Below are 144,179 nucleotides of genomic sequence, written 5' to 3'. Positions count from 1 at the left end.
TTCCTGGACTGGTATTTATGCATTTATATCTTTATAAGTTGATGGACTGGTGTTTTGTGTATTACTGTTTCATAAGAGTGATATAATTGTGTGCTTTATTAAGTATTAAAGTATTATCGATATTCATGATTATAAGGAGTTAAAGTTGATGTATATTAAGTGTTTGGATTTGAGTTAAGCAAGTATTGATGAATTATAATTGAGTAACCCATAAAGTATCAAGCATGTATTATTTAATATTCAAGAAATTCCTAGTGAACCACAGGAACCAAGTCAAGAAACACAACAACACAAGAGCCAAGCACATGGGCGTAGCCAGGGGGGGTTCTTGGGGTTCAAACCCCCCCACCCCCGAATTGAAATCCCCCCCCCCCTGCAGGGGGGTAGGGACGGAATTAAGTGACTGATTTTTGCTTTCATTTTGTTTATTTTAGGTGAGCTTTTAATACGAAATCATCACTCACCACAGCACAGCCGAGGCAGTTTTGAGTTAAAAACCCTCTACCAGGGGGTTTTGAGTTTAAATCCCCCTACCAGGGGGTTTTGAGATACAAATCCCTCTACCAGGGGGCTTTGAGTTTAAAACCCCCTACAGGGGATTTGAATTTTAACCCCCCTACCAGAGGTTTTTGCAGTTAAATCCCCCTCTTCTATAAAACAAAACAAAAAAAATGCCAACAACAATCCCCAAATTCCAACAGCACAGTTAAGGAAGATTTTGATTTTAAAACCCCATCCAAAATTTACGATAAACCCCATCTTCAATATAAAAAAAAGCAAATTACACACTTACAATTCTATGAGCGTAGCCAAAGGGGTTTTGAGTTTAACCCCCCCCCCCTTTTTTCCAGTTGGGGTTTGAAGCTAAAAAGTACCTCTTCAATATATAAAAAAAAAGCAAATTACACACTATAAAATCTATGAGCATAGCCAAAGGGGTTTTGAGTTTAAATTCCCCTCCTCCAGATGGCTTTTTCTTTAAAGTTTAAAACCCCTCCAGATAGTTTTGAGTTTAAAATTCCCCTACAGAGCGTTTAGAGTTGAAAACCTCTCTCTTCAATATTATTTTAAAGCAAACTACAGTCACCAAATTCTATGATCGTAGCTAAATGGGGTTTGGAATTAAAAACAAAACAAAAAAAAACCCAGAGATTTTTTAGCTTAAAACCCCTCAACAGATGATTTGACGAAAAAACTTCCCTTTTCTATATAAAATCTATAGCGAAATACAGGTATGTAATTCCAAGAGCGTAGTCAAGAAAGGTTACAAATTTCTACCAGTGGCTTGGGCTCAATTAATAAAGTGTGAATAGTCTTCTGCCGAAATTGAAAATCATTAAATGTGTCTCAAAAAGGTGGCTAAGACAGATTCTAGGAGTCAGTCATAGAGATCGGGTCTAAATCAAAGAAATCATATGCCGAACTGGGAGTCGAATCCTTAGTAAGGTTGTGACAGAGCGTCGCATGAGGTTTTGCGGGACATGTTTTCCGACAAAATGAATTACGCAAAATAAGAGTTGCGGAAACAGCTTGCCGGAAATTGCGCCGAACGGCGCGAGAGGGTCTAAGTCAGTAAGAATAGCACATTAGGTTTTTGAAATAAAACTTTTTAATAGCAATGCATGACGCGTAGGACGTAATCATCTTCTTTTTTTGAAGTAACGTCTGTATTATATAAGATAAGATAATGCACTGTAGATACCTCAGAATATGCATTTTGTTGGATTTCAATACCAGAAATAGTGCTCGGCGGCGGGGCTTCGCCTCGCGCTGGGGGAGCGCTGCGAATTCCCCCAGACCTCCTTGCTAGCTAGGGCGGGGAGTCTACAATAAACAATAAACGTCAGAATGTAATAAAGATTAATTATGTACACACACACACACACACATATATATATATATATATATATATATAATTATTTCCGCGGGGGGGGGGGAGGTAGGGGGGGGAATCCCCCCAAAACCCTCCCCGAAAAAAAATCCTGGCTACGTCCATGGCCAAGCATATACACATGTATAAATTTGGACCAATGACACAATTCAGCCTAATCAGATTGTGTTTTAACTGCTAGGCTTTCACCAAAATTTAGGTAAAAATTCGTTACTGGTGGAAGATGAATCTAAATTAGATAATGATCCTCATTGGTCATGCAACGTGTGAATCGGTGGATTAGAAGAGGTTAAAACGAAGTCATCTATTATTATCATTTAGATTTTCTATAACACTGAGCACTCCCAGTTAAAACACGATTTTTTTTCTAACTTTTCAAAATGAGGCTTGAGACTAGAGTTACCCCACGTAATTTTAGCGGCAAAAAAAAAAAGGATGAGGAGAACTAACTTAACCACTGTGGAGCCCTATGCAAAACGGATTTTGCTGGGCACAGTTTGGGTAGTGATCATTGACAGATCTAGAGGGGGCGGTTGGGGCGATCGCGAAGGGGGGGGGGCGGACGAATTTTATTAAAGAAATCACACAATTGTTATACGAATTTATTAGTTACGTTAATAATATATACTAATTATTTATATTTCAACCAATTTTAGATTATTTCGACCCTTTCCTCTTGTATGTTGGCCTATTTGGTGTGGTGGGGAGGTGCCTATTGCAACAATCTCCCCCCCCCTACCATAAACTTTCGCGTGGGGGGCGGTCCAATTTATTTGTAGAAATCACAGTTTGTTAACAGAATCAATTAAATATCTATATGATTAAAAGTGTTATTGATATTTTAACCGATCTTTATATTATGTCGTTCCCCTGTTATCCGAATGGGTGGGGGGGGGGGTTTGAATACATCTACAGCCATTCCCACCTAAACCCTTTGAGTGGGGGGGGGGCGGTCCCACTTTTATGGAGAAATCATAATTTGTGAACATAAGTAGTTGAATTACTATATCATTTTTATATTATGTCGCTACCCTTTTGGTATCTTGGCCGATTCGGTGAGGGGGGGGGTGATTGCTTATACTGCCCTCCACACTCTAGTCCTCTGAATGGGGGGGGGGGGCGGTCCTATTCTTATGTCGAAATCATAGTTTGTGAACAAAATTTGTTAAAAATCTATTTAAGCTACATATTGATATTTAAATCCATTTGTATAGTATGTTACACACACACTCTAATCTCAAATTTTATCAATAGTAAATTTTAATGAAAAATGTTTTCACCAGGTGGGAGGGGCGATATAAGCAATCGCCCTCCGCCCATCGGACAAACCAATACTTTTTTTCTTTTTGTATTTTAGTTAAAAAATTACAAAATTAAAAAAAAATTGTCACTAACATAATTTATACATGCTATAAAATAAATTATTATATCGAGCCCCACCCTTTTCTTTAATATCAAATGCAATCATTAGCAGAAATTACCCTTTTAAGACAAAAGCAAGATGTTTTAAAACAGAATAGTCAAATATGGCGACAGAAATTATGTAATTGCACATGATTTATATAATTATTTTCAGAAGACTTTATTTTAGAAAATTTAGAATTCATACGAAATATTTAGTATAAGAGTAACAATTTAGATGAGTTCTTAACCCAAATATTATTTTCATAATCACCTTTCTTCCAACCTTTACTCATACTGATATTTTTCTATTGTATAAATAAATTTGGGACTATAACTCACAATATGTGCTTGAATCCTAAAAATGCAAAAAAAAAAAAAAAAAAAAAAAAAAAAAAAAAAAAAAACAATATAATCTAATTGGTCCATGATTGGTCCACTGAATTTCTCCTCCCACTTCCGAAATTATTGTTTAGAGCTTTGAATTATAGTTCTTTAGCAAAACAAAGTTACAAACATGCCTTCTGAACAAAATGTATCACTTACAAATGAACTTCTTTAAAAAATATTATTTTTCGAATAATAATTTTCTTTTCGGCAGCGATCCTCAAAGCCTTAATCTAAATATGTTTGGGTATCTTAACTTTTCGAGGAACAAATCGGTTGTATTTGCAATGTAGTAAGGGCCTGTTCGTATTACAATATTTTTGAAGTAAAACATTATTCAAAAGGTCCTTTTTTTAATTCGATAAATAATGAGCTGTAGACGTCAGGAGAATGCGTTTCTCCAGTGAAAAATGCAAGAAAACAATTTTGGCGTCGGGGCTTCGCCTAGCTGTCAAAGAGCTGCCTCAACATGGCTGGGTTTTTTTTCGCCAAAGGTTGAAAAACACTGCTTTTTTAGTTCTCATATCTCTCTCCCTCCCTCTCACTCTCTCTCTCCCTCTCTCTCTCTCTCTCTCTCTCTCTCTATCTATTATATATATATATATATATATATATATATATATATATATATATATATATATATATATGCTGTATGCGCGTTTGTTCATAGGGTTAAAGTTTACTGGGCGCTAAGGTTAGGGTTTAGAAAAAAATCGCCCCCCCCCACTCCAAAGTTATGGATCCGCTAGTGGTAGGGATACGGATAATAAGTGAAAATTAAGAGTTTGTATAAGAAAAATATTTGTCTATGCATTTTATTCAGTCTTTACTACGTACAGAATTTCTTTACGAGCCTTGCGTGCAGCGAAGTCATACAGTACATCATAAAAATTCTGTTTCCTACATAGATCACGCTCAATAGTAAGAATTACCAAATGTTTCTATCTATCTTCGAGAATTATTGACCTCAAGTAATATTTCATTAGTTTGAGACGCGACAAGCTTCTTTCACTAGATTCCATAATTACGGGTATTGCATAATGCCGTTGTTTATTTTTTTTTCTCGCACGTAGAATTGGCATTTCACATGTTGAATGACACCCCAAAATGAACATTTTTATCTATATATTTCAGGAAATTTTGATGAGTTTTCAAAAATTTTAAATAATTTCCGAGACTACCAGGACTTTTTCGTATATTTTGCAAATTCAACATATTTTCAGAAGCTCCTGGTAAATCAGGAGGTCGCGGGAAATCTGTTATAAGTTATAAAATGGTTTAGTTTAATAATTTACACCTAGAATTAGCGCGGGTCCTACGACATTCCGGGGCCCCCCTGCGGTCGCTTAGGTTGCGGTGGCCTAAGGCCGGCCCTGCTACGCCGTGGGTCAACTATTATGTTATAAAACTGTCTTTATGACTAATGTTGAATGTAGAAAATGTAATTTTTTTTCAATGTCATCTAGACCATTAAATCTAAGAGGACTTTATCAAGTAATTTATTTTTAATTTAGTAATAATGAGTCTTGTTGTGTAAATATGTTCTTGTTGCGTGTAGTAAACTGATCTGTTCTTGTGTGTCAAAATGTCTTGGTTTCCAGGTTAGCTTGTGTGTGTGTACACAGTGTTATTGTGAACTGTTTTGTCATTCTTGTTCAATAAAGCCTAGGATCAAGACTTGTCTTCTTGTAGAGTTTCATTAGGTTACTACGGCTCTCAAACTTGCATACATTTTAAAACTATATATAACAGTGTTAAGGCTTCCGCGCGGTGTTGATTCTTGGCAATCTGTCTAGTGTAGATCTGACTGGAAGTAACGCTGAACCTCTATTCAAGTCACTTCTTCAAGGAGGAACCTGGGGAGGGCGGACTCTGATCTTAAAAACGATCAAGAAGTGTGACATTGGCATTTGCGGCTGAAATGGCAGTACAGTGCGAGAGATGGTTGAAAGTTAAAGTTTATTGAAGAAGAAAAATCAATTGTGAAAATTTATTTCTTAATACTTGATTACAATACACACAGTCTTTCGATATAATCTGTACATTAACATACATTCTTGGATAGATCCTGTGCTTAAGCATTTATTTAGTTATAGTGGCTTTAGCTATCTTTCAATTTTATTGTCTAATTCTCTACGCAAGGCTTATCTTCCCTTAGCACAGTGCGTTTTATTTTCTACATATTCGATATAAATACAAAATTAATGAATTACGGCTAATGGATGAACTAATTGGTTGATTTTATTTTTTATATTAATCCATGTGTTGTCATAGATCATGAGCATGTATGCAAAATTTGATGACTATTGGATGACGACCAATGGTCGAAAAATCGATAGCAAAAATTTAAACAACATGCAAGAAATAGAGAGAGCGAGTTAGTATACACATTACTATGGCATGAGAGGGGGAGAGACAAATACTAAAGTTTGAGAGAAAAGTAATCTAAAGAGACATATACATTAAAAGACAAAAAAAAAAAAAAGACTCAATTTCCAACTCAGATTTTTTTTAATCCTTTAGAAAACCCATTTAGGCACAAAGGTGCAAACCATTATTGAGTGTTTATCAAGTCTTGCAACGGCTCATACTTAGAGTGTAGTTTTCTCAAAGGAAGTCGTACACTAGTCATTATCATAAACAAGAAAAAAACATAAAAAATACTTAAAAAAAACAACAAAAACAAAGCTCATACGAGGTGTAATTGTATCAATTAGGTTGGACCAGTCATGTCATTAAATGTGTAATATATCTAGAACATCAAAAATAGATCTGTGCGATTTAAAATAGTTTTACCACTTGTTTTTGTTATCGCAATTTCTTGCTTAAGACTCTGTGATCCTATCACTTCTCTGGACCAGTTGGGAACATAGGGAGGGAGGGGAGAAAGAAAGGGATATCTGGGGGGATCTTACCGTAATAAGTTTTTCAAAAACATTAACAAAAAAACAAAAAAATAAATAAAATGGAACGTCATTCTCAGGCCGACGTGTTAACCACAGTGCTAGTGAGGTACTTATGACTAGCGAAGAATGTATAGTTAGCTATATATTGTTTGTTTCAATTTAGAGCGGGGACCCATAATTGGGTCAAATTCAGCTTATACCACTACTTCAGTCAAGAACAATTTCTTTACCTTGTTCGAGATACCAAACAAAATAATTAATTACCAATAGTTAATCAATAATTGGTTGATTTTGTTCTATTGATTCTTGTGTTGTCAGATACCAGAAATAATTGTTCAAAATTTTAGCTTGAATGGAGGTTGGGTGTCGGGGTAATAATGTGTACAGACTTTTTATCAGACAGACAGACAGACAGAGTTGATATAAGCTTTGTGAAAATTGTTTTGTTTAAAAGTGTCACGTCTTTCATTTTTTTACAATCACTTGTGAATTTCCGGTTGTAATTTCACGTTTGATTTAAATTTCGCCAACATTCTCTGAAACTCAAATCTGTACTTGGTACTCATGTTATAGTAGATGAATATAGTGAAACTAGAGTTGCTGATCTTCAGTAAATTGACACAAGTATTAAGTGCATGTCTCAGATCCCCGTATTGGCCGTCCATCGCTAGAGCCCTAATGAAGATCAAGACAGAAAACATCACGGACTGGGGCAGGAGAAGCACCACGGCCATGAAGGAGACAGCCATGAACATCCTTGCAGACTTGAGCTCCTTTCTGTTGACATGAGAAACCTTGTCGCAAGAGCTTGATACCAGCTGCCTCCATTTGGCCTTAGACTTGAGCTTCACAAAGAGAGTCGTGCAGCATGTGATGAGGACAATGTAGGTGCTGCAGGGAAGGAGCATGTCCGTGATGTAATAGGTTATAGGAAACACTTCCGCTCTCCTGCTAGTTAAATAAATAACATACACTGTTTTGTTTCGTTCTGGGACATAAGTCCAGTCAAAATACGTGGTGAAAAACTGAGGAAACAGGTATAGAGAGTATAACATAAATATACTCCAGTTGACCGCCACGGACACTTTATTTGTGATTATCATTTTGACTTTCAGTGGCCAGGTCACAGACAGACAGCGCTCCAAAGCGGCGTAAGCAGTTATCACGCCACTGACCCTTGTAAAATATTCAAACAAGTAGTAAGTTATGAAGCCTATAACAATTTTAGAAACCACCAATTCTTTCTCCAGGATGTAAGGATTTAATAAGACAGAGTACACAAGTTCAAATATCAGACCGCACAGGTCGCTAATGGCCAGGGCAGTCAGAGAAACATTGACACCATCTTGGTAGCCCAGCTTTCGAAACAGCGGTATGTTCACGATATTAGCAGCAATACCGAACAGACAGACGAACACAGTAAAGACACAGCCAACTACAAGAAGTAAAATGTCCAGTATAAGAGGATCGAAAGTTGGATTAAAACTAATAAGAACATCGGTGATGAATTTATTAGAGGCAGACATTTTTTGCAATGTAATTTGTTTTCAGTTTTTTATTTTATGGTCTTTTTTTTTACTCAAAAGTAAATAAATAAATGATCGATTCCTGATATGGCTAAGAAGACCCAATGATGTAAGTCAGCTTAAGCTAAAGAAGTCGCAGTCCATCCTATGGTGACTTAGGGACTACTTATTTAATCTCTGCATTAATTCTGTTACTTTGTCCAATACGTATAATATAAAACTAAAAATATATGCTGAATTGTTTATTTTCGATATAATGCAATACATACATTTACAAAGTAAACCAATTAATTGAACAACTTTGATGGGATATTTGTTATGTTGTGTAATGAGTTTCTTATCTAACCTTTCTATCTGCTCTTTGTTACATAATTATAGCGTCATAGAACGACTTAAATCATTTAATCTGTGGCGTTAAGTTAAATATTCATATAACCGACGTCCCATCTCCTTTCCCCAATTCTAAATCCACACATTGATTATTAAAGTTTTTATTAAAGAAAATGTAATGAATGTCTGGCCCCTGATAATTAAAATATCAAACAAGTTTATTGTCCTGGAGAAAATATATCCTACACTATGGTATCCGAAACAAAAGAAACTGGAACAGAAGTTTTAAAAATAAACATTTTTTAGCAGACGAAAGGAAAGATTCAAAGTCTTGTCAATCGTAACCAATTTATAAATATATATTTAAAATATCATTTGGATTCTCAAACTTTCTAGCTCCTGTAATTAGCGGTAATTCAGCAGACACCAGACTTTCATTATCTGCAAACTACTACTAGAGATCACATAAAAAAGCCACCTACAGAAATTAATAGCGTAGTTAACTTCATCTTATCATTATTTCTAGGCAAATAATCACATTACATTTATTAATTGTCTCAAATTATAGAGTAAACTTTCTATTTTCTTTTTCATGCATCGATTTCATATATTTACTATTGTTATATAAGTGAATGTATTGAAATCTATCTAGAGACCAGTTTAAGAATAGCTAAATAAAACAACTTTAAACAACAAAGGATCTTTTTTTTTATTTTTGTTAAGACCAACGGTTATACTTCTAAACAACCATTTCAATTAAAGTCGGGAAGAAATCTCGGGTATGGCTGGTATCCAAATGAAATAGTATCACTTGTTACACGAACTAAACAAAGGCCTTTAGAAGAAATGAAACAGCAGGCAGTATCATGTCTAAATGGAAATGTAAAAAGCTTGAGATGAACGAATACTTTTGTGTCTCTCTTGTGTTGTCAATTAAATTGTCAACAAGTAATGAGAACACGCGAAAGTTTCAAATATGATGTAACTATTCAGCAAGTCTACTCTAGAAAGTCTCGGGAATATCCGATCACCAACACTAAGGTGAAGATGAAGACTATTAAAAACAATAGTCTAGAATTTATATGAGGTTAGTGGAATCCTTCTGAAACAGTGAAAAGTGTATAAAAAGAGAGATTAGAAAAATGCAAAATCAGTATTAAAGTTAAATAACGAAGATCTACATTTTAATACATTCAATCTAATGTACAGAATTATTGTGCTTTTAGCAACTACAGTGCCTGTTCATTACAATAAGTGTTTCGACAACTCCAAGTTAAGGTCAATTTTTCATCGCCTGTGTTTCAGCGTTGTATTTAAATTCCAGACTTGGATCGTATTCATTTCGACTCCATATGTTGCATACGTTATGACCATTCCCATTGAAGTGACAAACTTTATTTGTAATTTCGCTTCTAGATTTGAAGAAGAATGGAGCAAGCTACGCTCTATCTTACAGTCCAATGTCTGTGCTATAGATATATTTGTGTTATCTCTTACAATGACCAGATATTAGATTGTCATCTTTTTACATTCGTTACAGGATGCAACGCTTTCATGTTCAATTCCTAGAAACTTAGGACTTATGAACGTCAAACGATGAACTAACATCTTTTAAAAGATTTCAGAGAAAGAAACCAAACAATGCTACAATAACTTGCACTGACAGCGTACTACAGATGAATCTGAGAAACCAAGGAAAAAAAAACAGTTAAAAAACCGGATTAGAGCATTTGATTCCCATACCTGTCAGAGCTGAGCTGGTTTTTTTTTAAAATGAGATACTAAGAAGCTTAAACTAACTGCTGGTAGTCTACTAAAACGCTGTAGGCTTATTTTATCTTAACTTGTAACACTTGAATTAACTTGAATAACTTCTTTGTGAATAAAACTAAATGGAACTTTTATTACGATATAAGAAAAAAGTAACTTAAGATGAAATAAATAAATATAGTAGACTTCAGTAACAATTTAAAATAGTATTTTGAACAAAATCTAACTAAAAAAAAGTTTTTTCACTCTTGCAATTTGGATTCGTCTGTTTTCTTAAGACAGCTGACGACTATGCCACTTATATTGCATCATTCCCACTGCATAGCTAACCTCTTCCCACCGTCACCATAGAAACACACAAAACACACGCCATAACAAAGAATAATGCATGGCTACTCCTTCAAGTGATGGCCATCATATTTTGTTGGCAGTTGTTTGATCGACTTGATCTTTGATTGGCTAGGTACAGGTATTTGACACTGTCACGTTGTAGCAAAGGAAACGTCTCGGAAATGGTGCAGTGGTCAAACTTTGAGTTCTCCTCCTAGTCTCTGATAGACAAACAGAGTTCTGTCAGGTTCACAGAAACATTTGTAGACGTATGTCCAACGTTGTCTGGATCTGCTCGGCTAATTGAGCAACTCTTGTTACGTTTAACTGTAGCAAAAAATAAACGTTAGTCCCCCAATCTTGGTGTTCATCTTCTCTTTGTTCTCTCTTCATATTGTCTAAAAGTCTAAAACTAAAGTTCTCCTATCAGACCTTGCGATCTATAAGGGCGGACGATGTTAAGGTCATCTGTTTCTTTGGCCAACGGTTAACGATCAAAGTGTCATGTGGCAAGTACAACTACCAACCGCTTTCACTTTCCCCAACTAAAGTCAGGTAACCATTAGAGTTGTGTGGACTCAGTGGCGCCCGAAAAAAAAAACTCAGCAAAACGCTTAGCACTCGGCCACCGCGTCGCCCCTCATATTGTTTAGAATATGTCTAATTCTTTTCCCATTTAGTCCAGTAGCGATACCACTTTGTGCCAATACGGTAAAAGAGTCGCTGATGCCCGGTTCTTTCTGAATAAGATCGTTTCAGTATCCTAATCGTTATTAGTCAGGGCCTGTGGAAGACGTGCTGAGCTGTTCAACACTGGTCTTTCAAATAGGTCATTGAAGATCTCACTTCCGTTGAGGGCAGACAACTGTCACTTTCTGACACCAGTTGTAAATCCAAGGGAGGCAACAAAACGATGGGATAAAAATGGCTGAGACGATGAACACACACACACACACACACAAGCGCACACACACACACTCACACAAATACACACACACTCACTCACTCACCCTTTCAGTCTTACACTCCACCGTTACGGTCCTATCTTCATGTTCATCAGTTCTTCACACTTCGACTAAAGTAACCCTTCCGTTGTAGTTCACTTCCGATTTCACTAGTTCTTCATGCTGTTCTTCGGACTCCTCCGCTACGACACCGACCACAGCTTCAATGTGTTGCCTCAGGTCAACGTCGACAACCTCGTAGCAGACTTGGGAATAAGAGCGTCTCTATCTCGTGTTTCAGTTGAAATGGAGCACTGACATTGTCGTCTTGGTCACTTGGACGGACACTTCTGTCTCTCCAAAACATTGTATCTTCGTTCTAGAAAGAATAGTGCACAAGTCATATCTTCTGTAACGTCTGGAGCTCATGTACCAGGAAGAGTTATAATAATATTATTTTAAAAAATGGGTGCTTTTTTTATTGAAATACATTGTGTTGTACTCCTAATGTTTTGTGGTTTGGTCTACGTGATGATTTTTGTGTTTTAACGATGTTCGATTAAAAAATAAAGAAACAGAAAGCTGACCACTTTTATTTCAACCATTTTGTTTCTTATTAAATGTTTCGATGTAGCTGCACATTGCTTATAGGGAAATAGATGAATTTTAAAGGGCATGTAGCTACTCCAGATCTGAAATTAAGTATTTTTTTTACAATGGTATTGAGTAGTTCAGATGTTTTAATTTCTACACTAACTATGTAACTTAATTTCAAACATTGAACCACAAACGTATTTAACATGTCGCTGGAAACTTATTCACTTGTGGGCTCTGATGCAGACTCATCTCCCGTATTGCCTATTGAAGTGACACATAGTATTGGAAGGATGTGAGAATAAGATATGGGGTTTAAAGCAAATGTAAGAATATAAGCAATGCATACAAAATACTTGTTGAAAAGCCAATGCTTATCGAACGGGGAAAAAACTCAAATTTACAACTAAATATCCCAGTAATGTAGAATTTATTTCCCTTTTTCGATATCAAACAAAATAATTAATTTTCAATAATTATCTGGTTAATTTTCAAACGATCCACGTTTTGTTAGGTACAGTAAATAGTTCGTAAATTTTGAACATGATTCGAGAATAGATGTTGGAGAAATAACATGTACAATTGTCTAAGTGGACTTAACCCCACATAATTACATGTAGCTATTAATTAATACTTGAAGCATTATTTTCCCTTTTTGGAATCAATCAAATAATTAATAACAGTAACTATTTGACTAATTAATGTTTGTTATAATGATTCATGTTTTGTCTGGTAAAATAAATAATTCTGTAAATTTTCAGCTTGATCCGAGAATAGGTGTTGGAGAAATGACGTGTTCAAAATTTGTACCAGACAAAGTGATTCGATATAAGATTTGTAAAAATAAACCACACACACACACATATTTATAAACAAATATACATAAAGATCCTTTCAACTTTTCCTGTTAGATCCAAACTTCAGAGTCCACTTGTAGTTTCTTTGGCTCTCCCATTTCATAAACCTACACATTTTAAATGTCATGGCAAAGATATATTTCTTAATTTTTGGTTTGAGAAATAAAAGGTGTGTGTGTATGTGGGGGGGGGGGGGTAAATTTCTACATGTGCCGACGTTTCAGCGGGCCAGATGAAACCACGTCGCGACTGACGAGGTTATGTGATTGTATATTTTGACATAAACTCATTTAATCAGGGGTCATTTTTCTAAATTATGTGGACTCCATATTGCTTATAAATATTAAAAGATATTGTATTTAACTAAATATACATACATAAACAACATTTTTATCAGTGTGCACATGTAATTATTGTTTAATGCTATTTATTTATAATTTATTAGTGATTTGATTAGTGATCATATTAGTGATATGAATGTTTTTAGTGATGTAATCTTACATGGAAATAAAAATATTTATACCAGAACATCAATAGCTTTATGTGCTGCTGTTAAAAACAAAACATCCTTGATGGGACAGAACCGGAAAAGAAGAAACAAAGAACGCGATGGAAAGACAACTTTCAAGAGTGACAGGCCTTTTACCGACCGGAAGATCTACTTGTGGCCTCCTTCGGTCGGAAACGACTATGGTTTATTGTTCATGTGACCGTGGAGCCCTATTTTGGAGAGACATTTCCGTCCTCATATACCGTATGTTAATGTGGCTTTTGCTTTGGTGGTAGAGGAGCCGGCCATTTTTCGTTTGGCACACTTTTCTTCTAGAGCTGAGGCTTATGTTGTTTTTTTTACTGTCCATAGCTTTCTTGGTTATCATCTCTCTCCACGTAGTGCGGTCTAAGGCTATATCTTCGCAATGGTCAGTATCAATATTCACTACTTTGAGGTCTTGTTTGATTACATCCACGTAATGGAGGTAGGGGGCGGCCAGTTTTTCTTAATCCAGATGCAAGTTGTCCATAAAGAATGACTTTTGGAATGCGATTGTCCTCCATTCGACGGACATGACCAAGCCAGCTCAGGCGGCGTTGTTTGAGGACAGTAAAGGTGCTGGGAAGAAGAACACTTCGGGCAAGTATCTCAGTGGTACACACTCTCTCTTGCCATGTGATTTTCAGGATCCTACGGTGGCAGCACCAGTGGAATGAGTTTTCTCTCGTGATTTGCATTGTTAGTTCACGACTCACTGCTGTACAGTGTACATTGTAGACCTCCATTTTGGTCACTGTAGTAAAGCGTCTAGTTTTCCAAACTCCTTGTCTGAGTCTAGCGAAGGTCGATGCTGTATTTTATTTATGGCAAAAGAAAAAGATGAATGGAGGAAGTCAGCGGACAGATTATGTGTAGCGCCCCAACATTTTGACAGACTAAGGGATAGGTGAAGGTGGTGAAGATTATTAAAGAAATGTTTAATAAGTATTACAGTCATACAGCCGGCCAAGACAGAACAAATATACTAAACAGTGTAAAAAACTTATTTGTGTTGATTTCAGTGTCTGTAAAGCAGGTAATCGAACCGAAATTAAATTAAAACCTTTTCATTTTTAATTAACTTGCTTTCATTCTCAAATCTTCTGCTTAACAACACGAATGTTCGCGAAACCATTGTTAAAGTAAGCTTCCTGTTTACACATCTCTTGAGACCTTGACAGGTGCACTACGTGATCATAAAATTCCCAAAGGTCGTGTTTCCCAAACTGTCTCCGTAACGGAACACTTCGCACATTCTTTATTCTTTAGGTTTATGCATATATTTATATATATATATATATGGTTTGATGACTTTGATGATATTGTGAAAATTCCTGATATCAAGCACGATATAAGTAACCTGATATCTAATAGATATAAATTTGACATAAGAAAATCTTGTTTCGCACAAATAGGTTATAGGAATCTAAATTAAAATAACGATTGCTGTTTTAAAATAGTGTAGTACTCTTTAGAAAAACTGGACTAGAAATCACTTGATGGTAGATGTTTTATTGTATCTTTGTTTAAAGTTATAGTCACAATCTGGATCAGTTCAAAGGTCATAGTGATGTCATAGAATTTATTTTGTTACCAAGAAGAACTAATAAAAATCTTTTTTTTTTACATTTACTTAGAGATTAATTCACGTGTAGGCGAACTAGTTTAATATTCCAGTAGTTTGTGGATCACCTAGTCAGGCCTCGCGGAACACAGTTTAAGAAACACTGCCTTTGGTATACTACGATTTAAAGAAAAAGCGTGGACACCCCCTCCCCCTCTTTTTATTGGCCCCTGACTGGTGTACGGGTTCTCCCCCCTCCCCCCCCCTCCTCTAGGTGGCCAGTCTGCTTGCTTAGAAAATATTTGATTTGTCCCTCGTTTATTAAATAATAATAACTTAACAAATTTCCTGCATTTTTTTTAGCAGAAAAAAGAATTTCAGTACACTAAACCAATATACAACACTAAATTTATATACTTTCTTTCTTAGAAGCCTATATAATGCATTTTACACTTTATAAATAATATGGACAAGTGAGTTTGTTTTGCTTTTAATTGTTTTCCCCATCTTGTAGCTTGAAGTTTGTTTTATTTTTTGCGAACATTTTCTGAAACTCTAGTCTGTACTTTGTACTCATGGTGTAGTAGATGAAGATTGTAAAACTAGAGTTGCTGATCTTCAGTAAATTGGTGCAAGTACTGAAAACGTGCCTGAGATCGCTGTGGGAGCCATTCAACGCGAGAGCCTTAACGAATATCGTGGCAGAATACACGAGGGACTGGGGCAGGAGAAGCACCACACACATGAAGGAGACGGTCATGAACATCCTCGCAGACTTTCGCTCCTTGGAAGTGATGTGAGAAGCTTTGTCTACCGAGGTGGAGACTTGCTGCCTCCACTTGGCTTTGGACTTGAGTTTAATAAAAAGCAAGGTACAGCAACACATGAGTATGAGGTAGGTGCCGTAAGGGAGGATCATGTCTGTGACGTAGTACGTGATGGGGAACATGACCGCTCTCCTGCTATTGAAGTAGACCGCGTAGACTGTCATATTTCGACCCGGAATGAAAGTCCATTCAAAGTACATAGTAATGAACTGAAGCAACAAGTACAGAGAGTAGATCAAAAAGATGCTCGTGTTTACCACTACTGACACTTTTTTGGTGAATATATCCTTAACTTTGAGAGGCTGGGTCACGCAGACGCACCTCTCCAGGGCAGCGAATGCCGTTATTACGCTGCTGACGCGGGTGAAGTACTCGAAAGTGAATCCAGTTACGAACAAGATAACTATTTTGGATACCACCACGTCCGTCTCAAGGATGTATGGATTTAACATTACCGCGTACACCAGGTCGAATATCAGGCCACCCAGGTCACTGATGGCCAGGGCAGTCAGTGTGACGTTTACGCCATCTTGGTAGCCTTGCTTTCGGAACACCATTATGTTCACGACGTTAGCCCCAATCCCAAATAAACAGACGAGAAATGTCAGGAAACACCCGACGATAAGAATCACGATGTCCAGTATAAGAGGGTCGATGGTAGGATTAGTCAGCACCACTGCATCTGTGATAAATTTATTAGCAGACGACATCTTAAATATTTTTTTTCAAGACTTTATAATTTAAGGCTGTTACTTCAAAACAACAACTAAATCAGCAATTCTTTTACACGATCATGGGGTGTCAGCGTCTTAAACCAACTGTTGATATAGCAGTTTGTTGGTACAGGCCTAGTAGTCTTTTCAGTGATACGTTTGGATTAAGGTCTAAATCTTATAACTGACGGTAGAATATATAAAGTTATATTATTAGATATATTAACTTTCTTTTTTAAACATAAATTACATACTAAATTTAAACTTATGCAGCATTACAAAATATATGTAAGTCGCCTTGCTTTATTATATTCATTTCAGTGTTATTTCAAGGTTGCTCCAAGATTGATAGTTTCTCTCACGTGACGCCTCATCAGACCTGCATACTTAGTTTTAAAATGATTCAGCCAAACATTTAATGAGACATAATTACTAGGCCCAAAGAGCCAAGATTCAAGAGCTCAACCTTCCCTTCCCTACTAAGCCTTGTTGGATGTTTGAAATTCTAACATTGATTCCACTGCACTGGAAGGTCATTATTAAATTCAATACAATACACTAATAGTTTAAAACAAAAACTAAAAAAAAAACATTATGTTCTCAGAGGTAGCCGTGTGCTGTAGAAAGAAGATGCCTGGGGTAGTACATATTTATAATAATTGATTCCAGATCTTTCTACCTACTCAAATAATGAGAGGGGGGGGGAAGATAAATCTTAATACTTAATACCGTTATTATGTGCTTAATAAGTACCCACTGGACTAGATTAATTATATCATTTCAAATTTTAATTATAGATTGCTGACACAAAATTATTTCATTTATCTAATCATAGTCTATAACATTTTCATTTTGATGAATTGATTTCTTCCATTGTTGTTCTATACAATATGATATATAATTATATACTTAATAAGAATCATATTCAACATAGGTATTTGAAACAGATTATAAATATTTATACTATTACACAAATGAACATTAATTAGGCTTACAACGCTGAATTTTCTTATAAGGAGCGTGAGAAATCCAGACCCGAAAATCATTTATCTCGGCAAACTAGTGTTTCTCTTTCAGTAACCTTTTTTTTTTTTGACTATAGAAGAAATTGAGCTATGAAAACACAATCAGGTTCAAGAGTGAATTATCAAAACTAATATTAAATACTTTTTCTCTTGACTACTTGCTTTCTTCCTTATATCCTCGTTAAAGTAAATATTGCATAGACTTCATTTACTGATAGAGACAAAATATAGAGCATCCTTTAAAACTTTGTATTGTTTTAAACTTAAATCCATTATGTTGTTCCTTTTTATTATACTTACAAACGAGACCTTAATATGCTTTTGTATTATATTTACAAATAGTTCCAGTACATGTCTCATAGTAATCAGAACTTTAGTTTAACTCTTGTTATAAATTTTATTCAAGATACAGAGTTTGTTTTTGGTCAATAAGATCGTCAAATGAAATCTGATGGCAGATAGAATTAATAAGTACGACGTCCTACTCTTATGTTGAAGAGAGAGTTTATATCCTGATATATAAACATTGGAATGGTGTTCAACTAGCCAGAAAATATTCTACAAACCAAAACATGAAGTTATCTTTCAAAAATGTATTCAATGCTCTATTCTTTATAGCTTTTTATTCACTTGTTCAGGATAATGACCAACTGGTTTTCTTTTGTATCAATTAATTTACCTGCTGTATGGGTTACGGATGGACTCGGAACACTGTCACAAAAGAATACTATGGTGATCAATGTATTCTTAGAGTAAATTCTTTATTTCAATAGCCTTTATGTCAAGAAAAATTCACATTTTATTACTACGGATGACACTTCCTATGTCTTCGTTGCATGTAAACAACATATAACATAATAAATCTAAAATAAAATGGTTTTTGTATTATTTCTATTTGTTATTATTTCTATTTTGTTTCTCATCTCATCTCTGCCTGTGGTCCCGTCTGAGGCATCGGCCACCAACCAGCTGGCGACCATATTCAAGAAAGAACGATTGGTTAAAGATAAAGTGGAAAATGCCAATCAGGAGCTAAGTTACCAGAGGCAGGATCATAAGTAATTTAATCGTTCTCTTCTCTCAAAACCTCTTCCAATACTTCCATCACACCTTGACCTTCGATCATTACATCATACAATACAATATACATACATCATACAATTCCACCTCACCTTGGCCTTCGATCATTACATCATACAATACAATATACATACATCATACAATTCCACCTCACCTTGGCCCTTGATCATTACATCATACAATACAATATACATACATCATACAATTCCACCTCACCTTGGCCCTTGATCATTACATCATACAATACAATATACATACATCATACAATTCCACCTCACCTTGGCCTTCGATCATTACATCATACAATACAATATACATACATCATACAATTCCACCTCACCTTGGCCCTTGATCATTACATCATACAATACAATATACATACATCATACAATTCCACCTCACCTTGGCCTTCGATCATTACATCATACAATACAATATACATACATCATACAATTCCACCTCACCTTGGCCCTTGATCATTACATCATACAATACAATATACATACATCATACAATTCCACCTCACCTTGGCCTTCGATCATTACATCATACAATACAATATACATACATCATACAATTCCACCTCACCTTGGCCTTCGATCATTACATCATACAATACAATATACATACATCATACAATTCCACCTCACCTTGGCCCTTGATCATTACATCATACAATACAATATACATACATCATACAATTCCACCTCACCTTGGCCCTTGATCATTACATCATACAATACAATATACATACATCATACAATTCCACCTCACCTTGACCTTCGATCATTACATCATACAATACAATATACATACATCATACAATACAATATACATACATCATACAATACAATATACATACATCATACAATTCCACATCACCTTGACCTTCGATCATTACATCATACAATACAATATACATACATCATACAATTCCACATCACCTTGACCTTCGATCATTACATCATACAATACAATATACATACATCATATAATTCCACATCACCTTGACCTTCGATCATTACATCATACAATACAATATACATACATCATATAATTCCACATCACCTTGACCTTCGATCATTACATCATACAATACAATATACATACATCATATAATTCCACATCACCTTGACCTTCGATCATTACATCATACAATACAATATACATACATCATATAATTCCACATCACCTTGACCTTCGATCATTACATCATACAATATGCGAGGTATAATATTGACATAAAAATAATATTTTTTTTCTTCGGGTCCGAAGATTAATGAGGAATGCAGTATTTCCGTGGCTATGCAGCCCCAGCTGTGACCTACATATTTTTCCTATAGCCAGGGCAAGCATAGCCATTGTCCGCCGGTGGTCGGTTAAGATTTTCTTTTCACCGTCCTCGGCAGCGGATTTTCTTTTGCTCTCAAATTTGTATCCCGCGGCCTTTGTGAGCGACCTCCAGCTGTCTCGTTATGAGGCCGCGTGCAATCAGGGGCTCTCTTTTATGTCAGCTTGGCAAGTTTGCGTCTAAGCTGGTCTTTAAAGCGTTTCCGTGGGGCACCTCTGTTACGTTGTCCACCTTTTACCTCACCAAAAAGACTGCCTTTGGCATACATTCGTCCCCCATACGGGATACGTGCCTTGCCCAGCGTAGATGTTGGACCATAAGAAGTCCCTCTATACTGCCTTACCGGCGTTCACAACGACATCGCTGTTTGTAGTGCGGTCTTGCCGCCGTGTGTTAATGATGGAGCGCAAGCATCTTTGGTGAAGGCGCTCAAGTAGTCTTAGTTGCTTTCTGTATAATATCCTACATCCAATAGAAACAATATAATACAAGATTACAAAGAGAGTTTGTGTTACATAAACTCAGAGGCGGCCCCCGTCGAAGTCGGATCCCTGTCGGATCTGCATATTCGCAAATAATATTCAAGAAGTGATTTAATTTTGATGTAAAATGTTTTACATGTTTCGGATGTTCCTTCAGAGTTGAAGATAATTACTTCCTAGTCCAAACCTCCCGCAGGACGACGGGGGATGGGAGCGGGCAGGGTTTGAACCCTGGACCATCCATAAATCTGAACGACAGTCTAGCGCGAAAACCGCACGACCAGGCAGCCATCCGATGGTCAAAAGTAATAATGTTTCAAAGATTCATTTGCTGTAAATTTAAATTTAAATTAAATAAAAAAAAATAGTATATTAGTTTTAGTATATTAAAACATTATAATATTGATCAAAACGTTTGGAAATGAAAATCTACACTTTTTTTTTACACTTTAAGTTTAGAAATTGAAATTCTACATCTTAATCTAGTCTATTTTAGTCTAAACCAGATCTACAAATTCTAGATATAGACTCTAAAATAATTTTAATTAGAATATAAATCCAGATCTAGATATACTGTAATAAAAATCTAGATCTAGTTTAAAAAATCTAGATTAGATCTAAATCAAGATATCATTCCTTTTTTAAACGCGAGTCACATAACGAGGCTTAATAAACATTACTATACCGAGTTCTTTTTTCATTTCATTTGAAGAATTAATTCCATATAACGTCAGAGGAAAAAAAAACACTACGTCACACGGCCTAGCTAGACTAAAAATCGCCTTCATCGATACGAGCCATTTATCCGAGTGTTCATTGACTTTGGTGCACCGAGTGCGTTCTTTAAGCATTTCATTTAAAGAATTCATTCCATATGACGTCAAAGGAAACAAAAACACTACGTCACACGGCCTAGCTAGAATAAAAATCGCCTTTATCATTAAGAGCCATTTATCGAGTGTTCATAGACATTGGTGCACCGAGTGCGTTCTTTTAGCATTTATTTTAAAGAATTCATTCCATATGACGTCAAAGGAAAAAAAAACACTACCTCACATGGCTTAGTTAGACTAAAATATGTTTTTATTAATACAAGCAATTTTTCGAGGGTTAATAGACATTGGTGCACCTAGTGCGTTCTTTTAACATTACATTTAAAGAGTCCATTCATATGACGTCAAAGAAAAAAAATTCCATTACCTCACAATAGGCTAGTACCGGTACCTTAAAAAAAATGTCTTTATTTACACGAGATATTTAACGAGGGTTCATAGACATTGGTGCACTGAGTTCTAATAGAATTTATTTAAAAAGGATCAAAGCCGCATTTTTTTTGCGTTTTGTCTGTCAATCGGTCTGTCCGTCATCGTGATATAAAAAAAAAAACAACTAAAAGTTATTAAAAATTGATTAACCTTTATTCTACCTTTCAAAACATCGCAATAATTTTTAGGTATGAACACAATTGAAAAGTTTATATAATAGATTGTTCCGGATGTTTGTATAAATAGTAAAAGAAAAAGAGAATTTCAGATAAATGTAATATCGTTAATTAAACTTTTTGGATGGTCTCGTATAAAAATTAGATGTACTACAGCCATGTGGAGAGATTTTTTATACCTTACTTTGGTGTTTGGATTCTGTTTTCCTTAAAAATCGGAACATAATATTAACGATAATTAGATTTTTTAATGTTTTAGGTAGAAAGTTAAATGTACTGTAAGAGAGTAGTGAGCTAAAATATTTTTCATAAAAATCCGTAAAAACATTATTTCGTAAATGAGAAGATTATTTGTTAATTAATTAGAAGAGGGAGTTCAAACAATTATTTGGCGTTAGTAGATTTTAAATAAATTCGGAAATTTCTGGCGACGATTTATAAGAAACAAAATCCGGAACTTTCTTTATCGATTACAAAACTTCTATGTTATGTCTTTGCAAAAAAATTAAATGTCTAAAAAGTAATTTTCAGTAATCAATTCTAGTAAATTACTTTTTTCTAAAGCCCTGAACAACCTATTGTCGATATTTTAAAAATTTGTTTAAAGATGAAAATACGGAACAATTTGATATTGATAACCAAATTATAGTGACGCATTGTCAAATAATATAAGTATAATATTAGTAAATTATGCGATTTCAAACAATCATTAGGCATAATTCATGTTTTATAAAACAATATCCGGAACATTTTTACACTTAATGAAATATAAGTCAGTATATATATTTTGATTTAGCATTAATATGCTATTTACATAAAAAACGGAACAACATATTATTGATAATGTGTTTTTGCAAAGTTTAAGCATGGAAATTGAATGTAATATAAATTAGAAGAGCAAACAAACATTTGTTGGGGTTGATTAGTTTTGCACAAAAAAATCCGGAACAATCAATTTTTAGATAATTAAAACTATTGAGATGTTACGGGAGGAACATTAAAGTGTAAATCAGATTTTCAATAGCTTTTAGAGTTCTAGTTTTTTTAATCTAATCGTGACGGCAGAACGACCAACAGACATAACGCACAAAAATAATCTTCTTTTATTCGGATGGGGGCACTAAAGAAAAAATAAATAAAATCTGATTTTTAAAAAAAGTTTAAGGAATTGGTTTAGCACCTGGTCATGTAGCGACGTTACGCTACTGCACGAAAATCGCTGCATAAAAAGTCCATTTAAAAAAATGTGCGTGATATTTACATACAAAATGCATTATTAGCCTTTATAAACAAACAGAAATGTTTTCTTTTAATTTTAGCAGCTAGTTGACAAGAAAAAACATCGTTAACTATTATTTATATTTGTTGTAAACATTTCCTGTACATTTTAAAAATATATTTGACTTAGTGATACTGAAAATACACAAAAATTGTCTATCTTTGTTAGCATATTGTAACATTGCCTCCCTTACATTTACGTAATTGTTTTAGAATTGGTGTATTTTTATGAAAAAATCGCTTGCATTAATTAATTTTATAAATTAAACGGTTTGCTTTTAGAAAACCAAAAGTAGCCGTTGCACCTAAACTTTTCAAGCCGCATTTAATGATGAAATAATATTTTTCATATCTCTTCTAGTTTTCGAGATCTGAGTGTGACATACGGACAGACGGACAGACGGACATTTTGCACAAACCTAATAGCGGCTTTTTCCCCTTACGGAGGCCGCTAAAAATACAAATCTCGCTTTGCAATAGATCTACTTATTGACATCTATTATTTCATTTCTCAACAAGTATGGAGAGGAGGCAGAACACAATAAACACTATAATAACATGTCCCAAAAAAAAAAAAAGCATTCTAAATAAACATATTTATATACCAACTGTAAAGAGGGATTAAGGCAAAGTCTTAACAGCACAATTACACAATGACTAAGAAAAAATATTTAATTGGGAATGAAATAACTGGGGATAAAGTGAACAAAGATGAAATGACCGGTCATCTAGTTTGCTCTTTTGTGATCGATTTCCCTCATAGCATAAAACACAAATACAAACGACTTGTAAAAAAAAAAGTCCAATGTTAAGATGAGTAGTATGTACCGTTCGTTGTTATAAGACCTGCATATAATTAATTTACCCAAAGATTTATATCACTTTTGATATTAGGCCTCTAAGGTGTAAATGATACTTCTATTAACATTTTGCTAATATAATTAAAAAAGTAATTGATTATTAATACTTAAATTTTTGATTTTATTTAGCGCAATGGGGATTTATTTTTGATGAGGTCCATTAACTTCATTACGACAATTAATTCACATTGTACCAGATATATATATATATATATATGGCTCCTTTTGTCTCGAAAGGCAATGGATGCGCCCAAGTGAGTCACTGGTTTTGGCTTAATCTTGAGACGGGGCAGAATCTGGTGTGGCTAATCAAGCCAATTCTAGAACGGCAGACTTTGCCACAATTCGTACATGTGTATGCCTCTGATTTAGGGCTAGCAGACAGGGCAGCTTTCTTTTTTTCCCTCTTGATTAAAGCCGCTTCAATTCTTTTGTTCTCAGCTCTTATATGCTGAGCTTGTGGAAGGAGTCAGACCCAAGGGCCGCCCAAGACTAACATATAGAGATGTCTGCAAGCGAGACATGAGAGCCTCAGGCATCAGTGAAAGTATGTGGGAAAACATAGCCAAAGACCGGAGTGCATGGAGACAGACTGTGCGTGCTGGGACAACCCTTGTACCAGATAAGTTAACAACAAAATCACTAATATTAACAATGACCCATAATTTGGCCATAATGCAGGATATTAATTTGGAATAAGTCTTGTAGACAGAATTTGTGGTATCCTTGATTAAACATTGGTATAAGCTCCTCGTTTGTGGATAGCTCATTGCGCTGCTCTTGCATTAGTATGAATTCATCTGAGTAAGATTTAGTTTGCTCACGCGCTAAAGGGATCAATATTTCAACACCCAGTCAAGAATATCCAAGTGAAGAATGTTTTCAAATCTTTGGTTAAGGTCGTCATAGAATAGTACATAGAAGACATCGGCGGACTGGCAAAACCGAAAGGTCATTCCTTCAAATGAACGTAACTGTTGGCAAGGATGTCATCTATTTTCAATTTATCTAAGTTAAGAATTTTAGAATCTTAGAATTTTTAAGGTCAAATATAGTGTCAGCATTCAACGTGCTCATATTTTTGACTGGTAATAATTTAAAAGATACAAAATGTTTTCAGTGAAATAAAGTTCAACCTTTTAAAACATTATTTACAAATACTGAATTAATAATTGCAGATTTATCTTTCAGAAAAAGGTGTAATTCAAAGTACGTATAAATAACCTTAAATTTTTTTGACTCCGATTGTCGAGTGGCACTTGGCTTTTCATATCAAATGTACAGAGTTCGATTTTCTGTAACAGACTTTTTTCTTATATACAGTTTTTTATATTTATTTATAACTTAATAAATAAGGAAAAAATGCAAGAAATTGAGCTTAGCTATTTGATCTTTTTTTAATCATCAACTGTCCCTTAAAGATTAGCGTAACAACATTTCTTCACTCTTCCCAATTAGAAGATATCTTAAAAAATACATTTTAAAAAAAGGAGTGATTTTCGTTTGACGTCGATCTTCTAGCTTCTCTTTACAATTTTATTACTTTTGTACGTTTATTATAGTGTCAAACAATATGACCAAACCAGCTATGATTGCCTTGAATTTGAATGTCAAGTATATGTATCTGTTAATACTTAGCTAGAAATATTTATCCCCAAAGATATACATAAGCTGCCTAACTTCTAAGAAAATTGTTCTAGCCGTTTTCGAGGTCCTTGTAATCACAACAAATTTCCGTAAGGATCAATAAAGCAGTCTTAGTCTTAGTCTTAGGATACAGAGGCGCTTAAAGATCCTGAAATAAAAAAATCCCAGTCTTCACCAGGATTCGAACCCGAGACATCGGTTCGGAAGCCAAGCGTTTTAACACTCAGACTCCACCAACAAATACTTGCGAAATATAATAGGCGTTACAGAGCCGAACAAATCTCAAACTACACTCTTGGAAAACTGCCCAGCAAGCACCAATAAAGCAATAAAAAACAAGGTTATAAAGGCAGTTTGTAAAGAAACACAAACTCAAAGGTGGCCCCCAAAGTGGTCCACCCAGGCATGTAAATAGGCAGGTTTCAATATTTTCAGAAAGAATATCAGAATGAAATTATATCAAAGGAAAATGACAGTGAAGAATGGAGAAAGAATGTTGACAGATCTTGTGTGGTGGGGTTAGGGTTTGGGAGACCAAAGCCAATATGGAGGAGATCACTAGACCAATAAGCAAAGACGGCAGGATGGACATTGACTCAACCAAGGATAATCGTCCAGAGTCCAATGATGAAATACTTTTGTGTCTCCATATTTTACTGGGAGTGAACAGGAATTAAATCTATGCGTAGGATGCAATTATCTTCTTTTTTTTTTTTTTTGAAGTAACGTCTGCAATATATGACATGGTAAGATACAAGTTTGAGTCTTTGAAGTCCATCCTCAGCGAAACTGGTTGCCGTGTTTCTTTATTTCTGAGTCATTCTAGTAACGGTTTTTGTCAAGTAGAATGTAAATGTATTAGTTTGTTTTGATGCTCACTGGATCTTTCTGCCAGAGGTGAAGTGTACAAAACTATTATAGAGTATGCAACTTAAATATTTGTGTAACTTGAATACTATACACATTAGTATATAGGTTAGTGGTTCCCAAACTTTTGTGTCATGTAGACCCCTTGCCCTGATTTTCGATTTTCGTTAGACCCCCTGCATGTTTTTGAGAATCTATTAAGTTCAAATGTGTGTTTTTTTTCTCACTGATTTTAAGGCCATACATATCCATGGATGAAACTCAAATTAAAATGCAGCAAAATAAAATTTGATACGAATTGACTAAACAAAACAACAACAACAACAGCAACAACAAAAATAAACGCCTATTGGTAGGCAGCTTTGATAATAAAATTTTAATGTTGGGCTTCTCGATTACATGATGTTTGACTAATTTAAATTGGATAATTGTGTAAATTCATCCCTTCCATTACATGCTTCATTACTTTCTCTCAAGAAACATTGAGATCATGCCTTCGTTTTGATCAAATTTAGGTTATCACCTTGTAGCTGCAAATTAACCTCATTAAATTTATTGAAACATGTCTGTTAAATAGACTATATCCGATGGCGATCTAAAGCACCCACGAACTCAGAAAGGAAAATTTGTCCAGAATAAGCCTTTCGACATTACGGATTTCTTGATTCATGACAAAACGAAAATACGATAATAATATATATATATATATGGCTCCTTCTTTCTCGGAAGACAATGGATTCGACCAGATGAATCACTGGCTTTGGTTACTTCATGAGATGGGTCAGAATCTGGAATTACTGATCAAGCCAATTCTGGAGCGGCAGAGTTTGCCACAGTTCGTCCATGTGTATGCATCTGTCCTAGGGCTAGCTGACAGGGCAGCTTTCTTTTTCTTTCTCTTGGCTGATACAGCTTCATTTCTTTTGCACTCGGCGAAGTTCGTACCAGCACGTACAATCTGTTTCCATGCTATCCGGTCTTGGGCTATCTCCTCCCACATTCTTTTGACCAAAGTATGATAATAATAATACTATATTATCAGTGAAGTTTAAAACTAGTCCTGCTTTTTTTAGAAGTACATATATAACGAAAATATGATAATAATAATACTATATTATCAGGCAAGATTAACTAGTTCAGTATTGTTTTTGAAATATGTTAAATGCAAATAATTACATAAGAACCATTTAGTGTCCTAACTCATTTTACCATTACCATTTTACCATTACACATTTGAACTGTATTGTGGCTTAGATGAGTTTTATGTATGGTATCGGATATAGGGATGTGTAAAACAGGTTATAAAACCTCTTCAATGACTAACAAAGTCTTTTTTTTTGCTCATAGTGTGCAGTTTTCAAGAGTTCGATATAGGCCTAAGTAAAATTATTGTAAGCCGCTCACAAACCTTTTTCTCTTTTGTGATGTTTAATCAAACTTTTTATCTGCTGAACTTAAAGTGTTGGAAAGTATTTCAAATCTTAATCTGTTGTATCATGTAGGCATTGTCTCAAATGATGTTTCACTTTACATAATTTCATAGCGACGTAACTTCAAACTTTGTTGCATAAAAAGCACAAATGCAATGGCTTGTTCGACAAGGACAGAATACAAACACATTTCTAATAACCAATACAGTACTGTCTACAGTTACTTTTAGACTCAGCCATGTACAATATTACTTTCATGTAGACATAGTTAAGCAATTCAAAATAAAACATTCGACTAACAGGGTTAAAATTCAAAGGATTAATTAATGGGGAATGAAATGTAAAGTCTCTACACGCTTAAATGAGATGCACTATCGTAAACCCCCATTTACAGATCATAGACCCCCAATTTATTTTTTCATTTCCGTAGACCCCTAGGGGTCTATATAGACTACTTTGGGAATCACTGATATAGATCTAAATAAAATCGAGATCTTGTGTTTAAAAGAATTTTTCTTTAGTTTTTTTTGTAGATATATATAAAGTTAATGAAAATATTTACTGAAACTTTACTTTATATTTATTGAAGCAAATTTTGGAAGAATGGGACGCAACATTACAAAATGTTGGACTTCAAATGTAGCTTCGAAATGTATTAAAAAAAACTTTTTCTGAGCCAAACACTCGTTGCAACATATCGTGGGTTATTTGGATCAATCGTATTCGTGAAAACTACCTGCGAATTTGCAACCTGTCGGCAGTTTAAACCTATAGCTCATTGTCACGTCACAGGTCGTATTGAGTGACCTGTGACGTGGCAATGAGCTATTGGTCTAAGCTGTCCCTCTTTTTGAAGTAAATGCAGAATAAGTGTTTAAACCAATAGGAAGCTATGCCTTGACCAGTGCAGTTACATGTTTTTCTCTCTCCAAATACATAGTACAATAATAACTGAAGAAAGTTAACTTAACGAAGTTAACAGTGAAAGGTGATAGACGTTTATTAGCAACAATAAAACAGAGAGAGAGAGAGAGAGAGAGAGAGAGAGAGAGAGAGAGAGAGAGAGAGAGACTTTAACTCTCCACACGCAGGTTCTAGTCCATGTTCCAAAACTCCTTTCTGCCAAACTTTAACCAGACCAGCAACACCCTTTACAGTGTGGCTCTAGGTCCTGAATTCAGTAGCAAGAAAACGGATATTGCTTCCTAAGTTCTATTTATATCAACTCTTAAATCACTTCTTGCCGCCTTAAGGCGGAAGAGGACTTCTCTCTATTAATATTGTGATCTTGTCCAATGTTGAATAAACGCCAGTGGAAGGCAATGTTGAATCAATATACTTCAAGTAGATTGTTAATTAATAGTGTCAAGTCAGTCTGTCTTTTTTTTTTCAGTTACTTGTGATCATCCCGTTTTAATTGTATACTAGTCTGAAATTTCGACAACATTTTCTGAAACTCAAGTCTGTACTTAGTACTCATGTTATAGTAGATGAATATAGTAAAACTAGAGTAGCTGATCTTCAGAAAGATGGTGAAGGTACTAATAACACGACTAAGGTCACTGTTGGTGCCACTCAGCGCTAGAGCCCTAATGAAGATCGTGGCAGAAAATATCAAAGAATGTGGCAGGAGAAGCACCACGCACATGAAGGAGACAGTCATGAACATCCTTGCAGACTTGAGCTCCTTTCTGTTGACATGAGAAACCTTGTCACAAGAGCTAGATACCAGCTGCCTCCATTTGGCCTTGGACTTTAGCTTCAAGAAGAGAGTCGTGCAGCATGTGATGAGGACAATGTAGGTGCTGTAAGGAAGAAGCATGTCTGTGACGTAATAGGTAACAGGAAACACTTCCGCTCTCCAGCTATTGAAGTAAATAAAGTAAATTGTTTTGTTACGTTCTGGAACATAAGTCCAATCAAAGTACGTGATAAGGAATTGCGGAAACAGGTACATAGAGTATAATATAAATATGCCCCCATTGACCACAACAGACACTTTGTTTGTTATGAGGCTTTTGACCTCTAGTGGCCAGGTCACGCACAAGCACCTCTCAACAGCGGCGTAAGCGGTTATAACACTACTGACCCTGGTGAAATATTCAAACGTATATCCAGTTATGTAGCCTATGACCACTTTTGAAACGACTAAATCCTTCTCCAGGATGTAGGAATTCAAAACGACAGAGTATACAAGTTCCAATATCAGACCGCACATGTCGCTAATGGCTAGGGCTGTCAGAGAAACATTCACACCGTCTTGGTAGCCCAGCTTTCATAACAGCGATATGTTTAAATAATTAGCCGCAATACCGAACAGACAGACGAGCACTGTAAAGAAACAGCCAACAAGAAAAATCACAAGGTCGAATAGAAGGGGATCAATTCTTGCGTTCGATTCTACAACCCCATCTGTGATCAATTTATTAGCAGAAGACATTTTGACATAGCTTCTTTTGTCGGTCCTTTTAGTTCGTATGTATTTGTTTTTTAAATAAAAAAATAAATTGTTATTTCTTTTTCACTCAACAAGTAGACCTTATTATCTAAGTCAGCTTTTATTTAAATTAAAAAGTCCGCTGTGTGGTTAATTTGTACTTGGGTATCGTTATCACATACTTTAAATGTAAAGGCTTTAAAGAGATTCTAATGAAAGTTGCTAAAATCTAATGGAAACATTTTAAATGTAAACAATTATTTGTAAACCTTTGTTATTCGCCCTACCATGTTTATGTGAATATTCTTATTGATTTTCTTTCTACGTTTAAATAATTATAAAATGACTAGGCTTTGAAGAGATACTTTTTATCTATAATGATATGCTGTAGTTGTTCACTAAGTTTCTATTACTTCAAAGATTTGTTTCACCTCCATCACACCATGATTGCTAAGACGACAAATTTAATAATATTTTGAAGTTCTATAATATAAGAAGAAGAAGACCCAATGTCTAGAGAAATTATATTTTATAATTTTACATTAAAGGGACGAAAAAAAGAAAGATGTTTACAAAATTAAAAATAAACAAGAAAAGAAAAAATGTTCAACGTAGTACTGATCAGAGTTTTTAACCTCTTTATAATATATACTTAAAAATAATCGAATTCCTCTACAGTTTTTCTTCTCTTAAGAGATAGACTTCAACCCTCCAGCCTACGCTTCTATCTTTACTATCCGATTAATGGGCTCATTAGACATCATAATAACATATTCACAGAAATTTGATCATAGTTTTAGTTTCACTACATCGGATATAATTAACTGAAGTAATCGAATATATACAATTCTTTAGTGATACTGAATCTGTGTGGTTGATGAAATGACAGTGCCTCTTTGTAATTTACATTGTGATTCCACAAATTAAAGTTAAATTTATAACTTAATCACCTGTGCTTAATCGACAAGCTGTCTGCTTCCGAAACTGTATCATTTTAAAGTGATACGTGAAACATATGGCGATAATGCACCTAAGCGTGACAACTGAAATATACTGAGATAATGCACCTAGGCGTGTCAAATAAAATTTCGAGTGTAGATTTCTAGAAGAATGAAAAGAGCTGCACTTTTCATGGCGCTTGTTTTCAGACTCGCACAGTTGTACATTTGTGTCCTGAGTCTCTACACCTTAGTGCTAGCTCTTATACTATTTAGGTTTTAGACTTTCATCTGTATCGACTTTTTACACGATTTAATTTTTTTGTTTGCTTTTTTTTCTGTTATTAGAAACTTTTATAGTGCTCAATATTATCTTTCGATCTGATAGAAAGATGGAACTCAGAATATTAAAAGAAAAAACCCACAACTGGTGAATCTTAGAAAAAAGGATTAATCAAATGGCCGGAAATCTGGACTTCTAAAAGTTCCATTGTCATAATTGAGATTTCTTTATGATATGAGAAGCACAGAAAGCAGTGGTGTAGCTTGCGATTTTTGGGGCCTGGGGCTTGTTTTCTTTAGGGGCTCTGCATTTTGACATTCGAGATAATCTGTGGCATTTTACGTCTCGTGAGACGATCTTTTCCCTTTGCAACTTCTTGTGTGACTAAAGAGGCCAATCCTTGATACACAGCTGCGATCACAGGTTGGGCATATAAAATCACCAGGCGCCATTGCATTTTCACCCTTCTTTCTGCTTCTGTTGTGTATGACATCTGCAATCTGTGACCCTTCCTTTATGCTCTCTCTCCATGTGGATCTGTCCAGTGCCACCTCTTCCCAGTTGCCAGTGTCGATTTTGAAGAGCTTCATGTCGCGTTTGCATACATCCGTATAACGTAAAAGTGGGCGACCAGCGGCTCTCCTGCCTTCAATTAGATCGCCATACAGGATGTCCTGTGGAAGTCGACCTACTGGCATTCTACGAACGTGGCCAAGCCAGCCAAGGCGTCTGCTGCTGATAACAGAGCGGATGTCCTGGCATCCTGCTCTATGTAGCACTTCCTCATTTGTTATCTTATCTTGCCACCTTATTTTAAAGATCCGCCTTAGGCATCGGAGGTGGAAGACATTCAGCTTTTTTTCCTGCCATGAGTAGGTTGACCATGTTTCACTTCCGTACAGCAAGGTGCTCAACACACAGGTCCGGTAGACTAGGGCTTTAGTACTGCTAGTCAGCAATATGTTGTCCCAGACTCTTTTCTGCAACCGTGACATGGTGGCCATTGCCTTGGCTATCCTGTTGTTTATGTCTTTATCCAGTAGAGTGTTGTTGGATATGATGGAGCCAAGGTAACAAAAGTGATCAACAATTTCTAGTGGTTGGCCATTAATGCTTACTTGAGGTGCAGTGTTTGTGTTTTGGACAAGTATCTTAGTCTTGCTTTGACTGATGTTTAAGCCGAACTTCTGGCAAGCAGCAGATAGTTTGTCAACCATGGACTGTAGCTGAATATCAGAATCAGCCACAATAGCTGCATCATCAGCATACAGGAGTTACCTGACGAGTAGCTTCCTAACCTTGGTTTTTGCCCGCAGCCTTGATACATTAAATAGTTTTCCAGAGGATCTTGTATGGAGAAACACACCTTCGTTTATGTCGCTGTACGCATAATGCAGTAGACAGGAGAAGAATATGCCAAACAGAGTAGGTGCGAGCACACATCCCTGCTTGACACCACTGCAAACCTCAAAAGGTGCTGATTGGGCTCCATTGAATTTGACAGTACATTTAGTTTCCTCGTGAAAACATTCAATTAACTTCAGTAGTTTGGGAGGGCAACCTATTTTCCTCAGGAGTTTGAAAAGGCCACTTCTGCTGACCATGTCAAAAGCTTTAGTCAGATCGACAAAAACAATGTAAAGGGGTCTGTCTCTCTCTCTGAATTTCTCCTGCAGTAGTCGTAGAGAAGATATCATGTCTATAGTGGACCTACCACTCCTGAATCCACACTGAGACTCTGGGTAGACTCTAGAAGCTATCACTTGCAGCCTGGATAGTGCCACTCTAGCAAAGATCTTGCCCACTATACTGAGGAGAGAGATACCCCTATAGTTGTTGCAATCACTCCGATCCCCTTTGTTCTTGTATATTGTGACTATAGTTGCGTCACGCATGTCCTGTGGGACATGACCTGTTTCCCAACAGCGGCAGAGGAGAATATAGAGTTCAGGGAGCAGGAGTGATTCGTTGACTTTCACTACTTCCACTGGGATACCATCACTCCCAGGAGATTTTCTATTTTTTAAGCAGTTAATGGCTTTTTTGAGGTCACTAAGGCTCGGAAGCTCATCTAGGCATTCCAGTACTGGAAGATCTGGTAGAGAAGCAAGGGCGACATCGTCTACTGTATTCTGTGTGGCATAGACTTCGAGGTAGTGTTCTGTCCATCGTTCTAGCTGCTTGGTTTGATCTGTAATTTTTTCTCCTGATTTGGATAGAAGGGGGGCAGGCTTAGACACTGCTGGACCCAGGGCCGCTTTAATGATATCAAATAGAGCTTTGCTATTTCCTGAGTGGAGACTGTCTTGGATTCTGTTGCAGGTATCCCTCCAGAAGTTGTTTGCACATTTTCTAGCCATTTGTTTTGCCTCTTTATTAGCACTTTTGAAGGCCTCCAGAGATTTTGGATTAGGCTTTGTCTTGTGAGCGAGGTGTGCAGATCGTTTTTTCTCGATGCAAGGTTCCATATGTGCTAGATTCGCCTCAAACCAGTCTACATTTTTGTGTTTTTGAGGCCCAAAGGCGGTGATTGCCGAACTGTAGATTACGTCTCTTAATTTCTCCCATCTGATCGAGATGTCTTCTTCATCACTTAACGAGGGGATTGAACTGTTCAGGAGCTCGCCAAAGAGTGCACACTTCTCTGGGTCACCTACATGGTTGACGTTAATTCGCCTAGTTCTGGGTTGAGTGGAAGTGTAAGCCTTCTTGAGAAGTAGTTTGATTTTGCTTAGCACTAGTGAATAGTCTGAGTTGCATTTATATAGAGGTGCTCGGACTTTAGAATACTTTTAATTACGTCCTCTAGAGCTTGAAAGAATCTGTCTTTGTCCTCTTCTGGTGCAGCAAGGGTTGGTGAGTAAGCACAGATTATATTAACTTTGCCTTGCGGTGATGCAAATTTCATGTGTGCTACTCTTTCATTGCCAATGGGAAACATTGCAATGCAGGGGACGAGACTGTTTCTTATTGCAAAGCCGACGCCATGTATTCTAGGGCTTTGTTCTGGTTTTCCTTGCCAGTAGAAAGTATAGTTGCTTTCTGTAAGAGATCCACTGTCTGCCAGTCTGGTTTCTTGCAGGCAGGCCACATCAATGTTTAGTCTGCTGAGTTCTCTGTCGATGATAGCTGTTTGTCGCATGTCGGTGACGAGTTCAGGGTCAGTATTGAAGCCAGGACACATTGTCCGTATGTTCCAGCTTGCTAAACGCATTAATGTTGAGGGTTTTCTTTTCATTTTATTTGCAGGTGCGGGTGAGCAGCTTGCTTTTTGATTCGAGATAATGGTGTAATATATATTGTAAAAACTAATTTCGGACACTCATTTTGGGGACCCTCTAAAGTGGGGTCATCGGGGGATTTTCAAATTAGGACCCCTCCTCCCGCAACTTAGCTACGCCACTGACAGAAGGAAAACATCAATGAGATTTCACAAAAAAACAACAACATTGACATCGAAAAGATATTTGTCAACAAATTTAAGGTCAAACAAAGAATGTTTAAACAAGCTCTTACTAGTGTCAGTCATTGAATAACTCCTTAAGGTTACACAACCAAATACTCAGATACAACGCTAGGGATATGTCGATGGAACATGTATGTAAAAAAGGGAGAAAGCAACTCTACTAGAAGAAAGTCTTAAACTTCACTGGTCATTGTATCAGAAACACCTTTAGTAAGATCATGGTGAGAGTACTACCTTAGCGCATGTGAAGAAAGTGGGCATTGAGAGGTCTCCTTGTCCCCGTACAAGGAAAGACCCGTTACAGAACAACAACCATATCTCTCTCTCTCATATCTTGCCGCAATCGTCCTTCATGCAAAATGCGACATTCATAAAAAATTAGGTCTAATGTTTCATCGCCCTCCATGCAGTGGCGGCACCGTGTGTTCTAGTGCTATTAAAGCCCCCCGAGGTAAACACAATTCGGGCAGCGACCTATACGAAGCTGTGCTTGGACGGGCTTTCCCGCATGCGTCAGTTGCCACCACGCGTCTATTCGATCTGGTGCACTCATCTGCCTTCAAAGATCAGCGGTCATCACACCTTGCTAGAAAATGTAGGCTACATCCTTCCGCGAAGACTCTTCGGTTTAATTGAAGAGATAAGAATTTGAAAAGATTAAACAAGTGACAAATAGAGTTTAGGATAAAATTAGAATCTCGATGATTTGTAAGACATTCTTTCAAACAGAAGCATCCAACAAAAGTCTTACTGGACAAAAAAATCTGTAACAAAATACATGTACAAATATTTTAAATAAAAAGTCAATACCTCCATTACACAACTTATAATATTGTTATATAAACCTGGTGGTGGCACAGATGGGGGTAGTGGTATGTGTGCAGTCAGCCGACGCAAAAAGCCCCAGGCTAGACGAGCGGTCAACCGTGACGAGCTACGACGGTCAGCCGAGACAAGTGTCAACATGACGGTTCGGGAAGGATCGGCATCGTGAACAGACCTCAGGAGCGTCACGAGGGATGTAGTCATCTGGCCACCCAGAATGATCAAGAGACGTTCTGTACGGTTCTAGAAGGCCAGTATAGACCATGTATAAAGAGAGGAGGTATCACGGTCAAGACGGTTCAGAATAGGGGTTCAGAGCACGGTTCACTACAGTGCGGTCAACTACAGCACAGTTCAGTGTGGTTCAGCGGTGTGGATCTGTACGGATAATTACGACGGTTCAGTGCGGAGTACTATCAAGTACAGTTGAGACGAACGGCGTCTTGATCTTGGTCTGTGATCGAGTCCGACACAACGAGCCCATTGTGTGAAGTAAGTCCTGAACTGTTGAACCCTGTGCAAGTCCGGAACGAGACGTGGAGGCCAGTGCAAGAGTTGATACGTCGGTACGGTGTTATCGGAGAGATATTTGTACAGTGTACGTTTTGCCTATTGTACAGTATTGGCTCAGATTTATTAAACTATTAAAGTGTTACGTTACTTTTCAGCCCTGAGTTGTCAAGTTCTTTAAATTGGTGTAGTATGGATAGTGAGATTCGTAACAATATAATAAAATTTAAAATAATAATCAAACAAGATTGAGTTATCACACAAACTCAGAGGCGGCCCCCATAGTCTTGTTTTGATCGTTTAAACATTAAAAATGATTGGGCAATAAAATAATAATATTAATAAAATATTTTTTTTCTGTAAAAGTTTAAATCTTTCAAAATGAATTTTATCAAACATAAGTACTTTTTCAATTACAAGTTGTTGTTTCTTATAAATTCTAATGTCAGGTACCCATTAGAACTGGATGAACTCAGAGCCGCCCTGGAGATCCCAAATGTAAAAATTCCAACTTTACCAGAATTCGAACCCAGGACCCCCTGTTTGGAAGCCGAGCGCTTTAGCACTCAGCCAACGCGCCTCCATATTTTCATTTAGAGTACATTTATATTTTTAAAAATAATAATTATTAACCTTATCCATACATTCAAAAATGTATAAAATACTACATGTAACAAAGAGAAACTAAAATAAAACCTTTTTTGATCATAATGTGTAAGTCTTGTCTATGCTCATCACCATGTCAGCTAGTTCTTCTTCTGTTCCTGCTAGGCCATCAATGTCATCTGCAAAGCGCAAGTTAGTCATTCTCCTTCCTCCAATGCCTACAGTGCCTTCATAGCCTTCGAGGGCATCTTCCATTATGCTTTAAAGGAAGATATTGAAAAGTGTTGGTGAAAGTAGGCAGCCTTGTCTTACTCCAACTGTGGTTTTATACCAGTCCCCAATATTATTGTTGAAGTACACCACACTGGTGGCATCCTTGTAGAGGTTCTGGATAACTTTGATTATGTTTTTATTTATGTTGTACTTTTCTATTGTCGCCCAGAGTGCCCCGTGCCATACTCGATCAAAAGCTTTCTTGAAATCAGTAAAGACATGGAAAAGATTCTCTTGATTGTTGGAGGTATTTTTCACAGAGTATTCTGAGGTTTAGGATTTGTTCTGTTGTGCAACTAAAAAACTTAAACAAAATATTTAGACAACCTGTACTCGCTGAGGTACTAAATAATAATACATCGTGATACATAGGAATATAACAACATATTATTATATTTAAAAAAACACAAATACAAGAATCATATTAATCAGGTGAGAAAACAAACTTCCTTTCCTCCTCACACACATAACTGTAGGTACTGCCATCATCGGCTTCAAGCATGTACCAACCGGCAGCATATCTAGGCACGGCAGTAACTATATGATAGATAAGCTCATGTTGCCCAAACATTCTGCCTTGGCCTCTCACCCTGCGTTCAACCAGAACCCTTCTCTCAACCATCATCAGGTCGTTTTTGTTCCTCTGGTATTCAGCAACATTCTGGGAAAGCGATCTGGGTTCTGGCTGAACTGGACGCAACTGTAGGAAATTATTCGTTTCCCTACCAACTTCTATATGGCTTCTGGTCGTGTCAGGTGAGGCTAAATCTGATCGGATCGACATCATTTCTGCCACCGCGGGTTGACTTGTATGGGCCAACGACTCGGACACAGTGTTTGATCCTCGAGGACATTGAGGCATCTCAACACGATTCTACTAGCTTTGGGGCATGCTGCAGTTGCTCTGGATTTGCTTGTGGTGGTCTCGTTGAGGCAGCCTGAAACCGATTTACTGCAGTATTATTGGGCTATCCTAGGTGAAGTGGTCCCGGCTACCACAATTAGAGCAATAGCCTCTATAATGATCTTGAAGGTTCGCCCTGTTATTTGGTTTGATTCGTTGAATTTTGACTTGGGTTTTATCCACAATTTCTTGCCAGATGACCAGGTTTGCCGCAAGTGTAACATTTCCTGTTTTTCATCCCTGGCCTCCTCTGACTAATGATGCGCTTTTTTTGTGCCTGCTGCTGTGAGGTTATTTGTCTCACCTGATGGTCCCAAACCTCACCTGGTTGATGGTGGTTACAGTGGGGACAGTTTGAGTTTCGTGGCTCTGAAAGCTGTAGAGTTCTAATCTGGGCTGCTAGTTCCTCCACTTGCTTTGAGAGCGCAGCCAGCTGGTCCCCAATATTCCCCAATATATCACTGCATGCCCCCTTGGCTTGCGGGGTGACAAACTCGTCTAGTGCCCATCTGGTGACAGTGTCCCTTTTGGATAAAAAGGTAGATCCTGGCCTTCCAAGCAGCCTTTCCAACAGGTCTCTCCTTATAGCCCTGTCACTGAGGTTTTCCACAAATTAGTTCCTAAGGATTATATACTTGAAAGGAGGTACAGATAGGACTCTCTGCCTGTCAGTGTGTGAGTCAAATGCTTGCAAGAGACGGTGTGAGTAGGTGCAGACAGACTCACCGGGGTGCTGGCTAATTTGAACAGATGGCTAATTAGACTATTGATGCTCCGGCTCTCCCCATAAGTGGAGCGTAGCACTTGTATCAGGGCATTTGGACATGTCCTCGTTGTCTGAGGGTGACACATAAGTTCGGCCTTCTCTGCCTCACCTAAATGTGTAGAGAAGAAGTCACATTTTTCCTCTGAGTGTACCATGTGTTGAGACTTTCATGCTCTCTCCACATTTTAAAGTAACTCTTTAACCTCCCTGGCTGGGCCATCACCATGGAAGCGCCGGATACTCAGCGCTGTCCTAGGCACAAAGATCACTGTCTGGATGGCTGCATTCTTCCTGCTGCTGCTGCCTCGCTGTCCATTGTACCCTCTAACTACTGAAAAAAATTAACCCTACTAACTTCCAATAAGAAAAAATACAAGAGATAGAGAATCACGTGGCTAAATGTTGTTTGTTTACGATTGGTGAATGAGGTTCATTAGGTGCAATAGAAACCAGGCACTAAATTAAACTGTTTTGATGGAAGGGCGGGCTATACCAATATAAGGGAGGTAATGCAAAGTAATACAGAGTTCACAGAGCAGAAGTGAATTTGTTTGGAAGAGAGGTTTAAAGCGGGCTGTTACGACCAAACGTCGCATATTGTAGAATACACTGGCTAAATGGAGGTTTTTAAAATGAGGGCAGTTATATTAATGTGCCAAAATGTAATGGTGGGGGCTACTGCCAAAGTATTATGTGAGCTTTTGCAGGATGTCATTAGAATATGTAAACATCAACGTGCGAAGCAGTGGGCAATGCTGTGTAATATATTATCAATTATTATTTTTTGATGATTATTTTATATAATTTTCTTTATTCTATTGAAGCATTTAGAACTGCTAAATCCATCTTTTTACCTATATTCTCTTTGTTTTTCATTGGTTTGATTTGTACATCCGTCGGAAGCCAGAAAATATAATTATAATCTGTAACAGATTAATTCTAATATTAATTCTATTCCATCTATCAAGTTTGTTTCAAATTCGCATTTACTCACCTTCTTCGAATTTCTATTTCTGCATAAAATGATAATAATAAGGCTTGTCTTCGAGTCCAAAGATTAATGAGGAATGTAGTATTTGTTTGGGCTGTGACCTTCATATTTTGCCACATCTAGCACAGGCATAACCATTGTTCGCCGATGGTCGATTTAGATTTTCTCTTCGCCGTCCACGTCTTTTCTAGGCAGCGGATTTTTTTGGGGGTCTCAAATGTCTATCCCACGCCCTTTGTAAGTGACCCCCAGCTGTTGAGACCATTTACTTTTATTACTGTGCTGCAGTGTGCAGACTCTTTAGAGGTATTCTTTTATTGTCTCCGTTGCGGCTAGTCCTTTGTGGGCTGGTCATCTAAAATACTGCGAAGATAATTTTTCAAGTAAAATTGGCTCGCCCAGCCTAATACCATTCTTTACACTAAATACAGTCAACAGGGGCATAGAAGTCTAAGACGCCTGTGAACAACAGATAGTCGTAGCTCTTATATCAGAGTTTCAATCTTAGCCTGCCATCCAACCAAGGCTATAGAGCCTAGTCTGCACAGAGGCCGAATTTAAGTGTGCTATCTACATATAAAGTAGCAGTTATTAATTGACTGTTATATATAGTTTTAAAATGTATGCAAGTTTGAGAGCTGTAGTAACCTAATGAAACGCTACAAGTAGACATGTCTTGATCCTAGGCTTTATTGAACAAGAATGACAAAACAGTTCACAATAACACAGTACACACACACACACACAAGCTGACCTGGAAACCAAGATATTTTGACACACAAGAACAGATCAGTTTACAACACGCAAAAAGAACATATTTACACAACAAGACTCATTATTACTAAATTAAAAATAAATTACTTGATAAAGTCCTCTTAGATTTAATGGTCTAGATCACATTGAAAAAAATGTACATTTTCTACATTCAACATTAGTCATAAAGACAGTTTTAAAGCAAAATAGTTGACCCACGGCGTAGCATACTCCGCTATTTTGCAGGGACGGCCTTAGGCCACCGCAATCTAAGCGACCGCAGGGGGGGGAGCCCGCAATTTCGTAGGACCCGCGCTAATTCTATGTGTAAATAATTAAACTAAACCATTTTATAACTTATAACAGATTTCCCCAGTCCTCATGATTTACCAGGAGCCCTGAAAATCTGCTGAATTTGCAAAATATACGAAAAAGTCCTGGTAGTCTCGGAAATTATTAAAATCTTTTGAAAACTCAAAAAAATTTCCTGAAATATGTAGACACAAATTTCATTTTGGGGTGTCATTCAACATGGAAAACGCCAATTCTACGTGCGAGAAAAAAAAATAAACAACGGCATTATGCAATACCCGTAATTATGGAATCTAGTGAAAGAAGCTTGTCGCGTCTCAAACTAATGAAATATTACTTGAGGTCAATAATTCTCGAAGATAGATAGAAACATTTGGTAATTCTTACTATTTAGCGTGATCTATGTAGGAAACAGAATTTTTATGATGAACTGTATGACTTCGCTCCACGCAAGGATCGTAAAGAAATTCTGTACGTAGTAAAGAATGAATAAAATGCACGTAATTTTCCGTAGGACAGCCCCCCCCCCACTCCAAGGGTTAAGGTGAGAAGGGCAATAGAGTTATTCGCCCCCCCCCCGCCCCTATCTGCAAACAGGGAACGACATAATATAAAGATCGGTTAAAATATCAATAACAAGTTTTAAACATATAGATATTTAATTAATTCTGTTAGCAAGCTGTGATTTGTACAAATAAATTGGACCGCCCCCCCCAACTCGAAAGTCTATGGGGGGGGGACGAAATAATCTAAAAATAGGTTGAGATATAAATAATTAGTATATATTATTAACATAAGTAATAAATTCGTATACAAATTGTGTGAATTCTAAACTGAAATACGTCCTGGGGGTCGTCCGATCGCCCCCCCCCCCCCATGATCCGCCAGTGCACGTAACCAAATCTCTCAACTTATTCCTGTTAGCAGCTGATCTTAGAAGGATATCAAGAGAAAGGCTGGTGTTCTATTACATCGCCCAGTAAGCTTTTCTTTGGGTGACCCCTTTTTTTGGGCTTCCTCTCTCGAAGGGTGACTTTAGACAGTGAGTCATGTCTTACAATATGACCGAAACAGCTCAGCTTGATGTCTTTTCACTTTATAGAGGAGTTCTTCCTTTTCGCCAGCCAGCGTGTTGACTAATAAAGTGCAAACTCATTGGCTTCTATTTGTCTTCTTTTCCTGGTATCTACTGCGCAGCATTTTCTATGTAGCGTTGACTCTCAAAGACTTAAGTTATTCTTTCAGCCTCAGCACTCAGCGTCCAACTTTCAAAACAATATAGTGGGTTAGAGACCACTGCCAAAGGACACAGTTTGAATTTTATTTGTTAGTTGATTTTTTTGCTCATGACAGACATTGCTAAGCTTAAACAAGCTTTTATCTTTTTTCTTGATCCTCCATCTTATGCTATGTTTAACCTAGGTATTTTTAGAAGTTTACTTTTTCTAGTGTTTGGTCATTCAACTAAACACAAAATGTCGTACCATCACAACCACAAAATACTTTTTTTTTCATTTCAGATTTCCATGCAAGCTGCTGAAGATACAACCTACAGTTTCGAAGTATGTTCTTGTACCTGGTCTGTATTTAGAAGGGTGGTTAGTAAAAATATTGTTCAAAAGATATTTATTATTTTAGATTTTTTAAAACCTACTTCTGAGACCAACACCTACTGCTGCACACTGAGAGTTTCTGGGATAATTATAACAAAATGTGGAGTTCACTTTATGTTATTTTATAGTGGTATGTCAATTTACAATGCTGCTGTATATTTCAGCTTCTTTTTTTTCTTGAAACCCTTTGACCGTACAGAAGATTGTGATTATTACGACCTTGTGCCATTCTTGACTGTTGGCACTTCGCTAAACTTTCAGATATCCCGCATTGGGCGTGATTGCATACTTGCCATTCACCTTTACTTATCCCTTAATCTAGTCAACCGTTGTGAGACACATTTTATCTGTCTTCAGATCTCTATTATCATTTGATTTGAAACGAATCTCGATTCAATAAAAGGGCCGTGCATTATTTGATATTTTCTAAACAATCGGGTTTTTTTTCTGCCTCTTTCCATTTCCCTGGTACTGTTCCCTATAGGAAAGTCTTTTCAAACCCGGATGACCTCTTGATCTAGCCATACAGTTTAACTTATGCATTTTATATGAAATTGGGATTAAAATAAATAAGTTCAAAGTGAAAGAGGAAAAGAGAAAGCTTAAGTATTTAAAAAAAGACAAGGCGTAAAATAAATATAAATACGTGAATTTTTAACTCCATTCTTATCTTTATTATATGGAGGCATACAAAAAAAGAATATGCTAATTATATATTGTGTAAATTAAATACTATGGCTTTAAAAATCACATGGTCACGAAAGAGGAACGAGAGATCGCCTTGACGCGGTTACCCGCAAAAAAGCCACCATTGTTTTATTGAAGAAATTTCTATGACTTCTTTGTCATCATTTTCTGTCCAATAGAGGTAATAGCAGACCGATTTTAAAACACGTGTGTAAATCAAAAAGGAGATATGTCTTGACAGTTGCTACTATATTTTTGTATCAATGAAGCACAGTATACTTAAGTTAGAGTGTAATTATATCGACAAATATGTTTATTATTACCAATCATTTGTAATCTTCCCGATTCAATTTTGTGTTTGTCCTAAATTTGGCAAACATTCTCTGAAACTCAAGCCTGTACTTAGTACTCATGTTGTAGTAGATGAATATAGTGAAGCCCGAGTTGATGATCTTCAGAAAGACAGTAAACGTGCCGAACACCCGACTCAAGTCATTGTAGGCACCGCCCAGCGTCAGTTCCCTAATAAAGATGGTGAAAGTGAAGAGCACAGAATGGGGCAGGAGAAGCACCACGCACATGAAAGAGAAGGTCATGAACATCCTAGCGCACTTGAGCTCCTTTCTGTTGACGTGGGAGCTCTTGTTGTACGAGCTAGAAGCCAGTTGCCTCCACTTGGCCTTGGACTTGAGCTTCACAAAGAGAGTCGTGCAGCACGTGATGAGGACAAAGAATGTGCTGTACGGAAGGAGTAAGTCTGTGAGGTAATAATTAATCGGAAACAGTTCTCCTCTTTTGCTATTGAAGTAGACAACGTACATTGTTCTGTTTTGCCCTGGTATGTAAGTCCAGTCTATATACATTATATAGAACACAGGAAATAGGTACAGAGAGATAACTATAAATATGCTCCCATTGACCACAACAGACACTTTGTTTGTTATCAGGCTTTAGACCTTTAGAGGCCATGTCACGCATAAGCACCTCTCAAGAGTGGCGTAAGCGGTTATAACACTACTGACCCTGGTGAAATATTCAAACGTATATCCAGTTATATAAGCTATAACTATTTTAGAAACGACCCAGTCATCCTCAAAAATGTAAGGACTCAGCAAGACACAGTACACAAGTTCAAATATCAGACCGCCTAGGTCGCAAATGGCCAGGGCAGTCAGTGTAATGTTCACTCCATCTTGGTAGCCCAGCTTCCGAAATATCGGTATGTTGATGATGTTAGTCGCAATACCAAAGAGACAGACGAGGACAGTAAATATACAGCCAACGATAAATATCACAAGTTCTTGTATAATGGGATCGATGGATCGTTTTGATTGTATTACAGCAACTGAGAGGAATTTATCAGGGTCAGGCATTGTTGCAACGTCTCTTCTTTTCTCGATAGATCACTTGGCTCCAGTGCTTCCAACTCAGCTTTTGATATAGAGTTGACAGTCTGGTTTCGTGATAATTTGTGTTGGTAATCAATCAGGCAACGTTATTTGATACTTTAAATAGACATTCATTTCAGACATTTCTAAATTATTATATCATGTTAAAATGTAAAAAAAAAACATTTTAATATGAATCTTTATAGTTTACTCCTCATTTAGGGTTTTATGAGGTTTTAAATAGAAGATATAACGTTTGACTTAAGTGCACTTTAATAACTATAACTAGCTCGATTCCTTCACAAAGCAGCACTTATTTTAATGACATATTCTAGATATCCACAGAGTTGATATTAAAGTAACTTAATGTTGAGATTCACATAACATTTTTGAGTACTAATGAAATTAATTGTGATGGGGAATTTCTAATCTATTTCTAACTCTACATTTAACAAAGTTATTTTGTTTCAAAACATATACAATTATACATCCAGACTTCAAATTTGAGGAAGTGCTGAACAAGAGAGAAAGAGAGAGAGAGAGAGAGAGAGAGAGAGATGCACAGTGTAACATTTGTTAAAAGTTGTCAATGTATATTTTAAAAAAAAATGATGGTATTCTTTCACTGCATTCCCCATGATTATCGAGACATCGTTTCTCCAGCCTCCTCGCTCAACTTGATTTTCTGATCAATACTACTCCTTCAGACTACAAGTGTACGACTAGTCACAGAAATGTAATAATATTGTACATTTTCTCATAATTTTATTTAATTTAATTGACCTAATCATATAGAGTTTTATTTTCTTTCTCAATGACAGAAGTCTAAAATAACATTTGTAATATAAACTTATACGTGGATTATGTATAAGTACCACGCTGACCTGTTCACCAGAACTTAAGGAATCACATTAAAAAAAAGTACAAGTAAGTCAAGCATATAGTCCACATGACAGTTACAAATATGGCTGTTAAGAGAAGTTTGGACAATTAGCCAGAACACAATCAGAAAAAAACAACATTTGTAGCAAATGTTTCAAGTTTAGATTCCCTTTTTTCTAATTTCATCGTTTAACGCGTCGCCTATTCGATCACTTTGTGTTTGTCTTGTAAAACAAAAAGCTTCATATTATCAGAGACATTGGTATTGATCTTCTGAACAGAGCTTATTGCTGTTTATCTTCTAAACCGAGTTGTTTTGACTGATCAGATAGATTGGTGTTGGCTTACTGAACAGAGCTTCACATCAACAGAGACGTATGCTGTGGGCATCTGAACCAATCTTCTGCTTATCATATAAATTGATGTTGGTCAACTTAGTAGAGTTTCAGAAGTCTATAATGTCACAAATATCAGATAACGTTTCACTTACAGCTGAAACTTCAAATGAGTGTTATAACCATAAGTGAAGGCTAATCCAGAGAGTTAACAGGAGAATATAAGATCACTGATTTAAATTAGTCCAGGACTATCTCAAATAAAGTCGAACTATCAAGAAACGTAAACTTGGATTGAAGTATAAAAGGAAGATTAGCAACATTTCAGATCAGTCAAAAAAACTAAAGTAACTTGTGGAATTCATACTAGAACATAGACGATGATAAGAGTCTAGAATGTGGAGATGTGTCAGTAGGAATATGAAATAATTATTTTATAAATTCGATGCTTTTTATTTGTTTCACGAATCATTGTGGACACAGTAAGTAATGAACTAACTCATTATATATATATAGTTTCAAGTAGTTTATCACTAAATATATACAATCTATTTGAATCAGGAACTGTAACGCATTTATAGTTGGTGTGGATAAGTCGTACACAGAAATAATACAAATCAAATTGTTAAATGAAATTTCGTTTATACATTTCTAGAAGAATGAGACGAGCTACGCTTTTAATTTCGTTTGTTTTGAGATTTACTTTTTTAACCCAGTTCTACGTCTGTGTCTTGACTCCATACACCGTAGTGCTATTTCTTGTAATAATTAGAGTTTAGAGTTTCATCTATATTCACTGTAGAAACAGGAGTCAAAGTTTTTTTTTTAAATTAATAGATACGTACACATTTTTAAGCCCTAACTATTCGAATGATTTGGAATTCAGAATCCTAAAAACAAAAACAAAAAAAAAAAACAACTCACATCTGGTGCATCCTAAAAATCAATAGCCACAAATCTGAGCTCCATTTACATTCTACCGTCATATTTCTTTTGACTGTCACAGACTTGCTCATCTCCGTTACAACACATCTCTAGATATGAATCGTGACACAAGTGCACTACGCACAGCAGCAGGGCTTCTGCAAGAGAGGATTTGATTATTCAGGCCCTCAACACTCCAATGGGTTGATGATGGTGATGATCGTCAGACCTGAGCTCTTTTGTGATTAGAGATACCTAAGAAGCACAGAAGGTGAAGGTCGACGAAATTTCACGTAGATACATTGACATCGAGGAGATAGTTGGCAACAAATGTAAAGTCAAACAAAGAATACAATGTTTAAACAAAGTAGTACTAGTGATAGACATTGAACCATTCTTGTAAGCTTATGATACAAAGCTAAAACAGGACATTAAATCATTCCTGAAAGCTTACATCAACAGTTACTCGGATATTTATGATGGAAAAAAAAAGATGAAAATAAAAGATGGATTGATAGAAAGTAACTTAACAAGAAGAAAAGATCAAGCTTCTATAGTCACTAGCCTTAACATTCGTAAATACTGTCTAGAAATTAATTTAATATTTTTTCCAGAAAGAATAAAGCGTATCAACAATTAACTGTAAATAGATTTTTTTTTCATTAAAAACGGAAAATACAGATTTAAAATGTTTAAACGTCTATCCAGCACTATAGAGCTACTGTCTATAGAGGATCTTGTTCAGTTTGAGTGGACTTTATCCTTCACACTTCTTTACCAAAGTTCTTTCATCCCTACTACTGTCTGTAGATATTAAAGCCTTGGTTTATTGGACTTGTTCCTTCTCAACAATAAACCTCTTTCTCTGTAGAACTAAAGACTTTGTACTGCTTTATCAATGTGTCCGATACAGACATCTACAAAAGTGTTTTTTTCCAAATGCAAGCAGACGTTTTTTTGTTGATATTTATCTGTCTTTTTAAGCATTGGTCTACCTTTTGCTCACTTGGTCTGTCTTCTGGTGTGCACTTTTTGGAGTGTCATCTCGATAGTCCCAGATGGGACTATGACTGCCACAATAGTCTCCAACAGGATTGTGGAGGAATTCTAAGGAAATCCCCCAAAACTTGTAGATAGTAGCTTAAACAACTTGTAGTAAAAGTCAATAACAGCCTAGACCGTAACCAATTAGCATATAAAGCAGCCATGGGAACTGAGGATTCATCTTCTTCTTCGTTCTCATTGTTATGTTGGAGTGTTCAGATGACTAGACCAATACTTGAGATGAACTGCGCAGTGGTTTCCAAATCAGGGAGCTCTCCATATAGTTTTCTTTCTATTGGGGTGTTTTGGGGACAGTGTCTTATACGGGTCTCTTTGTAAAGAGAGTAGTTTTGGAGGACGTGGTCGGCATTCTCTGGTGATACTCCTCATGGGCAGATATCACTGGTTCTTCTTTTTTCTTTTGGATGCCCTCTGCGTTCCATTGTAAGATTTTTAGACTTTTGGTCTTGGAGTGTTGGCCAGTAGTTTTAACTTTCTTGTCCCTGCTCCTGGCTCCAAAGGAAGAGATAGAAGAACCACCAGCTCGCTTGTGTGGGCTCCTTTGAGGCGGAGAGCCGGCCCCTTACCTGCTCTGCGGGATTCCACAGGCAGGACGCCACATCTATTAAAATCGTTACTGAACTCCAACATAAATGAGGTTGCGTGTCAATGTGTTATGCGCCAGGAGGCCCATTGACTCCGACTTCAGCCTGCTTTTCTTTCTGGGTGTGCTCCCATAGTCTTTGATTATCCAAGATCATCTGCAAGGCAGAAGGTGTTTATTTTTGGAGTTTTCTCTCCTAGATGAACTGCTATCCCTAGCCCTTACGTACAAGCATGGGTTCTAAAATTTTTAACCCAACGGCCCCAGTATGTTAAAGTCAACAACACCAAATCACCAACTCGAGTACTATGTACGGGTGCTCCACAAGGTTGTGTACTGTACACTCTTTACACAAATGACATAAGAAGCATCTATGACTCAGTCAAACTTAATAAATTCTCTGATGATACTGCCATAGTCGGTCCTTTTTCAGAAGACGAAACTCAGTATCGAAACTCGATAGAAGAGTTTACAAACTGGTGCACTGACAACTTTCTAGAACTGAATGTCACAAAAACTAAAGAACTTATAACATATTTCAGAAAGAAAAACCAAACGATAAACGAACTGCAAAAAATAAAAAAAAAAACACTACATCTATAGAACAAGTGAAGGCATATACATATCTAGGCTTTATCATTGATAACAAGCTCTCTTGGGAAGACCACCTTGGAACTCTGACAAAGAAAACAGCCCAGCGACTTTTTTTTCTTTACAAACTCAATAGCTTTAAACTAAATAAAAAGATCCTAGATACTTTTTACAGCTCGACTAGGCACAATCAGCTAATATACGGAATAAATTGTTTGCAAGGCAACGCTTCATCTAAACTGTTGCGTCATCTAGAAAACATCATAAAAAGGGCATCAAAAATTACACTCACAAGATTATCATATTTAAAAGAAACTTTTTGAACAAAAGTGTCTAAAAAATAATCGAAAAAATCTTTGAAGACAACGGCCACCCTCTCCATTAGAACTACGTCAGGTCGTCGCGAAGTGGGCGACTGCTGTCAATCAAAACAAGAATAGAGCAGTACAAAAACTCGTTCGTACCTCACTCTTATATCTTATATATAATACTGACGTTACTTCAAAAATGATGATTACGCCCTATGGTCAGACAATATCAACGCCACTCATTGATCAGGAAACATTAAAAGAACCAAGATGCCTGTGTGTAGTCGCTGAATGAACTCTTACTGTTGTGTCTTTTCTATTTATGTAAATGTTTCTGTGATGTTGTCTTTATATGAGAAAAGAGTCCTTGTAATCAGAACAAATTTCCATAAGGATCAATAAATCAGTTTTAGTCTTAATGTATACTGTTCTTTGAAACTGTTTTTTTACTTGAATAAATAAGCTTCAGGCATTACTCAGAAGTCACAATACAAAACTTGTCTTTATAAGCATACAGCTATACCAACTCATCATCTGCTTCTCGTACCTTCTTACGTTTTACATTCATCTTTTCACAGAGCAGTCACAGTTAACACACAGTGTACACCCAGACACTGATTCCACTAAAAAATGAATGGAACTCCAACTCCAACTAATAATTGTTAGAAAACGTCACGGATACGACCAACACACTGCATAAGCCAACACTATCGCCACCCGATACAGTACCCAGCGGCTTGACCTACACATCCAACTACACACTAAATCACAAATAAAAACATTGAGAAGTCATCCATTACAAAGGTAAATGGAGTCATTCAAACAGTAAGTCACAATAAACAGACTAATACAAAAATTAGTAATGAGAAGGATACTGACTTCTACTTTTAAAGCAATATGCAACAGCAAAATCTATCTTTAATATTTTTGTTTTTAGTGTACACCAATTTGTACAACAGTCAGAAAAATTATCATAATTCAATATAAGAAATTAATTAAACAATAAACAGGATGTCATAGTTTTGGCGATTCAATTTAGTCAAGAATACAAGACAATAAAAAGCAAAATTAAAACATACCTTAAAATCGAAAAACAAATACATCATGATTTACATTCGAATTGCCATATTTCTTATACCAATGTTTCCCAAACTGTGATCTGCGATACCGATGTCTTCCTCTAGGCGTTGGTTTCCTAGAGGTGGAAATAATAAGGTTGAATAATTAGCTTTTTTAAAATTGAATTAATCTCTCTTAAAAAATAAACAAAATGTTTATCTAAATGCTCGGAATGCGCGAGGTGTTCCGTTAATGAAAAAGTCTGGAAAACACAGCTTTATACTAACATAGTACAACCATTCATCTCATCTCTTTCTCCCTAATTTGTAGGACGATGACCCGGGCATGCTACCCTGCCTCATAGTGGCACCCGAGTGAAAACGATCGTAGGAGGAAACGATTAGGCTAAAGGGTAGCAAAACAAGACTCCCGTGGGGTTGCCTAAGGGGGTGCGAGAGAATCCTCATTGCACTGTGTGGAGTTGTAAAAAAGCTCCCACAACCTTGTACCTCAAAGGGCCGTTACATAAATGGCGTGTCCTGCACAGTTAGCCTGGTTTAGAAAAGGAAAATGGCAGGGGTCCCGGTGCACGCGGTATCTGGACTCGAGTCTGACACCCCGCCAGACAGAACGGTGTACACTGTTCTCATTCAGGCATATAAAAGGGAGATCTTGTTTACTAGAGTTCTAAGAGCCGAAGTCTCAACTCTACCTGACAGTTTCAAGAAGTAGAAGTAGGACGATGAAGCACTATACTTGATCTATTTATTCATTTTTAACTTATGCCAGATTATAGTATTTCAAAAGGAAAAAAATACTTTAAAAAAAAAAACGTATACGAATTGTAATTGTATCAATAAGTTTGGATCAATTTAGTTTTTAATAGTTCAAGAGAAATAATACAAAATCTGTGCGATTAGAAATATTTTTACCAATTGTTTTTGTTTAGCGCTATTTCACGCTTTAAGCTTTCTTAATACGCTGTGATCTTGTCACTTATCTGGACCAGTTGGGAAAATGGAGGGGGGGGCGAGTAGAAAGAAAGAAATATATTGGTAAATTTTTATTGTGAAGACTTTCCACTCGCAAATAAAAATTAATATCTCCTTTATCATTTGTCGTACAAACTAGACTTAAATCTCTAAAGATCAGAAATTTTGAACTACAGACTACTAATAGCTAAAAAAAAAACTGGAGAGACGGTCTCGTGTCGAAAGTGTTAACGATACAGTAACAGTTGTATTGTTTGACTAACGTCTTCATTCCACATGATATGGAGATTTACTTATTATATGTTGAGTGTATTGCTAATATTTATATGTATTCAATGCACTGATGGTTATAAAGATAGAGTTCAATCATAAATGTCACTTACAAAGGCCGCATCACGAGATTAGAAACATGGACCCCCACCTGGTAACCACTGTCAACAAAAACCAACGTAGATCAAACTCTATCTAGGTCTAGATCTATCATAGGACAGAAAGGGATGGAAAAAGACGGTTGACAGATCTTCTGTGGTGCCCCAACGGTCCAGCAGATAAAGGAATAAGAGAAGGTGAAGGCGAAGTTAAAAATGTGAACCTAGTCTAACAGATGTTATTGATTGATTATCTTATTGATCTACTTGTTTTGAAAAGGGTTAATTTCTATATAAAGTCTTAACAAATAAAACTTTTTTTTAAAGGTAAGTGTGTCAGATCATATAGATATTTTTCACTTTAAAATTAAAAGTAAACATTTTTGTTAACTCTTTCTCTCCTATTTGACGATAAAGTCGTCGATGCGAACCCAATAAAATAATTTTTGGTTTTATAAACATTAATTGGCGTAGCTATGACGTCTCGCACAGATCTGGGTCTATAGGGACGGGCACCTAATAAATTGACAGGTGGGCTGTCGATTAGGCGGGCAAGGCCGATAGCGCCAAGTAGTAGAGTTGAGTAGATCCACGTAGGCGGGAGATGATACTCAATAGCAGATAGGCAGTTGACTAGGCAGACAATGCCAAATAAATAGGCAGGTGAGTGATCCGATAGATAGGCAAGTGCAGTGCTGAATAGCACTAAGCACAAAGGCAGACACCTGAGGGAGGGATAATCTCCAGTGAGAAATATGCGCAAAGTAACTAAGATGAAACTTGTGATTAAGTACCACCAGGTATTCCTCTAGGAGTAAAAATAAATGAAGTAGTCCAGACTCGATTGACAGCGATAGAGAAATAAGCGGGTCTGGTTGAGTTAATTTGCCTTATAACGATATGGGCGGAAACAGGAAATGTCCTAGGCTAAGAATTATATTACACGTGGGTGAATTTGACTCGAGGTGGGAGTCGCACCTTGGAAAGGTCAATGGGCGTGTTGGTCCGCGTGATCTCCTAGATCAAAGAGAGACGTGGGAGAAGGGGGGGGGGAGGTGACTTCAACTGAGCCCGTCAGACATCCGGCCGGTAAGATCAAAGAGACTGTGTTTATCTTTACCCCGGTCAAAGGAAGATAAACAAAAGGATTCCAAGGTGGCAGACCGAGTCTATCCCGAAGAGGGAAAGGTGGGGCGGGTGAAGAAATTGGAGATAGGACGGGGAAAAGACAAAAATAAAATAATTAAATAATAGTAAATAATGATTAATGCTGTGATAAGTATGAGTGACTCTGACAGCAAGCTTTTGACTTGTCACAATTATAAATATAGAAATTTGTTCGTTAAGAAACTGGCTAGTAAGTAATTGTAGGTATAAATTAGCTCATGGGAGGGGAACATTTTTCTATCTAACTCTTTCTCTCCTATTTGACGATAAAGTCGTCGATGCGAACCCAATTAAATAATTTTTGTTTTTATAAACATTAATTTGTGTTCTATGACAAGGAACAAGCATTCCCCTTCAATTCTATACCAAATAAAATATTTTCTGGTAACAAAGTTCTAGAAGTTAAATCATAACGTGAAAGTGAGCTATAAATGAACAAAGAGGAATAATTCCATCGGATCGTACTAAATAATTATGGAGAGAAAGAAATAAATTTGGGTAAATTGTAGAATTGAGATTACTTAACTTAGTAATACAATTTTTGAAAAAAGAAATATTTGACAAAAATCTAAAACTGTTTGCTTAAATGAGTTAAAAATATGATGAGTAGTCGTGTGCCTTACTAAATAGTCTCTCGTGTTTACTACTATCTATAGTAAATTGTTGTAAAAATGGTGTATTTTTATGAAAAAAAAACTGCTTGCATAGTTGATTTTAAAAATTAACATTTTCGCTTTCAGAAAAGAAAAAAGTATCCGCTGCATCAGAAATTTAAATGATCTAAAATATCTTGACGTTGAATTTTCCATTTTTTTTCTAGTTTACGAGATCTAAACGGGAGGGACGGACGGACGGACAGAAAGACCACAGAAAACTAATCCCCCTATTCCCCTTTCAGGGGTCGCTAAAAATTAACCAAATACTTAATTAGCTATTATTAATCAATTTATTGTTTTGTATTTTGAACAAGGGAAAGAAATTATACTTTGCTGAAGGTTAAGGGTTGCAGCTTTAAAGTAAGTTTAAAACAAAACAATAGTAGATAACTGTACAATCTTTTTTTTTTAAAAAGATCTCACTAGCAGAGTGATTAGTATGTCAGCTTGAGCCACTAGCTCGAATTCAGGTCGTTCCCCCTATTTTTTAAAGAATTACTTTTAAAAGTGATTACGGTAAAATTCACACAGATGTCTTTCTTTCGTCTCTCTCCCTGCTCCACAATTTTCCCCAACAGGCAGACCAATGATAGGATCCTAGCGTATTGAGAAAGCTTAAAAACATGAAAGTGGGCTACACAAAAACCATTGATAAAAATATTTCTAATCGCTTAGATTTATTATTATTAGTCAATATCTATTACAAATTTAATTACATGACTGATCTAAACTAATTGATACAACTACTCTTTTTTAAGGGTTTTTTTTTTTCAAATTTTTTTTTTTTTAATTTTACTTGTTTCAGGCGTAGAATGGTGTTGGGAAAATAAGTGATTTATTGACGTCCAAATTTGGTGGCAAAAAAATGCCAGATACTAAAATTCACGAGCTTTAAGGGACGGGAGAGGAAAGAAAAGTAATATAGTGGTCGCAGAGTTTGTTTGGGTGAGCGATTCAAAGCGGGCTATTACAATTAAACGTCACATATATATAGAAAAACTGGCCAAACGGGGGTTGTGGAAATGAAGGCAGCTTTATTCATGTGCACAGAAATAAGGGTGGAGGGTTATACAGCCAAAGTATTATGTGAACTTATGCAGGATGTAGTAACAATATGTACAAATCAACGGGCGAAACCAGTGGGTAATGTTGTGTAATATATTATCAATTATTATTTTGTTTATGATTATGTATATATTTTTTTTATTCTATTGAAGCATTTAGAACTGATAAATCCATCCTTTTACCTATATTTTCTTTGGTTTTCTTTGGTTTGATTTGTACATCAGTCGGGAGCCAGAAAATATTATAATCTGTAACAGATTGATTAAACATAATAATTAGAAAAATCATCTTTGTAGCCCAGCTTTGGATATAGTGGTATGTTTACGATATTGAGCCCCAATAGGAAATAGAAAATCTAGCACACTAAACAAACAGCCGACATGAAAAACACAAGCTTCAGTATGAGGGAATTAATTGTTTCACGCGATTGTAAGATCCACTTTGGGGTTGAAACTATCAATTTTATAAAAGCTTATATCAACTCACTGTCTGTCTGTGTGTTTGTCTGGCCGAATGTTTGTACACGATATTTCTCCCACACTCAACCTCGGATCAAGCTGAAGTTTTGCACTATTTTTCTTTTACCTTACAACACAAGAATCAATAAGAAAAATTAACCAATTAGTTAATTAACTATTGGTTATAAATTACTTTGTTTGGTATCTCAAACAAGGGAAAGAAATAGTACTTGACTGAAGTGATAGTATAAGTTGAATTAGTCCTCTTTATATTAGGCTGGCGTCTTAAGCTTAGTGAACAGAAACATGGAATAGAAACATCAGATACCTTTGCAAACTTCAATGTTCATCGACTTTTGAGTAGCAGAGGTTACCGCGTTGGCTTGAGAAGCCTGAGAAAGCTTTAGCCCACATGTTTAAATTCAGGTCGTTCCCTTTTTTGTTTTTTATAAAACTACATTTAAAAGGCGATCACCCAGTAACATAAACGATTGGTAAAAAAAAAATTCTAATCGCACAGATTTATTATTGTTAGTCTAGATATATTACACATTTAATTAAAAAACTGATCCAAACTAATGAATACACATTACACCGAGGCTAGAAATGACAACACCGCCTAGTAGTAACGTATTGCAAAGCGAATGTCCAAAAAAAACACATTCTTCTGGTCCAGAGTCATTCGCCCGTATGCAAATTACTACCCCAGTGGTCAATGGTCACATACCCCAGTTGCTGCTTTTTTTAAATGTTCAATAAGTATTAACATTTCATTATAGTGACACAGAGTTTACTTATCTTATGTAGGTATATTCTTGACAGTTTTGTATATATTTTTTTTATTGATTTTGTATAGCGTAACTTTCACTCAGCTTTCAATATGTAAGATATAAACTTAATTGTATGTTCACATATGGTGCAAGAACGTTTTAAACAGAAAAGAGGAATGCATAGTCAAGTTTAGCTTATCTTCTCATCTTATTAAATACTGTGACAAGTCAAAAGCTTGCCGTCAGAGTCACTCAAACTTATCACAGCTTTAATTATTATTTATCATTATTTATTTATTTTATTTTAATTATTTCCCCGTCCTATCCCCAATTTCTTCACCCGCCCCACCTTTCCCTCTCCAGGCTAGACTGAGTCCACCACCTTGGCGGCTTTTCACTTATCTTCTCTTGACCGGGGTAAAGATAAACACACAATCTCTTTTGTCTTACCCGCCGGATGTCTGACAGCCGCAGTTGATACCACCTTGGGTGGAATGCAGCCATCTTTCTTCCCCCCCCCTCCCACGTCTCTCTTTGATCAAAGAGATTACTCGGGTCAACACGCCTCGTGACACTTCAAGGTGCGACTCTGGTAAGCCGAACTTAATCACAAGTTCCATCTTAAATACTTTGTTCATATTTCTCACTGGATTTTATCATGTGTATTTTATTATTTCATTTATATTTAATTAGTGCATTGTGTATTTCTCACTGTCGTAAGTAGAAAACATAAACATGGCATATGTATGTATTTATGTATTGCATTAATCGATTAATGCTACGTTGCTCAATTGATCGTTGATGCAACCGTGTATATATTTGTACATCTTATTTTATTTCCTTTATCCCGGCTGACCGCCTTGATAATTTTACTAGCGCACTAATACTGCACTTAGAAAAGAGATATGAATTATCTCCCCTGTAGTCATTCTACTTTGGCGAGAGTTGCGCCCCTTGAACGGACGCTCTCCCCATTCGAACACTCCTTTGTTCTCGGCCGACGGTCGTATGTAAACAAACCGTCGTGGTCGCTGACCACCGCCCATTTCCCCCCCCCCTTTTCTCTTTCAACTTGCGTTGTTTATTTGAGATTATTATTTCCACTTATATGTACTTTTTTATATTGCTACTATCAGTCGTCTATTTTCCAAATCCCATTTGTCATTATCTTCCTATTGTGCGCTAAAGCAATTTTACCAATATAACGAATGCACCTCAGTCGAGGGCATCGATAAGATGCATGAGAGACATGTCCTAACTTGTCTTTATTTATCCGCAACCTCCCTCAGGTGTCTGCCTATTTGCTGTTCAGTGTCTACTCGACACTATTCAACTATTGCCTACTTGTTTGGATCACCTATTTACCTGCCTATTAATTTGGCATTGTCTGCCTAGTCAATTGCCTATTTGATATTGAGTATCCTCTCCTGCCTACTGGGATCCACTTAACTATTTACTTGGTGCTATCGGCTCTACTTGCCTGCCCATTCGACAGCCCACCTGTCAACTTATAGGTACGACGTCCCTATAGACCCAGAGTCTGTGCGAGACGACATAGCTCCGCCTAAACTTCGTAACTTACTGGACATATCCTGTTCACTACGCTGCCCACGGCAGATCCGCTCTGCCCGCAGTACCACTTGTGCCCACGGTAGCCGGCCACCCGCCCTACTGTGCCCATTACAGATATCAGAACTTTGGATAGAGACTCCACAAGAACTGTATCACCGGCGTCCCTCTACCCGCTAGAGCGCCACTTCCAGCTGCAGAACCTCAAGCCAGGACACACCCAGCTGAGACCCAAGCAGGACAACCAGTTAAGTTCAGAAGACAAAGTGACATACTCTCTTATTAAGTGCAAGAGTGATGATTACATACATTATTGCTTAGAGATAGATGCAAACCCTCTCCCTTTTTATTCTTCTATGTAAATATTTATGTAAATAAATATTCTTCATTTTTAATTTGGTATCTTTCTTTCATTGCTTGTCTCGTTGCGTGCCTGCTCCCGATTTGTATGCTAACGGGTTGGTGTGTGATAGCTTTCAAAAATAATCATCCCCTAGACATTAAACGTTCCAAACACACGTCACTTTCCCCAACCTGTCACAAATACAGACATAAAAATGTTGATTACGTCTTATGCGTCATACAATAGTCATGCATGATAACCAATGACTAGTAGGCTTCATCCTTTTAGGGCCTATACATAATAAGTGATTAAAAAGCAACATAAGATCTACATCATATATAGAGATATAAAGTTTACTGGATTATTTCATATCGACACATTATGAAACATAACATAAGGATTTGAGAACGGTTAGACATAGAAATGGATGCCTATCGTATGATATAGAATTTGTGGGCCGGATTGTATAGAAATGCCCGAGCTGATTTGACATCCAGAATTTCCTGGTTGGCTCATACAACCCATTCCATGCTCTAATAGCACTAGAAAAGAAGCACATCGAACGAGGAATGTGGCTTTATCTTTGTGTCTTTCTCTGAGTATTTTATTAGGTTTTGTTTTTGTATTTGAAGATTATGGTTCAGTGTTTTATGTATAATTGCAAATTTACTTTTGACTCTTCTCTCCTGAAGGCTTTCTAAATTTAGTGATTTTACCAAATGTGTTACTCTAGTGAGTCAAATGTGAATATTCGTTTGTTATGAATCTCATTGATCTATTTTGTATCTGTTCCAGTTTTTTAATGTTCTCTTGAGTTGAGGGGTCCTAAACAGAGGATGCATATTCTATTATTGGCCTTACCAAGGTTAACATTTTAGGTTTATGTCCTTATTTGATTAGCTCGCAAAAACTAAAATCGCTATTGAAACTCCGATTCAAGCACAGTTAATGATAGTGAGCCTATGCTAAAAAAAAAAAAAAGAAACATTTTTTTATCCCCTTTTGAAAGTAAAACATTTTGTTTTAAAACTAAAATATGCAAATAAAAAAAATACAAATATAAATATTTTTTTTTAGATACTAACAATTATAAACTATTAACCAATGAGTGTTTTATGTGTAGGTTATGATTCCATTTTGATGTGTGTTCGTTCGTAGACTATTCTATTCACGCTGACAGGCAACTAGCGCGACCTGATGAGAACTGTGAGCTGATGGTACCAAGGTCTATGTTTAACAACTTTGCATATTACCAAGTTTTAACTAAACCAGGGGCGGACTGGTTATATGGAAATTTGAGAAAATGCCAGGTGGGCCGGTATCCATTGGGCCAGTAGGGCCATTGAAATAGCCGCTTTGATACCACTATAACACATATCAAATAGTTAAAGGTCTTATAATATTCACTTATAAAAAGGCTCTCTGAGCCTCGTGTTTGAAAATACATCTTTTACAGTCCTTTCAGTGCAATACTATTTTAATTTAACATATTTTCAGAAATAATGTAATAGCCTTCATCTGTAGACAGGGGTACTAGTAGGCTTCATCCTTTTAGGGCCTATACATGTTTAGCGATTAAAAAGCAACATAAGACCTATATTTCTAATAAAGATATAAAGTTTGCTGTATTCATTCATATCGACACATTACGAAACTTAACAAAATGACTTTGAGGATAATAATAATAATAATAATAATAATAATAATCTTTATTATCCGTAAGGAAATTTGTCTTACAATTTGTGCATTACACCAAACAAAAAACATAATAACTATAAGAAACCAAAGTGTACATTCACACCAGACTCACTCATAATTTACACGTGACAAAGTTTATACCAGATTGTTCTTATTTAATGATTTGATTGCCAGGGGAACAAAAGAGTGTTTGTGTCTGTTTGTTTTTGCTATCGGTGTCTCGTATCTCTTTTGTGATGGTAAAATCACAAAATCCTGACACAAAGGGTGATTCTTTATTTCGAGGATCTTGTTAGCTTTTTTTATAGATGTTTGTCTCAAACAACTGCCCTAGGTAGACCTAGAAATGGAAGCCCATCATATGATATAGAATTTTCGGGCCGATTGTATAAAAATGCCCGGGCTGATTTGACATCCAGTCGCCCTTGAAATAAACACTTTGTATATAGCAACATAAGAACAGGATACAAATAGTTACACAGAGAGAGAAAAAAAAACAAATGTGACAAAGGAAGAAAGATAGGAAGCTGAAGAGAGAAAGCACGAGTAGTAGCATGGTACCCAAAGGAGCATATTCGAGTTTGTGAAGACACACGTGTACAAGGTTGTATATTATAAACAGTGTATAACATAAAATATGTTAAATATAAAGAGGACATAACAAACCACTTGTTTAAAAAAAAGCGTACGCTAGCTCATCTCCATTAACCCTTAAAATGCGTATGGTATATTAACCTCTAAACATCAGAATTGTAATACCATTTGGAATGCACTTTAAAACAGCTCAGCACTTTAAGGGTTAAGGAGGAAGGTGGACACGATCAATTAATGGGGATAACTTTCCCCTTGAATCTGTCAAGGAATAGCTTACTACGTTTTTTTTTTTGTTTTTTTTTTGAAGCACTTTCAATGGCAACTCTGTTATAACTTCATTTCATTTTAATAAGAAGATCCATTTTGGAATACTATGATAAACTAATATTAAGACTTGGATTGGCCAATGCTCATTTTCTTTTCTCTGAAAACTATATTACATACTACTAGCTATATGTTACCCGCGTGTTTTCATTTGCGTATCACTATCGATATAGTCACTATGAGTTTTGCAGACAATTAAACGAAATAAAATGTTATAAGTAAAGCGAATGCATGAATGTAAAAATAGTATGAATGGAGCTATCAAAATAACTAATCGACCTAAATTCATCTTTTCAAATTTGCTTGTAGGCCTAAATATATCTGATTAAAATATGAAATGAATAGACTTTATTTGTATGTTCAGGTGTTGAAGTATAAAGTGGAGCTATCATCTTTGAATTAGATATTAAGTTAGAGATAGATGTAGAATAATCTAGAGTTAAATATTGGCTTGGATAGAGTTCATTCAGCGCGTGCGTGTAGGCTTCGCTCTGCGCACGCGTGACCTTTTTTGTTAGATGTGTGCGACTCATGAATAGAAGTATTAAAATGCATGTCAACACGTTTTCGAAGATATAGCGAACGAATGTGTGAAAAATGCTTTTAAAAAAAAACAAGTTTGAATGTTAATTTGATTAAAATATGAAACGAAGGGACTATAATTAGTACGCTAATGTGTTAAAGTATAAAACTTTGCGGAGAGAAGTTCTATCATCTTAGAGTTGAATTAGAGTTTTAGACCTAGGAATAGAAAGATGTGTAACATTTTGGTCTTGTTTAATGAAATAATGTACGTCAGGAATTCTAAATTTGCAGATACAAGGAACGAATTTATGTAAAAATGCTTTTGAAACACAAATTTCAAGGCTAATTTTATTAAATAATAAAATCAATAGACTATATTTTGTATTTTCATGTGTCAAAGTAAAAAACTATCTATGCAAAGTGTAGTTCTTAAAATTAGATCTAGATCTAGATCCTTTCCATCCTTTCTCATGTAAACATGGTAAACATGGCCTAAAGTTTTCGGCTTTGACCAATAAAATAGCAATACTTTCATAGAGTTGGGCCACTTTTTTTTTTGATTGTCTTAAATTTGTTTTAGGGCTACTATACATACGTCACGTTCTAGTTAATACACAAATAGCATTTCTGCCAAGTTGTATCAAGATTGGTCAAACGGTTTAATTTCTATGCGGGACATACATACATACGCCTTACATTCTACCATGGGCGTAACAGGAGGGGGGTTTGGGGTTCAAATCCCCCCGCCGAAATGAACCCCCCACCGTCGGAATTTAGAGACTGATTTTTTGCTTTGATTTAGTTTATTTTAGGTGAGATTTTGAGACTAAACTATCACTTGCCCTAGCACAGCAAAGGAAGTTTTGAGTTTAAAACCCCCTACCAGGGGGTTCGAGTTTAAAAACCCCTACCAGGGGGGTTCGAGTTTAAAAACCCCTACCAGGGGTTTTCGCAGTTCAATTCCACTCTTCTATAACATAAAAAAAATGCAAACTACAAACCCCCAAATTTCAAGAGCACAGTTAATGAAGAATTTCATTTTTAACCCCCCTCCAAAATTTACGTTAACCCCCTCTTCATAATAAAAAAAGAAAATTACACACTCAAAATTCTATGAGCGTAGCCTCTTTAATATTAAAAACAAAGCAAATTATACACTCAACCTGTTATGAGTGTATTCAAAGGGGTTTTGAGTTTAAACTCCCCTCCAGTGGAGTTTGAAGCTAAAAAATATCTCTTCAATATAAAACAAAAAGAAAATTACACCCTCAGAAATCTGTGAGCGTAGCCAAAGGGGTTATGAGTTTAACCCCCCCCCCCCCCCCCCCAGTAAGCGGGGTCGGAAGCTAAAAAATACATCTTCAATGTAAGAAAAAAAGCAAATTACGCACTCAAAATGCTATGAGCGTTGCCAAAAGGAGTTTTCATTTTAAACCTCCCTTCAGAAAGGGTTTGATGCTAAAAAATTCCTCTTCAATATAAAAAAAGCAAATTACACAATAAAATTATTTGAGCGCAGCCAAGACAATTAAGGGTTTTGAGTTTAAATCCCTCTCCTACAGATGGCCTTTTTAAAAGTTTAAAACCCCTCCAGATGGTTTTGAGTTTAAAATCTCCCTACAGAGCGTTTTGAGGTGGAAAACCTCTATCTTCAATATTATTCTAAAGCAAACTACTGTTACTAAATTCTATTACCGTAGCTAAATGGGGGTTTTGAATTAAAAAAAATAATCCCGATAACTCCAGAGATTTTTTAGTTTAAAACCCCCAACAGATGATTTTGACGATAAAACTTCACTTTTTTTTCAATATAAAATCTAAAGCAAACTACGGTCACTTAATTCCAAGAGCGTATTCAAGAGAGGCTACACATTTCTACCAGTGGCAGGGCTCAATTAATAAAGTGCAGTGAATAGTCATCTGCCGAAATTGAAAAACACTAAATGTGGCTCAACAAAGATAGCTAAAACAGATTTTAGAAATCAGTTATAGAGATCGGGTGTAAATCAAGGAAATCATATGCCGAACTGGGATTCGACCCCTTAGAAAGATTGTGACAGAGCTTCGCATAAGGTTTGCGGGACATGTTCTCCGACAAGAAGAGTTGCGATGACATCCTAGTACCACTTGGCGCCACACATTCATGGAGGTCCTCAGAGCAGGTGGGAAGAGGCTTCATACATTACCAGTGACAGATTTTTGTGGAAACACTTGACGGTAAATGCGCCGAACGGCGTAAGAGGGTGTAAGTCAGTAAGAATAGCACATTAGATTTTTGAAATAAAACTTTTAATAGCAGGAAAATGCACTGTAGATACCTCAGAATATGCATTTTGTTGGCTTTCAATATCAGAAATAGTGCTTGGCGGCGGGGCTCCGCCCCGCGCTGGGGGAGTTCCCCCCAAGCCACCTCCCCCCCGGAAAAAAATCCTGGCTACGCCCATGCATTCTACCATACAGTATAGATTAGTATGTGCTAGTATGTCAGTCTGTTCTTTCCAATTAATTGTCATTTCCCCTTTTCAACTGTAAGTTAGTTTTAAATTTCACCAAGAGTTTCTGAAACTCAAGTCTGTACTTGGAACTCATGTTATAGTAGATGAATATAGTGAAACTAGAGTTGCTTATCTTCAGAAAGTTGGTACAAGTACTGAATACACGTCTTAGATCGCTGTGGGAGCCGTTCAGTGCAAGGGCCTTTATGAAGACCGTTGCAGTAAACATCAGGGACTGTGGCAGGAGAAGCACCACTGCCATGAAGGAGACGGTCATGAACATCCTTGCAGACTTTCGCTCCTTGGAAGTGATGTGAGAAATTGCCGAGCTTGAAACTTGCTGCCTCCACATGGCCTTGGACTTGAGCTTCAAGAAGAGAGTCGTGCAGCATGTGATGAGAACAATGTAGGTGCTGTAAGGAAGAATCATGTCTGTGACGTAATAGGTTACAGGAAACACTTCCGCTCTTCTGCTATTGAAGTAAATAACGTACACTGTTTTGTTTCGTTCTGGGACATAAGTCCAGTCAAAATATGAGGTATAAAACTGGGGAAACAGGTACAGAGAATGTAATATAAATATGCTCCAGTTGACCCCAAAGGAAACCTTGTTCGTAATTAGGGTTTTGACCTTCAAAGGCCATGTCACGCAAAGGCACCTCTCCAAAGCGGCGTAAGCAGTTATCACGCCACTGACCCTACTGAAGTATTCGAACATAAATCCACTTATAAAGCCAATAACCACTTTAGAAACGAACAAATCAATCTCCAGGATGTAAGGGGTCATCATGATAGAGTACACAAGTTCAAATATCAGACTGCCCAGGTCGCTAATGGCCAGGGCAGTCAGAGTAACATTAACACCATCTTGGTAGCCCAGCTTTCGAAACAGCGGTATGTTCACGATATTAGCCGCAACACCAAACAGACAGACAAACACTGTAAAGACACAGCCAACTACAAGAATCACCAGATCTAGTATAAGGGGATCAATTGTTGGATTCGTCCTTAATTCTCCATCAGTGATGAATGTATTAGCAGTAGACATCTTTTACATGGTAATAGTTTGTCAGTCTTTTGATTCGTAGGGTTTGCAAAAACAACAACTTCGATAAAGCCCTTACTAAGTGTTGTATGTCCACTTTGGGTGTATATCTTACAGTCTATTGTGTTCTGACTTTGGGAATATAAAGACATACTAATTGATTAATTTCTCTATAATATAATATATATTACAACAATAACATTTGAAAATTAAACCCTTTATGATATATCTTTTTTTTCAGCACAAATTTTTAAAAATGTTTTCAATTTTAAGTCTCTTTTGTGCGCGAAGTTATATCATTATAAAATAACTAACAAGGCTTCAAAGAGCTAACATTTATGTGTAATAACATACTTGTGACATTTACTTTTACAGTGAGCTGAAAACATAACTGCCGTATCAGTACTTACACTACATATTGATTGGTTTGTTTGTTAAGACAGTTTTACTCTGAAGACCTTTAATACAATAATAATAACAAGTTTATTGTCTTTGTGAAAATATATTGTGTATTTTGTTTTTCTAAATGTACACAATTTGAATGGATGTTTATAAATGACATACCTTTAGATTGTAGATACACATCTTGATAAATCTTTGAGCTGGTGGCGGGGAAGATGAAGGCGTTGGTGTTGTTTTTTTTTATTTCTTTATAAGATATATTCAAAATAGTATTTGCATTCCTTTAGTATCATCGACCGCCATTATGTACGAGCACGAATCTAGAATAGTCTCGAGTTATTATAAGTATAGTTTCAATCTTCTGAAGTGACTTGAAGTTAATGCTTCACTGTACAATCAAAAGTGATATTTCATTACCAACGAACATAGAGGAGTGGATAGAAACATCACACACATTGTCACGATTTCCGTCGAAGTGACAAAACGAACTCAAATTTCGACGAAATATTATGACCATAATGAGTCGGACTCCACTTTTGTTTGTGATTGTGTGTATGTTAACACAGTACTACTCTACTGATGTACTGTCATACACGTTAGTACTCACTCTTATAATAATAGGAGATAAGACTTCTAGGTAAGCCTTACAAAGATCAGATCACAATTGGTTATACTCTGACAGAGTAAAATTTACACATAACTTTAAAAGGAATTTTTTTTTTCGTTGGTAGAGAATAGGAGTGGAGTCAAAAATGTTCCATTTGTGTTTAAATCTTTCATTCATTTGTTATTAAGAGTAAAATATTCGCTCTTACAAAACAGTCGTCTGCTTCATGAAGGAGAAATTAACTTTTTGTAAATAAGAGTTCTGTTATATTTTTAGTTTTTCGTGTAAATTTAAAATCATTAGTCCATGTCGAGGTCTGTGTCCAGGTTTTTTTCCACCCAAGTTTTTTGAGCCGATGAATTTGCAAGTTAAATAGAGGAATTGTATAAAAGATTGCCCAAAGTAATTTGTACATGCAAAATAAAAATTCATAGATAGGCAATATTCTCCTTCGATTCTGTGACACAGTTATGCGCAAATGCAAACAAACAAAGCATTAACAAAGAGAACAGCAAAGTTTCTCTGTGGACACTGCAAACTTTATTTCTTTTCTAGTATCGAACAAAGAGTAAAATTAGTAGAGACAGAGACATGAAGGCAGATCTAAGAGTTTCTCTTTGCTTACTGCCACTGTTGACACCGTCTTCATCTAAGGAAAAGAAATGATTCATACAAATCAATGACATTTTTATAATTCTTGAGAATACAATGATATAGCAAGTAGAGTTATTGGTATTAGTTTTATAGCTAACACAATACAGTATCTATATTTAGTATGTGTGTGTGTGTGTGTTATGTGCCTGAGTTGCCGTTGTCGTAACGCTTTGTCAAAGAACGCGCAATTAGGTTGTTTAACATGAAATGATTCGAATCAATGTAAATCAGATTGTTGTCTTCAATAAAATTGTTACGTGTGCTTTTAAAAAAATCTAATTCATAATTTTAAATCACAACTTGCACATTTTCTTTGGTTAAACCGCCCCTATATTGGTTGACCGCCGCTATTTTTTTGTTTCATGGGTGGCAGTGCCGGCCCGTTGGATCGCTGGCGAGACATTCCAAGCCCAAGTCTATTCTTTTGTTGACAATAAGATCTCCTTATATGAGATACTCTACTCTCACCAGTCTTTTGTTGACAATAAGATCTCCTTATATGAGATACTCTACTCTCACCAGTCTTTTGTTGACAATAAGATCTCCTTATATGAGATACTCTCACAGCACACACACACACACATACATATAAAGAAAGAAACCAACTCGTGCATACAAATGATAGATTTGTATTACTGAAAGTTGTATTACTGAAATATACTCAGAACTTTCAATAAGATTCAATGTCTCATATCAATCCAATACAAACAACAACTAATCACACGCTGTAACTAACCATCCCCTCCAAACTCGAATCTCTGCAATCACTAAACTACAAGTTACACGCTTTCCTAATCTAAATCAAAAATTCATTTCCACATCTTACATATACTGCCTCTTCTTTTTACTATTCCCGTAAACTTTCAGGATCTCACAGCAGCTGGGTGCAGTGAAACAAAATGTAGCACTAACTTGTTACTAAACTAAAAGGTTTTTGACAAACGGTGCTGGGCGGAATGCCAGAGAGAAAGTGATGACACGAGCAGGGGATGACGCCATGAATGATTGCGAATGTTGTTTTATATGTTGTTATTAGAACTAAAAATAATAGTTTTTCAAAATATACGATGTATTTGTTTGTGTATTGGTCTTGTTCAATATGGGAATATAAAAATTAAAATTCTGTACATGGTATGTTTCATAGTTACTAAATTAAAACATTATCCTCCCTGTCATTAACATTGATTAATAATCCACCATTTCGTCCGTCATTTGAAAAAAAAAATTAACTGAAACTTATTTTAAAATTCAGATATCATAAGTACAATTACTAGAAACATGGGAAAAACAAAACTATATTGAAAAAAAGTTTAATTGTAGTACCAACCATTGTAAGAAGATGTCATTGATATTATATCTGTGGAAGTTACAATAATATGTATTGTGATAGTTACTGTTATAAAAAGCATTAAATCGAATACAGAGTTATTGTTAGTGCTCACTACAGTTCCGTAAATTGTTATTGCTGGAAATGGTAATGGACACAAAGCCTCTACTACCTATAAAATGCCACCGATAACATGCGTCTTGAATAGCTACTTACGACCAGTTCTATTTCTGGCCTTCACGTGTGGCGTAACTGTTATCACTGACAGGAGAAAGGGCGAATGCTTTTGGCAGAAGAAGCTCTTTAGCCTTGGAGAAGGAGAACTGTTTATTCCAACCCCCATGCTACCCTACGGCTACACTCGTACATAAGGAAGGGAAAAATCAGGTGCCGGTGATCCTTAAAGCAGCTTAAAGCACAGATTGCTTCACATATTGCTTTTTCCTGGCAGAACCTGCGGATTCGCTGTTCATGAACTATATGAAGTCCTTCGTTCATTTCGACACATCCACTGCGTGGAGAGTTGGGGGGGGGGAACTGCTGAGTGAGCAACACTGTTCTGATCATGTTTAATGCCATGGCGCTCATCTCATGACATGAATCATAGTCGCTTCTCTACTGAAGGAGGCCATAGTCTTTTGGGGCAAACTATGACATTCGCGATGTCTCCGATGTTACACTATCACAGTATTAGGCATTACAGTTACACTTGTTAAGGATGTTGCTATGCAAAGCAAGAAGTTTTCCATTTTCAGACTTTACAAACCAATATGTTTTAGTTTCATTATTTTACAATCTATATGGATACTAAGATCTGTGGTTATTAACTCCTTTTCTTAGTGAATGCTTAGTAACCACATAAACTAATACAAACAACGTTAACAAAAGTAAAAAAATCATAAAATAAATTTCAACTTACTGCAGGGGAATGACTTTTTGTCCAGCTCAGCTTGACCAGTGGTCAAGTATCTCTTCTTGTCAGCTTCACTAAAGTTACAAGCTTGAATGGCGAAAACACAGCTGTAAAATTTCTTTATTTCACTGCAGACCAAAGTGACAGTATTTATTGGTTAAAACTTCATTTATGTATAAGTCTCTATAGGAGAAAATCAAACATAAAGGCAAATCCAGAAGTTTTTATTTGGTGTATCCAGGTGTACAGAATACAGAAGTATTGATAAGCGAAGTATTTTGATGCCATACAATTTAATGCACTTTTCAGCTCTGTTAGACCAAACTTCAGAAACTCTTTTGCTTGTAACAAATGTCAACTTTATCGTCCCACGTAACGGAAAATCTGTTTGCGATTAATTGAAAATAAAAATAAAAAATATCAGTAAAAATTGTAAGTTAACCATCTGTACTTCACTGGCGCCTCTCCTGAGTCCTTGATAACTGTTCTTGTACGTTATTGAGTACATAACTATAATTGTTTATGTCCTTTTTTTGTTCGTGTGTTTTTGTTCCACTAACCCAACAGTTGAGTATTTTTGTGTCCACTAGTTAAATCACTAGGATGCGCCGACGTTCTGTCCCAACAGATGAAAAACAAGTATGACAGACAAGAAGGTCCGATACGTAAACATGACGATTCTCGTCATGACAGAGGTAGATAACGAAGATATGAATTAATATAGACTTTCTTGTCCTTTGCAATAATGTTTCATGTAACATCTTGAAAAAAAGAATCTCTATCCAATGTTATCAAGTCGACATTTCTGTTAGAATCTCATTTTTTTTTTTAAAAAAGGACTTATAAATAATTTTTATACTCTTTCGTTTGTTTGTGTACATTATGTTGAAATAATGATGATGGCTAGTCTATACAAGAAAAACTGTTTAAAGATTGGTATCTAAAATTGTTTTAATTATTTCTTTCGTCACATTCTTCAAGAACATCATTGAGTTTTAGAAATATACTGACAGTAAGAAGCACTTTGTATGAAGCTATTTCAGAACTATTAATGTAAACGAACCTGCAGGCACGTTCCTTGGTCAACCCTGTACTGGACATAACTGCATTGTAAGTGTTCGCACATCGAACTTGACCAGTTTGACATTCTAAGTGAACAGAAGACAAGACAAAGCTAAACAGTGTTAATGACATTGACAGTCTTGGGTTTTACATTGGCTAGCCAAATGATTGTTTGGCTACCACAATGATCACTGTCAAACCTAACGACAATAAAAATTGTAAAACAGCAAAAAGATACCAGAATAATGAATGTCCACGGGCGAGGCGCTGTGGCTGAGTGGTAAAGCACTTGGGGGTCCCGGGCTCGAATGTTGGTGAAGACTGGGATTTTTTTATTTCAAGATCTTTAGGGTGGACTCAGGAGCTCAAAAGGGTATCTGACATAAGTTGGGGAAAATTAAAGGCGCTTGGTCGTTGATCTAGACACAGATGACCTTTACATCATCTATAGTCAAAGTCTGCGAGAGGAACTTAACTTTTTTTTTAAAATACAAATTACTGAAAGTCGCTAACTACATTCACATTGTTAATGAATTCTTGTTAATTCCTAATACAAGATTCCATACACGAGTTTTATCAAAGCGAATAGTTAGAGACGATTTCTAAATGTTGCTTTTGAAATGAATGCCCAGTTTCTATCTGAAATATAAAGATAAAACAGTACAGTCTCACTTTTAACTGTCAGTATGAGGATCCGGAATAGGTAAGATACCAGCGAGTCACTAGTTTATATCACACTACTTAAATTACTTTTCTTTTGCAAACTTTTATAAATACTTAGCAAACAAGACAGTTATGGTCTTATAGAATCTTAGGCGCTTGTGTGGAACGTAAAACAATTTTCAAATCCCCTAGCTACCCATTTTGATGTTAGAACAACAATTGAAACGAAATATATGAACTTTTAGAACTAGAGTGATAAGATTCAGAGTAAATGCGTAATATTATTTTTATTTATTATTTATTATTTTTACCTGAAATCTTTTATTAGTTTTATGCAGTACATATAATCTCAATCAGTTATAATAATAATAATAATAAATAATAATAATTATAGCTTTTATATAGCCTACTTATAGCATGCTCAGAACGCTATGGTCCAATTTCATTTGTGGACCGCTGGGGGGAGGGTGGTATCTGGGAGAAGGTTTTCCGTGCTGCCTTTAGGCGGTCAGTTAAGACAACTCTGCTCAAGTCGGGTGTCGAACCTCGAGTCCTCTTCATAGGTAGCCAAGCCAGGCCAAGTTCAATCGTACTTATCCTCTCGACCACGCTTCCCATAATAAGTTATCTTATAATTGTCTATTTTATAGTCAATATTGGACCAACAATTAAATATCAAATACTAAATAGTATTCTTCCGGTCGAATGCTTCTATTCTGTTGTCAGCTTTTAAATGAAGGTGTCATCGTCATGGAGCCTGGTAGTCAGTTTTAATAACGTAGCTTTAAATACTTTACCAACGAGACTTGATTGTGTGACTGCAACTGTTGTGATGACGTCAGACTTGGGAAGAAGTGTTGTAGATTTGATCTCTTTAGCTGTCGTTGAAATTGGGGGAGCGAAAGTGGACAGACCTATAAAAAAAAGTACAACAAAAACTCTTTATTACCTTTAGTAAAGACAAAGAACTTGCAACTCACCTCACTAGAGCACATCTCATTGGTTACTTTTAAAGTAATTTTACTGTAAAGGAAATTCGACTTACTGCATTTGACATCCTCTGTCACCTTCTGTTCTATGATGAAAGATGTGAGTGTATACTTATAGTCTGCCCCTAAGCAGCTTATGTTATTGATGCATCGTAGAAAGACCGACAGATCTCTGTGTTTGTAAGATGATGAGGAACACTTTTATTCATTATTATATTTTTAATAGACGTAAATGTGTTATTCATAATATAGAGTAGATTAGGAGTAAAGAGGTGGAAGAGACCTTCCACCCCAATAGTGAACACAATAAAACATTGAACTATGCCAGGAAGTCTGCTCGAGTGGTTAGTAAGATAAAAAATTACATAACAATACAACTGCCAAAGAAAGGGTAGGAGGGAACGACCTATAAATACATGGCGCCGAGATTTGAACGCAGACGTCACAAAGATGGGCAAGATCTGGTGACAGTTGGAGAGACTCGCACAGAACTGATACCACTGGAGGAAGAGGGTTACCTATGCCCCATGCGGGATCAATGGTAAAGATGAGATGACATTTCAGAATTCTATTAAACGGTGTAGAATCAATATTTGCATCAAAGTAAAAATAGCCCGTACCACTTCGTGTTTAACTGTTGTCTGCAATTAAAGAAATTAGAATTGAATTGGGGCCTACTTGACAGAGAATTGGTTACTCTATATTTGCAATCTAACAGTAGCTTAACAAGGAGGGCATATCTACAAAGTATCCACCTCAACTAGCTTTCAAGAAAATGAATATTAAGTCTCTTAGACCTACTCGAGAACATTACAGCATATAAAGAATAAGATGTTGCACATTTTTGCTTGCGAAGAAGACGCCTCACTATTAAACAATGTAACACGCTTTTAAAAGTCCTCACCAAGGTTTTGTAGATACATACTTGTTGATGTCTAAGAGCTGAGCCGAAGGCTCTTCGAGCTCTAAGTTTGAAAAAAAACCTGTTTGGTCGTCCAGCCGAACAGTAAAAAAAAACAAACCTGTGTGAACACACAGTTCTGTTTGGGAGAGACCCTAGACAATGCCTATGTAAGGCATTGCTGTTTACCGATGCGTTCGACCCCCGACACGTGGACTAGAGACACGGCCGAAGGCCGGGAACGCACCGGGGACTTCTGCCATTTTCCTTCAATGTACCAAGCTAACTGTGCGGGATCCGCCATTTATGTAACGGTCCCTTTGAGGAACAGCGCATGGATTGGTGACGTGTTTGTGGGGACTTTGTTACAACCCCGCCCGTGAAAGGGGTGGACTCTCGTCTACCCATGGGCATCCCCACGGGAGTCCTGTGTTGCTACCCATTTCGCCTAGCCACTTCCTCAAATGGCCGTTTCCACGCGGGCGCCACGATGAGGCAGGGCAGCGTGCCCGCGTGTAGATACATACTTGAAAGGTCAATTGACAGGATTTCATTTCTATCAGGGAAAGAGATACTACTCTTTATTTACTAGTAGCAAAGCAACCAATGTAGGATTCTCCTTGCTTTAATGTTTTTATCCCATGAATACTAATGTAATATTTATAGTTATCTATTGTTAGCTATTGTTAACTAATTCTCTAAATAAGGCTATCTTAAGCTAGTACTGTCTCTAAATAAAACACTATTAATTAATTACGACTAATTGATCTCAAAATTTCACTACTTCATGGGTTGTCATCGACTATGAATTATTTGTACAAAGTTTCAACTTGATCCAAAAATTGGAAATGGGAGAAAAGAGAGTGTACAAAATGTATACCAGATAGACAGAAAAAAAAATGAGTTGATACAATCTTTGTAGACAATCTGAAAACTTACGTGCAAATATATTTGGTTTCATCGCCATGTTTTTGTACATTTTTCTCATAGCTCTGCAGACATTGTGAAATAAGATCCAAATTTGGGACGCAGTTGACAGTTGTGGCTAGAGATGAAATGTGAAAAATTTTAACCATCGAAAAAATTCCATATCTACTACATAAAACCTACTAAAGCGCCTATTATGACTATATATAGAAATGTATGTACGTCTCGGCCTTAGTTGCTTGTATAAATGAGATGCAACGGATAAGGAATGCATAGAGACATTTGATCGTAGTCCTTTATGACTTCAATACAGGGACAACAAAGATTTTGTTTCTCAAATTCTTAAAGTTATTCCACACCATGAAAAAAAATTGATTCTTACAACTGAAATATCAAATTAATTTGAAACAAATAGTTTCAGTGATGGGAATATAATTTTAAAAAATAACTGAAAAAAAAAACTAACGTGAATAGTCAGATTTTAAGAAGCTAAACGATTAATGACCTTCTCGACTTGGCTAAGTATTTTTTTTCCATATAAATTAGTGGAACATGCATAACAGCTTTCTCAATATTTTATTAACAAAATGTACAGAACCTAATACATACTAGCTACTGTGCTGGTAGGCTTAGCTGTTATACCTGCAAATAAAATTAGAATAAAATAATTGCTTTTCAAGTTTTAATGATTTTTCATTTGAAAAAATTTTAAACCAGCTATATATATATAATTCTCTTCTTCCCTTAACAGTTTAAACGAGTAGTAAGGAGTAAAGGAAAGATCACTCTGCGGATAGTCCACGAGAAAACAAGAAAAGGGGGGGGGGGTGTGAGAACACGTAGTCACAACCTAGCAGGGCAGGACCGCGCAATATCACTCCTTTTTTTTTTAATTTCTACCTCACGTTAAAAAAAAAGGGGGGGGGAGGAGTAATCTACTCTGTAGTAACTATCAAAGCGACAGAGCACGCTCAAGAGTTTGGACACAATGGAAAGATCACTCTTTTATTTTTGCAACTCGGACGGAGGGAGTTATCCTAAATAATTTTAGAGTGAAAAAAAATACGATTTTCGTCTTTATATTTCAGGAGATTGGTATGAGTTTTCAAAAGATTTTAATAATTTCCGGATATTTCTAGGACTTTTTCGTATATTTTGCTATTTCAGAAGATTTCCAGGACCACTTGTTAAATCGACAGGAGGCCGCAGGAAATCTGTTATAAGTTATAAAATAGTTTCATTTAATAATGTATACACCTAAAATTAGCGCGGGTCCTATAAATTTGCGGGGCCCACTGCGGTCGCATAGGTTGCAGTGGCCTACGTTAATGGCCCTGCAAAATAGCAGCGTATGCTACGCCGCCGGTCGACTAGTTTAAAATATTGAACATTTAAAGCAGGAAGTAACCATCGACTAAGGAGTAGTTTGAGTTTCCATATAAATATTTCTTGCAGCTAAGTGTATGTCATAAGGATGGAAATAAAGTCTTCAGTTGTACATAAATTAAATTTAATGGACTTGTAGTTGCTCTCTCTCTCTCTCTATGACTGAAGTTGTTACATTTCTTTTGTGGATGTGTGGTCACTAGACTAACCACTTAGAGTCATGAATGATGGGTGCCCAGTAGTGTTAAAACTCGAGCAGACTTCCATCAGCTGAAGAACACCTGGAGATCCAGGGAAATAAGCCCCACCACCAACATCAGGTTCTTCAACGCCATTTACAGGCCAATGCTACTTTACGGTGGCTGAGAGGCGGGGTTGGGGGTCCCGCGTTAAAATCCTGATGAAGACTGGGATTTTTAATTTCGGGATCTAAAGGCACCTCTGAGTCCACCCTGCTCTAATTGGTACCTGACATTAGCTGGTGAAAGGTAAAGACAGTTGGAGATGTTTCATTACATTGTAGCTACTACATCCCATCTCATTCATTAGATATATTCAAACTAATTATCAGTCAACAAAGTTTACGGGCGTGCCATTGTATTGAACTAAATTGTAAAAACAATAAACCAACTGTTTTGTGTACTTACTACAATCAATGAGTCCAGCCTCTAACTGTTTCTTAGCTTGGTTGACATAAGGAGATGTATCAACAGTTGAACAGGAGGTCTTGGCTAGGCAATTGGTCAAATCATCGAAATCTCTAGATAAAAAAAATATAAACATAATACTACTACTTTCATCCAATTGAAATAGGTCTAAACCATTAAAGCTGATGAACTATGTTTAAGATTGGAAATTATTTTTGTTTAGATATACTAGGCCTAGATTAATCTTTCCTATTCCACGTATTGTCAATTACGAACCTAACTTCAACTACGAACCTAGCATCAATTATGAACATGACATCAATTATATACAGAACACTAAATATAAACCTAGCATAAAATATAAATTTTACATCAAACATGAGCATTAACTATTCGCGGGACACACATTTGAGACCCTAAGAAAAGCCCATGAGAAGACAGGCTCAGAACGAGAACTTGAATAGACCTCAGGTGGATTCCTCACTGATCTTCGGACTCGAAGACAAGCCTTATTATTATTATTAATATTATGCTGTAAAAACTGAGGACTTCTAAATGGAAGTTCCCTGCCAACAGTCTTATGTTGTAATATACTGAGGCCCTGAAACACCCTCTATCCGCATCACCACCACAGTTATAACAACATTGTTAGGTTTGTCGAATTCTTTCTATTATTTTCATAATTTTTTCTTCCGTTTACTTTATATCGCCCCTACTTTTTCCATATTGCTTTTTCTTCTTTGTCTGTCATGTTAATTTTATTGCTTATATAAATACCAACCAGATCTTTAAAGATACAAGTGCAAACAAAGAGAAAAATTTAGTGAAAATCCTTATGTTACTTCCCGTTAAAAAAGTTATGTCGGAAAGGAAGTGAACTGTGAGTGGTTGTTGGATTGTAGCAGCAGATATGCACAAATTCAACTAGAGATAAAAATGTAGTTATAATAATAAGAATTAAAATTTCAAACAAAAATCTAACTCACTACAAAAACACGTCTTTACTCTTAAATCTCTAGGTCGACTCTCGTTCAAATGTCACGTGACTATTAACATATATTATGATAGAAAAGTTCATGGTTTATTATTCCATGCGACCCAACAATGAACCAGAACCAGACCCATCGTTACCTAGGAGACACACACATACACTCCGTAATAAAGAGTACTTAAATATAAAGTGATAGTGATCGATAGCTAAGGTTAATTGTTGGAAGTTAATGTTGGAAGTAATTTCCTCCCCCGTTATAATAAAATGGTAGAGAAACTGTCATCGAAAAATGAAGTCGGATGGTCACGGTCACGATTATGGCATTCTAGCACCAATGTGTATTAAGTGCACAATTTTAAACGCACTTTCTTTTTGTTGCCTTGCTTGTAAGCTGATGGAGCGGTTTTGTTATTATGCTGGTGAAACGTTTTCTTTGAGATTCTTCGGTGTTCCCCTGTTTAGGGTGAGTATCTAAGGCATGACTGCATTTCGCAGTTGGTTTCGAGGCCATAGTATACTAGACTGGTTCTTTTAGTTTGTCTTTATTTATGTCTCTAAAGGGAGTTAGTATGGGATTGGAGTTCTACACTAAATACTAGATTCAGCAGTGTGTTTTTGGTGTGATTGCGAGCATTTATGTATCACGTTGTCGGACAGCAAGGTGTAGAATTACTGTTTAATTAATATAGCCACAATATTAGAATGTTTCCAATGCAATGTCATTACTCCATCAGTTGTCATCATAACTTATATTCATATCATTAAACAATTACATTGTCAACAGTGAATCACTTATTTATTTGTAAGCACGAAGGTGCCTGTTGAATGTCAGGGGCCCGGGTAAACGAGCTAAGGCCTTAATACAACCCTGACAGTCACCTTAATGGCAGCGCAGATTCTAATAATTAAAATACTAATAATTCTAGAAAAAAAAACAAAAAAAAAAACCCAGTCATATTCAAATTATATCATACCGACAAGCTATTGATGTGGCCATGCCATTTGTAGTTCTGCTGGTGACAAAAATAATCATGCATTGGCTGAGGAGATCCTTGTTACAACTGGACGGTGCAGCTGGACAAACATATATTAACATTTAAGTACACTAAATATTTTTAAAGGTATACCCACCAAAAACTATCACCAAAAAGATTAACATATTTCATTTTTTGCTTCTAGCTTATATCATCTCTGTCTTTTTGTCTTACACGATATTTCTCCCCCACTCAATCACGGATCAAGTTGAAATTCTGAAAAATTATTTCTAGTAAGTTGACAAAACAACAATCAATTAAAAGAAAACACCAATTATTTAATTAACTGTATAGAAAATAACATGCATGTGTGTAACGCTGCCGTACCAAGTAAAACAAATGACGTTTGGGCTACGAGGCCTTCATTAGCTATAAAAAAAAATGGACAAACAATTAACACAAAATAGTGTTAAGTTAACTTATCTGTCCGATGTTGTTCTCTAAAGAGGCAGAAGATAAATGAGCTACGTTGGTGTAAAAACGCGGGAAATCTGAAGATGTCAGGCAAAGATGAATGGGTGTAGAGTTAGTGCCCATTTCATTTTAACTAAAAGTGTGTTGGCTGTTGATCCAATGACGTTGAAATGGGGAGGAATGGTGTCTGGCACCCTCTTGCAGTTTTGTGAGAGACATGAAGATAAAGAGAGGGCACTAATTGCGAGGTTCTTTTCTTCATATAGGCCTAGTATTTGTTTTTTTGTTTTTGAATACTTTTATTATTTAGATTTTAACACTATAACGACCTTCACCTTGTTTGACCTTGTTTATTTTGTTAATTTATTTCGTAATCTCTTCCCAGCTTCATCCCATTTTCATTTTCTACAGTTTTTATTTGAGTTCCAACATCTCGCCACCACATTTCTTCATTTCTCTTTCTCTTCTATTTCTCTATGACTGTATTTTACAGCTAAAGAAATCAAAAGCGGGATCCTGAAGCATTCAAATGTAAACGAAGAGCAGATTACTCTGATCTACTTGAACTATTCACATCCATCAGATTTGTGGTCGAAAAATGACAAACAAGTCTGTTTTTTAGCGGACCCGAAAGGGGAAAAGATGCTATTAGTTTTGTGTGGTCTGTCTGTCCGTCCGTCCATCGGTCCGTCCCATTTAAATCTCGTAAATTAGAAACATTATTGAAAATCCGTCATCATGATATTTTAGACCTTTCAAAGTTCTGATGCAACGGCTACATTTTTCTTTTCTGAAATTGAAAATTTTAATTTTTAAAATCAACTATGCAAACAGTTATTTTTTCCACAAAATACACCATTTTTACATCTATTCACTATAAATAGTAGTTAACACGGGAGGCTGTTTATTAAAGAGCCGCCAATGTATCATATTGTTAACACATTTATGTAAACATTGTTTTTTTTTTTAAATTGTATTGCTAATTAAGATCTGGCATATTATCTACTTCATTTACAAAAAAATGTTTACTGTTATTTTAAAAGAGAAAAATCTTTTTACCATGCATATAAGTGATACATAATTCGAAACAACCATTAATACGTATTTTTACGTATCTTCGTGTTTACAGCTATGCCTCATCACTACCATAATATAAAACATCAAACGAAAGGAAGGGGAGATTACTAATTTTTTTTTTTTTTGAAGGAAATGTTTTTTTTCAAGCTTTAAATAAGAGATTGACCCTTTACAGAACAATTACATAAATTACTAATTAGGTAATCATTATATGACATTAGTTAGGCCAGGTTCACATCGAACTTCTTCATTTTCATCTATTCCTTGGTCTGCTGGTCCGTTGGGGCACCACACAAGATCTGTCAACCTTTTTTTTCTCCATTCTTCTCTGTCATTTGCTTTGGATCGAATTTCATTCTGATACTCTACAGTATGTTATTGAAACCTACTTTTTGAAATGCCTGTGTAACCACACAAACTGTCTTTGTAACCTTTTTTTTCTGGCTTTTTTCAAGCAATTTTTTTTTCTTTAAATAGATATCACAAAGCCTGTTAACATTTTTACTATAACACTTACAGCAGTTTATATTCCTAGTTAAAAGACGATTTTCTCCCTCGCTAATCTTTTTCTGTTTCTCACTGACTGGACAATTGATAGCAGACACACATTCAGACAAAGTACGTAAATCTCTGGGAATAGGGAAAATAAGTTGTTGGTGATAAAACAAATGAAATCATATAACAAGGTTTGGTTGGTTTATTAAATGTTAGGCCAAACTATGGGATTACATAATTGCAGAAATGTTCTAAAAAAGTTTCAAAATATTTATGGAAAAAAAATCTTATGTATCGATGATAATGGAGACAGCTTGAAGTTATAGATTCATCTACACTTTATTCTTTACTTAAATAAATTAAGGCATTAAAGGATATATATTTGACACATTAAATGCCCAAAATTGTAGAAATACGCACCCACAGAGTAGATCTCTCTCGTTGGCTCTGGTCGTAGAGGTCATGAAGAAGGTCAAATAACAAGAATCTAAACCGTCTTTACATTCTGTAGGAAAGAGACGTATGTGTAAATAGGACTTGATTTACATCCAGGTCAAACAGTTTATATCCTATTGGGTGCTCAGTTTAAATAAAATTATAGCTTTTATATAGCGCTACTTTCATGCTTATAGCATGCTCAGAGCTCTATGGTCCAATCTCGTTTGTGAACCAGTGGGGGGAGGGGGTATCTGGGAGAAGGTTTTTCCGTGCTGCCTTTGGGCGCTCCACTGTCGGGTGTCGAACCTCGAGCCCCCTTCATGGGTAGCCAAGACAAGCCAAGCTCAAGAGTACTTAGCCTCTCGACCACGCATCCCTTTGTCATTGTCTTCTCAGTATCAAATGACCTCAAAGCCCAAACCTTAAGTGGACGAAAACTAATGGCCAGCAGGGTCTGAATCGCAAAACTATCCTGTTCATAGCCATAAGACTGTACTACACGTTAGCAAGCAACATTTTTCTGATGTTTTGATGTATTTGAGTCATTGGCTAACGATGAGAAATCTGAACGAATTCAAACATTTACTTTTACATTTCAGAATCACCACTTATGACATTGTCTTTCCAATCTAACGATTAAACAAGAGTACGCTATACAAAGAAGCTACAAAAACCTAGCAGGGACCTAGATGTTTTATCTCTATCTTTGATTGTAGATAACTAGCAACACCCTTTTAAAACTATAAACAGTTATATGGTTACATCAGAATAGCACTCCAGACAGTGGAAAACAAATTATATGAAGGAGTGCAACCACCATCAGATATTGTTGTCTTTACAGACTCCCAATCTACTCTGCAAGCACTTAACAGCAGCACCTCAAACAGCCCAAGAGAGTTGACAACACTCAGTGTGATAATCCACCAGAAGATATCAAAATTAAATATCAATATTACACTACAGTGGATCCCTGGACACATTGGCATCATGGGAAATGAAAAGGCAGATAAGCTATCTAAGGCAGGTTCAACTATGGAACAACCAGATAGACCTGTTAACTACCTCACCCTAAGGTCAATGTTAGTCAACAATCACTAAGAGGATCGGCTCAACCAATGGGCATCAGGAAACACAGGCAGAGCCATGTACAGAGAAATGACTACGCCTAACAAACTGGACAGTATTAACTTCCTCCCCCGCAAAGAACAATCTACAATCTTCCAACTAAGAACAGGACACACACCACTATTAAATTACCATCTGAACAAAATAAACTCCACACAACTACCCCTTTGCAGACATTGCGCCCACCCCTTTGAAACCGTAAACCATATCCTCTTTGAATGCCCCTCCCTAATCCACCTTAGGCAGACCCTACTTCCACTACAGCCCAACATAACCAACACCCTGTACGGCAGTGCTGAACAACTGAAGAAAACAGCACACTTTTTTTTCTTGGCACAGTCTGCAAAAGAGCTGACAGCTCAGCAGCAATAAAGCTGGCTAGAAGAAGAAGAAGAAGAAGAAGTTACATCAGAATCAATTACTTATTATAGCCCAAATGACGTCAACTCAACCACTTATTATAGTCGAAAATGACGTCATTACATACATATTATTGCCTATACAAATTATTACCGAAATAATTTCAAGGGTATACTTATACTTGAAAGATGCACGTAACAATTTGACAACTGACCTTTAGTAACTGGAACTGCTGTGGTGGATGTGGTGCTTGCTGGGAAACGAAAGAAACAAAGAAGCAAAATATAAGAAATCCTTTTAAAAAAAACAAAGCTTATCTAAGGGAAATAACTCTTCATTTACAACTATATTTGTCAATAATGTCTGAAATTATTTCCCTTATTCGATGTCAAACAAAATAATAAATTACCAATAATTAATTGACTAATTGGTTATTTTTTTTTATGGATTCATGTTTTGTGTAATAAATATTCAAGGTTTTAGCTTGATCCGAGAATGTGTGTGGGAGAAATAGCGTGTACAATTATATAAGGGGACCAAACACTACATATTTGAAATATATGTGAAAACCGAAGGATTAACTTCCCTTGTTGGTATCAAATATGTTGAACAGGTATTTGGGGAGCGAAAGCTGGACACATGGGGTGTAAACAGAACAGGCTCAGATTTGTTACGAGTTTCGACCAATATTTCAACAACATAGACGTTATTACAGTGTATCACAATGTACACACACACATTTCACACACAATTTAGGCCTACACACACAATAGTTCAGATAGTTGCAGGCTTTCTAAAACGTTTTCAAAGAGAGATCATCGTTCTGTGAGATCTATCTCTGAAATAATAAGCAACATTTTCGTCAAAGTTTACGATTGTCATTGTCGCTGCTGCATCACTTGACTCGCGTCATCTAAAGTTAATGGCATGCGTACTTCTCTGAGATGAAATAGTTTTTCACTTTTCATGCTTCTTTATGCGGTGCGGTGGCTGAGTGGTTAAGCGCTTGGCTTCCAAACCTGGGGTCCTGAATCCGAATCGCGGTGATGAATAGAATTCTGAATTTCGGGATTTTCAGGGCGCCCATGAGTCCACCCAACTCTAATGGGTAGCTGACTTTAGTTGGGTAAAGTAAAGGCGATTGGTCTGTGTGCTGGCCACATGACACACTATTCTTCAACCATTGGCCAAAGAAACTGATGACTTAAAAACATCATCTGCCCTATAGATCGTAGGGTGAGAGGAGAACTTTTGTCTTGCATCCTTGAACCTAATCGTCAGTGGCATAAGATACTTTAAGAGCACTGACATTCTGCCCTTCACTAAATAGAACTTCTGCATGGAGTATTGTCGCAATGTTGTGTACAAAATGCAGTCACAGTTCAACACACGGGTTTTCAAAGAAGCTTTTCATAATAAAGGGTCAATTCTGTTAAAATATGATTTCAAAGTAGGTTATAATTTAAATAGTCACTTCGAAGGCTTCAAACTAACCACCCTGTCTTTCTCTAGCCCGAATTCTGCTAAATTCTAAATCGACGAATTTCTTTTAAAGATTTCCAGCTAAAGGTGGCGCAAAGAATTGTATCCTCAGGGCAAACAATTTCACTTTATTGTAGGCTAGAAGCATGCGTGAACGCTATAAAAAAACTGGGCATCACTAAGCAGCTTATTGACTTAGTTCATTAAATAAGGGCCAAACCTTTAATAACGATTAATATTATGTGAAACAATATGACAAACTAAAGAACCATCACCGGCTGCAATATTGATCTGTTAAGTATTTAAATACTGGAGAAGTACCTTAATGTAGGTTTACAAGTTAAAGAAAGATTTTAAAACAAAAGCGTGAAAACATCGACTGTTTTTTAATGATAGCGGGACTAACAGTCAAAACGGGACTGTCACGCCTAAATCGGAACATCCTGTCACCTTAGTATCAAAATAAAATATTTGATTACTAGTAATTACTTGACTAATTGGTAAATTTTTATTAACTCATGTATTCTCTACTCCAACGAATGATTTAGTAAAGTTTCAACTTGATCCGTGAGAGTAATTACGTGTTCAAACTTTCTACTAGACAAATAGAGTGAGGTGATATAAGCTTTGTGACAAAGAAAATCAAATGTAACAATGGTAGAGAATCATTCTTTCTTATACGACTTAATTCTCTGCTTTCTTGGATCAATTATATAATATTCATTTTATTCAGAAACCAGAATTATTTCTGATTTTGTGTACATTTATGCGTTAATTTTTAAAAATTTTTTACTAATCTGTGAAGTGTTTTTAAAAAAAGGGGGGGGTGGGAGCCAAAGATACATTTTGTAAAGCTCCCTCACCATAAGTAAATACAATAGAAAAGTGAATGTCACATTATATGAAACCTTACTGTATACAATATACATCAGTATTTGTTCTAGCTATTGAAGGCATTCTAAAGTCTAAACTAAGGTAAAGTTCATATTTTGAATATTAAAATCTATGAGGCAGATGATGTAAAGTGCATATGTGTTCCGCGGTTAACGAGAGTGTCATGTAGCCAGCACAATAACCAACCGTCATTACCTTTCCCCAATTATTGGTTGGCTACCGATTCGAGTTGGTTGGACTCAGGGGAGACCTAAAAAATCACCTGAATTAGAACCCGGTTCGGAACCCAAGCGCCTTACGCCCCAGCCCCCACGCCCCCAATGATGTTCTTAATGCTACAAAGATAGTTCTAAGTCACATCCATCTGAAACAATTATTTGTAAACACGTAAGGCTTGTCTAAAGAGTCCAAACAATGAAGGAGGAGCCTAAAGAAGCAAAAGAAAACAAAAATACTTCTTAAAAATATCAAAGCTTATCTATGGGAAAGAACCGCTTATTATTGCCAGTTATCTCAAGTCTTAACTCTCTTTCTGCTATATAAAGCAAACATTAATTAACTACTAACAATTTATTGACTAATAAATTATTCGATCTATTGATTCGTGTGTTGGCATCAACTATGAATAATTCTGCAAAATTTCAACTTGATCCGAGAATCGGAAGTGAGAGGAAAAACGTGACAAAACATGAAAAGGGAAATGAATCCATGCATCCACATATCTGATTGAGTAGCCTTTATTCCCCTTATTTCCATATCAAACAAAATAAATAATTACCAAAAATCTATTAAATAATTGGTTAATTTTTGTTCATTGATTCGTGTTTTGTCAGGTGCAATGAATAATCATGCAAATAAGAATAATTCATGCAAAGTTTCAACTTGATCCGAGAAATTGAAGTGGGAGAAAATACATTTAAAAAAAAAATTTTTACCAGACAGACAGAATGAGTTGATATAAGCTTTGTAAAAATGAAGTAAGAGTCGATAGAATGAATGAAGAGTAGAGTGTTTCTGTTAGACAGACCCTGCTACATACATGCCGTTGTACAAATAAATGGGTGTAAAAGAACAGTTCTATAAATGTATGTCTTGTAATAATTAACCACATACCTGGAGTGGTGGATGTGCTGGTTACCGTTGTTGTAGATGTCACACCTGCATATTGAAATATTTGGTTTTAAATAGCCCCCTTATAATTGTATCTTAAAAAAAAAACATAATTATTTGACTAATACATATGGTTGGATTTCATGTGGCAATCTTTAGCTTATATTATGATACTCAATTTGAAACTTGCTATAGTCCACCAGTTTAGAGTAAAACCCACATTCCAACAAATCGTAGAATGTTAAGGAATAGCTCTACCTCGTAACAAATAGTTTATAGTAACCGGACATCAACAAAGTTCAGTTACGTCACATCGTTACACTAACTAGGTAGACAATTAAAATATTATTGTACTATTTCGAAAATAGTCGATTTGTTTCTTTTGATTCTTTCAGGGATCGTCCATTTTTTATGTATGTTTAATCCTAGATATTTGATGTCTAATGTTGAGCCATTAAATAGAGTCAAGTAAAAGTAAAAGTAAAAGTTCCCATTCAGACCTTGCGATCTATTGGGCAGATGATAATAAGGTCGTTTCTATGGCCAACGGTTAACGAGCAGGGTGTCATGTGGCCAGCACAACGACCAGCCGCCTTTACTTTCCCCAACTAACGTCAGGTACCCATTTAGAGTAGGGTGGACTCAGAGGTGCCCTTAAAAAATCCAGAAATTCTAGCATCGCAGTCTTCACCGAAATTTAAACACAAGACACCAGGTTTGGAAGCCAAGCGCCCACTTAACCATCGCCTCATTCAACAGTGTGCGAAATCTTATTTTATCTCCACCAAAAAACGAATACTTTGCTTTTTTCAGCAATGATTGCCAATAAGTACTGCTCGAGCTGCAGCGTCCAGTTTTGAAATAAGTTCCTGTACCTGGTCTGTATTTTCTTTCAGTGAGATAGAAAATAGGCCGATAAGCTGGGAGTAAATCGTTCATCACTAAAGAGATAAAAACCCTGTTTAAGCTAGGCAACGGCTGTGGAAAATCTGGAAGAGATCAGCTTCCAAGTAAAATTAAAACTGTATTCTTCGATAGACGCCTCTATAATACTAACTAAATGGTTGTGAAAGTTGGACACTAAACACTACTATTTTGTGGTTGAGATAGTATGTTGAATAGAAGAAGTAACCTTATATATGTAATTAGGTTCAAACATGGCAAAAGATGGAGGATCAATAAAAGAGATAAAAACTTGTTTAAGCTTTGAATCCGCTGTCATGAGCCAACAATGGAAAATATGAAAGAGGAACATCAGTTTCCAAAGAAACTTAAAACTGTGTTATTTGGTAGAGGCCTCATTACTCCTATAGGGTTGTGAAAGTTGAACACTGAACGCTGAAGCTGAAGAGACCAAGCTTTTGAAACTAAATGTTATAGAAAAATGCTGGATGTCAAAGAAATGAGTTTGAAATTTTACAAGTCAACACTCTGGCTGGCAAGTCGGAGAAAATCTTCAACAGTGTGAACATTCGAATGCTGGACTGATTTGGTGATAGTGTAGGGCATTCTTCAAACTACTGTTCAGACAGCACAAAGAGAGGGTCGTCCTAAGAAATGTTGGCTGGAGAACGTGAAAGAATGAAGTTGCTTCTCTTAAGGACAGAAGCTGACCGAGAAGAGTGGAGGAATTTGGTTACGAGATCTGTTACAGCACCGCTACGTCAACAGTCGAGGCACATATGAGAAAAGAGAGATGTCAAGTTTTGTTTGAGATGTTAAGTTTGTTTGAGATGTCAAGTTTGTTTGAGATGTTAAGTTTGTTTGAGATGTCAAGTTTGTTTGAGATGTTAAGTTTGTTTGAGATGTCAAGTTTGTTTGAGATGTCAAGTTTGTTTGAGATGTCAAGTTTGTTTGAGATGTCAAGTTTTGTTTGAGATGTTAAGTTTGTTTGAGATGTCAAGTTTGTTTGAGATGTTAAGTTTGTTTGAGATGTCAAGTTCTGTTTGAGATGTCAAGTTTTGTTTGAGATGTTAAGTTTGTTTGAGATGTTAAGTTTGTTTGAGATGTTAAGTTTGTTTGAGATGTCAAGTTTGTTTGAGATGTCAAGTTTGTTTAAGATGTCAAGTTTTGTTTGAGATGTCAAGTTTTGTTTGAGATGTTAAGTTTGTTTGAGATGTCAAGTTTGTTTGAGATGTCAAGTTTGTTTGAGATGTCAAGTTTGTTTGAGATGTCAAGTTTGTTTGAGATGTCAAGTTTTGTTTGAGATGTCAAGTTTTGTTTGAGATGTCAAGTTTGTTTGAGATGTCAAGTTTGTTTGAGATGTCAAGTTTGTTTGAGATGTCAAGTTTGTTTGACATGTTTCGGATGTTCCTTCTGATTTTAGGTTTATTTCCTCCTAGCCCGAACCTCCTCTTAGATTGCGGGCAATGGCAGCGAGCATGTTTCAAACCTTGGACCAACGAGACGACAGTCCCGAGCGCATACCACACGACCAATCAGCCAACGTAACAATAGCATTCAAAATCTTAAATAACCTCTGTCATCTATCAACCCAGTTCCACTGAGGCACATTTAAAAACTCATGATACTTCAACTCTATTTAAATATTAGATAATGTATAAAGTATGAACTCGGGGGTATTTTAAAAATTGATTTCTATAGATATATGTCTATCTTCGTGTACTCACTGCAATCAATGAGTCCAGCCTCTAACTGTTTCTTGGCCTGGTTGATATAGGGAGATGTATCCACAGTGGTACACAACGTCTTTGAGAGACAAACGTTCAAGTCATTGAAATCTCTAGCAAAATAAACAAAAATAAAACATTTGTGTCATGTGGTCAGGCGCACAGGAATACCTGGTTAGAGTCTCAGACTGCATTCTATTAGATACATTAACTGTTATTCGAGACGGAAAAGCCATATATATATATAAACACTCACATATACATTAAGAATGTATATTTTCTAGCTAGGTCTACATACCTGCAAGCTATTGTTTTATCCAATCCGTTTGTAGTTCGACTGATGACAAAGGTAGTCATACATTGGTTGAGGAGATCTTTGTTACAAGTGGATGGAGCAGCTAGACAGGAAAACAGATGTGGATATGTTACACAAGTACATAAATACTTTGTTTAAAAAAGTATTCCCACACTTTCACCTAACATTCTGTTTTTTTTTTTTTTTTTTGTTTATTTCTTAACGTATTTGTTTAATAAAAAGTTTAATTTAGAGACCGTATAAACAATTTTTAAATAAATAATTCCTCAATCGTTGAGCCTTTCACATTGCTTCACGCGCATTACTTTTGGTCTAGAGTCTTTTAAATACGGAGGCAAATCTATAAAAAAAAATGTATGCCTTTTAGTTTATTTCACAATGGTAAAATACAGATTTTTTTAAGGCATTTTTATAATCCTTATTAGTGAAGCATTTTCGCTTGTAAGACAAAGTAATATTGCTAAACAGGTCATTGCAATCTTTGACAATAGCAGCTTTGTTTATTTTGTCTTTTATTTAAAAATATTTAAATTTTTCAATTTTCATTTCTTAAGTTTTTACTTAGATTCCATTATAATGCTACCATAGTTCTTCATATTGCATTACCTTTTTTTGTGTGTGTGTCCCTTACATTAAATATTAGTTCATTGAATACATATAAATATTAAGAATGTAATAATAATATCAATAAATCTCCGTATTTGGTGGTATCAAGTCGTTAGTCGAACAGTATCGGCAACACTTTCGACGCTACTAGCTTTGTCTTTTTGTATCGACGGAAATAGAGTTTAAGTTGTTCATAGTTTCTAATATTCTGTCTGAAAGTATTGAAGCCTGTCTTTTTACCTGCCTGAGCGGACCACTTGGGGGGGGGGGCGATTCAGAGGTTGTGTTTCCATACAAACTCTCTCAATAACTTTGTTATTTATTAATTTAGTTTTCTTTCAAATTAAAGAATTGGGAAAGATACTAGTTTTATTTTTATAGTTCTTCATGCAAACTTTTGGCCAACAGAATTAAAATGCATGTTTCTTTTCTACTCATGATCTGCATGTCGACAAAATACTTACAGCAGTTGATACTTCGAGCTGAAAGACGACTTTCTCCCTCCTTAATCTTTTTCTGTCTCTCACTGACTGGACAGTTGATAGCAGACACACATTCAGACAGAGTATGTAAATCTCTGGGAATAGGAAAATGTCAGTTTTTAATTAAATCTGATTTCATTGTATTGTTGCTGATGTAATCATAATGTTTGATTTTGATTTTAGGCACATCGGCACAATTTAGGCCATTTCGTGTCTGCAGTCCCTTAAGGACTACTCTCTCTCTCTACATAACAAGGGCTAAATTCTATACAGTTAAATCATTAAAATCAAGGTCTATTCACAGTTAAAATAGTAAAGGTAGTAAAAATGTAATAATTTGGTAAAAATCTAATGTAAATAGTACATGTTCACAAATTCATAAATCAGATCTTTGTAGACAATCCCACTTCCCGGAGTAATCATAATTTATAAATGGCTAGACTTGCGAGCACCGAGTAGTTCAATGTAAAAAGGGGGAGAGGAAGGTGGTTGATCGAAAGGATTTGTAACAAACAATTTCTTGAGAAAACACAATAAAACTTGCTTCTTAAACTGAGATAATTATTATAAAAGAAAAAAAAGTCTAGGTATAAAATACTTTCATGTTCATTCCATCCTATTGAATTAATTCATCTAAAGTTAAACTTTAAAGTAATTCTCAACTTTGGTACAACCATCCCCTTCAGCAAGGTCAGGAAAGTGACGTATGCGTGGGTAATACTTACATTTTATTTTTGTAACCATAAGCACATGACTTAAATTCGAGTTTACACATAGACTGAGTTGTGTTTAATTAGCGGCCAAAGGCAGCTTCTCCCCCCCCCCTTCATTATATTGCCGTTTTATTCTTTATTTCTCCCCTAGTCAAAACTTAGTTCATAGAGGACACTAACTCTACTGCATGGAATCATGATAACAACATGGAAACATCGCCCCTATTTTAGCGTGACAATCATACAAATAAATAAGAAAAACAGTTTGAAAAAAAACAAACTTTTTTAAAAAGAGTTAATACCTCCTTTAATCATCTTACTAATGACTAATAAATGTTAGATTGACCTAACAGAATATGTGCACAATTTTCCTAAACATTCATTTCTTGAACTCTAAGGAATACGAAAAGACCCGAAGACGCAAAGTCCGTTCAAGAAAAATAGTTTTAGTTGTCTAGCCGGATTTATTATTATTTTTTTTTTTACTTTTCAAAATGTGTGTGACCCGGTGTGACCAACGAGCTAGTAATTATTTCTCCAACTATATACATCAACTGTCAAATTTCTGGGAAATCATTAGAGATCCGTGTCCAGGTTCCAACAAAAGTTGAAAGATGGTATGTATTGAGACAATGTATTGAGACAATGTATTGAGACAATGTATTGAGACAATGTGAAAAAGAACACTAGTCAACGTGGTGTCCAGCAGACTGCACACCGTGGAATATAAAGCTTTGTTATCAAACTACTCACCCACAGAGTAGATCTCTTTCGTTAGTTCTGGTCACCGTGGTCATAAAGAAGTTCAAATAACAAGAATCTAAACCGTCTTTACACGCTGTGGAACATAATCATAAAGAAAATGAATTTCTACTTCTATCTAGAAATATGTGTTAATATTGTCTTTTAATGAATTACACCAATTGTAAATTCCAGGAAAGGTCTCAACAGAGGAAGAATAACATTGATAATGATTTAATAAATAAAACAACTAACGCACACAGACCACATTTGCGTCGGTCGTCTACACACACCATTAGGTGTCACCACCAGGTTTATAAAAATATTGTCTCTCTCTCACTCTCTCTCTATCTGTATATATATATATACATATATACACATGGATAGACGGCGAAAAAGGAATATAAATCGACCACCGGCTGACAATGATTATGTCGACATTGGATGTGGCAAATAATATAGTTGGTAGCTGGGGCTGCGTAGCCACGTGAATCACTGCATTCTTCGTTAATCCTCAAACACGAAAACAAACCTTACATATACATATATCAGTCGAATTTTGACTTTAATAACTAACGTAGGTTACAAACACACGGATCTGAATGATATATATTCGTCCTTCAAGCTCTACATGTCAGTTGAAAGTCACATGACAGTGTTATTTTTGCCTCATGTAATTCGTCATCCATTGTCGGCAGTGGCTCTATTCAGCTTGCAAATGTATCAGTCAAAGCTGGGTGGAAAACCCTTGGACACTGTTTTCGATAACAGCTCTAACAATTTTCCTAGAATTTTGACAATCGACAATTTAAGAGAATATTTTCTAGCTATTTAGTCACGCAAGGAAAACTCTGGTTTGATCGTTATGATTTTTTAAAGTAAAAAAAAAAAAGAGAAAAGTTTAATTTAAATTTGGCTAGAGGACTAAATAATCCTTTTATTAAACAGACTACGAATTCAGGTATTTCCGTATGTAGAGTTTAATTAATTGATACCCTTTCTGGAGCATTTTGCGCAACATCTTCTAAGTCTAGATCTATAGTCCTATCATTACACATCTTCTAAATTCAGATCCACAGGCCTAGCATTAGACATCTCAGTTTAGATCTATTGGCCTAGCATTAGCCATCTTCTAAGTCTAGATCTATACGCTAAGCATTAGAATTTTATATACTCTGACTTTGGGCTGGGTAAAAACTGTTCTGTTCTTGTTTAAATTAGTTACTCAGAGTAAAATATTCGCTCTTACGAAACAGTCGTCTCCTTCATAAATAAGTTAATGTCTTTCAATGTCTTGTTTACAGCGGCGGACTCCCAAACATCATTTGTGTACTATAGTCACGCCACCATGCTCTCATAATGGATTGCGGATTCACGTGGGGAAAACTTTAAAGAAGCCTTACGTGTTTTTCTGTATAGCAGCCTATTTTCAGAAGAACATTTAAAAGACAAGGAAAAAATATAAAAATAAAGCCTGTGAATTATTTACCAATGGAAACTATTACTGGTAACTGGTATTTTAATTTTACCTTTAGTTATAGCAACTGTTGTGATGGCTGCAGTACTTGCTGGTAAACAAGACGAAAACAGGTTTATAAATACATTTAATTGAACTTTTGTTTCAAGAAGGTAATAGACAAAGAAAAAAATATTTAAATACTATTTACCAAAATAAAAATAAATTCTTTAAAGTTTTATTTTCAGAAAAATGACATTTCTTTTTTTGTAAATATGTGATAGATTGTCTCTTTAAAAACATTGAATGAGTCAAATTTAAAACAACTATTCATTGTCTGGGCTAATAATTTGTTAAACATATATTTTATAGATACATTGATGAGAGGAACATAAATAAAAATACTACATCTTTGATAATTATTAGCACCATGTACGTACCAGGTACTGTAATTGTAGGCCTGGTTGTTACTGTTGTAGTCGCCACACCTGCAAATTTAAGTGATAATTGAATAATTGCTTTCCTAGTCACTTTGTTTTTATAAAGTAAATTTTAGTTTTACTTAGTAAACAGATTTTCTTTAAATAAAAAAGTAAATAATAGAAATTTCCTCGACCATTGGCTTGAGTAGTATCAAGGGCAAACATTACAAAATACAAATCTTAATTTCTGATGAGCTGTCATTGAGAAGGACTTACAAAAACATTTACATACCTTCACAATGTATAACGTCATTCCTCTTAACTAAGAGTGTCACTCTTCAATGGAAGAAGTTAATGACTTTCTGTATTTATTTTTGTTGCCAAAAGCGTGGCCGAGATCTATGAAGGTTCGACACCCAACTCGAGCAGAGTTGTGTTTACTGAGTGCCTAAAGGACACACGGAAAAACATTCTTCCAGATACCCCCTCCCCCACCGGTCCACAAACGAGATTAGACCATAGCGCTCTGAGCATGTTATAGGCATGACAGTAGCGCTATATTAAAGCCAAAATTTATTTTTTTAAACTAACAATGTACTCTGCTATGTGGCCTTAGAATACATCTTTGCGATCTATAAGTCATATGTTTCTATGGCCCACGGCTAACAAGGGTGCCATGTGGCCAACACAATGACCATCTGACTTCTCCAACTAATGTCAGGTACCCATTAGAGATGGGTGGACACGGGCCCCAAAAAATGCCCAAATAAAAAAATTCCAGTCTTCATCAGGATTCGATACCGGTACCCGCGGTTCAGAAGCCAAGCACTTTGTCGCTCAGCCACAGCGCCTCCGCTTGAACATGATATTATTCATTAAATGTATTCAAAAAGAACAAACAACAAACTACTCACTGCAATCAATGAGTCCAGCTTCTAGTTGTTTCTTAGCCTGGTTGATATAGGGAGATGTATCAACAGTTGAACACAAAGTTTTTGAAAGACAAATGGTCAAGTCATTGAAGTATCTAAAAAAAAAGAACATTGGATAAGAATATACGAGTATATAAAAATTGTATTTGGATTTTAAAAAATACTAACAATAATATCACATTTCGTTCCGTATAATATCAATTTTTATTTATTGAAAGAATCTTAAGAAAATATTTTAAATTTAGGTCTAGTTTTCGTTTACCATTTTCTTCATGAAGCGTAGAGAAATGTTCGATGAATGGTCGCCTTAATAGTAACGTGCAGACCAGCCGAATATAAGATATTCAAAAGGGTTAATGAAACATTACCCGCAAGCTATTGATGTATCCAATCCATTTGTAGTTCTGCTGATGACAAAGGTAGTCATACATTGGTTGAGGAGATCTTTGTTACAAGTGGATGGAACAGCTAGTCAAAAAGAAGTTGAATTTATTAAGTCATAGAACCTTAAACTCTCTTTACTTGTATTGGAAAGATGCAACAATACATTCTAGGCTTTGAAAAATGTATTCGCTCGTTTCGTCAAGTATAAAATCGTGCTATATAAATCCTTTTCCTTAGTATTAAAAAAATGAATATCTTATAGCTACTAATATTGATTAACTTGGACTACTGGTATTTATTTTCCCATCCCTTCTATTATGAATTGTATTATGAATTGAAAAAAGAAATCTCCATAACTACACACACAGAAACACTTAGAGAGAGCTATGGTTGGACCTTGGTAGACAAGCGGTCATGTGTCTTTATTTTTATTTTTTTAAAGTATCTAAGCATATCTCTAAGCATATCTTATTGTTGCATATGCATAACAACATTTTTTAAATCTTGCCAACTTTAAACTAAAATACTTACAACAGTTGATACTTCGAGCTGAAAGACGACTTTCTCCCTCGCTAATCTTTTTCTGTCTCTCACTGGCTGGACAGTTGATAGCAGACACACATTCAGAAAGAGTACGTAAATCTCTGGGAACAGAAAAAGGTCAGTTCTTAATTAAATCTGATTTCATTGTATTGTTGCTGATGTAATCGTAATGTTTGATTTTGATTTTAGTCGTGTTTTATTTGACCAAAGTTTTTGTGTAGTTTTTTTTTCAGGAGGAGGTAAATAAATAAAAAAGAAAGAAAGAAAATGAATTCAAAAATGTTTTCCGGACTTTTATGAAAAAAAAAAAAACAAATCTTGCAATTTCAACTGTCAATCCCACCAAACATTACTGGATTCACTTAGCCTATGCAATATTTAAGAGCGTTTTCACTACTATCACTAAATGAAAAATAAATATATATTTTTTTAGTAAGAAAAGCAGAGTAGATAAGCAATATAAATTTGTTTAGATAAGCTGGCCATTTAAGTCTCCAAAGACTGTCTCATAACACTGGCCATTGAAGTCTCCAAAGACTGTCTCATAACACTGGCCATTGAAGTCTCCAAAGACTGTCTCATAACACTGGCCATTGAAGTCTCCAAAGACTGTCTCATAACACTGGCCATTGAAGTCTCCAAAGACTGTCTCATAACACTGGCCATTGAAGTCTCCAAAGACTGTCTCATAACACTGGCCATTGAAGTCTCCAAAGACTGTCTCATAACACTGGCCATTGAAGTCTCCAAAGACTGTCTCATAACACTGGCCATTGAAGTCTCCAAAGACTGTCTCATAACACTGGCCATTGAAGTCCATTTGTTGTGTTCACTGGCTGCACTTTTCACTTAATATTTGGCTATGGGATTCCCCATGGCTACACCCCTAATTATATCATTGGTTGATCAATTGATCAGTTGACCCATTAACTATATCTCATTGGTTGTCCACTTTAATGACCAATTGGTTCCTCCTTCCACTGTTTTATAGGTATGAATTTTCATTTTGATTTTTCTAGAGAGTGGCTCATTAATTTTCTAATTGAGAGCCCCATTGCGTGTTACATTGGTAACCCCATTGAGTAACTCATAGTCTTTTCTATAATTATCCCACTTACTGCTCCAATGGCTGCCCCATTGCTTTTCCTATAAGCGGCTCAGTAAGCGGCTCCATTCTAGAAAGTAAAACATTGTTAACAAAATACTGACCCACAGAGTAGATCTCTCTCGTTGCTTCTGGTTACAGAAGTCATGAAGAAGGTCAAATAACAAGAATCTAGACCGTCTTTACATTCTGTGGAAGATATACGTTTATAAAGAACTTGATCTAGACAAATGTCTTGTGGGAAGCGTGGTCAAGAGCGCTTGAACTTGTCTTTGCTTGGCTACCTAGAAGGGGGCTCGAGGTTCGACACCCGACTCGGGCAGAGTTGTGTTTACTGAGCGCCTAAAGGCAGCACGGAAAATCTTCTCCTAGATACCCCCTCCCCCCCCCCTCCCCACTGGTCCACAACTGTTATAAGCATGAAAGTAGCGCTATATAAAAACTATAATAATAATAACTAATTGGGACGATCTTAGGATTGTCAAGTCTCAAACTGAGTGTCAGAAATCAAGGTTATTACGCCAGATTCCTAAACTCCTGTCGAAAAGCCGGAAAAGAATAATGAAAGGAATTTTACTTGAAGACTATCGAAATCCTTGACACAGCACTTTTCATGCATCAAATGTATTAGCTATTTATTATCTATTTATATTAAAACTTAAAGGATATCACTTTTTTATTTTGGTTGCATTTTACAAAATTTATATCAGCTCACTCTGTCTGTCTGGGCACAATTTGTACACGTTATTTCTCCCACACCAGTGGCGTAGCTTGGGTGGTGGGATGAGGGGGAGAATCTGAAAATCCCCCCGGGCCACCAAATTAGTGTTTTTTACATTAAAAATTAAATATTACCAAAAATGCAGGGTCCCCAAAGAGGTCGTCAAGCCCCCCGGGCCCCCAAAAGATGAAAAATTCCTAGCTACGCCTCTGTCTCACACCCAATCTTGGATCAAGTTGAAACTTTACACATTTTTTCATCGTCTCTAACTAAACATAAATCAATAAAAAAAATGTCATTAATCAGTGGTAATTAATTAATTTTGTTTGATTTTAAAAGAGGAAATAAACATAGCAGTATTAAGAGTTATAGCTATAAATGAGGAGTTCTTCCTCTTATATAAGCTTTAGTTTAGGATTTTTAAAAAATATATATTTTGCTTGTTTAGAACTCGCCTATGGAAATGACTAAGCAACGCTTTATACTTACCTTTAGTTACGGGAGCTGCTGTGGTGACTGCCGTGTATTCTGATAAATAAAATGTAAACAACTATCAAGTCAACGGCTCATTTTAACTCAATACTTCCTCCTTCTTTCTCATTTGTTTTATGCTTCTCATAGTTCGCGGTGTTACCTACTCTATTGGTTGACGCGTTCTTTTAACAAATATGCAAATTTAATAAACTTTCAACGTTCATTTTTTGTACTGTCATTATGTGTTTTTTTTTTGTTTTTTTTAATTTTAAATCTATTTAAATATGAATATACAATTGAAAACATATAATTTCGGAATGGGGAAAGAAGAAAGTGCTATTGTTCAGTCAAATGTTATTCAATAAATACATCTTATCCTAGATCTAGAAGATCTTTGCAGCTAGGAAAGAATATTTTCACGAACTGTATTGTAAAGTAGTTTGTGGAGTGTATTTTTCCAAAATTTAATAAAGTAGTTTGTGCGTTGGCTAGCCTTCTGCTTACACGGGGAGCTATGTGGAATTCCCCACACCCCAACAAAAAAAGTTTCAAATAATATTTTCTTTTTTTAACGGCCTTCTTATGATGTAAGGCTTTGTCTTTCTGCATGTCACCTGTCACAATCAGATTTTTAAAAAATTTAAAACAAATATTGAAAAGATTATTTCTCCTTTTAATAAACAAATAAATAAATGCACTATAAGCAGAAATCTCATTATCGACAATAGGCTGTTCATTTTTTTTAAAATTAAAACAACAATACCAAAAGATTATCTAAAATCGCTCTACTGCTATATATAAAATTTAGTTTTCTTGCTAAAAGGTCTAGAAGACTTTATATATTATAGATTATTCAGTTTGTTTTCAATTTAAAAGTAACGTCCATTTATTCTTTCAATTTCTAATACTTTATTAGATTAAGTTTAGCTGATAAAATAAAATCGTGGCTTGAATATTCCTTGCTGATTGACGGAGCCTATAGGGTAGCCACTGAGTTCGTGTGATAACACTAACTCTCTTTGTTATCTTGTTTTATTATTATTTAAATGTTATAATTACATAATTTAAAAAAACAAAGATTATATTTCTTTGAACTATAAATAACAATACATCATTACTTAAAATCTGAAATCTAAATTGCTTATAACGCTAAACCGTCAAGCTAAATTTAAACTGTATTCACACAACTTAAACTTGAAACTTTTGAATTTCTTTTTCAAAGTAGAATATCCAGAAACACTTTTTACCTTTAACTGTTGATGTAGTTGTCCGAGGCGTCGTCTGTGGTAAAAATGTGGTAGTTGGCGTTGAGCCTAAACAAATATTTCAAATAGTAATGTGAATTAAAACAATGTCACTTTAAGAACAAATAAGTCATATACATCTAAATATATTTCACATTTCAGCCACCTCCAACATTTCAAGCAAGTAGGTCAAGATGGCAGAGGTACATGTGTTTATATTCCAGACACTCTGTAATGATACATCTTGATATCAAGTTGCAGTATTAAATGTGCTCAAAGAGCATTTAACTTTTAACTTTTAAAAATGTTTTTTAAGTCTGTTTTTTGGTAAATGTGCATACTGTTTCAAAGATTTAGATCTAAGAGTGGTCACAATGTGAAAGTACACATCTTGGAGAAGTTTTTTGGTACCGGCTTAAATCTGCCAAAACATTTATTTGGTGAATTAACTACTTACAAATAATGCCGCCATTTTGTAACTGTTGTTTTGATTGACTGACGATGAAAGATGTTTTTGGGTCTGTTCCACAACCAACTTTTGAAAAACAGCTGGTCAGGTCATTCAGATCTCTTTGGAATCGAAGTAAAATATATATATATTAGATTTCACTTTGTCTGACCGCAAAATAATGTTTTAGCACATAAATAAATAGTTAAATTTATAAAACTCTGACAACAAACAAATTGTAGGCTAAATGAGCCTAACAGACTTAAACACGAGAGTTAAAAGGACAAAATAATTTTTAAAAAAGTTTTGAACAGAAAGGTCTTATTGCTCTTGAATGTTTTGAAGCTTGCAGATTGTCTGAGATGGATGGATAGCGTGTTCCAAATCTTTTGGTCTATGCATAAAAAAAACTAGCTAATCGTAACTTTTGAGGCAGAAACTTGGCACAACCAGAAGTGTCGATCCACAGAGTGCAAGGCTTTCTAAGGGGCATAAGAAGTGATAATCAGTTCGTGGGCGTTTTTTTTTGTTTTTTTTTTGTTGTTGTTGTAGATGCAGTGGTGACAACGTGTGGCCACCTTGTAGTCGAATCTTGCATTCACATGACGCCAATGAAGAATACGTAAGAGATGAGTGAATGAATTCTTATTCTTCGTGTCACATAGATACAGAAGATATTAAAGAACTGGAGTCTGCTCAGGATGAAGATATTAAAGAACTGGAGTCTGCTCAGGATGAAGATATTAAAGAACTGGAGTCTGCTCAGGATGAAGATATTAAAAGAATTGGAGTCTGCTCAGGATGAAGATATTAAAAGAACTGGAGTCTGCTTAGGATGAAGATATTAAAGAACTGGAGTCTGCTCAGGATGAAGATATTAAAAGAATTGGAGTCTGCTCAGGATGAAGATATTAAAAGAATTGGAGTCTGCTCAGGATGAAGATATTAAAAGAATTGGAGTCTGCTCAGGATGAAGATATTAAAAGAATTGGAGTCTGCTCAGGATGAAGATATTAAAAGAACTGGAGTCTGCTCAGGATGAAGATATTAAAGAACTGGAGTCTGCTCAGGATGAAGATATTAAAAGAATTGGAGTCTGCTCAGGATGAAGATATTAAAAGAATTGGAGTCTGCTCAGGATGAAGATATTTTTAAAGATTACATTGTCGACATATTTGAACAAGAAAAATCCTTCAAATTAAAATAAACAACAACAAAAAACAAGTGTCTCTAGAACGAAGTAAAAATAAAAACATGGTTGCTCCTAATGGTCCTAAAACTTTGCAAACATTATTTATCAACTTATGTTTTGGACGGAGGAGAAGTGGCTGATAGGTAAAGCTTCCGTAACTGGGGTCCTGGGTTCGAAACTCGGTGAAGACTGGAATTTTGAATTTCATGATTTTAGGGCGCCCCCAAGTCCACCTGACATTAGTTGGAGAAAGTAAAGGTTCTTGGTCAGTGTGTTGACCACATGATATCTTACTCGTTCACTATTAGCCAAAGAAACAGATGACCGTAACATCATCTGCCTTATAGATCGCAAGGTCTGAAAGATGAAAAAATACAACAAAAAGTAAATGGGTCTTTGACTATGATGCAAAGAGACTTTGACTCAAGACATGCATATTACAATGACAACAATACTAAAATACGCTTAAGATTCACCTAAATTAGTGTAACGCTAGTAACACTTTATACATGTAACATGTACATTGGAAGTTTTAGAAGACAGTATATTTATTTTTAATAAGAAGGGAAGTGTAATTGTGGCTAATTAAAGGCGAGTCTCGACAGAGGAACGAACCCTAGAATATATACTTGAAAACACCACACTAACAGCAAGACCATATAAACTTCTCACACGAACATCTAGATGCCAAAAGAAATAATTTAATAACCATAAGTTGCATATTTCCAACTAATGGTCTATTTCTTATTCACTCTCATCTTTTTTTAGTGCAATTAAATGGAATTTCCCAAATAAAAGGATTACATTTTAAAGTAATTAAAATCTGCTTTGGTACTTTAGGATTCGTCGCGAATAACAAGCTGATTCAATTAACCGGGTATCCGATTAACAACGTCCGATGCGTTCTAGTTCTGCCGTGATGTAATGCAGTGTTTCCCAAACTGTGTTCCGCGGAACCCTAGTGTATATATATATATATATATATATATATATATATATATATATATATATATATATATATATATATATATATATATATATATATATATATTTGTTATATATTTTTATATCTACATATTTGTTAAGGGTTTATACGTGACAAAAATTCGTTTTGTAGAATTTTTATTTATTTAAAGAAATAAACATATATTCCAACCTCCTATATAAGCAAAGTGTTCCGCTAAATACTCCTAATGTGCGAAGTGTTCCGTTATGGAAAAGGTTTGGGAACCACTGATCTAATGTACTCACGATCCTATTACCTGCAGGAAACAACTTCATCAAAACCATGGGCTGAAAAACTTGCAGCATACGTAGTTAAACATTGATCAAACGAGTCCTTGATACAACTTGATGGTGTATCTAAGCGAAGAAAAAAAGAAAAAGTTCATTAACAATGTGTTGTTTTTATTTCGAAATACTATTTTACGGGTAGCAATTAGCTGATAGCCGTTCAAATATGGTCAGTTCACAAAATGGAATCACACAATACATCTGGAACGATATAAGCCAATGTTTGATTGTCATGACGAGATAGAGTGTTGGACTATCAGGTCAAGAGATTTAGACTCAGCCTACTGATAGATTAATTGGGCTTTTTAAATGTGAAGCCATCTTTGTGTACAAATCTTAAAAATGTTTTGTTCAAAGAAGACCAACAAGGTGAAGAATGCATGGATTTCTAAATATAATAGATAAGAATAATAATCTTTATTCTATTCCTTCTATTCCCAAACGATTATGGGCGTGTGCAGTGTTTCACCAAGGAAACATATTACATATTTGTTCACAGATGATGCACATAAAGCGTCTACTGCGCCTGTCTTTTAAAAGAGCTTATCTTTATGAATCAAATGTTTGTTCCGCGGCCTTCATGAGGGCTGTTATTCTGTCTCTTCTAGGAACTATCTCCTGACAGCTATGCCAGAGACGGCAAAATGACACCTGAGTGCATCTTTAAATTGCATACGGGGGGCACTGCGACACGCAGTCTTTCTTGATGTATGAACAAATAAAAAATCCCCCAATGGATTGGAAATACCAGACACCCAATACCAATATGTATTAAATTTTCTTAAAAGATTGAACATCTATTGGTTTTAACTCAAAACTTTGTGACTAATGATGTTAAACTGATTTGTGAGGCCAAAGTTCAATGAGTATGATGAATGTCAAGAAGAAGTAGCATTTATTGACAGGAAGCAAGGAGGCGCGGTGGCTGAGTGGTTAAGCGCTTGGCTTGCGAACAGAGGAATACCGGATTCAAATCCTGGTGAATACTTGGATTTTTTATTTCCGGATCTTTAATTCACCTAAGTCCACCCAGCTGTAATGGGAACTTGACGTCAGATATATAAAAGTACAGGCGTTCGGTCGTTGTTCTGGCCACGTACGCACCCTCCTTAACAGAAACATATGACCTTTACATCACCTGCCCTGTAGATCATCATGGGAAATTGTTACTTTACTAGTGCAGACTTCATAACCATTTAAAGCAAGGCGAGCTCACGAAATTACATTCAATTGGACACTTCAGATTTAAGTTTTAACCCATGAACTCCAGGATTAGGGCTGCTAACGTAATTACTAAAGAGTCTCAAGTAACACTGTGACGGTTTAATGACAAATACATGAAAAGCCAATACAACACAATTGGCTACATCAATTTCAAATACTTTCTTGTACAATAGAACTGCCTACTAAACACTACAAGTCTTTCTCTGTCTACTTCTAAACTCGTACAGCTACAATGTCAAGGACTCACTTTGTAGCACACAGTTCTTACTGCCTTGCGTCCTGGACTCAACTGTCCTTTCTAACACACTGTCTCTCGTCTGTAAAGGCTTTTCGGTCACATGACCATAACATTGGTCATATTGTGTGCATTAGCAGTAATGTCCCTTGTTCACCAGCCCATGGCCTGTGTGATTGGCCTGAATCATGTGTGTCAGTAGGCCGCACACACATTAACCCTTTCAGTCCGCTACCAGGGTTATAACAGTATTTATTATTAAGTTCGTGAAGTTTAGGTGGTTTAATAGATTGGAGTAGAGAGTTGATGCGTACATTTTCATTAGACCAATGTAAAAATTAATAGAGACGAGACAAAAAAAAAACGCTAAAAAGAATTGTGAGCGGAAAGTCATTAACGCGATCTACTGGGAACTACATTGACGTGTTCTGTTTCGTAAGACAGTTTTCAACTTCATTTGTACAAAGCTTATATCAACACACTCTGTCTGTCTGTCTGGTAAAAGCTGTGTACACGTTTTTTCTCCCACACCAATTCTCAGATCAAGCTGAAACTTCGCACAATTATACATGGACAAAGACAACGCATGAACTATTTTTAAAAAAAAGTGAACCAATGACACAATTAGTGACCGGTAATTCATTATCTCGTGTAATACTACAAGGTACATTAATACTACAGTATTCGCAGATATTGCTAATTTGTTGGGTTTAGTCCCATTAAATAACTTAATGCTATTTCTCTTTCACGCATTCTTCGATCAATTTGATACTTTTAACAATACTTAATGTACATAACAAAACATGAATCAATAAACAAAAATATTCAATTAATTAATTATTTTGTTTGATATCAAATTAGTGAAATAACTTGTAGATATTGGTAGGTATAGTTGTAAGGACGGAGTTCTTCCCCTTTATATAAGCTTTTTTTTTTAAAAAAAAAAAGGATTTTGTTTTATTTTGTTGCTTTTAGCGACAAGTATGCTAGAATGTTTGCCTTATCTATAACATAATGTGATTATATTCTACTCGAGAGTGTGTATTTTGTTTCCTTTGTATTAAAATAAACCATATGTTTACATCTAGAGTAGAGGCTACTGGAAATATTTGCATTGTTTGTTGTTCTTTTGATTTGAGACTTTTTAGATTTTGATCTTCGAAATATTTGTTTCTTTCCAAGATCTTGGACATTTTAGTTTTTGTATCTTTGAAATTTGGAAACTTTGAGATTTTGGCATTGAGATTTTGGAATATTAATTTGTTCTACCTTTGTCATTTTGGAACATTAAGATTTTCTGACCTTAGACATTTTAGAAGGTTTTGAACTTTGAGAATTCTACACTTCTGAGATTATATGCCTATGATCTATATAACATTAAAAGAAAATATGTATATCTGTCAAAACTAAAAATTCATGCAAAATAAATACAACACAAAACACCACGATTACACTTTTTTTTTATTTATAAGTTATATAATAAATCTTTTTAACATTCAACATCTCATAGACATTTAAAAAGTTCTCCTTTCAGACTTTGTGGTTTATAGGGCAGATGATGGAAAGCTCATTTGTTTCTGTGGCCTACGGTTAACGAGGGTGTAATGTAGCCAGCACAACGACCAACCGTCTTTTCTTTTCCAACTAACGTCAGGTACCCTTTAGAGTTGGGTGTACTTCACTAGGATTCGAACCCCGGTCCCCTGTTCGGTAGCCAAGCGCTTTACCGCTCAGCCATCGCACCTCATCATACACATTTAGACATCATTTTACAAAATTATTTTACATAGCCCCATCTTTCATGCTATAAGCACTGTCATTGTGTTCAGGTCCAAGCTCTTTGATCCCACATGTGTGTTGGAAAGGGGGGGGGGGGATTGATGTACGGGAAGTTTCCGTACTGCCTTTAGGTCATCAGCAAGCACTACTAAGTATAGGTACGCCGGAAAGTACATTTTGATTGCCGGCCGGTGACGGTGTTATTGAATGTGTGCGTGTGTGTGTGTTTCTATGGTGAAGTTAAGAAGAATGTAGCTACTATTGATTGGTGGATGCGCACTGTGAATGATACAAGATAAACGCCATTGTCTTCAGCTGTCTTGGGTAGGCCACAGACGACTCAAGATTGCCAGAGTGAAAAGACGTGTTTTTGAACTGAGTTAGATTTTATTTAAAATGCCCTATTATATTATTACCTAAGTCTTCTCAATTTATTTTCATTTCATCTCAAGTAAAATTTGTCAGTAAAGAAAGGTATTCAAGTTATCTTAAGTTTTTTTTAAGTTAAAATATGATGCTTGTGCGGTAAGTCTAGGTTGTATAGTGGGTTCATATATGTTCATATATTTTAGACCATTAACTGATTATCAGGCTCGTGTTTTAAAGACAACAGACCACTTCTGGTCCTGGCGTCTAGGGCCTTATACTGATAGTGGTCAAGTGCTTATCATGAGCGAAAGTGAAGAGTTATTTGACGCTCCCAAAGTATTAAGTAGAATGTGGTTGACGAATCAAAACACTCAAAGCAGGAAAAAGATTCGAACTTAACAGGAAAAGTAATTGAACGGTAATATTTATTAACGAAATAACGCATCATTCATATACACACAAATCTATGCATTAATTAGTCAATAGTGTAATTTTATCTAAATTAAAATTAAATTAAAATCATTTACTAAATGGAGTAATACAGTTACAGTGTGCGCACATCTCGCTTATAAGGTTAGGGCCTCATGAAATCTATTTCAGTAGGATTTATTTAAGTACTTATAGTAAAAATGTAAAAGTAAACTAAGCTTTTAGAAGCATACACAAATTGTCAGGTACAATTGTTATCAATAGTTACTTTAAAAAGCAAAGTACAATAATACTCAATATCAATATAGAGAGGAAACAACCCACTCTATGACCAGCTATGCTACTGACATCTGGACCAGCAGACCGCGGCGTTCCAGTACCACCTCATCGTGGTCGCCGCGTGAACACTCCGCTCTCCTGGAGTGGCCAAGGGTACTGGTTGCTTGCCGCTGATGAATGAGCAGCCGGCAAGTGTAAAAGGAACTCAAAGGGGTTATGTCCAGCCCCCCCCCCCCCTGTGGGGCCCCGGGGCAACGGTTAGTAAGAGACCACGGGTTCTCCGAAAAGCGGATAGCGCTGGACACCAACTCGAGGGTTGGTCGGGTTCTCCTGGGGCTCGGCTGATTCGCGGGTCTCTCTTTGGGCAAAGACTGGACTGACTGGCGCGGCCTTAGCGGGCTGCGTCGGGCGGACCGGTTGGCGTCCACGAGCTAGGCTCTATCTAGCCCGTTCCCTGGCGCGCTAGTGGAGGAATCCGCCGCGACCAATGGCGACTCTGACACTGGGAATATCGAGAAACGCGCGCCACCCCACTCCTGCCTTGCAGGAAACTTATATGCCAATCTGTGGCGGTGATTGCTTGGGCAGGCCTCTGCCTTGCCCTTAGTGGCGACATAAGTACAGGCCATGCACGCTGCTGCATTAGAGCAGTAACTAAGGCCGCCAACGGCCTTAACCATACAACCATGATTGACACAGACACAGTAAAAAGCGGGCACGAGCAGACCCGAACAGGCTCCGTGCGCCGGGTAGTGGGCGTCAGGCCTGGACACGAAAAGTCAGCTACTAGTCGCCCCGCGACCTCGATGAGGGGGAATTTGTCAGGTCGTGAAAAGTCAGCTAAAATTCCTCCACCTATGTCCTCTTCTCAACGAACACTGCATTCGTACCTCCTTCGGAGGTCCGATTCGAATAAGGTTGATGGAAGTCTGCCACAACCTCCTGCGGACCTAGATATACCGCAGGCAAATATGACTGGAAGCGAAATAGTGACGGGAGCCTCCGGCCCCCAAACAACCCAAATTGACACTAGTGGGATCCAACCCACTCCAGGGACTAAGCCCATAAACACTAGGTCCCTCCTGATTTTACAAATTAACATCTGCGGGGTCATCCCAAAGGTGTTAGAGCTCTCAAAACTCCTCCACGAGAGGGCAATAGACGTGGCTTTACTACAAGAGACACTAACTGGCAAACGCAATGCCAGTATCACCGGTTATACTGCATTTAAGTGCAAATGCACAGACTGCCGGGGGCTTATCACTTATGTACGCAACAATCTGGTTGCTACACAAGTCCCCGGTCCACGAGTGCATGGGCGTACCGACGCCATCACCCTCGAGATACATAAATTAGGGCGCAAACTCACGGTAACTAATCTGTATAACCCCCCTAAACATGAAATTAGTCTCGAATATGACTGTACTAATATCAATACTCACAACGTCATCGCAGGAGACTTTAATGCTAAGTCTCAGCAGTGGGGCTATGATTCAACCGACTCATCGGGACATAAAATTCATGAACTTCTAAATAACTCTAATTTGTTCTGTCTGCAAAATAAACATACTCCCCCAACTTTATACCATACCGGAAATGGCAGCCAATCTAGACCAGACCTTACTCTAATCACAGCTAATCTAGAATCACATACTCAGTTTCAAGTCCTAGATGACATTGGAAGTGACCATAGACCCATATTAGTCACAATTGCCCTCTTAGAGGCCAGTGGTGTAACCCCAAAAGCCCCGCGTAGATGGAGTTACACCAAGGCGAACTGGCCAGCCTACGAGGCAGCAGTCAACACTGCCCTTATGAATATTGCAGTGGAGGATAGGGACGTTGACATCATATACGGCGAATTAACAGCAGCTATGTTGGGTGCGGCCAAGAGGTTTGTCCCGCGGACTTATCCTGGCGTAAGGCAGAAACGCGTGTGGTCTCAGGAATTGAATAAGCTGGTCCTGAGACGTAAGCGAGCCCGGAGGCTTGCTGAGCGGAAGGGTACCCCTGAAATCCGGCGGGAGTACAATCGGCTCTGTAGAGCCACGAGTGAGCTGGCCCGACGCGTCCGGTCGGACCATTGGAACGCTGCCTGCGCCGGGATGGATCTTCGGGATACCTCGAAAGCCTGGCGTCTTCTGCGAAACCTAGAGGCCAAAGACACAGCGCGAACGGCTGCCCCTCTATTGTCACCCGGAGGGCCGGTCTCGACGGTAACCAAAATGGCCGGCTTGTTGAATCGACATTTTGCTAAAATCAGCAAGCCCGAAAAGAAGTCTGCCATGTCCAAAGCCCTCAACAAAGAACGTAAGAGGCTCGAGAGGGAGCCGGATGAGCCGTAAAGCCAAGCAACGTGCAACGCGCCCTTCTGTCGTGCTGAGCTGGACAGAGCGATAGCTAAGTGCAAAAACCGAAAAGCTCCGGGGCCAGACAAGGTTACCCCCGAGATGGTAAAACACCTTGGGGGCATTGCGAGAGATAAACTCCTGGAGTTTATGAATCGAACCTGGGCAGAGTCCAGACTGCCCGGGGCCTGGAAGAGTGCTGTCATTGTACCAGTCCTTAAGAAGGGAAAAGACGCGACTAACGTGGAGTCCTACAGACCCATTTCACTAACCTCAACCCTTGGCAAAGTTGCTGAGCGAATGGTTAACGAGCGGCTAGTTTGGTGCTTTGAGAGTGCCGGTATCCTGGCGCCAGAACAGGCCGGCTTTAGGGCAGGCTTGAGCCCGATCGACCAGGTCACGACATTCGCACAGGAGGTGGCCGACGGGTTCCAGAGGTCCGAGAGCACATACGCGGTGTTCATAGACCTAAAACAGGCCTACGATCGTGTGTGGAAGCAAGGCCTCTATCTTAAGCTAAGAGCTATGGGTGTGCGGGGCAAAATATACAATTGGATACAATCCTTTCTGTCAGGGAGGAGCACACGTACAAAATACCAGCACTCCCTTAGCAAGCCAAAACAACAACTTAATGGCCTGCCTCAGGGCTCCGCCCTGTCCTGTACACTTTTCATAGCCTTTCTTAATGATTTGCCCAGCTCACTACGGTCCAAAAAACTGCTATATGCTGACGATATTGTCCTCTGGTCAACCGGGAAGAAAGCCGACCAAATTCAGGCGGCACTTCAAGCAGACCTCCATACCATCTCCTCGTATTGCGACAAATGGCAGATTCAGATAAACGTTGCCAAAACGACCTGGTCCCTGTTCAGCCTAGGAATCGACATCCTTAAGGCTCCATTCGAGCTTCAACTCGGTGGGCTGCGACTCCAGCGTGAAAATACGCCAAAATATTTAGGGGTGACCCTGGATAGAAAACTGTCAATGCTCCAGCACGTCCAGGAAGTTGAACGAAAAGCCTCGGAGAAGTTAGCGTTATTAAGAAAGCTGGCCAGCACAAAGTGGGGTGCTAAAGCTGACATGCTACGCACATTGTATCTAGGGGCAGTCAGATCACAAATCGAATACAGCTATACAGTTCAAGTATATGCTAGTAAAACTGCCCTCGAATCACTCGACCGGGTACAAGCACAGGCTCTACGGTTCATTTGTGGCACCTTTAGGACAAGCCCAACAAACGCTGCTGAAATTTTTACAAACGTGGCACCCTTACATCTTAGGAGGGAGAGGGCAGTACTTACGGCCTACGAGCGCTATAAAAGGGGCGACTCTAGGCTACCCACCTCAATCTTAGTGCGACAGTGGAGAGAGAGGAACCGCATTAAAATGCGATCGTTCCTACACATAGCGGCCAATTTGTCAAATACAGCTGGACTCTCCACTGATAGAATTCCTATTAGAAGAATCAGTACGTGCCCTCCGTGGAGGAGATTGCCGGCCCCACAAATAAACCTGTCCCTGTTAGGGCAAGAGGGAGCCACCAAGAGGCGATTAACACCTGCCATTCTCCAAAATTTGGCATCCATAACTATAAAATCCTACCCATCAGATGCCATATTCTGTTATACCGATGGGTCGGTAATGAAGGACCCCGATAGATCGGGGTATGGGGCCCTTATTGTCTACCCCGACCGGACTGAACCAGATAGGCTCTCTGGTCCATGCGGCTACGCTGCATGCTCCATGGATGCCGAACTGACAGGGATAACTAGGGCGTTCGAGGCCATTAGGGCCCGAATGCTCGAACGCGAGACTAACGCCACTACGGTGGTGTTGGTCACTGACTCTCGCTCCAGTCTCCTAGTTATGGGTGGCGGCGGGGGAGGGTCGCCCGTAATAGAAGAGGCAATCGGCGCCGCAGATAACATCCGCCGAGCTATTGGAGCTGTCGTTTATATGCAGTGGGCGCCTTCACATTGCGGCGTGAAGGGCAATGAAACGGCAGACGCCCTCGCAAGGGAGGGTGCAATGGCAGCCACACACCTCGAAGCACCAAGCACGTACTTACAAGCAACGGCACAAATCCGAGCACTCATTCATGAGAAGTGGTTAAAGTCCTGGGAGGAATCCGACAGAGCACGTGGTGTCTGGCAGCGCATGCGTCACCCAGATCGCGACGATCCATGGTGGCGACTGAGGAGGTCAGAGCAGTCAATAGTTGCGCAGTGCAGGACGGAACACTGTCCTATTGGGGCATACTTTGCCCGGTTCCGCACTAACTTTGACTCCCGATGCCGTCACTGTGGAGAGAGCGTCGAAACAGTGTCGCATGTCTTGTACGAGTGTCCCCAGCTCCGCGAGCTAAGGGGGGACTTGCCTGTGCAGTCACTCGACTTGTATGGTAGCTATGAGGCACTACGCCGGACGGCTAAGTTTCTTGCCAGAGCACTACGGGAGGACTAGTCCTTCCTGCTCTGATTTTTCAATAGGAGTTCATCTCAGGACCAGCAGACATTACCTCCCCTGAACACCCGAGTTAAATCCCCATGTCCTTCCCAGCTCTAAAAAGATAATTAAAACTTTCACACAAATTAAAACACTTTTCACACCTACTCCCAACAATCTGTAAGGGCTAGAGGTCAGTAATCAAACTCAGATGTGATCACTAGACAGATTCAGCTTGTTGTCTTCAAAAGGTCTGTTACTCCTTTCTGACTTAATTGTGGGCACGTGTCTTCTATAAACTCAATAGAATGGACTTAACAACAGAAAAAGGGGAGAGGGTGATTAGCTCTTTTTCTAGAGATAGCTCCGCACCGCTAGATAGATATCCGTCCAGTGTCGTTAAGAACTTCCAACTCAACTATATATATATAGGTCTATATATACTTTTGACTACTGGGCCAACTATCCTGCTATGGCTGGAAAGTGAAAAAGCCAGAGCTCAGTCGTGATTCGAACCCGAGCCCCCTATGATAGTCAGCCTAGGAGGATGTTTGCCACTCAGCTGCTAGTATATTACATACAATAAAAAACGAGTTCAGCAACAACTACAATAAAAGAACATTTGTTAAAGTAGTACAATACAACAATAAATGAACATTTGTTGTAATGGTACAATACACAAAAAATATAGTTTTATTATTTAAATAATTATATATCCTTTGATGGATTCAATAATCGTGAATTCAAAAAATTCATTTTTGTGGTAGTTTTTTTTTTTATTTTGGATAAAAACATACACAAACTGATAATATGTCGTTAAAACATTTCTTCATAATTATTCTCTGGATTAACATACAAATATGCACCCTTTCTTTGCGTATTGAGCCCCACAAAGGCGTCAGCGACAGGCTTTTCTTTACTCGGGACATAAACCTTAATACATTGATAAAGGTGGCTCTCCTTCTGTGCGACGTTGGTTTGGTCGTAGGAGTGTTCTTTCATGCTCATATCTGCTTTCTGTTTTGTTCTACGCCTCTGAATAGCGTAATATACAATAACTGTGGTTCCGATTATGACTAATGTCACAGCTAACCCTGTACCAAATCCAGCGCCGAACACTCTTCCAAAATCAGAATCAGTTATAATTGTATCTGAAAAGTGGAATAAAATAAACGAAATACTGAGATACCTTCTTTAGACGAATATGTTTTAAAATGAAAATTATATTATATAGCATCACATTGAAAGTTAGAAGGTTTTTATGAAAAACAATGATTTAGTGAAGTTCAAAACTAATTAACATGCATGACTAGTTTGACACATGGCTACGTGTAGGGCGTAATTATGTTCTTCTAAAAAGGAACGTCTTTAGTGTATTAGATCCAAGATATCAATCCATAAGATAATATTAATTTAAGGGGTCAACTAAAAGCTGATCAAGGGTCAATCTCTATTGAAACTTTTGACTCCAATGAGAGGTTTTTACAGAAAGGTAGAAATGCGATGGGGGTGTTCCAATTGACAATTTTTTTTAGAACATGTAAATCAAATTAAAAAAAAAATTTTTCATTGTCTAAACGTGAAATTTATTCTTTTACTGTTTAGTGTTTTCTATATTAAGCGACTAAATATAAATAGAATATATTTAACATTTGTCTACAACATCCAGATTACTTTAAGGTAATATATATCACTAAATTAACATTTGTCTACAACATCCAGATTACTTTAAGGTAATATATATCACTAAATTAACATTTGTCTACAACATCCAGATTACTTTAAGGTAATATATATCACTAAATTAACATTTGTCTACAACATCCAGATTACTTTAAGGTAATATATATCACTAAATTAACATTTGTCTACAACATCCAGATTACTTTAAGGTAATATATATCACTAAATTAACATTTGTCTACAACATCCAGATTACTTTAAGGTAATATATATCACTAAATTAACATTTGTCTACAACATCCAGATTACTTTAAGGTAATATATATCACTAAATTAACATTTGTCTACAACATCCAGATTACTTTAAGGTAATATATATCACTAAATTAACATTTGTCTACAACATCCAGATTACTTTAAGGTAATATATATCACTAAATTAACATTTGTCTACAACATCCAGATTACTTTAAGGTAATATATATCACTAAATTAACTAAAGTATTGCACTATGCAATTTGAAATTATTTGTCGCTTTGAAATGGTACTTCAACAAGTCTATAAAAAATGTGAATAGCTCCTTTAACCATTAAAGTGCTGAGTTGTTTTACAATGAAGACATACAAAATGAAATGACAATGTTCACACGGATCTTAAGGGTTAAAGTCTGTTTAAACATATTTTATTCTACCATTATTTTCGATCTAGGAAATATATTAGGAGCATTGTAGTTTCGGTTCAGTACAACAACAAGTGCTGCTTTTACAAATCGAAGTAAATTGATTTATTATCGAAAAGAAAAATAAATGTATTAAAATAAGCAGATTGGTTTGGTTGTAGCGCTACCAGTTGCGTTTTTTTTTTTGTAAACAGTCCTCACTTTGAGTTCCATTGTGAAGAAATGTGTAGGGTTTTTTTTTTATTCATTTTTGGTGCAAATGCTAAAACTTCTATAAATCTAAATAAAATGGAGCGCACATGTTTATTCTAGCGCAGAAAGCCTTGTTACATAAGCGTAAAGACAGTGGGTGCCATGCATTCTCTTTCCCACCGTACTTAGATGTCACTTGGGGGAAAACTTACAGTCAAAATTTTATTTACGCTAATGAAACATTTTCAAACCAACAGAACGGCCAATCTCCAGTTTTCACTTTGTGCCCAATATTCTGAGAACTTTTGTCTAATTGATATACAAAGACTCAGTGGCGTAGCTAGGGTGGGGGAGGAGGGGGAGAATTTGAAAATCCCCCCCCGGGCCCCCATTTGACGGGGGCCACCAAATGAGTGCTTTTTTACATTAAAATTAAATATTACGCAAAATGCAGGGTCTAGCCCCCCCCCCAGGCCCCCTAGCTACGCCCCTGAAAAGACCTTGAAATTTGAAATTAAATTGGTAGAGCCGTTTCCCAAATAAGATTTAAACTTTAACACACAAGTATTGTTCACCTTTGGGGTATTATAAATTTATAATGTATGGATATGTCTAGGATGTAATTCTTTTCTTTGTAATTAACTTCTGCAATTTATAACATAAAATAAGGAAAGATACACAATCAATATTGACAAGACAGTAATATAGCAAAGCCAGCAACTACATAGACCTGCAAAAAAAAAAAGAATAAAAAAAAAAACTAAAGGCTCCTTAACACTCCAGCGATCACCTATTTATTTATTATCTAAAATAGTTTCTTAAAATTGTACGATTGAGCTTACCTTCTTATTTCTTTATCCACTCAAAATGTTTGTGTCTTGACTTCATAATTTACATATATTTCTGGCCAATCAGAGACGCTCGAAAATCAACGCGCGATCTGTGTGTCGTCCAATACAGTAAGAATGCCTGAATTCAAGCCATAACAAGATAATTAAAGGGGGGGGGGTTGTATTATCACACAAACTCAGAGGCGCCACCCGTCGACTTCTCCCATGGAGCACAGATATTCAAGCCATAGTCTTGGCCTTATTTTGATGGTTAGATTAGATTTAAAAAAAAAACAATTTGGCTTTCTTTTTTTTTTTCACTTAAACGTTATCTGGACAACAATTCAGCAATGTCCATTAAGACATGGGAGTACAGCGCGCTGAGCATGCATAAGACTGAAAGTTGCGCTATACAAATGAATAAAAAAAATATAAGTTCGAGATTCCAATTAACGCACTTTCCAATTTCATCTCGTAACTCTCATCATTATGATTCGTGATTTTTAACAATCTGTTGTTTTTTTTTCTGTTCTAATTCTTGACATTGTTTTACGCCACCAAAAGTTTAGTTTGCATGCAATGTAAAGCAATGAATTTCAGAGGCCTATAATGAAATATAACTGTTCCAAGTTTGAAGCTGCTATCGATCATAGTTACAGTTACAGTTATGACGATTTAATGACACATGAATTCCTTTTTCCATCACAGTTGTCCTGACATTTTCTATAGTCCCATTTCATACACAAAAATTCTTTAAAATTCTTAATTAAAAAAACAAACAAACAAAAAACAGAAAGTTAATCTAAGGAAAATAACTAGTAACTTACAACTATTTGTCTCAATAACGAAGAAGTTGTTTCCCTTATTTAATATCGTAATATTAGTAATTGCAAATAATTAATAGACTAACTAAATATTTGATTTTTGATTCATGTTTTGTTAGGTGTAATAATTAATTGTTTAAAGTTTCAACTTGATCCGAGAATGTGTGTAGGGGAAATAACGCGTGTTAGTTATCTAAGGGGAAGAAACACTATATATTTAGCAGTGTATACTGAAAGATACATTTCCCTTGTTTGGTATCAAACAAAATAATTAATTAAAAGTGATTAATTGACTAATTGGTTAATGGAGTTTATTGATTCATGTCTTGTCTATTCCGATTAACAATTGTGCAAAGTTCACCCAAGAATGGTTGTGGAAGAAATAACGTGTACAAGTTTTCCCCAGACAGACAGACAGACAGCTCAAGTGAATTGATGTAAGCTTTGTAAAATTGTCCTAACTTCTCTCCTAATTAATAGAATGTTAATCTTGGTGTCGTTGTGATCACTACATCAAGCTCTACATACATAGATATTTTTTTTTACATTCAAATATTTTTGTTGTCAAAGCGCCCAACAAGATCTATATTTATATATCTAGATGATTCCGTAGATTATTTAAAGTCATTTTCAGTTTATAGCTTTTAGATCTAGCCCAATTTTTCTACTTTTCTATATACCTAGATCTCAATATATATGTAAAACTAAGCCTATATGCCCATTGACTATATCACGTTTAAATCTATACATCATTTAGAACACGGCCCTAAAGTAGGCTACTATAGATCTATCTAAGGCTAGATCTAGGTCTACTGTCTAGATCTAGATATAGTCCTAAAAATTCAAGAGTCTAGATCTTGAGGTAATTGATCTAGATTTAGATATTGTCCTAATAATTCTAAATATTATTCTAGATCTACCATTTAAATCTGGACTAGATCTAGAATTTAGATATAGATTTGGATAGATTTATAGTACTTAAAGATCGTGTTCAATATGGGCGTTAGATGCAATTTATTTTTACCGATTTGCGAATCTATGAATAAAACTTCCTGTTTGTGAGTATTGCTAAATGCAGATCAACACCTCTATATCACAAAAGCAGTTGTTCTAAAATTTAGCTTTAAAGGTTGCTAAGAGCAAACAAAATGACAGCTGCAAAAAAAAAAAAAAATCACCTCGCCAAAAAAAAAAAAAAATTAAGCAAAGAAAGGAATCAGTTTAGAATTTTAATGTTTCTAAAATTAAATAAAACATGATGAAAAGAAATTTTCCGTTTCTAATACATTTTAAAATCATATAATTTATTTTATTACTGGCACAAATATGGAAGGCAAAATTACTCACAACAAATATTTACAACTTTACTTTCCAGTTCATATTTACGATATCAATTATTTCAGTTTAATTTTCTAGAATCATAAACACCTATTGTTCAATGACAATAATAATCTACCAGCTTCTAAGTGATAAACAGATGGAAGCATAAAAAACAACAACATTGAAATTAAACTTTAAAACAAACAAACAGATACACGAGGCAATGTGATGTACAGTGTGCGATAATTGACATTAATTAGCAGCTGAGACAGAAGAACGCAATCAGAAGGATGACGAGGAGGCAGAGCGGCGAAAGCTGATTCAATGAACCTGTATAAGAAACATGGGTAACACACTTCTTATATGCAAATAATTAAAAGCTAATAAGAGCATAATAAATGATGTAAAAAATTAGCAAATCAGTTTATGAAAGCTGTAATAAGCAGTGCAACTTTGGCTTTTAAAACTATGTTCGATGATATTCCATGACTTGGAATAATAGAGACTTTGCCATCTTTTTTTATTCCACTAGTGTATATCATGGCCGTAGCGTGGGGGGGGGATGGGGTCTTCGGGTTCAACTCCCTGCCCCGAAAAAAATCCTGGCAACGCCCATGCTGTATATGCATACTCATCACAAGCAATCATTCATCACTGATGCCTTGGCTTTAAAGTTTCAGTAAGACAATCATTATAGTATGACACAAAGGTATCAGAAAAAAACAACTATATGTATAGTCTATATTCTATACGCATCTTTGAGAACATTCTTAGTGATAGTTCCACCTAGAGATGTGTAGCCAGGAGCCTTACAGTGCGCACTTGCGTAAAACTCATATACAAAATCAATATACAAAGCAGGGGCGTAGCTAGGAATTTTCCTATCATTTGGGGGCCCGAGGAGCTTGACCTCTTAGTGGGCCCCTGCATTTTGCGTTATATTTATATTTTAATGTAAAAAACCCTCATATGGGGGCCCCTTTCAAGAGGGGGATTTTCAAATTGTCTCCCCCCCTCCTCCCCACACCCTAGCTACCCCACTGATACAAAGATGATGTGTTACCAACTCAGGCATGCGCCCCTGAAACTGACCACTAAAGCTGACAAACATTGAGTGCATGAATAGGAGGACTATAAAATCAAAAGTGCCAGCACGAAGTTGTCAACCGAAAGTTCTACAGTTAATTATTACGGTTTTTTAATGGTCGAAAGGAGAACTATTTATTTTGAGCGACAACCAGTGGCATAAGCAACTTCTTTTAATAATATTATAATGGGTTTCCTCCATTTTTAGTGCAACACTATCACAAGTAGTCATTAATTTGGTGATAGTCAGCAGACTCTTCAGTGGGTTAGCATGACAATCAAAAACTATTAAGCTTGGATGGACTACCGTAAAAGACTTCACCTAACCTTTAGGGTGGATGACCGCAGGCCAAAGGCGATCTTCTTTTTTTTTTTTTTGGTTGCTTAAAGAAAGTCGGGGCGTAAAAGAGTTACCTTTCCCCTCCCTCCTAACAGACAAAGATCAATTCAGTTCCAATGTCCGAAAAGCTCGAGGAAAACATTTCAGACCCCCCCCCCCCCAAAACCAAAAAAAAAAAAAAGCCTTCTGAAGACAAAGCAGACAACGAAATAAATTAGACCTCGGGACAGCAACGGCTTTGTCTGCACGAGAAGCGGAAAAATTAGCAGGTCGCAACTGGGTCTGCGTGTCCATTTGAAATACTTGCACTATTCCTTAATCTTCGAAATCCAAGACATTGCCTTAAAAGTCTACAAGTGATTAAACGATGACGTATCGTATCTCCCTCTCCCCCCCCCCCTCCCAGCTTTAATAAAAAAAAATGGTAATTATTTATCCCGTTTAATGAACTGACTTAATTCATTTGTGTCAACTCTTGACTTCTAAAGAGTGCATCGACTATTAGCCATATTTTACTTTAACTTCTAATAACATGGAGAAATGGTTTAAAAAAATATGTTTCACATTCAAAGTATTTGTATTTGCATGTCACTTACTTGTGGATGGAGCTGATGTTGTGGCGGCTGAAAACAAACATAATTTGAATGTGACTAAAAACAGCCAAATCTTTCCCCGCCTCTCTCTCTCTCTCCCTCTCTCTCTCTCTCTCTCTCTCTCACTTCCTCTCTCTCTCTCTCTCCCTCTCCCTCTCACTTCCTCTTTCTCTCTTTCCCTCTTGCTCTCCCTCTCACTTCCTCTCTCTCTCTCTCCCTCTCCCTCTCACTTCCTCTTTCTCTCTCTCCCTCTCTCTCTCTTTCTCCCTTTCACTTCCTCTTTCTCTCTCTCTTTCTCTTTCTCTCTCTCCCTCTCTCTCTCTCAACCCTTCCCTCTCACTTCCTCTTTCTTACTCTGTGACCCGTCACTATGTTTCTTTCATTGTCTCTTTAAGTAGCCATGCACACATCTACCTAGCTACTTATCTATAAATCTATCTATCTGCCTTTCTAATCTATTTATCTAATCTATATATATGTAAGTAATGTATGTCTGATGACCCCAAACTCACCCTATGGTCGGAGATTGGTATGTGAAGAACCATAACAGAAATCATCTTTCAGAAAAAAAAAAAACACTTTAATTCTTCAACTTAGAATCACGATTATATTAAAAGCACAGTACAAATACATAATACAATTTAATTTCACTATTAGGTTAACAAAAGTAGACTCAACAAACGTATCTAAAAACTGAATGCTCCGATGCTTTTTACAAATCTCAAATCTACTCACTATGTCTGTCTGTCTGACTGTCTGGTAAAATGTGTGTACACGTTATTTTTCAAACATCCATTCTTGGATCAAGCTGAAACTTTGCACAATTATTCATTGACATAGACAAGACATGAAACAATTAAAAAAAAAGTAACCAATTAGTCCATCAATTACTGGTAATTCAAGGAAAAGTAATACTTCAATATTCACAGATATGGCTAAATTTGTTGGGTTTGATTTTCATTAACTAATTTTTTTCTCTATCTCTTCTTCAAGCAATCTCCAAACGAGTTAATACCTTAAACAATTATTTATTGCACATAACAAAACCTAAATCCATTAAAAAAAAACTCAATTAGTAATTAATTATTGGTAATTAATTATTTTTATTCATATCAACAAAGGGAAATAGCTTTGGTTTAGAAGCCAAGCACTTTGCCACTCAGCCACCGCGCTTCGTATGTTTAGGTAGAGTTGTCTTTCATTTCGACTTAAGGTTGTTCTTTATCCATGAATCTATTTATCCGATAGGTATGTCTCCAATCACTTGTCTATTTCTAATCAGTACTATCCACTCTATCCGATAGGTATGTCTCCAATCACTTGTCTATTTCTAATCAGTACTATCCACTCTATCCGATAGGTATGTCTCCAATCACTTGTCTATTTCTAATCAGTACTATCCACTCTATCCGATAGGTATGTCTCCAATCACTTGTCTATTTCTAATCAGTACTATCCACTCTATCCGATAGGTATGTCTCCAATCACTTGTCTATTTCTACTCAGTACTATCCACTCTATCCGATAGGTATGTCTCCAATCACTTGTCTATTTCTAATCAGTACTATCCACTCTATCCGATAGGTATGTCTCCAATCACTTGTCTATTTCTACTCAGTACTATCCACTCTATCCGATAGGTATGTCTCCAATCACTTGTCTATTTCTACTCAGTACTATCCACTCTATCCGATAGGTATGTCTCCAATCACTTGTCTATTTCTACTCAGTACTATCCACTCTATCCGATAGGTATGTCTCCAATCACTTGTCTATTTCTAATCAATACTATCCACTCTATCCGATAGGTATGTATCCAATCACTTGTCTATTTCTAATCAGTACTATCCACTCTATCCGATAGGTATGTCTCCAATCACTTGTCTATTTCTACTCAGTACTATCCACTCTATCCGATAGGTATGTCTCCAATCACTTGTCTATTTCTACTCAGTACTATCCACTCTATCCGATAGGTATGTCTCCAATCACTTGTCTATTTCTACTCAGTACTATCCACTCTATCCGATAGGTATGTCTCCAATCACTTGTCTATTTCTAATCAATACTATCCACTCTATCCGATAGGTATGTATCCAATCACTTGTCTATTTCTAATCAGTACTATCCACTCTATCCGATAGGTATGTCTCCAATCACTTGTCTATTTCTAATCAGTACTATCCACTCTATCCGATAGGTATGTCTCCAATCACTTGTCTATTTCTAATCAGTACTATCCACTCTATCCGATAGGTATGTCTCCAATCACTTGTCTATTTCTAATCAGTACTATCCACTCTATCCGATAGGTATGTCTCCAATCACTTGTCTATTTCTAATCAGTACTATCCACTCTATCCGATAGGTATGTCTCCAATCACTTGTCTATTTCTAATCAGTACTATCCACTCTATCCGATAGGTATGTCTCCAATCACTTGTCTATTTCTACTCAGTACTATCCACTCTATCCGATAGGTATGTCTCCAATCACTTGTCTATTTCTATTCAGTACTGTCCACTCTATCCGATAGGTATGTATCCAATCACTTGTCTATTTCTACTCAGTACTATCCACTCTATCCGATAGGTATGTATCCATTCACTTGTCTATTTCTACTCAGTACTATCCACTCTGTATTGCGAATGTAATCAAAATCTTACCTGCTAATTTTGCTGTTGTGGTTTCTCTGGTTGTTGTGGTCGTTTTGATTGTTGTAGTTGTTGTTGCTGTCGTGGAGACTGTTGTTGTGCCTTCTGTTTTATTTGAAATTGAGACATATAAGAGAAATGTAAGAGAAATGTTAGAGAAATGTAAGAGAAATGATTTTTTTATTCTACAAAAGAAAACAAAACTACAGAGAACAACAACAACTAAGGACTCTCTACTTTTCTGTCTTACTCTTCCTCCTCTAGTCAATCAGTTTCTACTATTAGCTTAAACTTTCGTCCGTAGTGGAACATGGAAGGTGGGTGAAAGTTGGTAAGCAGACACATTCAGAATTTGAAGTTAAAAAAATAGAATCATTTATTGTATCTAAAATTTAGTATACAGAATTTGGCTGGATTGCTAAGTTGATCGTTGCTCTGATAACGCGAATGTCATGAGTTCGATCCCCATAGTGGCCATTTATTCACTTTACATGTTAATCGAAAATAAATATGAGCGCTTTAGTTTACTATAAGAGGAGGATATGTGGATATTTTTTATAAATTTTTTTTTGTATAGTGCTTGTTTGTTTGTTTGTTTGTATAGTGCTTGTTTGTTTGTATAGTGCTTGTTTGTTTGTTTGTTTGTATAGTGCTTGTTTGTTTGTTTGTTTGTATAGTGCTTGTTTGTTTGTTTGTATTGCTTGTTTGTTTGTATTGTTTGTTTGTTTGTATTGCTTGTTCTTACTTCCCCTCACGATTTCAAGTTTCAGTTTTTGTTTTTTTCTACTCTCTTCTTCTATTAGTGTTTATACTGACACTACCCTTGTATATCTTTCTTTTTCTCTTTTCTTCTATTTCTCTCGCTCTCTATCTCCCTTTCTATAGATACATCTCACTATAGTAGTGACTATGTCTGTGTTCTTACCACAATTAGCGAACTGTATGATAGTTTTTGCACTGCTAAGAGTACTTTGTTTCCTGTCCGTAGAGTCTCCACAGTTTGAGCTGTTAACACACTGAGACAAGCTTTCGTACGCACTGAAATATAGGTCAGATAGGTAAAGAAGGGAAATGAGTTTGGTTCGTTAGTGTACATGAAGCTATAATGAAAATACTTTTAGGCATTCAGCCCGAGTGATGTATCTTTAAAGTGACCATTGGATAGACATTTAATACTAATTTGGTTAAATGAAGAGTGCATATTTAATTACTTCACAGAACTAGGTATAAAAATGGAAAATTGGGGGGGGGGGGGGCAAGTGCACTCCTCTTAGTCAGCACCCTCTTCTCCAAATCGCACAACCGATATTAGGAAGTTTGGTGGCCGAGCTGTCATACAGTCGGCTTTCAAACCAAGTTGTCCTCAGTCGAGTAACGATGAAGATTTTGAGCTTCGGAAATATTTTTTTTATTTTATAAACTTTGCAACCACTTCAGAAGGGTACCCGATTTTAATTAGGAAAAGAAGATGTGCTGACCAGATGGCAACTTTCTGAACAGTTGGCCACAAGCAAAGTTAATTCTAACATCAACACCATAAGAAAAACATTTTAAGGTGCATTTGTTTAACTTAAGATCCTTTCTTTTGTTTTGTCCTTTATCTAAAGGAGGAGTTTAGAGAAGCCTAAGTCTTGCATATATGAACTTATAAATAATACATACTTGCACACCAGGGCAGCATCGTTTGTGTTTTCTGTGTATAAAGTTTGAAATTGTTGAAAGCACTGATCCAGTGTTGGTGTGGCGCAGGCTGGATTGAAATTACAAACAAACGTATTTTAATTAATACAAAAGAAAAAAGATATACCAAAGCAAACCTTAATAATAATTATTATTATAATAATTATAATTTAATATAATTTTATATAGCACTGTTAACAAAGATAATGTAGTGTATAAGTGATAGGAGAATATAGTAGATATTAAAATGTGAGTTTGGTGATGAGCTAGTATAAATAAGTTTTGAAGAGCTATATCTTTGTGTTCTTCTGAAATGTAGTGAAGCATGAAATTGGTCTAAGCCCTAAGTATCCCACCCTATGGTCGGAGATAAGTATGTGAAGAACCAGAACAGAAATCATCTTTAAGAAAAAAAAAACACTTTAATTCTTCAACTTAGAATTACGATAATACTGAAAACACACTACAAATACATAATATAATTTAATTTCACTATTAGGTTAACAAAAGTAGAATCAACAAACTTATTTAAAAACTGAATGCTCCGCTGCTTTTTACAAATCGTATATCAGCTCACTATGTCTGTCTGTCTGTCCGTCTGGTAAAAAGTTTGTACACGTTATTTCTCCAACACCCATTCTCGGATCAAGTTGAAACTTCTCACAATTATTCATTAACATAGACAAGACATGAAACAATTGTTAAAAAGTTACCAATAAGTCCATCAATTACTGGTAACGCATTATTTTGTTTAATAGTAACAAGGGAAAGTAATACTTCAGTATTCACAGATATGGCTACATTTGTTGGGTTTGGTCCACTTCAATATTTGTTAACACTAGTTCTCCCTCATGCATTCTCCAATCGAGTTAATACTTTAAACAGTTATTTATTGTACCTAACAAAACACGAATCAATAAACAAAAAATACTCAATTAATTAAATTAATTATTGGTAATTAATTTTTTTGTTTGATATCAAATAAGGGAAATAGCTTGTACATGATTGGTAGATATAGTTTTAAGGACGGAGTTCTTCCTCTTTAGATAAGCTTTGTTGTTTTTAAAGGAAGAATTTGTATATTTGGCTTGTCCATTCCCTTCTTAAAATACCCTTACTCATCTTAATTTCGACAAACACTGAGAACTAGATGGAAATCTCTTGTTAGTACTATGGAGATTCCTAATTCTATTGTAAGCTGTATGAGCAAGTTATAATGTTTGCTGAACATCTTCTGTTTCCAAATAATGAGACGTGAGTATATTACAGTAAAATTATCATCTTGAAATTAATTTATTGTAAACAGCTTATTTCTTCATGATTTCAAACAAACAGATTTTGACGCGTACAAAAAGAGAGAGAGAGAGAGAGAGAGAGAGACGGAAAGAGACAGAGAGAGACAGAGAGAGTGAGAGAGAGAGAGACGGAAAGAGACAGAGTGAGAGAGAGACGGAAAGAGACAGAGAGAGTGAGAGAGAGAGAGACGTAAAGAGACAGAGAGAGTGAGAGAGAGAGACGGAAAGAGACAGAGAGAGTGAGAGAGAGAGAGAGACGGAAAGAGACAGAGAGAGTGAGAGAGAGAGAGAGACGGAAAGAGACAGAGAGAGTGAGAGAGAGACGGAAAGAGACAGAGAGATTGAGAGAGAGAGAGAGACGGAAAGAGACAGAGAGAGACAGAGAGAGACAGAGAGAGTGAGAGAGAGAGAGACGGAAAGAGACAGAGAGAGTGAGAGAGACAGAGACAGAAAGAGACAGAGAGAGTGAGAGAGAGAGACGGAAAGAGACAGAGAGAGACAGAGAGAGTGAGAGAGAGAGAGAGACAGAAAGAGACAGAGAGAGTGAGAGAGAGAGAGATGGAAAGAGACAGAGAGAGTGAGAGAGAGAGAGACGGAAAGAGACAGAGAGAGTGAGAGAGAGAGAGAGACGGAAAGAGACAGTGAGAGTGAGAGAGAGAGACGGAAAGAGACAGAGAGAGTGAGAGAGAGAGAGAGGGACGGAAAGAGACAGAGAGTGAGAGAGAGAGACGGAAAGAGACAGAGAGAGTGAGAGACAGAGAGAGAGACGGAAAGAGACAGAGAGAGTGAGAGAGAGAGAGAGACGGAAAGAGACAGAGAGAGTGAGAGAGAGAGAGAGAGACGGAAAGAGACAGAGAGAGTGAGAGAGAGAGAGATGGAAAGAGACAGAGAGAGTGAGAGAGAGAGACGGAAAGAGACAGAGAGAGTGAGAGAGAGAGAGACAGAGAGAGACAGATAGAGAGTGAGAGAGAGAGAAAGAGAGAGACGGAAAGAGACAGAGAGAGACAGAGAGTGAGAGAGAGAGAGAGAGACAGAAAGAGACAGAGAGAGTGAGAGAGAGATGGAAAGAGACAGAGAGAGTGAGAGAGAGAGACGGAAAGAGACAGAGAGAGTGAGAGAGAGAGAGAGACGGAAAGAGACAGTGAGAGTGAGAGAGAGACGGGAAGAGACAGAGAGAGTGAGAGAGAGAGAGAGGGACGGAAAGAGACAGAGAGTGTGAGAGAGAGAGAGAGAGAGAAGGAAAGAGACAGAGAGAGTGAGAGACAGAGAGAGAGACGGAAAGAGAGAGTGAGAGAGAGAGAGAGACGGAAAGAGACAGAGAGAGACAGAGAGAGTGAGAGACTGAGAGAGAGACGGAAAGAGACAGAGAGACAGAGAGAGACAGATAGAGACAGAGAGAGTGAGAGAGAGAGACGGAAAGAGACAGAAAGACAGAGAGAGACAGAGAGAGTGAGAGAGAGAGAGAAAGAGAGAGACAGAGACAGAAAGAGAGAGAGACAGACACAGAGAGAGACAGAGAGAGTGAGAGAGAAAGAGAGACAGAGAGAGAGAGAGACAGACAGAGAGAGACAGAGAAAGAGACATAGAGAGAGACAGAGAGAGACAGAGAGAGTGAGAGAGAAAGACAGAGAGAAAGGCAGAGAGAGAGACAGACAGACAAAGACACATAGAGAGAGACAGAGAGAGACAGACAGAGACAGACAGAGAGAGATAGAGAGAGATACAGAGAGAGACAGAGAAAGACAGAGAGAGTGAGAGAAACACAGAGAGAGACAGACAGAGAGATAGAGAGAGACAGAGACAGAGAGACAGAGAGAAAGAAACAGAGACAGAGAGAAAGAGAGAGAGACAGAGAGACCGAGAGAGAGACAGAGAGACAGACATAAAGAGAGAGACAGAAAGAGATAGACAGAGAGAAACAGAGAGAGAGAGACAGAGAGAAAGAGAGAGAGAGAAAAAGAGAGAGAGAGAGAGACAGAGACATAGACAGAGACAGAGAGACACAGAGACAGAGAGACAGAGAGAAAGAGAGAGAGATAAATCTATTGGGCAGATGATTTCAGCGTAATTTGATTTTGGAAACAGAACAACGTGATTGACGAGGTTGTCATTTGGCCAGTACAACGACAAACTATTTTTACATTTCCCTAACTAAGTTCAGGTACCCAGAGGCGATGTAAAATCCCAGTCTTTACCAGGATTCGAACCCTGACCAAGCGCTTTACCACTCAACCACCTCGCTAGGTAAGTCTATGTAGCGTTGTTTTTTTTTTAATTTTGACTTTAGTTTGTTCTTTCTCCATGAATCTATCCACTCTATCCGATAGGTATGTCTCCAATCACTTGTCTATTTCTAATCAGTACTATCCACTCTATCCGATAGGTATGTCTCCAATCACTTGTCTATTTCTAATCAGTACTATCCACTCTATCCGATAGGTATGTCTCCAATCACTTGTCTATTTCTAATCAGTACTATCCACTCTATCCGATAGGTATGTCTCCAATCACTTGTCTATTTCTAATCAGTACTATCCACTCTATCCGATAGGTATGTCTCCAATCACTTGTCTATTTCTAATCAGTACTATCCACTCTATCCGATAGGTATGTCTCCAATCACTTGTCTATTTCTAATCAGTACTATCCACTCTATCCGATAGGTATGTCTCCAATCACTTGTCTATTTCTAATCAGTACTATCCACTCTATCCGATAGGTATGTCTCCAATCACTTGTCTATTTCTAATCAGTACTATCCACTCTATCCGATAGGTATGTCTCCAATCACTTGTCTATTTCTAATCAGTACTATCCACTCTATCCGATAGGTATGTCTCCAATCACTTGTCTATTTCTACTCAGTACTATCCACTCTGTCCGACAGGTATGTCTCCAATCACTTGTCTATTTCTACTCAGTACTATCCACTCTATCCGATAGGTATGTCTCCAATCACTTGTCTATTTCTAATCAGTACTATCCACTCTATCCGATAGGTATGTCTCCAATCACTTGTCTATTTCTAATCAGTACTATCCACTCTATCCGATAGGTATGTCTCCAATCACTTGTCTATTTCTAATCAGTACTATCCACTCTATCCGATAGGTATGTCTCCAATCACTTGTCTATTTCTACTCAGTACTATCCACTCTATCCGATAGGTATGTCTCCAATCACTTGTCTATTTCTAATCAGTACTATCCACTCTATCCGATAGGTATGTCTCCAATCACTTGTCTATTTCTACTCAGTACTGTCCACTTTGTATTGTTAATGTAATCCAACTCTTACCTACTAATTTTGCTGTTGTAGTTTCTCTGGTTGTTGTGGTCGTTTTGATTGTTGTAGTTGTTGTTGCGGTCGTCGAGACTGTTGTTGTGCCTTCTGTTTTATTTGAAATTGAGACATATAAAAGAAATGTTAGAGAAATGTAGAGAAATGTAAGAGACATGTAAGAGAAATGTTAGAGAAATGTTAGAGAATTGTAAGAGACATGTTAGTGAAATGCAAGAGAAATGTAAGAGAAATGTAAGAGGAATGATAGAGACATGTAAGAGAAATGTAAGAGGAATGATAGAGACATGTAAGAGAAATGTAAGAGAAACTTAAGGGAGATGTAAGAGAAATGTAAGAGAAATGATTTTTTTATTCTACAAAAGAAAACAAAACTACTGAGAACAACAACATCTAAGGACTCTCTACTTTTCTGTCTTACTCTTCCTCCTCTAGTCAATCAGTTTCTACTATTAGCTTAAACTTTCGTCTGTAGTGGAACATGGACGGTGGGTGAAAGTTGGTAAGAAGACACGTTTCGAATTTCAAATTTAAAAAAAAAATGAAATCATTTATTGTATTTAAAATTTAGTATACAGAACTTGGCTGAATTACTAAGTTGATCGTTGCTCTATAACGCGAATGTCGAGTTCTCTCTCTTGTTTGTATAGTGCTTGTTCTTACTTACCCTTACGATTTCAAGTTTCATTTTTTGTGTTTGTTTTTTCGTTCTTCTATTAAAGGGAAACTCCGATAGTTTTTCAAATTTTAGTTATTGACATATTTAAATTCTGCGTAAAAAGTTGTAATAGTAAACATTATATCATTTTTTATTTAAATGCTCGGAAAATTTTATATTTAATAAATTAGACAGAAAATTCTCCACGCCCCCCAAAAAACGGGGTTCTGCGAGATGTTTTGAGTTTTTAAAAACGTGACGTCACAAGGGTGCTGGCTAAATATAGATCTAGACCTATATAACCGATAAACTCTCTAGTCTAGATCTAGACCATAGACATATATATATAGACTGGACGATAAAGTAAAAATTATTATGGGAAACATTTGGGAAAAGATAAGTTTGTATGAGTTATACAGCAGTTATGAGCAGTGTAAAATTAAAAGTGTTTATAGTTTGTTTAATTTTCAGCCATAACCTATATACCCCTAGAATTCTAGATTTTATATACGCCATGTTTTTTTACTTTTAAATTTACATAATTAAAATAATTATAAATAGTTTTAAATAGTAGATTTAGATCTAGTCTATATAAATACTATAGTAAAAAAAATACTACTTACTACTAGTACTATACTACTATACTATAAACTGTAATTGTAATCTGTATAGTCTAGTCTATAGTTGGTATATAAATAGTCTAGGACTAGATTGTCACTAAATCTATAATCTATACTTATACTAGATCTAGTCTATAGCCTGCATGCTTAGATGTTAGACTGACTAGTTTAATAGTTAGTAGTAAAAAGTATGAAAAGTATTAGACCTAGTTATTAGAAATATTAGTCATATTTATTAGATTTAGATCTATTTCATCTATCAATATTAAATTAGCGACAGTCACAGTGACAGTGATACTGAATTATTCTGACTTACTGAAACTGAAAGTTACTGTGTATATATAATATTCATTTTTTTTTCAACCTTTAGAATTTATCCCTTGGCCTATCGTACTACGAACATTAGAGCACGTTCTGCTCATTTTCTTTGACTTTTTTGACTAAAAACTAATTATAACAATTTGAATTGATAAGACGACCGCCATTAATAAAGAAGCCATGTCAACAAACATAGATCCACATCACAAACCTATATATATTTGCCTATGTCAATGATTATGAAACAAAGGCAAAATATTAGGAATATGGCAGTTTTGTACTTTTCAAAACTAAAGATCATAATTATATATTGGCTGAAATGTTAGTCTAAGAATTTATAGCTCTATTGCCGCCATTTTTTTTCACATAGATAGAGTACATAAAACATATTTGACTTCCCCCAAATAAAAATAACTTCCTACTTCCAGTCTATATTTATTTATGTCTATGATCTAGACCTATCGGATCGCAATTATTGTTACGCTTAAGCTAGATCTAGTCTCCACGTTGATTTATAATCGGTCATTGTTTATAAATAATATTCTAGATATAAACCTCTATTTCTACTTGAAGAAAATTAAATATTGTTCTTCAGCTTGTTGCAGTAGTTCCAATCACAAAGATACAATCAGCAAGTATGCTGATACAGAAATTAGTGTCTCTTTTCATTTGTTTCCAAGAGATGAAGTTTTAAAGGGAAAATTTATTAGCCTGAAGAGCAAATATTTTACAAAGGCATTAGCTAATTCCTGTTTATGCTCAAACCATTTTGAGAGAAGCTGTTTCAGCAACTTCATTGCTGTGGAAATGGGATTTGAAAAAAATTGAAGTTAATTCCAGGTGCAGTACCAACAATACATTGGATTTCCAGGCCAAAGAATTCAATAAATGATACTACTGAGACATTTTAAACAACTGAAGTTCATAAATATAAATGAATCAGATTTGTGAGCTAGAAATTTACTACGAATACTAGATCTACTATTAAATTTCTTATTTAATAAGTAGATCTATCGTCTACGAAACTCAATTTCAACTTTTTAACTTTTGACCTTGGGAGTGTGTCTCGCCGGCTGAGCCAGCGTCAAGCTCTCTCATCACTTTTTCCATGTCAACCATTGTTAGGTCAAAACGGCACAAAAAAATCATAATTTTCTAACTGTCAAACATACAGTTATAATTTATACACCATTAGAAATTTCTTTTAAAGTATTTTAATGATGTACTAACGAAAATTTTTTTTATCAAAGATAATTTTTTTTTCGCCTCCCTATCTATAGGATTTGAGTGCACCGTCGTGACGTCACACAGAAATTCAGTGAAAATCTGACTGTTTTGGATGCGCAGAAAAATTAAGTCAAAAAAAGATCAATTACTAAGTTATTCTTGCAAATTAAAAAAAAAAGAATAATATATTCATTATCTATAAATCAAAACACATATTATATCAAAAATTGTCAAAACCATCGGAGTTTCCCTTTACTGTTTAGACTAGTTTGACCTTAACTGACGATACCCTTGTGTATCTGTCTTTTTCTCTTTTCTGCTTTTTCTCTCGCTCCTTCTCTCTCCATTTCTCTCGCTCCTTATCTCTCTTTCTATGGGATTATCTCACTATAGTAGTGACTATGTCTGTATTCTTACCACAATTAGCGAACTGTATGATAGTTTTTGCACTGCTAAGAGTACTTTGTTTCCTGTCCGTAGAGTCTCCACAGTTTGAGCTGTTAACACACTGAGACAAGCTTTCGTACGCACTGAAATATAGGTCAGATAGGTAAAGAAGGGAAATGAGTTTGGTTCGTTTATGTACATGAAGCTATAATGAAAATACTTTTAGGCATTCAGCCCGAGTGATGTATCTTTAAAGTGACCATTGGATAGACATTTAATACTAATTTGGTTAAATGAAGAGTGCATATTTAATTACTTCACAGAACTAGGTATAAAAATGGAAAATTGGGGGGGGGGGGGCAAGTGCACTCCTCTTAGTCAGCACCCTCTTCTCCAAATCGCACAACCGATATTAGGAAGTTTGGTGGCCGAGCTGTCATACAGTCGGCTTTCAAACCAAGTTGTCCTCAGTCGAGTAACGATGAAGATTTTGAGCTTCGGAAATATTTTTTTTACTTTATAAAATTTCCAACCACTTCAAAAGGGTACCCGATTTTAATTAGGAAAAGAAGATGTGCTGACCAGATGGCAACTTTCTGAACAGTTGGCCACAAGCAAAGTTAATTCTAACATCAACACCATAAGGAAAACATTTTAAGGTGCATTTGTTTAACTTAAGATCCTTTCTTTTGTTTTGTCTTTATCTAAAGGAGGAGTTTAGAGAAGCCTAAGTCTTGCATATATGAACTTATAAATAATACATACCTGCACAACAGGGCAGCATCATTTTCGTTTTTTGTGTATGAAGTTTGAAATTGTAGAAAGCACTGATCCAGTGTTGGTGTGGCGCAGGCTTGATTGAAATTACAAACAAACATATTTTAATTTATACAAAAGAAGAAGTATACCAAAGCAATCCTTAATAAAAATTATTATTATAATAATTATAATTTAATATAATTTTATATAGCACTGTTAACAAAGATAATGTAGTGTATAAGTGATAGGAGAATATAGTAGATATTAAAATGTGAGTTGGGTGATTAGCTAGTATAAATAAGTTTTGAAGAGCTATATCTTTGTGTTCTTCTGAAATGTAGTGAAGCATGAAATTGGTGTAAGCCCATAGGGCAGGAAACGCCAATCGTTTGGCCTATGTACAGAAAAATCCCTCGAACCGTAGCCGTTAAGTACAACAACGCAGCACTAGAAGCACAAGTAGAAGCATTGCTCCATACAGAGTAGAGCTTCAATAGAACAATAGACAATGAAACGAAGAAAAGGGGAGAGAATAAAAAAAAAAGAAATCAATACACATTGGTTTGCGAAAAATAATACAATAATGTCTTTTATCTTATAGATTACAGACGTTCCTTCAATATAGACGATATAAAAAAAGATATCGATAGTACTGATTTGCAAAAGATAATAAAATAATATCTTCTATCAAACGTTCATCTTATAGATTACAGACGTTCCTTCAAAAGAGAAGATAATTATATCGTGCGCGTTAATGTTAATTTAGAGATGTTAGCTCCGCTAAGTCATTGTTTTTTCTGGCTGATTCAGGCAACCCGTTCCATACCTTAGAGTAACTAGTTAGTAAGACACGTAGAGATTAGATTTTTTGGGTATTCCTTAGTGACGTGACAGTAGATTACAAACTTAGAACCGAAGTAGGTTGGAGACAGACTCACAGACAAGAAGAGATCTCTTGTAGTGACGCTAAGCACGTGTAGCTGAAGACGTGGACTGTGCCCCTCTTTCTGTAATAAAGTTTTGTGTTCTAAAAGGCCGGATTACGGGACAAGAACATCGTCTTTATCTTTGTGTAGTTTTAGGTTGGACACATACATAATTATACTAAAACATTCAATGGTCTTGTTAGAAATTAACACGGTTGATGAAGAAAAAAAAACATCATAGTATATATTTGAACCTTTCTCCATAACACATGAGGAGAACTAAATTTTATAAAAATGTTACATTTTCTATTAAATTAACTATGTATCAGCATTTAAAAGTATATCACTTTTAATGTTTTTTAATATTTGAAAAACCTCCAAAGAACAGGTTTCATGTAAGGCAGTTATTCAAGGGAGCGAACTCTTTCAATATGATTAATTATAATCATGGGATGCTTACCTTTAATACTCGATTCTGAAAAAAAAAAAAGAAAAAAAAAACGTGACCAAAAAAAATGACCAAGAAAATAATATATTGAAATTTGTAATGCAATAGCAAATATGCCACAATAAATTTGAAAATAATACTTAACTTTTTTTTTATTTCAACGTCAATTTTACTAAATAATGGAGACAATAGACTATATTTTGTATTTTCATGTTTCAAAAAAAAAAAAAAAAAACTATATATGCAAAGTGTAGTTCTTAAAATTAGATCCAGATCTAAATCCTTTCGATCTTTTCTCATGTCAACATTGTAAACAAAGCCTAAATCCATAAAATACTATAGCTTGAATAGAGTCGGTCAATTTTTTTTTTTTTGAAGGTCTTAAGTTTGTTTTAGGGCTACAATACATACACTACGGTCTAAGTTAGTACCTAAGGAACATTCCTGCCTAGTTTTATCAAGATTGGTCAAGTGGTTTTGATGTCTATAAGTAACATACATAGGCCTCACATTCTACTTTATAAGATAGATAGATAGATAGATAGATAGATAGATAGATAGATAGATAGATAGATAGATAGATAGATAGATAGATAGATAGATAGATAGATAGATAGATAGATAGATAGATAGATAGATAGATAGATAGATAGATAGATAGATAGATAGATAGATAGATAGATAACATATATTTATTTTTCATACTTTCATACGACAAGTGAAAAATGTTCTATTCGCATTCAAATAAATATTTATTTATTTTTGTATATTGTTTATTACTTTCACGATGCCTAGATCTAATGCTAGACTCTCTGTATCGTGACAGTATTGTCAAAAACGACAGACCAACAACAAAACAAAAGTTTTCTCTTGATCTCGGAAGCAACAATAAACACATGAAAGCACACTTTGGTCAATTTCGAATAAAATCTAGATCTAACAATTAGAAGCAATGGTGAGATCTCAGCCATAGTATTTAATAATAATAATTAATATAATTATTTATTATTATCAGAATTATGCCGGAAATTATAAGAAAAACAACATCATAGAATGATGGTGAAGAATGTATTTTTTCATGACGGATAAGAAACAAAAATATCGACTAATTTTTGTTTTTTCGGTGACGAACACTTTCACAGAGTCCTGTGTCTATTGTGTTTTCGAAGATCAATTTAGATATAATATTGTTATGAGTAATGGCCAGTCTATATTTCTATGTCTATGTTTATACAATATAAATAATTTTAGGCCGCAAAATGACTTTAAATGTGATTGGACATTTTGTTTCCGAGATTTAGTAAGACAATCTAAACACAACAGAGCGCTAGCAGGATGAAAGCACTAGGACTCACCACACGTAGTGCGATACCTTGTCACAATGAACTGCTTCAGAGTTTCTGTTGATACAGCTTTCTCTGTACTAGACATGCAGGTTAAGTTATAGACACAGTTCTCAAACTCTGTGTATATCCTGAGGAAGTAATTTTAAACAATTAATAAATCATTATTTGAATTAACCAAAACGGGTTCTATTCTATAGATTGTGACGCGACGTTCAGACATTTTTTGTATACCCATGAGAGCTTTAAGGCAAAGCTTTGCTTGATTTGTGTCAATAGTTTAATGCCATCATCGTGGTGTCAACAATTTGCTTATTTTTACTTTTTATTTTTTTACAAAGCTTATTTCAACACACGAATCAATCCAAAAATAACCCATTAGTTAATCACTTAGTGCTAATTCATTAATTTTGTTAAATATAGCAGAAGGGGATCTAAGCCCTGTAATTTTCAGTAATTTACAGTAAATTAGATGTTCTTTCCCTTAGATAATTGTTTTAAAGTATTCTTTTTGCTTTGCTTTTTAACATTTCTTTCTAGATCGTGTAAATTGACTCCTGATTTTTTCTCAAGGTTGACTCCATGAGACTTTTTCATGCTTGGGTATAGCTGCAAGGCAACGAGGTTTGATTTCCGAGTTTTCCTTCTCCTAAGCGATAGCGAGCCCCTCCTGTCCAAATCTTACTGCTTTAGACGCCACGTTACTCACCCTTACCCCTTCTCCTATCAGCGATAACAATTCCGCCAGACGTAGTATCTGAGCCACATGTGAAAGCCAGAAGAACTGCAGAGGCTTTTTGAGTCACATGCAATTTGAAGCACTTTATATATAGTGGAGTGCTTGTTTCCATTGGATTGAACACATCCGGCAATAACAACCTTACATGTATAGTATCATATTTAAAGGCAACAGATGTGTACATGTAAAATATACCCGCCATTAGCAGCCGTTTATGTCATAACGCTTCTAATACTGCTTGCTAGAATATCGAATTTCTAGTAATACTTAGGATTCCGAAGTTTTGTTCCCTGTTGGACCTGTCATATAGTCTCACTTGATGTGTGAAACTAAAAAATGTCAACATTTAGCTCACTGGAGCAATAATATTACGTTTTGCTACATTAATTTTTCTTCAGTTCTTTAAAGTTCTATTTAACATAAAAGACCACAGACTGTCAAAGTTTACTTACGAGCAAATTTTACTTGGTACGGTCTGGTCTTTTAGTGCTGTGGTAGCTTTGATAGTACAAAGCAAATCGCATGTCTCTAAAAATTGGGCAGAAGAAATAATCCAAGAAGTGTCAAAACGTGTTAATGTGTTTTAAATAAAACATGGATAAAATGCTCTATGAGTCAAACCAAAATTAATGTTCTAAAAATGTAAATAACTTACGTCCTTCTGTTAAACCTGTTTGAGGTAAGAGAGAGAGAAAACAAATTAAATTAGATTTGTACTTCCTGTGTTAAAAAAAAGGTATTTTCATAGATCATCATTATCTAATTTTTATATGTGAAGGGAATCTCCAAAGGTCGGTTTTCTGGTAGATTACGTCCAGGGGTTCAAACCCTAGAAACCTCATCGTCTATTGATTTGTGTCTTGTCAAGTTTAACGAACTATTGTGAAGTTTTTACTAGATCCGAGAATAAGCCATATCAACAAAAAGCTGTTTCACAAAGCCGGGTCTAAGCAGACTTGGTGTTCAACATACGCACTCATCGCACCTATATTCGAGATCCTCTGTGAAACTTAACACAGACACCACAATCCAGTCAGAACACGCCGCCATGCAGTTTCCAATACGATCTTTCTTCCAAGACTCGTCATTTGCAGTTCTCCGAACGAATGTGGGGGTCAAATTGACTTGACCTACTTTACTTATTCCCGTGTACTCCCAGAATGCATAGTTTCTCCCAAGTTTGTTGTGTTTCTATTTCTCATCGAAAACCTTGAAACATTGAAAGTTGGTTTTTGCAAGATGTGTCCTAGCCAGCTCCATTTTCACTTTTTAATGTCTTTAATGTGTTTCTGCTCGGTTTTCTGCAACAAGAAAGCAAATATCTTTGGGAGCCTCCTGATTCTCACTATTTGAAATAGGCCAAAGTTGTCATCTGTGTCTTTGGCCAACGGTTAACGAGCAAAACCAACCCGGCATTACTTTCCCCCAACTAAAGTCAAGCACCCATTAGAGTTGGGTGGACTCAGGGTGCCCAACAAAATCCCGGTCTTCATAGAGATTCGAACCCATGACCCCAGGTTCGGAAGTCAAGAGCTTAACCAATCAGCCAACTCGCCTTTATCCTATACTCTTAAGCGAGCAATTCTTGTATGTATGTATATATATTTATATATATATATATATTATAGCTTTTATATAGCGCTACTTTCATGCTTATAGCATGCTCAGAGCGCTTTTGGTCCAATCTCATTTGTGGACCGGTGGGGGGAGGGGGTATCTAGGAGTTTGTTTTCCGTGCTGCCTTTAGGCGCTCAGTAACGATATATATATATATATAAATTTTATTTCAAAATCGGCTCTAACGATTTTCTTTAAAATTTCAAGGTATGTGCATATTAGTGAGAAAAAAAATCTCAACTCATTGGTCACATCGGGAAAACTCGAGGTCGACCGTTATATCGGTTTGAAAATGCCTCATTATCGAAAAATTAATTTTGGCTAGAATGTTTTATGAATGAAAATTTTCCATGACGTAAACGGGAAAAACGCTGCTTACGTCACTAGGCTTACCGCAGTACACTAAAATATTTCTTTGCAAACAAGAACGAGTTCTAAAGGATCAATAGACCTAATTAAACATTTGCGCACCATCTTACTGTAGATTGATTTATTATAGAACTATGAAAGAAAAGTAATGAAATTAAATGTGCCGATATATGATTAGTTATTGTGTTTTAAGTGCTTAATAAGTTGTTTACACTTTAATTGTGTAGAGCGGTGTAGATACCTTTTACTTTGTTGTTTATTTTGCTGGTGATCTCGAGCTGTCTCGTTCTGAAGCCGCATGCAACCATGTGCTCTCTTCTTTGTCAGCTAAGGCAAGTTGGTGCCTAAGCTGGTCTTTTAAGCGTTTCGGTGTTACCTCGACCACTTTTTTAGCTCACCAAAAAAAAAAGACTGCCTTTGGCATGCGTTCGTCTGACATTCGCCTCCCATACAGGATATTGCTCTGTCCAGCGTAACTGTCGGACTTAAAGAAGCCCCTCTATACAAAAGCCGAGGATACATATTTGAGATTAAAAGAAAATTTGCTGCCGAGGACAGACGCAAACGCGAATAGAAAATCTAAATCGACCACCGGCGGACAATGGTTATGCTTGTCCTTGAGTGGCAAAATGAGTAGGTCACAGCTGGGGCTGCGTAGCCACCGGTAATACTGCAATCCTCATTAATCTTCAGACTCGAAGACAAGCCTTATTATAATTATTATTTTGTTGGTGAATTTTTACCATGTGTTCATGTTTCGGTGTCTACTGTCCCGTACCAAAACAATGGAAATGGTTATAACAGAGCCTTACGTGCTCACACTAAACATGATATCTAGCTAGCAGTCAACGAGTTTGCGTACGCTGCCTCCTCTTTTGATTTAACTATACACCTCGGTAAAAAGCATGGGGTTAGGGCGTGGTGACGGAAGACCCATGAGAGATCTGAATGGAGGGATGTGTAAAACCAGGCCATATCCCTCCACGGGCTGTAGCACCACTGGGATAAATGGATGGCAAAAGCCGTTATGAACTTCTTATAGTCCGACAATCAGGCTGGGCAAGGCACGTATACCGTATGAGGGACGAACATATTGTTCGGCGTAACAGAGGTGCCCCACGGAAACGTTTCTTTAGAAAACTAAGGCATTGATTTGTCTATTAAGAAAAAATGCGCCATTTTACTTTGTCACAAAGTGCCTGTTTTACCCTATAACCTAGAGATTTGCGTCACTTGATGTTTCGTACTAAAGCCATAATGAATACACTAATTCCATAATTAAATGTCTGAACGTAACCATCTGAGAAGTTACACTGCAAAGACTTTCTTCCAAGCCAATAATAGTAGGCCTACAATAGTTTTACGCAAAAGATGGATTATAAAACTATAAGACGGTCGTGAGCTGTGGTTTGTCTAGACTGTAGGAGGACTTAAGAGACTTTTTATTTAATCGCCATGTACAATTACATTTAGAACTAACAGAACACTAAAGCAACTCTTCAGATTAGTAGCCTTTATCCGAGATCGTTCATTTTCGTAATTACAAGAATATTCCCAAAATGACTTCGGGTATATAACCTTCCTTAAAAAATTATTTAACCGAGCGAGGCTCGGCCACCTGATATTTAAGTTCTATACATTTAATAATTTTGCCATTTAAACAGATCATTCGCTTGCTAGTATGCAATCTTTTATTGTTAGACGTAAACTTACATTATACATAAACACTCTCGTAAACTAAGCTATTTTATTGGTCCAGTATTTAGTGTAGTGGAATTCTAGGTTAGGGGTCGGCAACCTGCGGCTCGCGAGCCACATGCGGCTCTTTGGATGTTAAGCTGCGGCTCTTTAGTTCCATGCGCAAATATTATTTATTTTATTGAAGAAAAAAAAACTTTTAAAAATTGTTCTGATTCGATTCTATCTCTTAGCCACTTGTACTCGCTTTTCAGCGCACCCCTCTTGAAATGTAACATATTTGAATGTGGAAGATATTCAATTTTCTACTGCCTTATCACTTGATATAGATGAGTCTAACTACATAAAAGACACGGCACAACTTTGGTCACATATATGTCTTCCCCAGGTCCAAAAAAAGAACTTCTAGGATTGCTACCGCTTTCGTGACAAACTAGAGGAAAAGATACAGCTAATGGTGTGCGACAATACATTGAAGACAATAAAATCGATATAAATAAATCGTTTCAATTACAACTGATGGAGCCAGAAGTATGACAGGAAAAAAATAAAGGGGCAACTACGATTCTGTTAAACCATGAAATTTTAACGTTTCACTTCATAATATACAAGAAGTCCAAACATTTCCGGACGAAGTAGTTGAGGTCATGAGTTTGTTAATCAAGATTTCTAACATCATCTTGTTAAAAGCACTCTACCATCGTCAGTTGAAAGAACTCTTAACGAAATGTTCGGAAGAAAAAAAAATCTTGTGGCTCTTTAGGAACGTTGACATTTTGTAAATTGTAATTTTTGGCTCTTCCGACTCCAAAGGTTGCCGACCCCTGACCTAGGTCATAGTCTTCCCATTTAAAAAATTGAAAGAGAGATAAAGCGTTGGCTCGGACGTTGTTAATAATAAGAAATGTTAAAAAAAAAAATACAAGAAAAAAAAACATATTTTTATTGTAATTAATTGTATTCATTTATAGATATTGTACTGCCTATTCATTACTTAATCAAAGACGGTGTGTTGTGGATAACTAACAAAATCTTACAAAGAAAGAAATTAGCCAAGAAAACTAATTCCATCAAAAGTAATTTATTTACTTTTTATCTATCCTTAATCTTCGAAATCGAAGAGATTGCAATTATATTATCTAACCTAGTTATGTTCAAGATTTAAAAAAAATAACAGCTAAGGGCCGGCCAATATTTTAACGCTTTATAATTAGAAGCATTTTTTGGGCTAGGTAACGATTTCAAAGTGAAATATGTAGCTATTAATAGCGCAGATGACATCTTGGTATTAACATAAGACAGGTATTCTGAAGACCCGAGTAACGCCGAGCTTCGGAGCCTGAGTGTTACGTGCGCATCTTAGTGTAAATGTGAAATGGTGCGAATGCGTGTTGAAAGGAGGGAAGAATCAAAATGGAGGAATATGAACAAGAAAGTGTTTTCAGTATTAATAAAGATTAAAGTATTTAGAAACTGTGATTTGTCGTTTTCATGTCTAAAGAGTCTCATCCAATATGAAGACGTAACAAGTGGCGCCCAACGCAAAGGTAAAACCCACGTATCCCTCTATACACAGTGGATCTCCTGTCAACAGACAGTAGAGATAGTAAAGTCTAGATCTAGAGACAGGAGAACATTCGATTCGATATTATTAGTAATCGACTATGGCGGACAAGGCTGAGGTAGCAGCGTTGAAGGAAGAGGGAAGGTTGTTGGAGCTTGAAGGGGCAGAACTAAGAAAATACGTACAAGAAAGGTTGATGGAGAGGGAGAGATTAGCGATGGAAAGAGAAAAAGAAAAGGAGAGATTAGATAAGGAGGACAAAAGAGAAAGAGAAAAAGAAAAGGAGAGATTAGATAAGGAAGACAAAAGAGAAAGAGAAAAGGATAAGGAGATAGTAGCAATTGAAAGGGAAAAGAAAAATGAATTAGTTGCCATTGAAAGAGAAAGATTAGCGTTTGAAAAAGAGACAGCAGAGAAAAAGTTAAAAACAGACCAAGGAAAAGAGGAAGATAAAATAAAGAGTGACTCTACAGGGAATAAACTGGCAAAATATAAAGGAATTAAAAATATTTCTGTTGGAGAGGAAACCGAAATCCATAGAAGACATAGTAAGACTGATAAGGGCTTATAAAGTGGCACATCCCGAGAAGAAATTATCTAGAGGCAGTGATATAGAAGAAATAGTTGCGTTTAACAGAACGTGTGAGACACAGAATAACTCTCACAGAACAAGGGAGACACAGGATAGACAGTATAGAAGTGGTACATATGAAAGACAAAATGATAGCCGCAACGGAAGATATCAAGGAAACAGACAGGAAAGAAAGGACTGGGAGAAAGGTAGAATAGAGCAAGGCTTATCATTGTCATCTGATACTGGAACATTGGAGATTTTTCAGACATTCGTAGGGAACAAGGCAGCCAAGACCATCAGGGATACAGGGAGCACTATTATTGGAGTGAATAAGAATTTAGTGGAAGACCATGAATATACAGGCGAATCTAGGAAGTGTGTTATGTTTAATGGGAATATTGTACAATTACCGATTGCTAAAGTTAGTATAGACACACCGTATTTTAAGGGGACAGTGGAAGCTTGTGTTGTAAATCAGGGTGAGATAGATTTAATTATTGGAAATATTCATGGGGTGAAAATATGTTCAGTAAGGGAGATTGAGAATTGGAAGAAATATTATGGGATAAAGTCTACGCGAGGTAGAAATAGGGATGTGGAAGAAGACATAAGATATCATACATCAGATGACATGGGTAGCAGAGAGCACGAGAAGAAAGAATTAACAGATAAAGTAGAAAGCAATGCAACAGGAATGGGTCCAAATCAAAGTAAAGTAAGGTAATCAGTGGTACAGAGAAAGCGATTTAAACCCACATATAGACGTACAAGTCCATACATCTTATGCTTTAATTGTGGGAGAAGGGGGCATATTAGAAGGTAATTAACAGTTAATTAGGATTAAGGATTCAAGGTACAATAGTGAAGAGGCGTATACGAGAAAAGAGAGGGATATTAGCAGCCTAGAAAACAGTACAGCTAGAACATTCGGTAGTAGGATCACAATGGGACATCATTGCAAAGGAGGGAAGCGGAAAGGATGGCATGTCAATAATGTTAGAATTATATAGATATGATTAGAAAAGGTAGGAATGATGGACACTAATTATAGTTCTATTCTACAATGAATAAATATATGTGTAATGAATTGAAAATTGTTGTTACAATATGCATGGAGCAAGATAGACTTTGTTTGTTAACTATTTGATTTGCGACAGGAATGATGGTGTTTTGTACAGACATAAAATTATGAGTGGGGAGTTGTATTGATAGAAATATGATTACTTATAGATACATGTTAAAGTGTTTGAATTGTATTGGTATTAACATGACATTGTGTTTGATTTTGTTTAGTTATTACATTATGGTTTTATATGTTACCGATTTTTTAAAACTTGGAATAGTCTGATAATATATTCAGTGATTTGTATTTTGGACGTTCGATGTGCATCGAACTTGTTAAACAGGGGGGGTGTTACGTGCGCATCTTAGTGTAAATGTGAAATGGTGCGAATGCGTGTTGAAAGGAGGGAAGAACCAAAATGGAGGAATATGAACAAGAAAGTGTTTTCAGTATTAATAAAGATTAAAGTATTTAGAAACTGTGATTTGTCGTTTTCATGTCTAAAGAGTCTCATCCAATATGAAGACGTAACACTGAGTAAATCTGGATCTAAGTGGAAAATATTTGAAGCCTATTCAAAGTACCCCAGGTAGATGAATCAGTAGGAATTGCGAGCCTAAACTTAATTAGAAATTAGAAAATCATATTTGTTTTTTGTTTCAACACTATGTTTGTCATTTGTTGACAACTAAAATATTTAAAAAAAATAAGCCCATCATTATAAGAGGCGCGGTGGCTGAGAGGTAGAACGCTTTGCTTCCGAACCGGCAGAAGCGGGTTGGAATCCTGCGAAGAATCGGACTTTTTTTAATTTCGGGAGCCTCTGAAAAGGTAGAGTCCACCCAGCTCTAATGAGTGTACCTGACACTAGTTGGGAACAATTAAGGCGGTTGGTCATTGTGCTGGCCACTTGACATCCTCGTTAACCGTGGGCCACAGAAACGGATAACCTTTTTTTTTCCTTATTAAAATACCAAATCTCTCAGATTTCCTTCCAAGCTCTTTGCTTTGCCATGAGGCCATTTATCATTAAACTCTTCAAGGGATGAGGAAATACCCGAAGACGGAATAGTCCGTTCAAGATAAATCATTTCGCGTTCTCTAGCCAAATTTAAAATGCATTTCTTTTTTACTTTGAACAATTAAAACGATCAAAATAACTTTTCTTTTTAAATGTGGCCCACGAGCTAATAATTCTTTTCCCCACCGCCAGACATCAACTGTCTAATTTCTTTTCTCTAATTTCGAAAACCGTTAGAGCCGTTTTTTTTAGATCCGTGTCCATCCAGGTTCCACCCGCCCACCCACCCAGATGTTTTTACTAAGTTACGAGTTTAATATAGGTATTGTAATAGAAAGGGCCCAGGACATAAACAAGATGGTCTTTTTAACTTGTAACCACACCCGCTCAATTGAACTCACCCAACCACACCCAGAGCCCACACAACCACAAGATACAGTCGCATTTCTTATAAGCATGGCTTAAGTCAATACAGTGTTGAGGCTCGTAGGTAAAATAATGCGTGTGTGTCAGCGCTAAGTTTCTAATAGGTTCGGTCTGTTTGTCTTACAGGCACAAGCTCAATGGGAAGGTAGATTCTTGGGCTGTTTGATTAGTGACACACATTCCAAGCACTAGATAATTGAGCTACTGATATAGAGAGACATTCTAAAAATCAACAGCTATGAAACTTTGAGACACTTCTTTTACTTTAAAGTATAGGCTTACATTTTCCTATAGCGATTTCAAAGTCAGTAATACTTTAATTGTCCCATACCACGCCTAAATGGGGGCGTTTTTTTTTTGCGTGTGAGAAATTATAGGCCTCAATTCACATTTTGTAGTGCATACGTCATGTATATCTTTGATTATTTAAATTTAACTTACTTTAATATTAATGTCAAACACTTTATCACTGTACATGTAACCTAAATCATTATTTTAGAAAAAAAACAAGAGAAAAAAAACTTTAAAAAAAAAAAAAAAAATACCTCTTATAGCTTATAGAGCAATTATTTCCCTTCTTATAATACTGGAAGTTAGATTTCAAGAAAAAAATGGTAATTTTACCCTGCCCGATTACCCGTGAGAAAAAAATACTGGTTAAAATAAACTACACTTTATAATATTCTAACGATAGGCTTTTATGTGCTAGCAAAATGTTCTTGAACATTGATCTATTAACTTCTTGAATAATCTACTGCTAACATGCAGAAATACCCGTTCAAGATAAATATTTCTGTTTCTCTAGCCAAATTTAATTTAATTTCGTTTTATACTTTCAAAAAAATATCACGTTCGATTTAAAGTTTTCCCAACGAGCTAGTAGTTCTTTTCCCAACGATATAGATTTAATATCTAATTACTAGGAAAATGGCTAGAGCCGTTCTCGAGTTCCGTGTCCAGTTTTCATCCATAAGATTAGAAGTATCATGAGGTTATGAGTTTAATTAATGACATGTTACTTCTTTAGCTAATTGGACCTCTATATGAAGTCGATATAAACAGATTTCATATTCAAATTGTTGTCTTACTATGGCAACAAAATAACCCTTCTTCCACTAAAAAAAGGTTGAAGTGTGTATCATTAAATCAAGAAAATGTTTGAAAATTTAACGCTTTTGATAAGAATATTGTGGTTGGTGTATACACACATGCATTGTTACTACAGAACTTGATTGCACTGTGGATATAGATTACACTCGTGTCCAGGACTAGAATACTACCTAAAGACATAAGGTACATCTTTTAGACCGTCCGATTTATGGACAAATTATGTAAAGGTCATCTTTTTTTTTCTATGGCCGACGGTTAACGAGTGTGTCATGTGACCATCACAACGACCAACCAACTTATTTAACGTATGTCTCATGCTCATTAACGCTGGGTGGACTCAGGAACGTCCTAATAATGCCAATTCAAATACAAGTCTTCACTTGGATTCAAACTCGAGAATCCCCGGTTCGGAAGCCAAGAGTTTTACCACTCAATCAACAGGTTTCACTGTGTAGATTTAAAAATAGAATGTAAAGAAATATCTAGCAACAATTGTTATTGTTGTAGTAATGTCTGGGGTTTACGGTTCACGAAAATCTGCGATTAGATCATGCTTATATAAATATTTTAATTTACAAAGAAATTACCTGCATTGATCAGAATTATTATAATGGCGAAAATAAACATGTTGAATTCTTTGTTGAGTTCTTGATTAAAATACTTTGTTGAGCTTTTTGCTTAATTTTATTTCAGTTCTTGGTTAAATACTTTAGTGATCCTTTGTTAAATTCCTAGTTGAGAATTTTCTGAAGTTCTTATGTTTATTTTTTTAAATCGTAGTTTCTTTAATTCCAAAAAAATGAAGAGTATCTTATAAATGTAGATCTAGTAGTGCCTTAATGGTTGGTGGGCGAGGGTGATCTAAGTATTTAAAGCTTCACTCAACCTAGATCAGGTGTTAGCGGTGTATTTGGTCAGCACGAGGGATGAAACGGTGATCGAACGAATGGGAAAGTTTCTAATATTTAAATAAGGATAATCGTTGCGGGATGGACTTTCGTTCAAAGTTAATAGACTATGGGAGTCGTGCATCTGTAAGTTCAATGTTTCGGGCGTTAGACGAGAACAAAATAGTTGTTGGCTTTATTTCTTTTCATTTGAAAAATGAACAAAACACGATTTATGTTAACAATGTTAATAGAAAGAAATAGATTCGTTTTATTAACGTATTATGTGACAATGGACAATGGTTATGCTTGCCCTGGATGTGGCAAAATATGTTGGTCACAGCTGGGACTGCGCAGCCACGGGAAATACTGCATACCTCACTGATCTTCGGACTCGAAGACTAGCACTATACTTATCATTATTATTATGTGATGAGGCACTGGCTAGTGGTGTTATATGTAGATGTGGATTTATTGTTTGTATTGACTTTTAAAGCTACAAATTCATATTTATTTGTGCTACGATATTTTTTCTGTAACTTGATCTGTACTAAATTTACTTAATGATGTAAGAGTCGTGTTTCTATGACTATATGGACTCAGGCTCGCGCTTTAACTCTTGAAGGTCAAAATCCCAATT

At 36.4% G+C, this 144,179-nt stretch overlaps 5 protein-coding genes across 10 annotated transcripts; all 5 read right to left on the bottom strand.

Moving 5' to 3' along the window:
• Positions 1-7,064: 7,064 nt before the first annotated feature.
• Positions 7,065-8,111, bottom strand: LOC106072534 (uncharacterized). The gene has a single exon (XM_013232918.2). The coding sequence runs from the start codon at positions 8,109-8,111 to the stop codon at positions 7,065-7,067; it is 1,047 nt and encodes a 348-aa protein (XP_013088372.2).
• Positions 8,112-15,522: 7,411 nt separating this feature from the next.
• LOC106072533 (uncharacterized) lies at positions 15,523-16,569 on the bottom strand. The gene has a single exon (XM_013232917.2). It carries the CDS (start codon positions 16,567-16,569, stop codon positions 15,523-15,525), a length of 1,047 nt encoding a protein of 348 aa, XP_013088371.2.
• A 12,857-nt stretch (positions 16,570-29,426) lies between these two features.
• On the bottom strand, positions 29,427-29,855 carry LOC129925969 (uncharacterized). The gene has a single exon (XM_056027575.1). It carries the CDS (start codon positions 29,853-29,855, stop codon positions 29,427-29,429), a length of 429 nt encoding a protein of 142 aa, XP_055883550.1.
• A 33,708-nt stretch (positions 29,856-63,563) lies between these two features.
• LOC106072532 (uncharacterized) lies at positions 63,564-64,604 on the bottom strand. The gene has a single exon (XM_013232916.2). It carries the CDS (start codon positions 64,602-64,604, stop codon positions 63,564-63,566), a length of 1,041 nt encoding a protein of 346 aa, XP_013088370.2.
• A 1,519-nt stretch (positions 64,605-66,123) lies between these two features.
• On the bottom strand, positions 66,124-143,508 carry LOC106054104 (mucin-5AC-like). 6 transcript variants are annotated; one of them, XM_056027137.1, is made up of 40 exons: positions 143,240-143,508; positions 133,866-133,880; positions 133,663-133,738; positions 132,484-132,602; positions 131,141-131,155; positions 129,761-129,848; positions 129,026-129,138; positions 125,783-125,875; positions 121,173-121,260; positions 120,436-120,548; positions 119,523-119,615; positions 116,860-116,886; positions 100,171-100,270; positions 97,726-97,838; positions 97,272-97,337; positions 96,040-96,078; positions 94,934-95,018; positions 93,713-93,825; positions 93,166-93,265; positions 92,780-92,892; positions 91,884-91,931; positions 91,517-91,555; positions 90,000-90,084; positions 88,516-88,628; positions 87,428-87,527; positions 87,130-87,242; positions 84,503-84,547; positions 81,228-81,266; positions 79,511-79,595; positions 79,113-79,225; positions 77,045-77,144; positions 75,080-75,192; positions 73,656-73,688; positions 73,059-73,164; positions 71,275-71,390; positions 71,027-71,143; positions 69,568-69,652; positions 68,511-68,632; positions 67,592-67,621; positions 66,124-66,259 (listed from the first exon to the last, which is right to left on the bottom strand). In XM_056027137.1, the coding sequence occupies exons 1-40, from the start codon at positions 143,277-143,279 to the stop codon at positions 66,162-66,164; spliced, it is 3,309 nt and encodes a 1,102-aa protein (XP_055883112.1). In that variant the 5' UTR covers positions 143,280-143,508; the 3' UTR covers positions 66,124-66,161. The 6 variants fall into 6 exon arrangements, with proteins under 6 accessions (XP_055883112.1, XP_055883114.1, XP_055883113.1 ...); XM_056027139.1 differs by lacking the exon at positions 73,656-73,688; XM_056027138.1 differs by lacking the exon at positions 116,860-116,886.
• Between the last annotated feature and the right edge of the window lie 671 nt (positions 143,509-144,179).

This window comes from Biomphalaria glabrata, chromosome 4 (genome assembly GCF_947242115.1).
Source record: "Biomphalaria glabrata chromosome 4, xgBioGlab47.1, whole genome shotgun sequence".
NCBI classification, from domain to species: Eukaryota; Metazoa; Mollusca; class Gastropoda; family Planorbidae; genus Biomphalaria; species Biomphalaria glabrata.
This window is presented reverse-complemented; position numbering and strand designations above follow the sequence as displayed.

Excerpts from the sequence above, each read along its gene's own strand:
- LOC106072534 (XM_013232918.2), bottom strand. The coding sequence starts at position 8,111 with ATGTCTGCCTCTAATAAATTCATCACCGATGTTCTTATTAGTTTTAAT.
- LOC106072533 (XM_013232917.2), bottom strand. The coding sequence starts at position 16,569 with ATGTCGTCTGCTAATAAATTTATCACAGATGCAGTGGTGCTGACTAAT.
- LOC129925969 (XM_056027575.1), bottom strand. The coding sequence starts at position 29,855 with ATGCTTCTTCCTTACAGCACCTACATTGTCCTCATCACATGCTGCACG.
- LOC106072532 (XM_013232916.2), bottom strand. The coding sequence starts at position 64,604 with ATGTCTACTGCTAATACATTCATCACTGATGGAGAATTAAGGACGAAT.
- LOC106054104 (XM_056027137.1), bottom strand. The coding sequence starts at position 143,279 with ATGTTTATTTTCGCCATTATAATAATTCTGATCAATGCAG. Across the intron at positions 97,338-97,725 it reads ACAAAATGGCGGCATTATTT|GCTCAACGCCAACTACCACA; the intron begins GTAAGTAGTTAA and ends ATATTTGTTTAG. Across the intron at positions 87,528-88,515 it reads AGCTCGAAGTATCAACTGCT|CTGCTCCATCCACTTGTAAC; the intron begins GTAAGTATTTTG and ends TTTCCTGTCTAG.